Source organism: Tyto alba, unplaced genomic scaffold (genome assembly GCF_018691265.1).
Source record: "Tyto alba isolate M040663 unplaced genomic scaffold, T.alba_DEE_v4.0 Super-Scaffold_17, whole genome shotgun sequence".
In the NCBI taxonomy this organism is placed as follows: domain Eukaryota; kingdom Metazoa; phylum Chordata; class Aves; order Strigiformes; family Tytonidae; genus Tyto; species Tyto alba.
The window spans coordinates 5631346-5775524 of NW_024881279.1; the positions used below are offsets into that span (position 1 = coordinate 5631346).

The window sequence follows — 144179 nt, forward strand, 5'->3', positions numbered from 1 at the left end:
GCAGCCTTCGGTGTCAGGGCAGAGGGAGGAGACCTCGTAAACTCATTCAGATGTGCTGCTCATTTTCACACCAAGAGTGTGTATCTTTTCCTAATCCTTCGCCTGACTGGAATATTTCCATGACTTGTTAATGGAGTTAATTCCAGAAGACTGTAAAGAGATCCTGGACTGAGTGTGTTATAAGTCACTGGGATCAGACTCAGAAATGTCCATGGATGTAAAGAAGACTGAAGTAAGTCCTCTTTCTCTCAGTTACAGGTATTTTCTTTTGAGTCTGAAATTTTCTTAGTGCGAAGAAGTTGCAAGTGATGTTCCCTCCCTCTTAGCATTGCTGCTAAAAAATAAACTTTGGTAAAAATGTTATTTAAATGAAGGAAAGATTTTATGCATGCAGCTCCCAGAGGTTGTACTTTTCTTCCCTTAATTTCAGTGTTATTATTTGGATTGTGCTTAACATCCTTAACTCCAAACAGGTTACGGCTTTCTATTTACAATATATTCTTGCTAAATTCCTTATCTTCAGCTTCTTAAGAAACAGCTTCCTTACTTCAAATCTCTTATCAAAGACATTCTCGAAGAGTCAGTTCAGGTAACACACTCTTGGTGTTTTGATTTGGCTTGGTGCTCTTACAGCCGAATATTTTCCCCCATACATCTACTGGCACAAGAGTCCACGTGAGTTCTCCCTGACCAGTGTCAAATGTGGAACCTCCAGGATCTCCCATCGCTCCTGTCCCCTCCCAGCTCCTTCTTCAGGTAAACTGGGTGCAGTGTTGAACAAAGCCTCCATCTAACTCCTTTTAGAAACATTTATTATAAGGCTCATGAGATGCTAGCCTGGATCCTGCCAGCTTTATACCATCTCTAATACCCCCCTGACCTGTGGTTCATTTGGAGAGTGACCATTTGGTCAGGCTGTACCTGGAGGTGTCACTATACAACCCTCCAGATACAACAGAGATGTGATTTATCAAGGACACTTGAACAAACAGAAAAAAAAAAAAACCTCTGTGCACAGCTGTTTCATTGCTGCTGCCAAGTCAGGACAAGTAACCCTCTGGCTATGGAGAGAAATTAGGCCATATTTCTTCAGCTCATTTGGAAATACCCACAGGTTCAGTGGGATCCTTGAGTGTGATAATTCTCTGCCTCTCTTGAAGTGATAAAAAATTTGCTTTATATTGTGCCTTTCTTCCTCGGGAAGGTGTCAGTGCCATCCCTCCTGCCCCTTCACTGTTCAAAGATGCGTTTTTACCTTCAAATAGAAGGAGCTAGAGAAATGTCCCAGTTAGCTGAATAGCTGCATTTTTGATCCCTCCTCGAGGGCATCTCTCCTCTTCAGCCCCCCGATCCCACACACCCACCTGTGCCCCTTGCTGCAAGCCCAGCAGCCCTGCCTGACCCTCAGTGTCTGCAGCTTGGCTCCTCTAGCAGGAACAGCAGCACAAAGCAGCAACCAAAGCATTATTTATTTACCCCTGGGCCCTCCTTGTTTTGCTAATCTGTTCATTGAATTAGTCATTGATAAATTGAGGCCATCTCCTTTCTTCCTTTTCCACCTGCATCTTTCCTTTCCCTCAAGGGCTGTGTCATTGTTCCTGCATCACTAGTCACAGAAACTGTTCTGCTTCTACTGCAGGTCTCTGCGTTCAGTTTTTCTGCATTTCTGAAGTGGAGTTTTGAGAGGAATTACCTAAATCTGGAGAAACACCACCATGAATCAGACCCATTATCTCCCTGACATTTTATTCTTTTGTTCGACTTCTCTTTAAATATATTTAGTGGGAAGTGACATGGTGAGACGGATCCACAAAGTCAAAATTGAAACTTCCCCAGCTAAAGCCCTGGTGCAGCATATGAATTACATACACACCAGGAAACAGACTCCTGTCTGCTCTTCTGCTCCTTGCTGCTGACCATTTTAAGTCTGTCAGGAGTGAAAGCAAGGCAGGAACTTGTCCCTGACCCTGTTATAGAAGTCTCAATACAAAAATTCATGGTTTTGTCCTGGGTGGGTTCCAAGAACATGGCAATCAGCCCAAACTGCTGGCAGCAGGTAGATGGTGGCTCTCCGGCTTTGGAGAGTTACATTACATGTTGCTTTGGTTTTGAGCTTCAAGAAAACAAGAGAATGGCCCAACTTCTGCTTTTGCAGTGAAAATGGTCGGAAGCTCCTGGCAACAGTGCCAGGATGTTTCCAAATTGGTTCTTCCTCTGCTTTTTAAGTCTTGTGAGAAGTAAATTGATACAATTTGTTTGTGAATTTACATAAGGTGGCTATAGAGACATGAAAGATCTTTGCCAGGCTTAGTCCATTTACAATTTATGAACAAATAATTTAACTAGTGGGAAACATTTATACTAAGTGCATGCAAAGACCGCTAGCTAGGATCTCCTTCCAGGCTCTATGGCAGCTCTGGAGAGCCCAGTTTGGGCTGATATGGGATGAAAGGCCATGGTGGGAGAAGGAACAGAGTAATTCCTGCTCTCTAATCTGGTGTCTGGTATGTCTGACATAGCTCTGGATTTCAAAGGTCAAGGTGAAAAGTGATTTTTATCATTTTTTTATAGCAGCATCTGCACTGCCCTTCAGGAGTGACCTACAAGGCTGGGCTAATGGCCCAACTGCATGTTTTAGCTTGTCCAAGGATGGTCAGAGTCGGTGGAGGGGTGGCCTTGGCTGGAGGGGAGGGAGTTTCTGTGGTCTGGGCTGGCCTTGTTGGCTCCAGCCAGCCAGTCTGGTCTCACAGGGGCCACTTGCACGCAACTCACCCAGCGCTGAGGGAGTTCGGGTCGTGCTGGGCTGGGAGGGTGTGGTGGGTGCTGGGTGCCCTGGGACCCCCCCGGCTCCCGGCCTCACCCCATCCCCTCCTGCCCCTCAGCTGTGTCCGCAGCAGGATACACAGGGGATGTAGTAGGAAGGATCTGAAAGCAGCAAAGCAGCTCTTCTGTAAATCCATTTCAGGTAGTAATTTTTCTTGCCTCTGTAAAGGACCCAAACAGCTCAGAAGTTTTAGAGAAAATAGAGGTGATCACAGTATTTACATGTCTCTATGGTAAACTAAGAAAAATGGGAAAAAAACCCCAGCTCTTGTGTTTGTTTGTTTGTTTGTTGTTTTTGTTTTTGGTTTTTTTTTTTTTTTTTTAATCTCTGTATCTGGATTTATTTATACAATCCATCAAGAGCTATCTCACCAACAACGTTATTTAAGCTGAAATAGGAGACTCACTATTAGTCTTGAAATTTCATAAGATAAACAGATTTTGACATTTAATTTGTTGTAGCTGGTGGAAGAATGAATTACTGAGCAAACATTGTACAGAAAATATTTAAGCAAAGGAGAAATCAGTGTTCTTTATATGGAATCTTATACCAGGACCATATATTTTGCATGTCTTGTTTATTTTTGTATTGGGTAAGATGAAGCATGCTGTTTGTATTGTTCGCTTAGGGAATAATTTAAACATAGCTAAGAACGGAACATCTGTCGAACAACTCTTCAGTCAGTAAACAGTATAAGATATATTTTTATTAAACATACCCCAACTCTCTCCCTTACATCCTTTTTGCTGAGAACAGTAGGTCCATGAATTATCTTCAGCAGAAGGCTTTGCTGTGCAGGGAGAAATGGCTGCTTTGATTCAGAGCTACACATGCATCTAAATGATTTGCACTGCAAAGAAAAGAAATGAGGGGCAGAGCTAAAGCAGCTGGGCTCCAGAAAAAGATAATGAATGTCAAATAAGTGAATGCCTGAGGTACCATCCTCCTAAAGAAAGCAGAAGAGGGATTGGGCTGGTGGATAATAGGTTTTTCGTTAGTGTCCCCAAGCCCACCGCTTCACTGAGGTGATGTTGGCAGACCGACGATGTTGGTACAAAAAGGGCTAATGGATCTCCTTGAGAGATGTGATGTGCAGTGCTGTCTGCTGAAATCCAGGAATGGCAAATGGGAACGGGCCATGGAGGTCAAGGTATTCCCCAAGGAGAGGGGGACACGGGGGAGAAACTCAGGAAACACATCTGGGGCTGGTATAAAGGGGCAGTTTTGGGCTGTTGGAGCTTTGCTCTCTTCATCTGACAGTGCTCAGAGTTGCCTGGCCCTGGCCCTACCTTCGCCTGCCCTGGCCTTCAGCACTGGTGGTTATTGTACCAGAAAACACCCTGGCCTCAGTATCTGTGATAAATCAAACCTTGTGTTTATGATTTTAAAATTCTCTTCTTTTAAATCTACTAACTGTTGAGAAATTCTGTTCAAAAATATTGGTAAGCCTAGTAGAGGTGAACATACTGCTTCTGATTTTTTTTTTTTTAAATAACTTCTGTTAGAAAACCACACTCATTTGAGTGTTATTCAAATGAACACATGGTATAGGCCACAGAGAAGTTTTGCCTGTCTTTCCCTGTTTTGTTCTCCCTTCCCTCCATTTATTTGTTTGCAGCTCTTGCCTCCTTCTGACCTGCCGTGATGAGATCTTTGGGTGAGCTGGGGCTTCTGGCTGCTGTTATCATGTAAATAGTAAATGAGAAGACATAGTCAAAACGTAGTTCCACATAAAGGATAGCTATTTTGATTCTTTCTAACACTACATATGGAACTCTCAAGTTTGGGTACCAATTAATTAATTACACTCTTCATTTGGTCTAATGGGAACTGTGGTACAAACAAGGGAGATGAGGCTGGGACTGAGCAGCCCTTGCTGGGAACCAAATATGGAACAGCAGATGCTAGAGATTTTGCTGAGAGATTGGATTTGATTAACACTTCTGCATTGTGAGTGCTATAAATTTGGGATCTGGGTGGGCCAGATTGAAAAAGAGAGGTGGCAGATGGGATGAGAAGATGATGATTAATAGAAATATAAGCTAGCAGGCTTGTATTAGCTTCTGCTGCGTGTTTTTAGAGTGGACTGAAGATGGAAGTAGCAGGAGGTGGTGCAGATGGGAAAGGGACTGAGAACAATGCGAGCTAAAACCTGAGATGGCAATTTTGGGATATGAAAGTCCTCAGCCCCTTTGCTGTCAGGGGTGGTGGGAAGCAGGTCTGTGTCAAAGGCATTTGTCAGAGGGTGCAGGTTGGAGCAAATCTGCCTTCTCATTTTCTTTGTTTTGGTCTGGAGAGAGTATTGCAAAAGGAGCCTGAGTAGATACTAATGAGAGTTGAGGAACAGTTGGCAGTGATGTGCTCTGAAAAGTGTTTGGTTTTAGTTTCTTAAACAGCAGAGGAAGCAGAAGTGGTGTTGTGAGGATCATCTCTGGTTTTGGGGCCAATCTGTGTCTGCAGTTGCATATTACATGTTGGCCTTTAGAAGATTGCTTGTAAAGTTGGGAAGTGAAGTAGCAAAGGAAATAAAAAAAAAAAAAAAAAAAGAAGAAAAAAAAAGGGATAAACAGGAACGTAGTCCTCAACTCCATGAAGCAGGCTGAGAAAGGAGGACAGGAAAAGAGGAGCTGCAGCAGAAAAGCATTAAATAGACACTTAGACAGGCATAATGATAGTGACAAATTTCTAGATCAGTAAGAAACTGTGAGGACAAGCCTGTTCAATAAAAGGCTGATGATAGGGAACCACAGGGATAATATGCACTAAATGACATCATTTACCACTCTGCTTGTTATCACTCATTATACTGCATTATGCTGTAGATCCTATTATATTCTTCTTAATGCAAATCTGGCCCCTGCTGTGTTAGGCACAAGACACAAAAAGAGGAAAAAATCATTCCTTGCCCCAGGGAGTTCATGATGGAGAGTAAGTAGTATTTCTGTGAAAAACTGCATCATAAGTTCTGTGTTGGAGGCTGTGGAAGATAGTGACAGGTGGACAGCATGTTTCCTGGAGTTCACAATTTTGTAACAAAAACAAATTATATATATATAAAGTAAAAATGACTGTTGGCTGAGTAGATTATAAAGAACCTCAGGAGGTATAGCAGTTTCAATTTGTTGAGGGAGAATGTTTCATTTTAGTGGTATAGAGATGCTGGAGATTTCATTTGATCTTAGATTTTAGTAGGCTACAAATCTTCACCCCTTCTAACTGAAAAAGACAAATCCTATGTGATTTGACAGTATTTGTGGCTTTAATTTGAAACTTGGCAAGGCTTGGTGACCACTTTTGACATGGTGACTTCTCTCAGTGAAGATCCCCAAGACTCAGCAGGTGATAAAAACCAGAATAGAGAAGCATTCAGGCAAAGTCTTGTGATCCAAAATTATCTTTTTTTTAACAGCTCCAGGAAGTTTGTATAACACAGCAGCAGCATGAAATTAAGGGAGGAGCAGAAGTCAGCAAGAAGCAATGTCTGGGAGGAGGCTGCGGTCAGCCCAGCCCAGGGGTACCTACCAGTGGCACTTGTGGATTCCTATAAATAGGGAACTGAGAAGGACACATTTAATGTAAGAGGGTAAACAGCCAGTGTCCCTGGCCTCAGCAAAGAATAGAGAATGTGCAAGAAGCTAGCCACAGAGAGGCTAACTGAATTTAGGATAAATAAAAGATTTTTGTTTGCAGCCCTTGTTAGGAGGAAGCTTGAAGACATGTAGCTGGGTTTAGGCAAAAATTGTTTGATTTGGCTGGCAGGGAGCATCGTTTGCTAGTTGTTAATAGGGATGTATTTGATGATAGCAGGAAAGTGAATTCTTTGTGAAGGAATGATTTCTACCAGCTGGCTTGTAGTTACAGAAGGATGCATCCCGAGTCTGATGTGCCCTTAACTACCCCAAAAAACTCTGTAAAGCACAAAATTATCCCGAGACCTAAGAGAGAGGAAGTTTCTTCTAAATGCACCTGCTGTGGTAAGTGGGGTTTGGGTGATCTTTGCAGGAATGGCAGGGTAAGATATGAAGCTCAACAAATTTCAGGGAATAATTTAAACTGTACAAAGCCTTGACATGCTTCTCCATACATAAATGTATGTTTAATTCATATATTTAATTGAGCAAATTCAGGAATGTGTAGCAGCACAAGACTATACTGCCCTGGCCTGTGTAGGAACTCCCTGATACAACTTCCTGGAAGAAAATCCAAGCCTTAGGTTCTGCCATTTGTGTGCTAAAATATATGTTGGAATCAGCCCCTGAATGGGTGTGAAAACAGTGCCAATATTTTGGAGTAAAAGACTTTGATGGGAAATTCATGCCAGCCCCATAGGACCTGATCCAAAGAAAATACCCACTCAGGAGATAGAGGTTGAGGCCCAAATAAAACCCAGCACTTAGTTCAGCTACAAGGAAATTGGTCTGACTCAGTTTCCTCAACTTAGTTGGGGTTAATTGGTTTTATTTAGAAGAATGGGCCTTATTATATAGAACTTTCTATATTCCATTTATTTCCATAAAGTCCTCATCAGCTGGAGAAACTTCTTCCTTTGTTTCATTGCATTTGACAATAGAAGAGAGTTTTCCTCTCTCAACTGGCAGATTAACCATTATAGTTAGTGAAAAATACTGTCCATCAGAGTTAAGTCATTCCACTTAGATGTCTTTGACTTTGTTATGCCAACTATTAATTTTCATGAATTTCAAAATATGTTTTATGCTGATAAAGATTCTTAAAGCGTTTTCGCTAAAGCTGTATTAAAGAAAGTGGCTCTTACATAAGTCCTTTGGAATACCTAATGTGCTGTGGCTTTTGCTATAAATATTCACCAGTTCATTATTTTCACTAAACTTCACAAGTGGGTAGGTATTGATTATTCTACCAGTTACAAGAGAAAAGTCTTGGATACTTGCATACAGACTGAATAAGCTTGCAAAGCAATCTCCTGCTTTCAGTCTGGCCAAGTGGGCAATTATTTTCCTGGATTTCCTGCCTTCTGTTTCCTCTTGAGTTTTCATATTTTTCTGCTTTTATGCTGGATATTAATTTGCTGCCTGTCAGAGTCCCTTTACTGACAGGAATGACCCAGAAAACTCTCTCCCCAAGTCCAGAAAGGTTTTTCACACCAGGAAAGAACTTTAACAAATGTGGGGTTTGGGGGAGTAACGTGGCTCCTGGCAGCTGGGTGAGGGTCAAGCTGTCCCACAGCAAATCCCTTCTCTGTGGGACAGAGCAGATTTAATGGCTCCATCTGCGTGATGGAGCAGCTTTTTGCCCAATTTGTCCAAATTATCCTTGTTTATCATTCTCTGACTCCTTGCTTAAAACGTCTGCAGCCTCGGGGTGATGAAACATTGGTCAAGCATCTGCAGCTGACTGAGAGTTGCTTTGGGGTGTTTGTCCACACAGTTACATACCACTTAAATATTCTGTCTGTTAATTGATTCCCTGCTACTATCTCTAATAGGCCAAATAAAGCAACCAGAGAGCTTTCAGGCTTGTGTGTTTTAGGCACCTTGGAGCAAATGGAACATGCTCAACTGCTAATGAAACTGCTGTCAGCTGAAAGACGTCATGCATGATGCACTGGTGACATGCCATCAGGCCTGGGGCACTTTTGTTTGTTGCTTTGCTTTTCTCTGTCATTTTTCACATGGAAATACTTTCCAGGGTCTCACATTATGTTATAAAAGTATATAAACCCCTCTTTCTCTGACAGAAAAAGACCCAACACCATGCACAGTCTTCCCACCTTCTTCATGGTTCAGAAGGTTCACAGACATCCTGGATGTGACCTCCAGTTAATCCTGAAACCTCAGAGTGGATCATTTCCCTTATTTCTGAATATCAAAAGTATTTTCTAATTGGGGAAAAACCAAAGTCTATCACCATGGGGAACATTTTAAGAAATCAGGTAAGTGTCATTCCTCTATGACAAATGACACGTAGTAATGTTTAATAGCAGCAGAGGTTATTTGCTGCTGATGTTGCAGAAAGCTGGAGCTTTGAAGGACTAGAAAAGCTTGATCTGCATTTTCAGCTTTATAAGGGAAAAAGTAAAACATGTGATTCATCACTTAAAATAAGATAGTGGGTAGAAAGTGAGGGAAGATGACTCTCCTACCTTCAAATGGAAATATGTCCAAAGACCCATCTGGAATGTCTGAAAGATCAGGCAGAGCCAATACTGCTGAGTTGCAGTTTTTTGCACTAATTTCTACCACAACACCTTCACCCCTCTCTGAAATTGCCTTTGTGTTGCTGAGCTCAGCTCAGTTTGGGAACTGGGTTAGGCTGAACTGGGAGAAATTAATTTTAGTGGGGAGCAGGAGGACTTAATGCAAATGCTTGTGGCACTGACAATTCACATCCTGGATGCTTTGCATGGATTTCTCAGTGGAGACAAGCCCTGAGGATCTGACTTTGATTATCTGAATCAGGCAGCTCCATATTGCCTTAATGTTGTGCTGACTTCATCTGGACGGCTTGTGCAGGCTGGGTACATTAACCACGCAGCCGAGCGTGGCCGAAGGCAGCCGAGATCGGAGCAGCTCCAGGTGCTTGGTGAAATCCTGGGAAATTGCCTAGTCTGGTATGAAACTGTGCCAGAGGAGACTGGAACAGCAGCATTTGCTCATGATGGATGAGCCCTAATTTATTTCCGCTGTAAGAGGTTTTGGAGACAGGGTTACCCTATAAATAATGTTTAAACTGTAATTTTGTTAAATACCCTTCTCCTGTAGGAAAAAATAAATTGCCACCTTCTTGCATTATTCCAGGTAATCGGTAACACATCCTCAGGTCCAATGCTATCATTTATTTTATACACTATAAATGTTTTTGTATAATGTGTGTATGCATGTGTATATACACATATATAAGATAGATGTATATATATTTTATATATATATATATATGTTTATCAGGAGAAAGATAATTCATGGGGTGATGCCTGATTTAGCTAAGATCTTCACAGGTCTGTATGAAACAAGGACAACCATCGCAGCTGCAAGGTGACACATGGCACCATTACTGTGGGACAGTGTGTGGCATCTTCAGGAATGCGTCATGACAGCATTTGCTTCTAAGAGGATTTCTTTGAGCTTATAAGAAATGAAGAGGTACTTTCTTCCTGACAAGCATCGGACAAAAAGTGACTGAAATCAGACATCAGAAACACCAGCTTGGAGAGGGATGGGGACAGCCCTGGATGTGTGTCCCTGTTTCCAGGGCACGGTGACAGCTCAGCCCGTGCAGTGTCAGTGTGACGTTAGCAGCACCCCAGGCTCTCTGCTCAGTGTTTAATGTGGCACATGAAACAAGGGAATTCTCATCTGAACCTTTTCCTAGAAAGCCTCAAATATGGTTCTGGTGTGATATGGAGCAGAAGAAATGCGGGCTGATGACTTCCCATCCTGACTCCCTGATTTAGTCCGATTCTTTTAACTGGGGTCATGGAGCAAATTAAAAATAGGGACCATTGCTGACAGATACTGTGCATTTGCTGGGCAGGGACTGCTATTTCCCAGAACTGCCTGTCATTTGTATTCTCTCTGTGCTGTTGATCTATATGGCTTCATTACTGAGTGGCTGACCTTTACCAAGCAGCTTGTCAGAAACTGTGGTTGCTGACTCTGAAATGTTACCTGGTGACTCTCTGGGAGAAAGGCAAGCTGCAGAGGCAGCCCTTGGAAATCCTCATTCCGGAGGTGTGTAGCAGCGTGGCTACAAACTTTTCTCTGTTGAGGCTTGAGAGTGACAAATGGTGGCTTTTTCTTTCAAATGTGTCATTATTGATGCACTAGCTCGCTGTTAGGTTTCCCCAGAAATGGGTGGGACATCATTGGGGCTTGTTTTAAAGGTTCAATTTTTAAAAGAAATTTGGCAACTGGTGCCATCATACTGATTTTGAGAACAGCCCGTTGTGACAAACCTGCATATATTTAAAAATAATTTTCCTACCAAAGACTCTTGCTCTCCTTCTGCAGCCTTGTTGCTCAGATGTAATTTCTGAACAACAAACAAAACATTTCTGCTATCATATGGTAGTAGGACTTTAGAAAGGGAACCTGTCTCAGTCCATAGGGATGTATCAGTCAGCAAAAAGCTGACTGATGTCTCAGATGCATGATTCTTTTCTTAAAGAGAAATATTAACCTTGAATCAGGAGATATGGAATTTGTAATTTAAAATAAACTTAGAAAGAAAAAAAATAAGAGGTATTTGTTTAAGTCTGCCTTCAACAAATTAGTAGACAAGTTAGAAACTTATCTACCTTTGAGCAGATTTACTGGAGCACGATGAGAGCTTGCAGCAGTTCCACCAAAAGCAGCATCACCGGTTTTACAAGCGGGCATATTGCAAACAGCATCAGGAAAAAAGTGTTCCGAGGTGTATCATTTGGAGGTGTTGTGGCCAGGATGATGATCTGGGGTAACGTGGTGCAGGTTTAGCCATGAATCACAGAGCAACCTGGCTGGTTTGCTGGGTTCACCCTGGAGGTGGCTGCAAGGAACAGAGGAGCCCGCTGCCCCGGGCGGGTTGGCCCCGTTACCAATGCTCATCCCAGCACTCCACCAGGTCTGGGCTATGCCAGGCTTGAAGGTAAGTCTCCAGAGATCACATCCCCAGTGGTATTTTGGCAGCTGCAGCACATGGTACCTTGCAATGAAGCAAGTCTATCTGCTTTCCCAAGTTCAGGGCTGTGTCTCCTCCTGGATCAGATTTAGTCAATGGATATTGTTCTCCCCATCCCCTCAGAGATAGAGACATTGAAGGGCTGGATGGATATCTCCTGGGGAACAGCAGGAACTTGCATTAATAATCATTTATTGCCTTTCCTGGAAGCCTATCTATTGCTTGGAGGACACAGAGACACAGGTACCGTGACATGACAAAGGTCACCATTGGGCATTACTACATGACAAAGGTAAAAGTGAGACACTCCTACTCCTTGCAACCATATTAGTGTACTTGTCCAGTCAGTAGGGGAATGCAATGTGCTATTTACAGGCACTAACTGCATTCTCAGTTTAAGAGATTGCTTCCATCTTTAGCCAAAAAAAAAAAAAAAAAAAAAAAAAATTCCCTTCCAAACAATCTAAAAACCTTCATAGGGAAACCAAGGAATTACGGGTACTAAAAGAAGATGCTTGCAAAGATTAAACAAGCGAGTTATCCTGCCCTAAGGAGTCGGAGAAACTTTAGGTTAGGTCATAGCTGATTTTTGTCCATTGAGGAAGTCTGAGATGGACCCTGCCATAGACACGACACCCAGAGGGCGGAGGAGGATTTCCATCAGTCCCAGTGAGGTATCCGCACACAGGGCTGGGGGTCAAGCTCCCTGACTCACTGCAGTTATCCAATGGGAAGATTAACACAAGGGATGAGAAGTTACCTTAACTGACAATTCATTTGACTTAAAAGAACATTCCTGCCTCTCTGGAGCGCTGCTGCAGATGAGAGAGACTCGATGAGGAGCAAAGTGCATAAATTTTGGTTCAGTAGGTCCCATTATTGCCAGGTTAGAAACCTGGAAAATCACAGGTTGCAGAAGCAGACTGGCTTAACCTTAACTACAGATGTGCTGCCATAATTACGGGTGCTGTTTATGTACAGAGCCAAGTCTGTTGTGGGACTTTTTTTCTCAGCTGGAATTAATTAAAGAATCCAGCAGCCCCATTGACTGAGCAAATCAGCAGTGTCTTAAGTGCATCCTGTCAGCAGAAGGTGATTTTAATACTAGGCCAGTGGTCTCTCATTAATTAAAATAAACATTTATTATTTGTTTTGGGGATTATTTCCAAGAAGGAAAATACAGTTCGGAAAGGCTTTCAGAGCTGATTGACGTCCACAGACTGGTCTGTGCTTGAGATGGACATGAGGAGAATCTGAGAGGGGGAGAGGAAGAGAAGGATGGGGAGGAACAAAAGGTATTGAAAACCTCCGCTGAGTCTCAAAGCTGGAAGAGAAACAAATCAATGTCAGGAATTAGAGAAAGAACAGGCAGGGAGAGAACAGAAAAAGCAGCAGAACAGAACTAAAGAAGACAGACAAAACATGATTGATTGGGAGGGAGAATGGCAAAAGACAGCTGAGGGACTGGTGGGGGTAATGGCATAGATTGGAAACTGGGGGAGTGGGTCTGGAGACACTGTCACTTGGATCTCTGAGGGTCGGCTGGAGAAGCATTTGCCCGGAGTGACGTTGGTGTGGTTGTTGCTCTTTGGGATGGAGATGGGGGAGATAATCCCTGGAGGTCTCCTCCAGCTCTGCCTGTGTTCAGGCATCCCATGGCCCCCACTGTTCATCTGCCTCCCCCAGCAGCATTCAGACCAGAAGGACTGGGTCTCTTGCCAGTCAACACAGGAGGTAGCCAGCTGAATCACAGGCTTGGAGACTTCTGCCTGGACAGAAAACTGGCCAACATCATGTACGTACTGAGCACACAAGCAGAGCCCAGGGCCAGGCACATCACGTGTTGCTCTTGTCCCACTGTGGTTGTCTGGCAGCCGCTGACACATCTTTCCTCTGGGAACTGGGGGGAACTCCTCGGTACCTCCACAGTGAATATAGTTAACTGTAAAACAGCTAGCCATAAAACATCTGTGTGTGCAAGGGATGTCAGGGGAGTGGTCTGACCCCAAACCCATGGCCCTCTAGAGCTTCTCCTGCTAAGCAGATGAGTTTTTGTGGTGGCTGCTTGTCCTGTAGGGACCTTGTGTCTTCTCCCATGGCTGCAGGAGAGGCAAGCCTGCATTTAGCCATAGCTTCTGCTCTATGTTTAGTTCCCATCAGAATAGAGTGGCTGCTCTTTTATGGGAGGCATCAGGTAGATCTGAGGGCAAAGGGAGGAAAATGTAATAGTTCCTCACAACATCCCTGTAGAGAGAAAAAAACCCCAACAACTTGGTAAAATCACAGTTTTTCTTATTGCTTGATGCTACACCCGTAGAAATCATTCAACCCAGATGAAGTGTGCATATAATAATTTTGGATTTTATAGACTATATTCAGGCAGTGCGAGGTCTGTAGGCAGAGCTAAAATCTTCTTCTCAGATGATCTGGTATTACTGGAAAATTAGGAGAGCTTTTCAGGATCCAAGTGCTTGCGAATAGGAACAGCAGCCTTGAAAACTATATAGGAGTTCAGAACAGTTGTTAAGTGCTTAACTAGTGTGTACCCCTTAGACCATGATGGGAGGAAAAGTAGCAGGTATAGTACTCATGAGCAGTTAGAGAGACAATGTCTTTTCATCAAGGGCTCCAAGTCTCTTGTGTTTTTCTGGATGTGTCTCAGATTCCTGCAACTTTTGTGCCTGCTGCTGGCTGGGAGGGCCAGTCAAAGAGTTGGGCATGAGCCTTGATTTCCTCAACCTCCACTACCTCCAGACAGCTGGGCTAACCCAGAGCAGGGTATTCCAGTTAATCGGATGGGCATGGGACCGTGCATTGCATGACTCAGTGGGTGCAGGCTGTGGCTGCCAGCCTGAGGCTAGATGGGCAGCTGCCTCCTCCGTGGGGGTGGGCAGAAGATGTGCTGGGAGAGCGTGGGGCTTGGCACACTCAGGGGGTTGGATGGCTGGAGATCCTGTAGCCAGGTGCAGATTTGGATTTGGGAAACACAATCCCAAAATGGCAGGATACTTACACCTTCCAACTTTCACCTGCTCCTTCTTGTTCCTGTAACCCCTGGAACCTTCATGCCCAGGGAATCCTGTGTTGTGAATGCATCCATGTCATAACTGAATAAGTTTTCATAATTTTCCATTGCTGCAGAAAAGTCCTCAGGGGTCTCTTGGGACTCTCGCGTGAGTGTGGACTCAGGGAGAGCCTGAACTGTGTGGCCCATGTGCCATTTGATGAATGCTCAGATAAATTCCTTATTTAACTCTCATGGTGCTTTTACTCTTTGAAGTTGAAGCTAATGGCCAACAGTAGCAACGAGTCACCACAACATTCAAATGTGAGGGTAAAGGTGTGACATTGAATGTGTGTTGCAAACCAGTGACTATTCTCCTATTAGAGCATTTGCTTAAATGTCCTGTTGATGGGGGAATGTTTTCTTCCTCTTTCACGCTATAGGGAAATCAAAATCTGCTTTCAAAGCAGCTACAGACACTGCTTATTTTTAATAGGGCTTTTATGGAAAGCTGTTTGATACCTCCTATATGGTTCTCTGCCTTCATTGAGCAGTCAGCACCGTGCAGGATGAGGCCCTGTGTTGGCATCAGTTACCGAGGAAACTGCCTTTATAGAAAAGGAGCATCTGTTCCTATTAGCAACAGCAGCTTCTTCATTTAAGTGTGTGTTAGTGCCTTTAAGCTCCTCATTATTGGATTGTTTGTCTGTGGGCTTTTGCAAGTTTGGGAGCTGCACAGTGAGAAAAGGGGTTACCACGGGAGAGCAGGTTACCATCGGTGGGACAGATGGAGAGGGAGGCAGGAGACAGGAGAGCGCGATTCCTACGTTCACCCACGTAAGAGCTGGGCATCCTCTCCAAACCCACATGTACACCTCCTGTGAAACACGGTGCTGTGAAAGCCAGAGATGTGCCTGGGGTCTGTGAGGAGCAGAAGTGTGGCTGAGCACCGTGCCCCGCTGCCACCAGGAAAGCTCAGGCCCCTTCTGTGTGTCAAGAACCAGCCAGCAAGGACAGGCAGACTCTTTGGATAACAAAGGGGTGAGGTAACATGGGAAAGCTCTTGTGGGGTAGTTCTCTTTCAGAAACAACAGGATGCTGCCAGTGTGTTCCGGTAGCTATTCCCGGTAGGTACACAGGGACGGAAATGATTTCTGCCGTGATGACTAAAGCAGTGCATGAAGAGCCGTCATCTTTACCTTTCACTGTCAAAAGTGCCGGGCTCAAAGTCTGCAGGCGAGTTGGAGTGGGGGTGAAGCCAAGCTGCTCATTCCCTCCGGTGGGCTGGGGGATGAAGCGCAGCGTCTGCTCTGCCTTCCTGGGTATCCGCTCGTCTGCCGCCTTGCATCCCTAGCAAGGAAATACACACTAAAGAGAGGCTGGATGTGGGAGGGTGAAATGCTGCAAAGCAAGAGCAGTTTCAGTTGAGAGTAGCCCTGTGCTTTTGTTCGCAATGCAAACAGACCAGCAAAAAGGAAAAGCACAGCTTTCACTGGAGAGTGTCCATGAAGCAGTTGTGAAAGTGTTTTCCTATTTATCTGAAGGAATTCTCTTGCATGTCTCAAGGAGACTTTTACATTTCCTTTGAAACACAGTCTGCAATCACCCAGAGAAATGGTGTATGAAAAGACTGGGGTGGGAATCACCAGTGAGTTGAACATCTGAAGTGAGCCATAGACTATACGATCATGTTTAATTAAAGATCTGAACATTCTGTTCTGCTGTGATAAAGCTTGCATTTATAAAGTATGTGTTTCCTCATTAAATAAAACAAACCCACGTAGCTCAGAACTTGCATGAGGAGAAAATACATTGAGGTTCATCTCAGGTTCTGACTTTTCCTTGCATACAAACATTACTCCTACAAAGCGGAACTATCATTTTCTGCAGTAGAAAAACTAAATTCTTCTGACCCAAAAAGTTGTGCTGGAATGTCTAAAACTAATGAAGCAGGATTGTTTGGTATCTTATAACAAGTCTGAAAAGCTGAGCCAAGTTTATAGCAATTCAGCTAAGTAGATTAACATGTATGAATCTTCAAAGCTGTCAAGCCCTTGAAGAGAATTTGTATTAGGCACTTTTGGACACTTCTGGTGAGTCCTTCCCAGCTGATATTGCTTGCTCACCACTAGATTCACTGAGCATGCAAACTTTTATCTTCTTCTTGAGGTTTTGTATTTCACTTTGTTTCCCTGAGAAGGGGGAAAGGAAACACATTTGTGTATCGCCAGGGTTGCAAAATCGGGCATTCCAAAGGCAAATCAGCTCCCTTTGTATGTTATTGGGTAGGATGTGATGAAATGAGGGGCAAAGAATGTGTCCGAGCCCTTCAGCTTTTGCATGTTCAATGAGTGAAACATTTACAGGGCATAACCAGGAGGTCTGTTGTGATCTTGCTGAAATAGCTGCAGAAACCATCTTTACTTGGTGCTTGCTACAACTCCTCAGCTGATGATAGCCACTGCCATTGCCAAAGGAGACAAAAACTACATAAGGGCTCCTGTTTCTGCACATAATCAACCGGTTTATTTTAATAACCTTACAATTAGCGACTGATAGCGAGTGAGCTGAGCTGGCATGAAGGGTGGTGGAGATGTGTTGGCTCTGCATCTCCAGGTGACAGCAAACAGTTCTAGGATGAAGTGGAAGGAGGGATGCCAAAAACTTCTTAAATACTTCAAGGAAAGTCTCCTGTGGAGAAGTCTGACAAAACATGGGTGCTTTTAAGGTGTCTGAGCCATTTTTTTAAAACTGGCACACTGCTGCAGTGCCTGAAGAGAGCAGTACCTGCTGCTGTTTGGGAAGCAGACTGCAGCTGACTCCTGTGGGTTTCCTGGTGCTGATGTGTGTCTCAGGTTTGCTCAGCAGGCAGCTTAGGGAACAGTTTCTGGTAGGATTGTTGAAGGATCTTACTTTTATATGATGTTACAAAGCAGTTGAGAAAAATTAGACATGTTGCTGAGGCTGCTCACTGCACTTCTACGCAGCCTTGCCTTGTTGCTGTTCAAAACTGAATATTTGTTGGTTTTCTTTTCCAGTGCTAATATGAGGCTTTAGTGCTGCCGTGTACGTGATTTTTATCAACAGCTCCTCCAATGGATGCCATTGATGCTCTGTCCAGTACAGCAGATGGTAGCTGGGATAACACTCCTGTGGGGCCTCGCTCCAGAAAAATACATCACAGGCTGTACGAGTCCCCAGGGTCAGCAGCGGAGGGGCTGCCCTATGGGCTGGCTGTCTTCAGCATTCAGTGAGGTTGGAAGAAAATGGGTCAGACGGGGAGTGCAGCTGGGATCGTTCCTCCCAGGTATCCAACTCTAATCACCCTCAGGTTCTGAAGTGGGCAGGTGCTAGCATTGAAACCTACCTTCCTGGAAATGAGCTTTTCCTGAGCAACTTAAGGCTCTGCATCCTAGGGGTATTATTATAAATGTGTTTATAATTGTTTACCTAATTGCAACTGCCCTCACAAATGATTTTTCTAGCACTTAATTAGGACTAAAGTAACATCTGAAGCTATAGTAATGAAAATACAATGCAACACGATAGCATGATAACGACACCAAAAAGATTGATCTGAGTGGGATTAGTATCTCAGGATCCCAACCGTAGGTGAGTAGTTGGGACAAAGAGGAGCATACAGTGCAGGGAACCAGGGAACTGCACTGAAGAGTGTGAACAGGCAAGGGGCACAGGGAGAAAGAAGATATTAGAGACAATGTAGAAAATAAGAGAATGCAGGGCACCAAGAGATAAAGACATTTTTTTAAATGCATGGTCAGGCTAGTGGTCATGGGCATTGTCAGAGAGAAACTACAAGTGGATATTTGCTTCCTGTATTCCTTATTCCTTCTCTCTCTTTTTTTTTTTTTTTTTTTTACAGTCACAGATGGTCTGAATAAGACATACTTGTTTTCTTTGTCTTTTTCTTCTACGATGACGTGAGAATTGCAGAGTAGTTATTTCTGAATAATGACAGTTTTAGTGTAGAATACAGAATCCATAGAGGGGAGTTATATGGAGAAAGTATAAAGAAACAGGTATTCAGCATCACTATTGCAAAGCAGAGCACTTTGCAGATGCCTGTCCACAGCAGGTAAGGCAGGAGGCTCATCCTCTGCGGGATGAATTCAGAGGGACAGTGGAAGGTGCAGAGGTGATGTTAACCAAGCAACGAGGACACTTGGTCTCTGGCTGAAAGTACTTTTGTTTATAAACGCAGCATCCACTTCCCAGGAAAATATTTTTAATGTTGACTTCAGACATCCTCTCTCTGAGACCGGCCCAGCCTCCTGGCTTGCCCAAGAGACAATAGAAGGAAAACAAGCACAATAGGTGCATGTGCTAAACACTTTAATGAGCACTTCCACACCATTCTCCTGTATTTCCCCACATCCCCATGAGTCAATAAGCACCTCATGCAGCTTTCTAGATAGTGCGTAATAAACTGATACAGCTGTGGACTAGCCCAAACATTAGCTTTCATTCACTGAATAACTGATAGAAACGTGAACTTGTTTTGTTCCACATATATTGTCTCAGTATAACTTTCCTAGTAATTTATTTGCCTGTGTAAGCTTTCAAAAACAAGATTATGCTCAAAATATTTTAGATACAGTTATATAAGCTTGTGCAAAAGGCACTGTGACAAATTTTGCACATGCACAAATGCAGAGTTTATTTATCTGTGCCTGTAAACAGAAAAAGGCCCTTGAATTTGTTGCCCTGTGGCTCTGGAGGATATGTATCTCTCAGTTGTCTCGGGTTCATTTTGAATAGCAAGTTAATGACAGTACGCAAATCGCCAGTGATTATGCTTCAGTTTCCATTGTCACCCAACAGAATGTCCTCCTCCAGTAACAGTTTGTGTTGTTGCTCTGTTATGCACAGAGCATTCAATAAGAAGTGCTGTAAGTTCTGTATCAGAAATTCAGCATTTATAGTAGTTAGTTGGGACAATTTTATCTCCTGGAGATGGGGCTTTTATATTACGACTAATACATTTCATGGTATCTGCGAGTCTTTCATTTTCAACTCTCTCAGATATTTAGTCCACATAGACCTCCATTATTCCCAGATCACTCAGTCTTTCTCTTCCAATTAATGCAGGAGAAATTTTTATGATTTATGTAAATGGTAAATTATTAGACTTCAGAAAATGTATTTATTTTTTAATTGTTTACACACAACCAGTAAGAGGATCTGGAGCAAAAGATCACAAAGACTTGCAAAGAGAAAACGGATGTGAGTAGAGAGGACTTAAGTCCCATTCTTTTAGATATTAATAAATAAGAAATGTACTGTTTGGGGATGAAATTCTGCCTCCATGTCCAATGATGTAAACCCACTGATGGCAGATATTTCAATAAAGGTGGGCTGACCCTGAGCTCTATGTTGGTTGTACCAGCTCAGGAAATGTTCTGATCATTTCTGCCCCTCTGCTGACTCTCTCTGACAGCTTATGAACAGCTTTGCAATTACCTGAGCCTGTGAAAAGCTCATATAGAATCAGATTTCACTTAGTGTTTTCCATTATGCTCCAGGTTATACTATATTCTCATGATCTTTGCATGTTTTGGAAGTGTGCAACTTGAAATGTAATTTAGTGCGAACACTCAGAATTAGGGCTTGTTGGGAATTTTTCAATTAAATATCTTTACAGAAGAAAAATTTTCTCAAACTGGACTGCACCACTAAAAACAATATTTCTACTGGGAAAGATGATCACTCAGGGTGTGGGAGACCAGGATACATTTTTCATGCTGCCTTTTCCTCCCTCCAGTGAACACCCTAACACTGATTTTGCTAACCTGGGGTTAGTTTCCTACTCAGCTGAACCTGTTGGAACAATTTTCTTATTGAAACAGGGATTTGAGCCTAAACCTCTAAGTCTATGCTAATAAAATCAGCAATGCTTCCCAGCTCCCAGCTCTGGGCACCCCACCTCAACAGTGTCCTTTTTCTTCCCCTCTGGGTATTGTTTTCTTGCAAAGACAGCCCAAGACTGTGAAGCAAGAACTGTGACAATGTTTTTCTGATCTTGGTGAGTGCTGTGAAGTATCTGGTGCCTTTCTAAGCCATGTCTCATAGTCTGCTGGCCTGTCCCTGCTGCGTGTGATGCAGGGTCCCTCCTTCCATTTCTGTTTGGGAAAAAAGAAAAACATCTTTAGGAAGTTCTTAACTTCATCCCTCTGCCAAATCAGACTTCTCTGAGTGTTTTTGACAGCCAGAAGACTTTGGCAGAATGGAACTATTCCTCATTGCCTTTTATAGCTTTATCATAATTTTCTCTCTTAGTTTGTATGATGAACTCCAAGCTGTAGCTTGGTTGGCAGCTCCATATCTCTTTAAATCACTGTTGGCTTCTCCTATGTCATTAATATTTTATTTATGTTGTATTACATTTAGCATCAGTCTCCATGCCAACAGTTCATGCCAGGAGCAATGTCTGATAGAATAATTTAAATCTTCAGAGATATGAGCACTTTCTTTTTGGATAGTGTCATTAAGTCAGATTCAGTTTGTCCTTTGTTTTGCAGAGTCAGAGAGCCAAGGTTGGACGTGTGCTTCCTCTGCTCCATGCCTGCAGCAGCATCCAATGAGGAGATCTCTTCATGCAGCAAGAGTTGAGGACTAACACTCGCTTAAGTCAACATCAAGGGTCGTCTGTGACTGACACCAAATCAGCTCTGCCTTTTGCTAGACCAGATCATAATTCTGGGAAAACACATGGGTTTGAGTAGAACTTCCTCTGGACACTCACCGACTCTTGCTTGTGAAGTTGTACCATCCTGGTTACACCGCCATTACTGCTCTCATTCCCTTGTAATGATTTTATTGTTTCACTGTTTATATTATCTGAACTGTAGGTTCCTATCTGCTTCTGCTACTGTCAAGCAAATCCCTCTGACACAGGACTGGAGAAGAAGCTAGTGGGAGGGAGGACAGAGGTAAGCTTAACTCCCTCTTAACCATATACAGGAGGGTCACAATCCTGATTTATGCTGCAGATTTTCTGGGATCCCTGTAACATGTCTTATAGGAGATTTATCCAATGTCTGCTGCTGAATGTCCATTTGTTCTTGGAAGTTGTCTTTCTTCCCCTTTATCCTGCAGTGGTAATAGTCAGTTCTCAGCACATAAAGTCCTGCAGAATACAGGCAACAAAATGATTTCTGCAAGGAATATTCTAACCCTGTGCTCATTGCACTTCTCTGATTTCCAGAGAAAGGTGTGATACTTGCTGCAGAGGAGCACATGGCTGGGCCAGGGTAAGCTGATGGGTATCTGGCCCTTGGCTGAGCTGCACTGGGACCTGCTGACTCGGTGTTCCCCTGCCCACATCTCCTACCAGCTTCACTCCTCCAGCTTTTTTTTGAATGTGTGTGTTACACATCAACATGTTTGAGGGTCACATTTGTTATTTGAGCCTTTAATAGATATCTAATAAAGAGCAAGGAACGGTACTCAACCTCGCAGGTCCTGCAAGAGGGGACCACTCTGCTGGGACTGCATGATTTCTGCCCTGCCCTCTCTGGGATTCTCACACCAGCACCAGAGAATTGCAAAGACCAGAAAGAAATAAGTGAAAAGTGAGTAGAAATTAAAAAATAAAAGTAAACTATTCAGGTTTAAGTAAGAGAGGAATAAGGAGGAGGCTACAGACAAAAAAAAAGAATGATGCGTCAAGAGAAGAGCAGCAAAAAAGCGTGAGTGTATTTCTCAGCATTTAACAAAAAATGAATACAAGAGACCCCTAAAGAATTGTTATTTGAAATGCAAAGTCTGAATAAAATAGTGTATCAATGAGGATAATCTAGTTCCACACAGCAAAGATGTGGCACTCAAAATACTCTAGACTCCTGGGGCCTGACAAATTCAAGTTTTCTCCCGCCATGTTCTTAAAATCCTAAGTCTGCAAGACTCAGAGAATGATATTAATCACAAGCGTAGCCAAAGGCAGAGATACAGGAATCACAGCTGCCTTCATAAGCTTCTGGACCAGAGGGGATTAAAGAAAAATGGGTTTACTGGGGGAACTGTGGAGTTAGCACATATCATCCCACAAAGCAATTTGTCTGTATACAACACCTCTGCACAAGCGAAGGGGAAGGAAAAGAAAGACCTAGGCAACAACCGCAGCGTATACACATGGCTGCATTGATTTTCCATGCCAATTAATGCCAGCTACGAATACATCCCCAGAGACCACACAGCAAGAACTATAGGCAAAATTGCCTCACTTGAGATTACAGACACCTTTGCAGACTCATGGTATCAACCCTCCTTATTTACTTCTGTTTCTTTTATTAAAAATCCACAGTGGGAAAGAAACGAATGCCTCTTCCTGAAGTTTGCAATGTAGTTGAGGGAATATCCGTCTGTTTCAGCAAGCCAAATCTGTCTTCTATCTTGTTTTGTTTTGTTTTGTTTTGTTTTGTTTTGTTTTGTTTTTGTTGGGGTTTTTTGTTTGTTTTGTTTTTGTTTTTGTTTTGTTTTTTGTTTGTTTGTTTGTTTGTTTTGTTTTTTTCTTTGTGAAATATAATGGGTGGCCTTGCTTATTTTTCCCAACTAGCAATTTCTTAACAGAGCAAATTGCAAACACTGTGGTAACTTTCTGGCATGGTAGGGTTATGAAAGACCTGCAGAAGTGTCATGCAGTCCCTGCAGTGAAATCTGACAATTTAAGAGGTTCCATCCCAGTCCTGACAGTGATGATTTTTTTATATCCATTTAAAATGCACTTCTTTTTCTGCTCTGACAGGTATTGGAGAAATAAATGAAATCTGCAATCCTTTGTATAGATGGGAAGGCATTAGATGATTCACTAGCTTTGAGGGTGCTAACATTCATCCTTTACACATCTTGTGTTGTGTTAATGGTAGTTTGCAGCTGTGGGATCATTGCTATATTTTGTAGTTTTGTTCTATTATTAGCTATTAAAGGAATATGAGACCACAGATAGTGATGCATTAAACTACCAGTTCCTGTATTTATTGACACCACCTGGAGATTAAAACAGATGCTGTCACTCTGCAGAGTTATCTTCAAAGCAGGGGAGATATAATGAATACGTGATCAAAGCACCCTGGCTTCATCCCGTTGTGTCGTAATTACAGATGGAAATGCTTTCTAAACAGGCAGGGTTGGCTCAGGGGAAATGAGCAGCGCAGAGCCTTTGCCCCACATGTCAGGAGCTGGTGTGGGAAAGAAAAGCTGGTCCCTGAAGCCTTGGGTGGTTCAGAGATGGGACCCAACACTCCACAGTCATGATGACCTCTTCCAAGGAGAAAGCCACTGCAGGAGGGTCCAGCAGTAACCTCTGAGGCACATAAACACCCAGAGCTTGCTCTCCCGGGCACATAAATACCCTGGGGTTACCCTCTGGGCATGTAAATACCCTGGTGTTAGCAAGACTGCTGCTTATTCACAGTGACCAGAGCCATGTTTATAACAAAAACTCTTTCAGTGACCTTTTGCGATAATTTCAGCTCATTCTGTCATGGCTGCTGGGCATATTCCTGCCTCTCCAGAGGTTGACTGAGACCTTTTCACCCAAGGGAACCTCTGCACCCAATGGAAAATATATTTGCCTTGGAAATAGCATGGTAAATTGTCCTTTGGAGGAAAAATGGAAGAAACAATTGGAGCTAGAATGATGTATGAAATCTGTGGCAGAGTTACTAGCTCAAGTTCCTTGCATGTGTGAGCAAAAGGGACACAATAAATAATGTAGCAAATGCACAGTAAATCATTTAGGTACCTGTGAGGCTTGGCTGAGATACTAAGAACCCCTCCTAAATTTACAGTGCCTCTCCCTTTTTTCATTGCAGGAGGCCTCTAGCCTCTCGGACCTATGTTGGTGGCACCCTGAGCCTGTCATTGCCCAGCACGGCTCCAGCTGCACCAAGTGACACACCAAAAGGCACCACTTCCAGAAAAGGTCTGAGTGAGTCATCTGAACATGAATTGCCATTAATGTTAAGTGTAGTGGTGTTATCTGGCTGGAGCCCAGTGCAGGTTGACATGTGCTGGTGGTGTGTAAGTGGCGACTCTCAGCTGGTGGGTTTATGGTGAGTCATCTCTGGAGCCAAGTGGCCTTTATGGTGTTGCTGTTCAAAGTTTGATGATAAGAGCATGTTGTGGTTAATGGTAAATGTTACTTTCCTCCTTCAAAAAATGTGGGACCTGCTGAGGTATACCTGAAGCTGAAGGCTAATGAGAGAAAGGCAAAACACATCCAGGAGCTGGATCCCTGCAGCCCTCATATTCTCACGGAGCCCTCATAATAATTATGAATAAAGCACTGTTCTTCCAATTCACTTTCTAAAATAAACCATCCAGATGGCTGTAAGCGAAGACCTAGTCATCAAGCTGAGTAATGCTTATTTTGAGTACATTAACCAAAAAATGTGTACAATTGTGCTGAATTATGCACAGTGCAACTAAAACAGATGCACACACAGAAGCAGGAATATCACAAGTGTCAGACAGCGGTGGTTCACACTACCATTCTAGTCCTGGTCTATGGGACAGAACTGAGAGCTATTTAATGGTGTCCAACATCGCAATGTGTAGAGAAGAAGAATGTCTTTTCTCTCCTACAGCTTTATAGACACTGGAATCACTCAGAAATATATAACAGGAGATACTCAGTTGTAAGTGAAAATAAATGTTCTCTCTCTTCTTTGAGAGGAGGTGGAGAGGACAGAGATATTCTTATAGTCTGTGGAACAAGGTTATTTGGCTTTTCAGACAATACCAGGGTTCTTTCTCCTCTTTTTCCCCAGGATGTCCAATTCAAACTTGGAAAAAAAGAAATCTGAAAAACAACACTATCAGAGGAAGGCAAAAAACAGGTGCTCTTCTAGGGCTGCCCATGTCCATAGTGTAATAGAGTGAAGTACATATTCAAGAGCTGTTTTCCAGCCTGCTCTGCCCAAACTACCTCGTTTGTTTAGTGCTTGTACTGAAGTGCCTGGTAAGCACAGGGAGGTGTGTTTGATTGCTTTTAATGGGCACACTCAGTGGGATGGCTTTCAGCAGCATTTACTGCCTGAGAGGCATCCTCCCAAGGTCTGTCCAGCTGAGGAATGCTGGAAGGGTCTTGTTGGCTACTGCCATTGCTTGCTGGTTCCTGACTTCACTCCTCAAACCTTGAGCAAAAAGCTTTCCATAGGGAAGATCCCCCAAGGGTTGATGGAGGCTGCTGCAAGTTCCACCCCAGTGCCAGGCGTCCCCACTGCCTTGTTCTGTGCCCTGCATGGGGTCCTCATGCACAGCACAGAAGCTTCAGCTGAGAAAAACACCGCCTGAAACATGGTTTGTCCACTACACACCAATTTACATAACTAAACTTTGTGCTAAAATACAGCCTGAGTAATAGCAATTGCTTTATTCTTTATTTTTCCTGAATGCATTTTTTATTTGCTGTGAAATCAAGCCCTTTCCCTAGCTGGAAGTATGTGAGCCACCTTCATGTATAGGAAGATTATAGTGGTATAGCAGAAGAATAAAACTATTAGAAACTCTTGAGGCATAAATTCAAACCCTCATTAATCTCTGTGGGCTGCATCTCAAATCTGAATTTTTATAGAACGTGGGTGGTATTTTCAAAGCGAGTTGCTGGAATGGGTTTGCTTAGAGGATTGACTTAGAAGATAACAATATGTTTCTGAACCGCAGTCCTCTGCCTGTACAAGATGCAGGTTGTGGTTTATGCTGTGTATGTCACTGATACACAGTTGTGCCCATGGCGTGGGGGTGGCTCCAGGTCCCTGAAATTCTAGCGCAAGAGAGCAGAAGGGTTGTGGGGAGCGTGTGGAGCAGTGGGACTGACACACAGAGCTGCTGATAGACTGGCTTTGATTTTTCTGATGCTAATTCAGTTACAGCATGCTTTTTATGTGTCTTTGTTTTATTCTTTTTTTCAAGAGCCAGTTGAACTTCCTTATCTGGGACAACGCAGCTTTTTTTACTGTGAAACCCTGATTAAAATTGAAGTGTGGTGGATGTGTCATCCCAATGATTCTGTATCACTCCTGTCCTTCACCCCACCCTCAGAGGAGTCCCTTTTTACTGCCAGTGCATCTTGGTATCACTGGAGACCTAAATGTCAGGAATGAGGTGACGCTGGCTTTGGCACAGGAGAGGTGCACTTGACCCTTGAGCTTTTGTCCATTTCTTAACTGCATATGAGAGCAGAAAGTTCATTGGTTTAAGCTGTCATAGCACAAAGATTTCCGACTCACCACTTCAAGAAGAATAGCAAGAAATAACTTACTGTACTTATGGAAGTTTAGGTTATGACTGAAGTGTTATCTTTCATCAAGGACAGACTTTTTGCCTAGAAAGAGTAAAGGCTAAAGGCTAAAAAGGAGCGATTCCTTATTAGAATTTGAATAGAGCTGTCACTCACTTTGCTATCATGAGTGTCTTGATACCTCATATCTAGGAATTTTCCACATTTTGTTAGTAATACTACTAAAATTTGGAGCATAGATGAAGAAAGCCCTGTTTATTATGTGAGATGATAGCAGAAACAGGATTTTGTTTTCAAGTTTAAAGCAGTTTGGTTTTGACTTAGGTAAGTACAGATTGGAGGAGAACCTAAGCTTCATATTTTTAAATAAGTATAAATAGCTGAATCTCCACTTTGGGGAAGCAGCAGGTGGTAATTTGACCACAGTAGGTCCTAAACACAAAATTCAGCTGAAGGGAAAACTTTGCTTATGGAGCTTTTTATCTTCATTTTGTGCAGGTGTGCATGAGTGTGAGATACTGAAAGATGTGGTCCCCTGGGAGCAAGGTAGACATTTACCAGAAAAAAAAAAAACAAGACAGTACAAAGAAGAAAACCTATCTGAGTGTATTAAAGTCAGCTGAAGAAATATTGTCTTTCCTACTAACAAGAAAGCAGCAGTTCAACATTTCTTTGGTGTAATAATACAGTTTAATAAGAGCCAGATTCTTGTGGCTTTTTATGCGTTGTTGAAGCATGTAGGCAGGTTGCTATAATGAGCTGAAGAAAAACCCTGCAGAAAGAGGATCTTTTTTTTTTTTTTTTTTTCCTCCTGTAGCTTTGATTTTACTTTAGAGCATCCGAGTGTCAGAGTTGTGGATTACTTGTTCAGGAGCACAGCCTGCTGGCTCCCACTGCAACCAGCAGCGACAGGCATGAATTTTCCCTCCTCCATCACCCACATGAGTTTGTGTTTGAGTTTGGGAATGCTTTGGTTTGTGTTTTCCCCTTGGGAGTGGACATACCTGCAGAAATCCTTATGAGGTAGCCACAGCCTTTACTCCAAAGAATGGATAATATATAGGGAAACACCTTGCAGCTCTATACAGGGACAAGACGTTTGAACTTTTGCAGATAAAAACCAGAAAAAAACTTCTGAAACAATGGAAAATAAATAATTCCTCTCCTCTCAGACCACCAGGTTACTTGGGGGTCTTAGGAAGTGTGGGGTTATTGCAAGTTGTGACATCAGTTGGCATTATCAGGCACAATTATTCCTATTACCTTATGATGGTCTCTCTGAGCTATACCCAGCACTTAGATCCTAGGCTGGCTTTTAGCAAAATCTGTAGGTATATCTATGCCAAGTTTAAATCTCTGAGTTAGCTCTGAGCTAGTGTGTCTGCACGGCTTGGGGGAAAGGTGTTCAGAGACAGCAGTTCGTGCTGTGTGGCTGTAACTCCAGCTGAAGAAGGGCTATTATTTTAATTTACATCTGCTGACATCCATCTGTAACGCTTTTTCCCATAATTTGATTGTACTTCTGGTAGCACCTTTCCCTCCTCCTTATTTTCCCCTTAGGAAGGCTGTAGATCATGAACCTCACATATATTTTTTTAAAAGTTAAAAGACAAAAGGTAAACCCCAGAGTGCACAGGTTACAATTTATGCAGAAGGATGATCAGGAACATCTGGGTGATGTACACTACAGTCTCCATGCCACAGCTCAGCTGCCATGGGTGTAAATCTCCTGCCCTCATTCCCCCCAGTTTTCCTGCCTACAGACTCCTGCTCCCACCCTGTTCTTTTCTGAAAAAAAAAAAAAAAAACTGATGGAAGTTTGTGGTTTGGGGACATAACATCATCTCTTCCATCCATCCCTTCAGGAGAGCTGTGGCTGGTTTGCTCCAGGACCCCGCTTTTCTCTGCAGCTCGTGTGCCTGCCATGGGCTACCCCTGCTCTTATACACCCACATTGGATTTATCACAATCTATTGCAGCAGAGATGGTGTCTGTGGAGCATCATTATAAATGTGTTCTGGTGTAATGGCTAGATGGCAGCAGGGACCGAGTTAGGTGTTATCAGGTACATAACGCTTTGTTAAGACTGTTTAATAAGTACAAAAACCTCCCTCAAGTTGTGTCTTTTCGCTCTGCATTGAATAGTGCTGCTGCTGAGGTATCTGTTGTTTGTTCACTGTTGTACTTTAATCTTAGTAATGTTGCTGTGTTATTAAGAAATCAGGTATCGCCAGAATGCCATGAGCTGGAGTCCTGCTCTTAGATGTGCTTAGTTGCTGGCCCTCAGATGAAACTGGTGGCCTCTCTTTAGCTAAAAGCTTGCCTAACTTACCTCAACAGGTTTGGTGGCCCTAAGAGCTGTGACATGGATATGATGTCACTGTGGACTTTGGGGAAAAGAAGACCAAAATAAAAGTCACTAAGCTGTGAGCTCACTTGGCTGGCTGCAAATGCAGAGTTGGGATGGTGAGTGTGATCTTCTGAGCAGTTTACTGAAGGATTGTCTGTCTGTCCTGGCTGGCTGCAAGTATGACCGATAAAATCAGTCAATGTTGTTTCTAAATATATGTGCCCAACAACCTTTTTTATAGGATGAATGCAATTCTGTTATTTGTGTTTGCGAATCATCATGCAAATTTGGCCCAGAGCACATTTTTGTACAGAAAACAGTTTTGTATAAAATCAGCTTTTTAATTTGGTAGAGGCTCATTTTCAAATGAAAACCTTGGCGCAAGTTATCGCAGTCCCTGTTCCACAATCCTTGCCATCAGAGGCGATGCTAGATACCAGTGTAAGGAGACTGGGAGACCTGCTTTGAGGTGAGAGCACGGCTGCAGTGCACGATGCTGTCAGCCACTGGGGCCGAGGGAGAGGTTTCCTTTTGGGATTTCTTTGCTTGTTTTCAAAAGCTACTTGCTGCAGAGTCTGAGTGCCACCCATCTGGATGTACAAGAGAACGACCTTCATCCTAAGGAAGATCTCAGCCGTCAGTGTCCTGCTGTGACACTGAAAGCTGTACCTGCTGCAGGGGTAGCTGCCAGAGGAGAGTCCGGAGTCGGGGCCAGCGACTGCCACATGGAAACTCATCTCAGCACCAGATCCCCCCATGCTCCTGCTGTGTAAGCCCTAGTTAAACCCTTGCAGCAGAATAATTAATCATTAGTAAGGGAATTAAATATTAGTCTGTATTATAGTAAACATTAGTTATATATTAACAAGCTCGTTAGCTATTCATTAACCTTTTAAGCCCTTCCAATTCCCCCTTATCACACTGCAGGTTTGTGTTAAGTATCTGTCTCAAATGACCTTAAGCAAGTGCCCTTTCGCTTGCTATCAAAGGCATTACAAATTCCAGAACCTATCTAGTTATTTTGCCCCTTTGGTTATTATCTTCTTTTCTATTAGGCTTTATTTAAATTCAACTATAGTGAAGACTTTTCTCATTATTGATATGGCGCCATTAAAACCTCCCGGAGATCGAGGAGATCACTTCCCAAAATGATATATGATAACTGAGGCAATGATTCTTTTTTCCTATTGTTGCTCTTGTGCTGGTTTCACCAGGCATTGGCAAATGTTATCCCTCATACCCAAGTATGTTCCCTACAAATATGCAGGACAGGGAGCAAGAGAGCATGAAGCTAATGGGTATATACAGCCCCAAATAAGATTCAGAGCCACAGATCCATTTTTGGTCCACGGCTTGCAGCTCATTAACTCAAATCCCTGAATTTCTCTGCACCATCCTTCCCTCCCACTGGAAGCTAGGACTGTTTCTCCTATGCCCTCTTTATCCTTTTTTACTAAAAACATAAGTTCCTTAAGGCCATAGTTTTTCCAGTATCAGGTCTCCCACCTGCAAGGTTTACAGCCCACTTACTGGCAAGATAAAATGATGGGCATGAACCAAGTGAGTGACGAAGAGATCAACGAGACCTGCTCACCATAACATCTAACTCTAGAGGTAATGTTAGCAGTCGCAATTGCGAATAGAACTTATCTACACAAAGCAGATAAGCAGGCACTTCTTTGCAACAGCAAGAGATTTGTGGCCAAAGTGAGGACAGAGCTGCTTTTAGGGGTCAGTCTGGGTTTACAATGTCCAGATAGAGGAAACATCCATCCTCTCCATCTGAAAGACATTTTGCAGGGCAGTCCTAGTAGCCTGAGCTATGAAGTCGTGGCTCTCATTTCCCTGCCTGTTGGTTAGTCAGGGAAGTAAGTACAAGTCAAATAAGGAATGAAAAGGCCTGTTTGCCAGGTTCCTGCCTAGGGCATGAAAGGCAGCAGAGGTGGAGATGTTTTTGAAATCGTGTCCGCACTGCTCGGGTCTCTTGCCTTTGTGGTGATGGACTGTGTCCCAGCTTGTCCTTGCTGAGTGATCCTTAATCTCTTACATCTTTTAATTAGGGCAATTTCTTTTGGCCTGCTGGAAATGCTTTTCTCATGTAGATTAATTAAAAATAAAGCCTAGCTCTGACAATTTAATGTGCTGTGAGCTCTGGTCAGGATGCAGGCAGTCTTCCAAGCCATTATTCATGACACTCTTCTTGCTTCTTATTTACTTTTAAACCATGATTTTTGGGAACTGGGGACAGTTGTCGTTAGTGGTTCTCTGTAAAGTTACAGGCAGAATTAGTCCAGCTGTGAGAGTGACTCTGTATGAACCATCACCTCCACCCTGTGGGCTGCAAAGCCCATCTCATGCTACTGAAAGTAATGGCATGATGCCAGATGCCTGTGGGCAGCTCCTTTGTTTCAGGATTTGCACCTCTGGTCAGCAGGGGTTCCTGGTTTAAAATCTGGCAGTTCTGCAATTTCAAGTCATGTTAATACTTTCTGCTGTTTCCTCCCTTTCTGTTAGCAGCAGCTGACTGGTTTGGTCTTTGCAATGTGTGAAACAATTGTCTGAAGACTTGGGCATCAATAAATCAATATTGGCTAGTTCATGACTTTGTTCTGATCTTCCTCAGGGTATCTATTTAAGTTCTAGCTTGATTGGCCCATGGGATTTACAGAATTAGGACAATCTCTTGGAGAATATTCCCCCTTGTGTGGATGACTTCAGGTTAATTTCATCTGTCTGACCCCTCTCTAACATTTTTCCCATAAAAAGTTATAATTCTGTATCCATAAAGATTTTGGGCAAAATTCCATTTCTTTGCAGTATGAATTTGTCCAAGGAATAGTAGATCCTATATTTCAAAGCCAAAAGTAAGAGCTGATACAGACTGGTTCAAATCTAGCTCAGCAGGTGGGTTGATGTGACACTGGCCTGCCATCAAGTCCCACCAGCGATGGGAGATGGGACAGGGGACCTGCATGTCTCAGGTCTAATCCAATCTGGGACCCACCTACTTTGATTTTTCCTCTTCAAACTCCCTAACTCCTCTCAGGGATCTTTTAGTAAAGCTTCTCAATTTTAATTTCTTATAAACAGAGCTTGGAGAATAAACCATGAATTTAGCATCATTTCTGCTGATAGCATATTAATACATAGTGTGCAGCTTCCTTGGTTATGTTCCTGGGACCAGATGAGAAAAGTGTTCTGATGAAGTGGGATTTTTCTTGTCATGAATATTTATATAAGAAGTCTCCGTGCATTGATAGTTCCTGGAATGTAAATGCAAAAGGGGAGGAAGCAGATTTTTTTTAACTGTATTTTTTAATGCATCTGTTAGTCTACTTTCAAAGTCCTAGAAATTATTATGCTCTTTCATAGCAAATTCCTGAATGCAGAGCAGCATGCTAACTATCTGTGGCAGGACTGCACTGCTTCGCTTATACAGATGCCACAAGGGCAGTGGGTGGTAGCTGACGGGGCACAGCTATACCTCCACGTGGGCCCACATAATTCAGCAGAGTTATTCACAGTACAGTGTTATTTGTGCTGACCAGAACGTGCATTGACTGAAATATTCAGCAGTAGGAGAAACATTCCTGTTGACATTGCTGGACTTTAGGACAGGCCTTTTATTGAGCTGCATTTAAATGTACAAATTGTAAATGTATCATAGTGTTTCCACTTAAATTTCTTGTGTGACCTGGCATGCAATCTTATGAGAAATGCAAATTATGGTGGCTCTTGTATGTTCTACCTAGAATAATTGTGTTTAAATTCCTAGGGGATGCTCAAACACTGAATGGGAAGGGCAAAGCAATACTTTGATCAGGAGTCAGGTGTACAGTTATAATGAAATACATTTTTAAGACAGTGCTGTGTCAACAGAGCTGGTTTTCCAAATTGAAAAAAAGTTTTACACAGTGTCTAGAAAGGTGTGGAAAGGGGAGGAAGAGCAATATTGCCATGGAAGATATTATTTCTTCTTATGGGGAAAAATTAATATTTTAAATCAGCAACATTTTCTGGTTTAAGTTGAAAGACAGCCCAAAGCAATGAGTTATCATTCTTGCAAACATTGTTACCTGCAGCGTGTGTCTTCTTACACTGGCATTTGGTACTTTCTGCTGAATGTTGACATTTAAATATTTCATCAAGGCACTACATTGCAAGAACTATCATGCAAAGCAACAGATTTCCCACGTGTAGCTGACAGCTGTGGGAAATGCTGCCCTGTGCTGGAGCGCTGCAAAGTACCACCAACCCAGGTGGGGTAATCAGGGGCCAAGGCTGTTTCAGTTCTCTTACCAGCCTCTAAACGTTGGTGTTACTCATCTGACTTCCTTTGATTGCCCAGTCAGTACCAGCACTATGCTTCTCTGAAGCCAGCTGAGCTGAATTTCTGTTCTTAGAAAGTAATTTTATGAACACATTAAGAAGAATACATAATTTCAAATTAAGCACCACAAATGAGGAGACATTTTCACAGACTATAGTTGGTCACAGAACCTTTGATTTCTTAGTTGTATTGCTTTAAATGTATTTAAGTTTTGCTTTTTGACTCTTTTAGGCTTCAGAGTTCCTATGGCAAAATTGCTTCATATAATGATTCAATTGTTTAGACGTCACACAGAAGCAAAAAAATGTCAATGTATTGAACAGTCAAAAGATCAGGCAAATATTTCACTCAGTGTACAACAAAATATTATGAGGTAATTTTATTTTTTTCCCATTTTTAGGTAAAAATATTACAGTATACAAGATAATCATATTAAAGGTAAAAATACAGTATTTTGCTTTTTCTCTAAACAGATCTACGTACAGTACACTTTTTTCTTTTATTATTTTTTTTTTATTTTTTTTTATTTTTTTTTGTACAAATATAACTATTATTCTATTAGGCTATCTGTATTCTCATCTGGCACTTAAGAACTGATCACAGATCACCTTCTGGTTCTGCTTGTTTTTCTCAGCTCACACCCAAATATAATGTTCATTGTACAGGTGTTTCTTGTAAACAAACAGTACAGTTCAGTGGTTCCCAAGTAGTAAGGTGTGCTTTAAGTAGTTGAAATCGTGTAGCTAAACGTAAAAACCCAAGCAATCCAAGTCTGTAATTGTCTTGCTCATCACTTGCCAGTCATAAAAGTACAATCCGGGTACTGGTATTACTGCGGCCTTTAAAACAGTTCTAATCCCTTTCTGGTCCTCTGTAAGAGCCAAGCACATAAAACAGTAATTTCCACAATGATTTTTCCTGTTTTTGTCAGAATGTTCTCAGTGGAATTGAAGCCTTTTTGTATTGATTTAAAGGTTTGCAACTCCTGGGCTATGTTCCTTGTGATTTATCTCACCCTATGGCTTGCTGGAATCCAAATGCTGAGCTGAGTTGCATCACTGCCGCTGGATTAATGTTGCTTTTTGAACTGAACACATTAGTACAATATTTGTTATTTCTGGGCATTCCTGGGAAGTGAGTTTTACATCATTATGAATATTTCAGTACAACATTGTTGAAGCTGGGATCATCTAAGGGTAAAAAAGAGGTTATGTGTGTACAAAGAGACCGTATCCATTAGCGGACTAACTAATATAACTGGAAAAGGCTGAGATGACTTTCAGGCTGGGAATCCCTTTATCAGGTTGTAGCAGAGGGGTGGAATGATGCTTTACCCATCAAGCTTGGTCCATTTTTTCCAATGCTGTCACACAGTCTAAAAGGTAGATGAACTCTACCTGCCATACTTTGCCTTGGTCATTTCAGTAGATTATTTCTCATTTGCTTATTAACTCATTAACGACAGTGCTGTTCAAGGTTATCTTCATGGATGCCCATGTAAACATAAAAGGAGAGTACACACCCAAGGATAGGAATTTTTAAAATTTTTCAAGGAATATGATTGGCACATTTTTTCTTCAGACTTCAACCAATTCTGATCAGTACAGTCTCAGTAGATATAAATGAGCACATCTGCATTGTCTTCACAAGAGTCACTTGGGTGAAGATCTAGCTTTTTTTGCCTTTAACTGGAGTTGCCTTCCCTATGGTGCATCAATTTCTGATGTCAAAGGGCATATATTTTTACCAGTAAGTCACTTTTGTATCATAAAATATTTAACTGGTAACTCATCAAATGCAGGAGTAATGTAAAGTGCTCCTACCAATACTTGTTAGTTAGCAAAATTTGAGTGTGCAGTACCCATCTTTTGCATGTTTTTTGCCCTCCTAGGATGCTGGTTGAGACTGAATAATGTTTAGAAAGCCAGTTACCTTTCTCTGTGTTCACCATCAAATGTCTTTATTTAAGTTCTTCCCAAATTTGTCGCTCAGCTGCTGTATTAGTCTTGCCAGCTCGCCAGTAGCTTGTGACTTTTCCTCTAAGAGTTCATAACGGAGACTAGAAATATCTTGTTTAATCTCTTTAAGTTCTCCTAAAAGGAGGAAAATGTTCTTGTTAGTATTATTGAACCAAATAATCAATGTCTGTCATTTTAAGACCTGAGAAAGCATTGATTTCAGTGTTGTTGGTCATGAATGTGTGTGGAGCTCCATATGATGTCCCTGCATTTATGTACTTCATATTTGACTTATAAGAAATAACCTGTACTGGTAGTAGTAATACTGACCGCAATAGGAAATATGTATGGGAAGTTCATATTTTTTCTCGAGTCTGTTCTCCTTCCACATATTGATCTCTACCTACACATGGCATTTGCAGGAGGGTAGCAGTTAGGAGGTGATAGAATGAGGTTTTTTTCCATCTACTTATAAATCCTACATGACACTATGCCCATACAAATCCTTACCCAGTTCATAAAAAGTCATTGAGACAGGCATGGGCAGTACAGTAAGAAATTGCTTTACTTAGACCCCAAGACAAGGTTGGGTGATGGCAATATTGTGGGTATTGTAAAGCAAGGAGGTGTAGAACTATAAGGTAGAGCGGGATCATGTAAAGACAGATCCTATGATATACGTGTTCTGCTAAGGAAAACTAAGACACCAGAATTTCCAGAGCATAAATACGTCTCAGTCACCACTGATCACCTTAGAGCGAGCATGAACATGCTCTCCCTCTACAGAGGATTTTATCTAAGCTCAACCCTTTTACTGGCCATATGAATAGCAGTACCATTACATCCTCTAATCTGTGTTAATTATAAAAATCCACTTGCCTTCATTGACCTCATCATTTTCTCGGTCAACCTGAGCCTTCAGTACATACCGCTTAATCAGGCGCTTCATTATTTTCTGAAAAGAGAACAGTAACACTTATCTTAACATGAGTGTATCCACATTGCCTTAATTCTAGACTCATTATAAGCAGTTCAAACACCTGATTTCATTATGAATAAAACCTGGCTTCAGAGGATGCAAAGAGAATTTTTTATTGATTTCCCATTTATTTTATATTTTATTTTATGAACTTTGTGCTAGAATAGTTGATTGACAGCCATTCCATAATGAACCCACAGATGAGGCACTTCAGGGTATTTTGTGGGATGTACATGAATGTAGAGTATGTCCCACAGACAGAAAGAAAACACAGATGATCCAAGCTAAGCTATGAAATAACTTAACTATTCAAAGCAAGATGATCCAAGCAAGCTAAGAAACAGGATCCAGAGCCTTCCTTTAGCACATTGTTGTTTAATATATCAATAAAAATACTATACAGGAAGAAATATGTGGTTAATTAGTAATGTTAGTAAACTCTCTCAGGATGATGAACTAAACATCTGACCTGAGGTTAGAATAAATACTCTGTTTGCTTTGGAACTGGGGGGTTTAGGAGAGAAAATAATTTTAGTGAAGGACAGAGGAAAGAGCATTTGAACAGAAGTGGAGAACTTGGCTTAAGTGAGAGAAGTTTATTAGGGAAAAGGGGTTTTTTTAGGGACATGCACAGGGAAAAAATAGAGCCATGTAGACTTATAAACTGGGTGATGATTGTTAGTAAGGAACAGCGTATATGAAAATAGTAGAAGATGGATATGGATACAAGCTTGCAATGTGATATTGTTCCAAAAATGCGTAAGTTGTATTTATCTAGAAGGAAAGTAACTTTGGCAGTCTTGGGCTACACACTGGATTATAGCAGTGCAAGAGGCATGTGAACATCAAAGAGGGATCCAGTTATTTGTGTATGTCATTTAGTCATGGTATATGGGATGTCTAAGACTGTCCTTGTATCAAAGAGGCATCTGGCTCACAGGGTGAGTCATTAAGGCAACAGAGATGAGGCACAGCGCACATAAGGTGTGTTGAAGATGACAAAGGTAGTAGAATCCGGAGGGTGGTAGGGTTGTCACCTGAGAACAATGAATGAAAATGAATGAAGTAATGTTTGGGGAAAGTAGGGAAATCCTGGAGCCAAAAAGAAATTATTTTTTCAGAACAGAAGGCAGGAAATTTTTACTAGAAAATGAAATCAACACACAAGGAATGCTTTTGTTACCTGGAAAAATACGATAACATCTATCTACTCCAGTTCCCACACAGCTTGTATATTTGATGGATGCTACTCAAATGCTATATCAAATGCACATTGTAGTCAGATTAGTCTACATAAATTAAATACTAAAAACGTGACCACTTTTTAACAAGAGTCTATTTAGCCACTTAGTAGATATTTCTGCCAATAGCTTTAGGAAGGTAATTAATTTTTGCCTTGATATTGCACTGTGGCTTCTAAACCTTGCTTCTTCTCTTCTCCCTGGTACTGCCCTTTTTACCCACAATGCATGAAGTAGCCTCTTGGAAAAATAATCCTGGTTCCTGCAGGGAAATGCTGAACAAAATTTACAGACAGCCTCTTGGTAATGAATACTAAACTTGAAACAATTCAAATATGTCTGATTTCTATAAAGTACTGTTCCCCCATTCTCTAAAAATTAATGGAAATTCTTCAGGTCTTTGAGGTCTCATATTATGGAACAATCAGCTACTGAATGTTGGTTTTAAAATGGTCTTAAGAGAACAGGTTCTAGGAACAGGTCAGGCATTTGTAAATTATAACTCTGTACTGAATCCAATCTTTTTAATGTTTTTATTGGCACAGCCTTCAAGCTCTGCATTTGCCATCAGTTGTCTGAACAGTTTCTATGCCTCCCAGCACAGAGGGAAATGAGAAGAAAAGGACAGAGTTGTGGCCAAGGCAGTGAAATTGGACTCATGAGATTTGGGGTTCAATTTCTGGTTCAACCATAGGATTTTTGGGTCTGGTAAGTCCTTCTGGACCTCAGTTCCTTGTCTTTAATGTGGAGGCCATGATGTCTTCCCACTTCATTATTTATACTGTTTTATTCTGGACTTCGCTTATATGCACCTTTGAAGATGACATTGTTACAGACCATAATGCTGCTATTTAATTCACAGTTTTATTCCTGATGGTGTGTTTGTAGGCACAGAAGATGTCATTTGTCACAAGTGTGGGTGGTCTCAGGGTGGCACTAATGGGAGGAAAATCATTTCACCTTCATGTCCCTGGTCAAAATCAGAAGCAAGTCAGCAGTGACCAGAGGGGACAACTACTCACTGGGGCATCAGATCTCAAATGTGGCAATCTCAAATGCATGTGTTATCACTTAGGCAGTAGAAGAGCTCAGGAGTGAAGCAAGCAAAGGAATTTGATCATTTCTCACTTCTGTGCTATTTTGTATCTCAAAACAGCAAAGAAATATAACTCTGAGCCTTTAAAAGTACAAACTATTCATTTTTTTTCCTGACAAATCGTTTCCTGAGTTTTGTAGATGAAGACGTTGATAGCATGACAGACTGCAGTGCTGAAAGAGGGAGAAACTTGTGAGCTTAGCACAACATTTTAGCAATGCTCTATCTTGAAGTCTCAGCTCAAGAGGGCTTGATAAAGGTATTATTTTGCCTGGAGTAGTTTATTTCCAGATCATGGCATCTATGTGTTGACTTGTTCCTCCTACTTTTCAAACTATTGCATGTTCAGTATCTGTGTATTTTTGTTATTCCTCTAGAGCACTGACTGTATGTATTCCAAGTACACAGACTGCAGATATATAACTTGATAAATACGACTAAAGAAAAGAATTCAGCAAGAAGCTACTTCTTCAAAGGATTTCCCAATTGTAGAATAAAGCCTGCTGGCCAGATTATCACATTGTTCTTCTTTATATTTAGATAATCAAGGCTATTACTCTCTCTTTATATTATTTGGGCAATCTTTTCCTGCAGCAACTGAAACTTTCTAAGATCATTTGAAGACAAACCTAGTAGGAGCATTATTAAAGCAAAATAACAGATAGTTATCTTTTTCTAGATATTTTTCATGTCTGCCTTTGGCTTTTTCAACCTTGGAAATAAGGGTCTAATTTACCACAAACATTAGGTGGTCTCATTTAGAAATAATTGATACAGGAAAAGAATGAGTCCAGCAAAGACTGACACATCTTTCCATTACCTGTGCGTTTGATTGGATGGGAAAATGTCAGAAATGCTGAAATGCCATTTTGAGCAGGACACAATCATCTCTTCCCTCTGCCCTTGATGGTATCAAGACAACTAACTCCAGATGCCACAGTGAATGTATCCCATTTATAACTTAGATATCTAGATATGCCTCCTATCTTGGCACAAAAGCCTGAACAACTTTTAAAACTAGTAGAAATTTATTACTGGCCTGCTGTACAACCTGGGAGCCCATTGTGCTGGGTGCTGTATCAATACAAGACAAACCACTTCTAGAATTACCATTATCCATTCTATCCAACTTAACTATTGCCTCCCCCAACTGTCTTTATCGTCAGTTCCTTCAGATATATCACTTGCAGCCAGATTACTTTTCACTTTATGTTAAAAAATAAGTAAAAATCATGTGGGGAACATTTTGTTTATCATGTTACCTTACTATACATGTTTGCACAAGAAATAATACATCTGCTGGCATGAACACTCCAGCAGAGACAGACACTTGTGTTATCTCCTGCGATGGCTGGGGCACCCGGTGCCACTGCTGCAGCTGCAGGTGGTTTTGAACCGTATCACATTGCAGGGTTATCTCGGTAGGACAAGTCACTGCCAGAGAAAGCACATGCAAATGCTAATGCAAAGGTTGGGAGGGGTGACTCTATGTCATGACAAATGAAATGCTGTCAATGCAGGACTGGAGGTTTAAAGCTTGAATGATATTTCTTGTATTAATTTAAATACCCTTGAGTGGAATTCATTAGCATGGCAAACGCTAACACCGTGTGTACTGCCAAGGGTGACAGGCTGCTTTTGCCTCTGGAGTGCCCCAGCCCAGTCCTGTGCCAAGCCACAGCCTGGCATGTAACGGGGTGGCATCAACTGGAAGAAAACAAACATGAGTCTTGCAGGTAAGAGCTGTTCACTGACGGATCTCTTCCCTGGATCTTGCTTTCATGCTGTGATTACCTGATATCTTGTGGGCTTGTTATAAGCGTTCTTCCCAGAAAAGTTTTCTGTATTTCGAGTGCTAGAGTGAAAACGAACTTTCTGAAATTATAAAACATCATGATATAATTAAATCAATGATAGTTTCTCATACTCAGATATCTGCAAACTAAACAGAGCTTTATAAAAATGGTAGGAAATGGTTCAATGTATGAGTAGAATTAAAGCTAGCACATTCAGGTCTAAAAAAGTAAACTTTTGAAAGACAGAAAAAGGTCAAACCCCACAAATTACTGAAAAATTTGGATTCTAAATTGTCTGCACAAAAATGGCATTCTCACACAAGTTTTAGACAAGAAGGTATTAAGAGGCACAAAATACGTTAATCTCAAATAGATTGGAGATTTTTAATTTAGAACACATTTTAAGAAAGGAAGAAAAGTAAATATTCATATTTAAAGAGAACAAATCGATGTAGTACAAAAACAAATTCTGAAACAGGATTGATTTTCATCAGTCCTTTTAAAACAACAATACCATTTGCTACTTTTTTAGCTCAATGAAAATATGCATTTTATTTAGATAGAGCAGTATTTCTTTTTAACCAGAGGACATCATAGCTACTAATTTTGTACTTTTGAAGCTTCCAAGACTTTTCTGAAGACTACACACAATATTTGTAACAGATTTTTTTGACTCTGTTATCCACCTCTGAACATTTTGGATCAAGTGCTAATGAAAAAAAAATCTCTTATTTAAAGGAATTAATTCATCTTATAAACCCAAAGGATCCCATACATATCATAGGTCTCTGAACCTATATGTGAGTGCATGCACAGGGAAAGCTCTGGTTAAGGGTTTTCTTCCCTGACTGAACCAGAGATCCTGAGAAATAGTTGATTTATTTTTGTTATTATTTTTTAAAAATCAGTATGCTGATAATGATTGGACTAAATGTCGGAAGTAATCATGTAATTATTTTTTTTTGTTTCTCACTCATCTGATGTACCATGGTCTTACAGAGACTATTTTGAAGATGATCTGTGAACAAAATCAACAAGCAAGCAAAAAATTACTGATACTCTTAATTGTTTATGTCAAAGCCATGGAAACTATGAATTTTGCATGAGTTCCATGAAAAAGGACAAGCTAGACACTTTCACTCATGTGGCTTGGGGAAGAAGTGGCTTAGACAAAATTTTATTACTTCGATTTATGCTTTGAAGCAGAAATTAAATTTAAAACAAAGCAAGTGTCATGTGGTTAGATTCAAATATGGTTTTAAAAATAATATCTTTTTTAATCATTATTTGAGATAGTTAAAGGACAAACATTTATTTTATTTACAGACTCCGCTGTTCTAATGAGTCTTTCAGTAATAAATAGTAGTGTTAAATGAACTTAAAGAGTAAAGTTCCCCCAACTGCTTGTCTGTCTTGTCAATGCTTACCTTGTTGGGTAGTTAAATTAATTGATAACATGGAGTAGACCCAATGGATATACTTCTCCCTTCAATTTAGGCTCTGGCAGAGACTGGATGAACATCTGACCTAAGCAGTTATCAAATTCATGGGAGCATGATCTCCTCCAAGGCCAAGGGCTGTGCCTGGAGCCGGATGGTTCACCGAGTTGTTTTGCTCAGCTGTTTGCTCCTTCAAGGAGAACCAAGAGATCCAGAAAAATCCCAAAAGCAGGCTGCACCTTACAAAGGCAATCTCTGCAAAACCTGCTTCAACGTCCCTTTTTTTCTCCTTAGTCTTTCTTATTAAACCTCTTCACTTTTGCAAGCTTAAAACTGGGAGTTGGCTGCCCACGTCTCAGTTGGAGGGTTTCAATGTCACCCACTTCTTCCCTCTCCTGGGAAGTGACACACAGCTGGAGTTTTACAAACCCAGGATGGGTCTGAGACCAGGCTGAGGGAATAGCAACGTGCCCTAGAATGCTGGCCAGCCTGCCAAGGAGCCACACCGGCCTCTTACACACAGTGACAATATGAAATAAAAGACAACACATTTCGGGGGGCTTTTCTTTTCCCCCAGGAATGAGTTCTCTTTTGTTGTTCTCGAGAGAGAACGCTGTTCTTTTGTTTCACACCCAGCTTGAGCTGAGAAAATTAAATAAAGGCCAGGACACTTCTAAGCAAAGCTGTCTCCTTGCATCTTCGAATCCACTGAATTGATGACAGCGTCTGAGCAGCTGTGGCTGAGTTTCTGTGTTTTGAGTGTTTCCTTCTCCAGTGTAAAGCAGGCAGACTTGCCCTGTGAGCAGGATTGTGTTGGTTACAAAATTATGTGGCAGAAACCCTTATTCCATTGACGTTCTGTGTTGTGTTGCAAGTAATAATTTCCACAGACAACATAATTTTCTCTAATTTCTCTGGCATTTTCCCATGGGGTACCAAAACTAATTCTGTTGGGAAGGGTCTGGATGCTAACCATATTCTTACATCTCTCTTGCTTTGTGAGGCAGACACTCACTAGTGCTGAGGACAGTGTGCCACTGTGTAGCCACTATTTTCAAAGCAAATTTCTATTTCAAATGACCGAAGGGGTGTTGGCTGAAGCAGAATCTACCCATTAGTGGCTACACATGACTAGGCAGATGCAAGTAGAGAGGTTGTTAATTATAGCTTTAGGTATCTAGAAGGTGTTATTAAGCACTGCTTGGAAACTTGTTCTCAAATATGGAATGGCAGTAAATGTTGTAATGACAGTAAAATTAATTTGGAAATCACTTAAAGGAAGGTGGATGTTTTGAGAAGGCATAAAAGCTTGCTGGGTAGATGAGGAGTCAGCCAAGTTGGGATCCTATTAGTGCCTCTTCTTTCTGCCCCTCATATTTGACCTTGTTTATTTGGCATTGGGAAACTCTTTTGAAAATGTGCCTGCTTTTATAAAAAGTTGGGGTTTTTTTCCTGGAGTCCAGACAGTCTCTAGTATAATGAGGCCAGAAGTCTGGGAGCTTCTAGGTGCAATGTAATACAAGTAACATGCAGTGATGAGGCTGAGTAAGCTGTTGTGCTGTTCCTGATCTATCTGTGTACCATGTAACCCCCGCCAAAAGGTTCCTGGCATGAATCCTTTCTACAAAGAAGGTGAACAGTGAAGATACAACATACCCGTTGTTTGGAATTCAGCATCCCCATCTCAAGATCATTTTCACAGTTTTTGGCCTTAGATTTGCAGAGTTTTATGAGGCACAATTTTATTCTCAGTATGAGATAATAAAATGATTTAGGGCTTGGCACTAGATTAAATGGAGCAGGTAAAGTCCTTCCTTCGTCAAAATAGGATAGCCAGAGCTTGGCACGTGCAAACTTCCATTCCACATCTGCATCCTCCTTGGGAAGAGAAAAAAAGAAAAAAAAAAAAAAACAACACCCAAATACATAATTAGTAGATAGGAAGGAATTTAGCTGTAGAGAAGGACAATCATACAGTTAGGATTTAAATAGAATCAGATTTCTGTTTGCCAAACCAAGAATCCTGCAAACAACATGTCTTTGTAGGTAATCTTAAAATAAAGAGAATTGAAACAAAGCAATGGATAAACAGAGAGTATAACTCCCTCAAATACTAGGCTATCCTATTTCCTTAGATATCAAAGGGGATGTCTTCCAGTAATGATCTAGTGCTTGTGCTGTGCTGATAAAAGAATGTATCAGAACATGTACAGAGTCATGGAAAGCAAAAGAAACAGTTATGTGCACAACAGCAAAGACTGCCTCTGGTTAAATGCAATGCTATCTAACTGCCAGCTAACTGATCACTGCATTTGCCAGGAATCCCCCATACAAGAGACTAGGTCACTGATTTCTTCTATCATTAGCTGATTTCCTCATGGATCCTGTTCGAATTCATCATCACGTATCCTTAGATCAATACACCTTAATTCTCTTGCTGTTCACCTCAGTGGGTGGAGGTGGAGAAAAGTCTATCACTCAGTGCCTATGAATCTCCTTTATGAACTGTCAAGATGGGCCAGAATCACTTCCAAGTACAATGGCAAGGTCAGCACGTACTTTATAGATCTGCTTGGCATTTGTATAGGAGGATGGTCAGGGCCATGTATCAGGACCATTTATCAGGCAAAAGAAAGGATGAGATACAGCTGCTCAACAGCTGTTCTCACTGTGGTTATATGGAGACCAGCATCATCAATAGAAGTGTGGGTCTGCCAACACACCATACTCATGTACATCTGTGTTCTGTTGAAATTAATAACCTTTGATTACCCTGTACCTCTGAAACCCAGTCAAAATCTGGCATAACACAATTGAGATTAATTCTGTTATAGTTACAGCAATATGTCTTCACCAATGGAGCAGCAGTCACTTCTGCCATTTAGTCTTCTCATTGTTTGGGGCTGCACCTCACAGAAGCCTTAAACTGGATTATAGTAAAAATCACCTGAGAACATTTTTAATGCTCTTCTGTTAACCAGTTAAGAAGCTACTGATGGAAATAGTTCTGGTTTCTAGCTGGCAAACTAATTTTTTCTTTCCATAAATGCAAAGTTGGCAGGAAGAACAAATACTTGAGGCATAAACAGAAGAAAAACAGGAGTAGCTGAAGAGAGATGTTCAATGGGAAGCATAAGAACATGGGCTTGTCACTCCAGCTAACCATAAAATATGTCCCCACTGACATAATGGATTTTAATTCCTAAGTAATGACCATCTTCTGTCATTATTGACATTGCGATCATCAAATGAACACATTAGCAAAAGAGACTTTCTCTTCAGTCAGTAGGATGACTCTGCCTTTAATCTCCTGGCTACTGAGGATTGAAAGGAACTAGTATGAGATTTACTAGTTTTTCCCAGTGCTCAAGTAGGATGATCTGGGCCAAATAGCTCACACTTGTTTTGCTTGCTGATAGTTACAATTAGTCTTCAACAATGTTTTGAAAATTTCCACTCAATCAAGAAGGATGATAAAGCATTTTTTTTTGCAGGGAAACGGTCACCAGACTAGAAAGTTAATGTAAGCCACGTATTGATATATTTTGAGATTTTTCTTCAGAAACTTTCAAGACCATCTCTACCTACTACAATACACAAGAAAATGCAGTAAGATACTGAGACCCCTTCAGAAATAAATTTTGTTTTGGTAGAAGAGGATTCAGGAAGCTGCTTGATCTTAAGCAATTAGAAATCTTTGGGGAAATGACTGTGTCTTCTGCATACAAGAAAGCTTCTGGGGCAGAGAACATGTATAAGGTCTCTTTGACATTTAAACTTAGTTACACCATGCACAAGATAGAGTTGTATTTGCACTACAGTACATGGATGAATCAGACATTACAGTGAGAAAATATTTTCAGCTCTGGCCTTTTGCAGTGTCAGCCTCTGGGGTTGGGGGAATTAGAACAAATAATACAAACCCAACTACAGAAACTTGACATTTAACAAATCAGAATGAAGAGGTGACTCAGCATTATTATCTAAATAATTTTTTCCTGCCTTTATTGACATTATCAGGGAGTTGTTTACGTCCAAAGCATTTAGCAAATTCAGTCTGCTAGTATCAGTACTACTGAACAAGGTTAATAAACCCTGAGATCACCTTTCTGCAGAAACCTATTCATATTCCCTGAGGGGTGTGTTCATATGCTTTAAAAGTTACATTTTGTGAGTGTCCATGCAGTTATGTATTGCAGACCTAAACACTCCTCAAAAAAATCTTTATCAAGGTTGTATATTTGGTATTTGGAAAATATGGATTTAAAAAATATGCATACATGAGTTTCAGACCTAAATAGACTTGGGCGTTTAACCAGTAGAGAACAGGGCAAAAAGCCAGATGAAATATTACTCAATCTATCATAAGCAAACAATGCAGCTAAGGTAACACACATGGATAAATAATCATAACTGACAAAGGGTGTAAAACAAATCACAAACTACTTTCATTAAATACATGTAAAGGAAATTGGGTTTACTCACAGATGGTCATTAAAAACAAGGAAGTTGAAGTTGTTCTAGAAATGATTCATTGTTAAATATTAATTCAGTCCTAACCTGGGGAGGACAGACACAGTCTTAACACTTAACACTTACAAAGTGTAAGATCTGTGTTTCAACAGCTCTCTAATCTTGTGTATGGAATAAGATACCACTCCCTTGTTTTTTTAACATTTTCATTATCAGTGATAATTAAGTATGTTGCGTTTGTAATCTTACCTCAATTTCCTGATAGGAGTTGTTGATCATGGCTATTAGCATATTAAGCAGCACCACCACCATAGTCACGTTATATACTCCATAGAGTACATATCCAATATTCTCAATGAATTTATGATCGTACTTCAGCACCACAGATATCACTTCAGATAAGCCAAATATTGACCAGAATAAGGTTTTAAAACTTTCTTCTACCCTAAAAATAAAGCAAACAATCACTTTATAGAGTTGACATCAGGCTAGCCAGGCCAAATGCTAATAATAAAAGTAGCAATCCACCAATATAAATATGATGCCTTGGCACAGTCATTGTAAGCCATTATCCATCACCCATGGATGTGGCAAATCTTATTTCCTGATTTGATAAAGAAATATGATTTCCAATTGATATCGGAAAGTTACAGTGTCCCCTTTTTTGCTCCATCTGTTCTTCTCAGGTACATTATTTCTTACATGGGCAACTTGCAGTTTGAAACTTTTTGTGTAGGGCTTTGTGCTTCTACTCACTCACCATCTTCTCGTCCACAGAAGTCAGGCAGAGATTATCTGGGAAAGGGAAGATGGAACCTAGTCTGACCTCCTTGTATGTGGTTTCCAGGGCAGAAGAGAAACATTACTTTTTACTCAGGAGGAGTGACTGAAAAATTCTGATTAGTGGCACTAATATAATGAGAACACAGTCCAAATATAGTCAGTTTATAGTCTAATTTTCTTCCCATCCTTCTTTTGGACTGCAAACAAGTCAGATGCACAAGCATTTGTAGCAAAAATTTGAAACTAAGGAGTGGTAGAAGATGTTGCAGAGAAGCATTTTGATTTAATTACTACCCTTACTTGGAAGTACAAAGGAACCAGAGGACAATAAAAAGCTTGAAAGACAGTAAAAAAAAGAGGGGTCTAAGACAACAACTAGAGAAGTGGGGCTGGAAAGAATGCAGCTGGACTGACAAGTCAAAAGGAGAGTCTGATGCAGAGGAGTCAAAGCCAAAACAGGCAGAAGGGGAGCAGCCATGGCTGAAAAGAAAGGAAGGAAAGAGAAGGAGGGATGCTGGTACATTTTGGAAACAGTTTGCTTAATTTTTAATTTAGAAACAATTTTGCCTTCACTGAACAATCTTTAGCATGCTAACAGTTAATTACCTCCCCTTTCCCCCTGCCTGCCCGGAGGTAAATGCCTTCTAAGAAAACAATACCATTTACAGATTATTTTGATGAAATGTTTTTTACTAGGGTGGCAACCTAATCTTGCTAAATCTGTTAATAAAAACAGATTATAGACACAAACTATGACATATCCTAAGGGAAAAATAAGGTTTACATTGACTCCAGTATCAATTACACCATGCATAAAATCAAAAGAAATTAATTGCAACCCATTGAAAGGCTAGTGAATATCAGTGGGCAATTCTTTTCTGACACAGCAAAGTGATATTTATCTCTCGGCATAATTTATGGTATTCCATATGCCATTTACAAGTAGTAGTAAGACTGCAGTAAATATTTAGATTTTATTCTCAACCAGTATAACTGCATTAATTTGTGGGGAGCGAACCTGAGTGGTGTTTCAAATAGATGTCATACAAATTCATTCTTCATTTAAAATGTGGCTGTCTATTGAGTCTCCATGATACTCAGGGTCACTGACACCATGTTCACTCCCCCGTGCTGTTTTGTATGAGGCTGGGACACTGTGCAGAGACATACTTGTGGCATGAGCTATGACTGTGCTGCAAACACGTGCCATCACTTTTGCACTTGCTGGACATTTCCTCCCCTGTAACACTCTGCTCTTGCCTCCTCTTCTCAACTACAGAAAAGTGTAACTGGCATTAACGTGTCATATATCCTTCACTTTTATGGTAGCAATCTGGCTAGTGCTTATTCTATAAATGTTGTACTTTCCAGTTAAAGGACACATTTAACACTAAAAATCTCTGGCTTGGAAACCCACTACCTAAGTCACTTATCAAACTAATAAAAATGGTAACCCCCAGCCTTGATTCCAGCTGCACTCTGCTATTAACCTTTTGTTTTTAATTTGGAAAGGTTCCCTTAGTTTTCCACCCTGCCAGCAGATTTTAATACAATGTGTCAACTCTGCTCCTTTTCCACAGCTTAAGCATTAACCTTTGTTCTGGAGTGGTGTCAGATTCTCCTTCAAAAATTAATTAAGGTCTGCGTGCAGCCCTGACCACCCTGAGCACTGTGGAGGAGGCAGGCAAGGGCCAGGTGCCAGGCTCCGCTGCAAATGTCCGTAGTCCTTATTCCCAGGGTCAGGTGTGGGACCAGTGCCCATGGTGGTAGGACTGGAAAGGTAGTGTGAGGGGTGGACCTGACCTGTAGCACCCCAAAACAGTGCTTACCAATGACCCCAGGCAGATGCAGGTCTCCCTCATAGAGAAAACATTGCTAAGGAGACCTTGTACTAGTCCATCGCTACCCTCCAAAAAGGCTGGATGGCTCTTCTCCCTTTTAGATTACTGCCAAATTGCATGAGGTTTGGCACAGGTCATAGGAAACATCAGTTGGGTTTGTTGTTTAGTGCGGAGCCACGGACGAACGACACGCCGAGACGGGTTCAATGTGAAAGATGGAGCATCAATCAACGTGTGTGTTTATTGCTCCAAGGTACATATATTTATACAGACAATGATAATTATTATGCCTACTAGTCACTAGCTGATTGGCTTAAGCTCTAACGGTCCTATTCGCACGGTCCACCTACTTGCAGTTAGCTTACAGTACAAGCTTCTCATAACACTAAGTTTTTCATGCTATTTCTGATTCCTCTTGACTTGTTTTCAATACACAACAGTACCATAACACAATGTTTCTCAGACCACCGTTACCATAACACTAGGTTTCTCAGACCACTATTCCTAATTCCCCTTAACCTGTTTTCGACACACCACGGTACACAGGGCTGAAGCGTCCTTGACATTCTTCATGTATCAGCAGCTGCGAGCAGCTGCAGGCAAACCCTAGTGAGGCCCAGCATCAGCCCCTAGAACAGGCTCTGATCATACAATTGCTCGCTGGGTTCAGGACCCTTGTCTCTGAGCCATTCTCCAACAGTTTTGGTTTTTTGTTTTTTTTTTTTGGTTTGTTTTTTTTTTTTTTTTGAGAGCATCTCACTAAAACACGAGACGGGGATGTTTGGAGTCAAATTCTCAAAGATTCCAAGATGCTGATGTGTCTCATCGTTGACAGCTAAGCAATTTACCCCCTTCCTGCAAGGTCAGTGGGTGTTTTATCCTTCTCAAAGGCAGACAAATGAAGGAATGGAGGAGGTCAGGAGTCCTGCCCAGACTGACAGCTCCTGGCAGCAAGAGGATCTGGCAGTGGCAGATTGACTGATGCTCCTTATGGAGATGGGTAGCTGCACTCTCTCCCTGATGAGGTAGAGCCGACTGTTGCAGTGAGGAGAGAGCAGAGAGTTTTTTTGTTTCTATGCGCATAGTCTTGTAAAAATTAAACAAAGATTTTGCATCAAGGAAGAGAACAGACCATAGGCAATCATCTAGTTGCAGATTTTCCTCGCTTTTATAAACATCAGTGTGCTGTTCATCAAAAAGATCATGGTGAGGCTACGATTTCATGTTAATCTCATGTCCTTCTCTTTAAGAAAGCTTAACACATCCTTTCAGCCTTATTTCCTTAAACTGATTGGTTGAGATTTAACACTGCCAGAAAAGCAGTGCAGTCAATATAATCTACAAAAATATTACATTTTGACAAAGCAAAATGAGGAGGAAAAAGCCCTCAAGCCTTGAAGTAGCATTGGCACTGAACAGTGAGTCACGTTTCCCGTTGGGGAGAGGGAGACAGAAAACCTTGCATTGTAGCCTTCAGCCTGATTTGTGATGCAGAAAGCAAGATGAACACAATCAGTCTTGCCTCCATTTTGATTTTGTTTGCATAGCATGTTCTTAATTACAGGCTGTTTCAAGAGCTGTGTTCTATACACAGCATACAATAAACACATAAACATAGCTGGGACTGGTTGCAACTGTTGTGGAAATGGTCTACTTTTCAGCATTGAAGAACTTGAAAAAAATGTTAAAACTGTACCATAGTTAGTTAAATAATCTGTATATTTTACTATGTGAAGTAAAGTCCACTCTATCTTTATTTCCTTTGCATCCAGAACATTAAAATGGAAATGACAGAACCTTTGCATGATAACTCAGTTCAGAGGCCACTGGGGTGCTATGTGCTTACTCTGTAGATAGCAACACAGGCATAACAGAGCACATGATTTCAAAAATGCAATAGGAAGGGAAGGTGAAAGCTAAGTTACACCAACCACTGATTATTATCATTAGAACTAAGCAAGCAATTCCCTCTGAGTGTTATCAGGGCAAATGCACATTTTTTTTCTGCCTACATACTGTCCTGGGAAGCTGTGGTTTTCTTGAATGTGTAATTCAAAGTTATTTCAGTGAGTACCTGTTTGTCTAAGGTTTCTCAGTGAGGCTACTCAGTGAGCTGACAATTCAGCTGGCCACTTTGAAACTGGCCACAGTCAATTACTGCACAAATCCAATGGATCTTTTTCTGTCATGATTAGCCAAGTGATCTCTGAGAAACAGGTCCCATAGTTGAATAGACATATTTCTGAGTATGAAACTTGGTTTCTGTAAAATTTCACCCATCATTAGAAGTCACAAACACACCCACGAGCAAGTACATTCAGCAAAGTCACTGAGGTCACAGAACAGTTATGAGGACACCAAAATAACTGTTATCTCTATTTGCCCCAGTGAATTTTCACTACAGTTACTTACTCTGCTCTAATATTGAAATTTTCCTTCCATTCATGAATAAGTTAATGGCAGCAGGAGCCTGCCATGTTCAGCAAGGCACACTGGCAGCTCACAAAAAATAGAGAAGGAAATGTTGCTAGAATTGGTAGCTGCCCATCTGCCAATATAATATGTCACTAGCTTATTAAAATCATTTGAGCCTGTATACCTCAGGGTTTCTAGCTTGTCGAATAAGATGTCTGAGAAGGATTTCTGGGATGAATGTTAATCTATTCTCTTTGTTTCATATGATGAAAGGGCTCATTTTCACTGATCATCATTTGACACTCCTGTGTGTTTAAATAATCAGAAGAAAGTAAGTCTATTTAAAATCTATTCCAAATTCTTAAAAGGAAAAATTATGCTCATGGAAAATTTGCTTCCTAACAACATGAAGTCCCTCCAGGATAAGTAGCCACCAGGCTAAAGTTAAAGAAGAGCACTGCCTTTTGACAAGACTCCCCAATCCAGACATCCTTCGGACATTTAAGTAATTTTTACTCCAGTGAGCAGTCATCATTTTAGTCAGATTGACTGTTATTTTTTTCAAAAGATAGTAACTACTGGAAGATCCCTTAGGCAATGAATGCTAATGAGGGAGTTACCACATGCCATTGCATCAGAAACTGGAATTTGTCAGTGGCTGCTCTAGCCACGTGCCTGGGGGATACCATAACTGAGGGTTACTGTGCCACTGGGCAAACAAGGATGGAATCGACTCGACTTCTCATTAAGTCTTGAGCTTCAAGGGCATCTGCTTCTCTTCAACTAAGAAGCAAGTCACATCCCACACACTCCATTTTCTTCTACCTTACTACCAAGCACAGATAAATGTAATTGCACCTGGCTTCATAAATCCTTCCATTAAAATGTATCCTGAGGTTACAGGCCAGGTCTAGAAGGCATACTTGGTTTAATCAGAGAAAGTAAACATTAAGTTACAAGATACATGTTGCACAAGAGGGTGGTGTGGTAAAACTCACTCTCATGCATTTGGAAGGAAACAGCCACTTGCAGGACAGAAATGATGCTGAAAAGGTCATTTGTCCTAGAGAAGCTACGAGCTAAGCTCCCAGCTCACTGTGTGACACATTGAAGAAATAACACATCAAATGCCAGCTGCTGTCTGCTCTGCATCTGGCAAACACCGTGGGCTCAGGCATCACTAGTGTGACGTGGTTGCCTGGAAGTCAGATCACAGTAAGGGGAAAACATTATGCCAACTTTCCTCTTCCCTCACAGACGGGTGTGTGGGAAGGAAAGTCTCCACCGTGTCCCTAAGGCAGGTCGTGGTGGTTTTGTGAGACACAAAGCTGACTACCATGGTAGTATGCTGGTGCCACATTGCAGTGCAAGGGAGGAGGCTTTCATGGGGATGCATGGGACGTCTCTCAGACACAGCAGGGCACCAGGATGTCTCCTCCTCTGAAAGCTCCTTCAAAATCTCAGCTGTTCCCCACCCAGCGTCAGAGCTTAGGTTCCTGGGGTCCCAAAGAATTAAGGTTGCATTTTGTGCTACCTCTGAAGGGTTGTGGGCTTTCCCTTTTCAAAAGCAGCCTCAGTCTGAACCTCATTCCAGAAGCATTTGCCAACCTCTTTGTCTTCCTGACATCCCTGACAAGGTGGAAACAGGGCCTCTGGCACAGACACCTCCACAGGGCTGTGGGGCCACCCAGGGAACACTGGCAGGTAAGCGTGACCCAGGCAGACCCTCTGTCCTGTGTGGCCAGTGACCTGGCATAATGCTCTGTGCAGCTTTCACATGGCCTCTGCTGAAAAGTACTCAGCCAGTATTTAAGAAACACAGACTAAGCATCCTGTTCATTTGCTATTTTGAGCATCAGAACTAGCAGCTGGCTCTGCAGATGTGCACCTAATAATCACAGCTGCGCTCAGGTGGTATCCTAAAATAGACATCATGTAAGCAAAATCCTCTCTTATTTCATATACATTTTGGCTTGCAGTTTTAAAAACAGTCATCTTGGGTCTAACCTCTTCACCACTTCTCTGGATTTATTAAACTGTACATCTCACAACATATTTTCCTGATCTGTTATTCTGATTTCCAGAAATAACCATTTCTGAACTACACATCTCTCTGTGTTCAGGCCTTGAGCTGGCTACCAGGCCTGGAGGCTGTGGTGTTTCCGAGGCAAAGTCTGGATTTGACTTCTCCACATGCCTGGAGTAGAAAGTATTTGGGCTGACTTTGCAGCAACAACAGACCAGAACGGATTAGAGCCCTTCAAGAGCAGCCACTTTTCCAGATGTACTCACGTTGTAAACGCGGGGTTGTATTTTGCACCAAGGTAGTAAGAATAAAGGTTGAACATTCCAATCATGAAGGCCAGGAACACCATAATGAAGATGACCATGAACTTGAAGATATCCTTCACAGTCCTTCCCAAAGAGATCTGCAGGGGGCCGAAGCTTTCGTTGGCTGGAAGAATGTAAGCAATGCGGGAGAAGCTGAGTACCACAGCTATTGCATACAGTCCTTCTGAAATGATCTGAGGATCCGAGGGAAGCCACTTGTTCCTGGCTAAAACAATACATGTACACTAGGTATTAGTAACAAAAAGTGTTAGATGGAAGTTATGATGATAAATGACCCCTTTTCAAGACTGAATCTTGGTTTTGTCCAGGAGTTAAGGAAAAAGAACAAAAGGTATGTATTAACTGGTCAGTGAAGTCCTCAGTGTGCTGTACAAATATGGATGGGAAGAATTAGTTGTATTTTTCACATGATAAAGATGAGAAATGAGCAGGTGACTGGGATTTATCAAAGTCACACAGTAAATAAATAGCATGGCTTTAAACAAATTTGTTATTTTCCTTTTCCTAGTCGAACATCAGCTGTGCTGTGCCTTCTCCATCTGAAGTCCTTGAGATGGAGAACCAAAACCACAATGCAGTGGAGTCTGGCTATAGCTTTGGATACACAGCACCGTGTCAGTATTTGGGAAGGACTTATGAGGGAGACTGGTCTCTCTATCCCTACCATTAGTGAAGAAAGTTAGGATTTGTTTGGATAAAGCAGATATAACTATCAAGTGTATCATCTTCATGTTATCTTTAAATTAAAACCAATTCTTGCAGTCTATTCACTCTAATATTTTTCCTATAAAAAGATTCTTGTTGATGCCAGATATGCATCATTTATTTAATCTACTGAAAATTTGAACATTTATATTAATATAGCTTATAAGTGTCCTTGCATCGACTGAGCTTCTTGATGAAAAGATTGTGACTCAGAGCTAAAACATGTGACATCTTTAAGGACACAGCAGCAAATGTAGGCATTATTTCCAGTAATCTGAACCAAAGGAAAAGCAGCAGATGGAAGAATTCACAGAATCTGGTTGTGACATTCTGTTTCAGACCTTTACACCTCTGTATCATGGACTCCCTTTAAATGGGTCAGTGGCAAACCAGAGTGAAGGAAACACCACCATCACTTCAAAGACCTCTTGCTTGCCTAGGCAGGAAAAGAGAGTCTTACCTTCAAGATGGGACACACCAAGCAAGAGGCTGATCTAGTGTTACCAGCTCATGGACCCACCAGGGAGCCTGTGGCTGTGCAGCCTGGTGTGGGGTCATGGCACATGTCTCTGGTGCCGCATGGTGCACATCTACAGTGGATGAAGTCTCCTGCCCCAGATCTTCCTCTCCAGCCCAAGCACGTGGCTAGAATAACTACCTTACAACCTTAGGGAGCAAATGGTGCTCCTCCAGACCCGATGGATTTTGCTCAGGGTTACCTCTAAATCTCGCAGAGGCATGCAATGAATCCAGTCACCACACTGGGCTGCAAAGCTCTATTCATTGGTGAACATCAAAGAAAAACCATTTCAGCCATCAAAAATAGTATTGTCAAGGCTATGCTACTGTTTGCATCTCCAAATGCAATTCACAGATTATGTAATCTTTCAAAAAAAAATTTTCTCTTGGAGGAGCAGCAGTTTATGAATGTAATTGGTCTTTGTATTTCATTATACAGGTGTTGGATGTAACAGAGGTGCAGAGTGCACCAACAGTTAGAAATGCAGCTCCAGATCTTATGTTTGTTCACACATCTTCCCCCATATCACATTTGGAAAATCAAGCAGGTTCATTCATCTGTAATTTAAATTATATCCTGCTCACTCCCAGTTCCTGATTATTTGTTGCTCAAGCTATTTTATCAGGACATGATTGGCCTGAATGTAGCCTTAACACAAGATCAGGGGTTGAATGAGGCTCAGATCTCAATTCTTTTCTGATTATTTAAGAAGATGGCTGGAATGGATACATCTGAGATGAATACTTTGGTTTAATTAGGAAAAAAACTACACAAATATCACAAAAAGAAAGCTGCTTTCAGCACTGCCACATATTAGCCTGAAAGAACAGAAAACATGATAGCAAAAAGCATCTTACCATAAGTAAAGTAAGCAACCTCAGGGGGAAGGGTGACATTATTGAGGTCATCATCTTGAACGTATTCATCTACGTACTGTTGTGCTTCAGTTGCTTTGAGAAAAGCCATGAACCTGGCAGTGAACGATGCCACAAAGATGGACAGCATCCCGAAGTCCAGCAGGTTCCAGAGATGCACCACGTATTCACGTGGACCCTCTTCCCAGATCTCCTTGCACTCTGACCATATCATGCCTGCAGAAAGGACAGAGCACGTTTAATCGGCAAACACAGAAGGTGCTTTTTGTATTCAGACAGACCCATTTCCTGGCTAACAGTGGCTTCTAAGACTGATGTAAATAACTCTTCAATTCAACTGAATTTCTTGAGAACAGCTTGTGTCATCTTTTCTTAAAAATTATTAAAAACTTTAAGCTTTTTTGTCCTTCTGTGTGTATGAGGTAGAAATTTCAAAATTTCACTATATGAGTCAATGGTAAAGTAGATTTCTGGTGATGTTAGAGAAAGCACAGTTCAGAAGTACTGAAGACATTAGAAAATACTACCGCTGATCTATTTGGAAAAAAATGTAGATTTCCTCTTTTTTCCCCCAAATCTCCTTGTTAAATTCTGCCACTGAAGATGGTATTGCTTGCTCTGCTGGTGCTTTTCTCCTTCCCTAAAATAGAGGGTGGCTCCATTTTCAGAACAGAAATAGATCTTTGCAAGAGAAAATCTGATCCACGAGTAAATACAGTATGGTTAGAGAAAAGGTAAGACAGAAGTTCTGTCCTTGTAATACTTTTCTTAAAGTTTTATATATTAAATAATAACGAATTTCCATACACTGAATTCTGAAAACCCTGAGTTTAGCCTGGATTCAGGATCTTTCTGACAACAGAATTAGATAAACCTAAATTCCAAACCGAGAAAATTCAAACATTTTGACATCTGTGTTCTACTGAGGAGTTCTGAGGACAGGTGAATTCAATGGACAAACTGGAGCCAAGAACTCAGGTGAAATTCATCAACTTGCCCAACTTTCAAACACAGCAGGGCTCCAGTCCAAAAAGCTTGCTTCTGAATAGCTAAAATATTGAAATATTTAACCCACTGATAAATATTTCCTGCACTCTATCCAATCTTGTTTCCATAGCAGCAGCAAAATTCACATTTAATCAAGCTGGAGCAGTGCCTGCCAATTTCCATGTGGCCTCCTATAACTTTGTCCTTTTTGTGAACCCTTCTTCATCCTCTTTGCTGGAAACTCTTGTGATGTGGCATGTAAATGCATTTGCTTGGCTACTTCAGAGATTCCTGGAAGCACATTGTGTGCCAAGAAGCTCAGTTGAAGACTGGGTTGTAAGGAAGAAACCAAGTCAGTGTCAATCTGAGGGTGGAGGAATGAAGAACTGCCACTGTCAGTTCTTGTGCACGGGGAAGGATTTGAGAGAAAAAGGAAAACTAAGCTATCAATACCACCGTTGGCCAAGGCACAGCTAGACCTGTGACCTCTATGGCCCTAGAATCTCCAGGCAGGTTCTTGGAGTTGTACTGATGTGGATTTTTGGAGCAGGATGAAGTGCTTGCCTGGCTGAAAGTCTTTGCCTCTGCTAGGTTTATTCCATTACTCACCTGCATTACAAATAGTTGGGAGCAGGAGATGGCAATGGTATCTTTTCGCATAATTACAGTCTGAAATTCGCCTACTGATAGTTTTCTCTTAAAATATATACGTGTGGATCAAATTTCATATCTCCAGCAAGATTAACTGTAGGGACTGCTATCACAGGTTGTACTCACTTTTGGCCACATTATGCTATGCTAATGTATCACATTATTCTTGAAAAATGCTATTCTGAACCTGTATCATAATTTTATGGTTGATAGACAGATAACTCAGACAGCCAATTTTCTCCCCAAAAAAGAACCAAGATCAGGGACCTGTAAACTAATTTCTCAAAAATGGTCTGCTATGGTTGGAACAAGTAATGTGTCATCAGCATTCATCATTGCTGCCATAGTATGAAGGAGAAAAGAGAAAGAACAGAAAAGGAAGGAAGGGATTTACAAGTTGAGAATAAATAAAATTACACTTTGTGCTTATAATACAAATCAAAATGCAGGTAACCCACCTACGCTGTTGAGTTTGAAGACAGAAATTGCGGGTGTTGCCAAATAGACTTAGATATATCTATGTATATTTAGTACACAAGGGTCACTTTTATTATACTTTAACATATACTTACTGTCGACTTACATTTGCCTCTTTGGAAAAGCATGTCTTGGCAACTGTACTTGTGATATTTATCTATAGCATTTACTTTTATTTAATTATATTTCTACTTACATATACATATTTATAATACCTATAAGATTTTTGCACCAAAAGGCTGGGCAGTCCCTCACACTTAGTGCTTTTAGAGTCCTTAAAGTTCAGGGTCACATACGGGGCTCAACAAGTGCCCAAGCCTCCATGCTACCTGTCTGCAGGCCACATGCACCAAACTTTCACCTTAGCATTGCTGAAAAATTATTTGAAGTTTTATGTAGGCAGACAGGTAGAATGGCCAGAGAAGATTGTCAGTGCTGATGTAGGCAGTCATTAGAAAATCTCATTATATTCAGAAGTCTGTACAATGAATCACCTTTCTTCTCCCAGAAAAGTGAAAACCTTTGCTTTAAATGAAATGTTTTCTTCTTCATCTCTCAGGAACTCACTAGGCAGACAGATACTTACTGTCTATGAGAAAAGAATACCTAGTCTAAAAATCTAATCATCTTGTCCAACTGCTTTAATATAATTTTTAAAATGTATCTTACAGACTTACTCTATCCAGTCTGGCATCTATTCAGTATTTTCTAGCCTAATATCCTGTATGGGATTCTGATTATTGTGGGGACAAGGAACAAAGAAATGGTGTCCAGGAAGTCATCAGATAGAACAGCCCTATCCTATTTTTCAGGGGGTTTTAATGCCATCAGTACTTATGGGACAGTGGAAATATTTGCTGCAAGAAAAGAATCAAAATCATGGTGGTGAGTAAAAATAGATACAGAAGAGGTAGACAAAGATTCTGCAGAGTTGATAAGCTCGATTTCCCAATAAATCCTTCTGAGCTTGTTTAGATTAGTGGTTCAAGGTAGATAACCTGCCAGGAATAAATTATGCCTGTAGGAAAAGTAATACATTTGAACTTGCCTAAATCTCCATGGAAGTTTTACTTGTACACGTGGCATACTTTTGCACTTGAAGTGTTCATCCACATGAATCCCTATTTTATAATTGTTGGACGACTTAATGTCTTTAAAAAGATTCAAATGTTGTGCTGTCCTCTCACCAGTAACAATTCCACACTATGAACTTCATAACATCCAACTCTTATATACCTAGTAGTTTTTATCATTAGATCTCAGAGTGCATTACAAAAAAAGTAAATAAAAAATATACCCATTTTGCACATGAAGAAACTGAGATTCAGTGAATTATAATAGAATCTCATGGCAGGGTAATAAAACAGGCTGGTGGTCACTCATGTCCCAGTGGACACACTTCTTTCTCCTCACTTTAGGTAGAGCAATGTCCTGTAGTGAAGCTATAAGTTTCTATGACAATATTACCCTCATTAAGATGCAATAACTCAAACAACAGAGAACAAGTATAGCATTCACCATGGAAAGTGAAAAACCAGGAAAGTGAGAATTTGTTAAGCATCATTCAATATTTTCAAAAGCAGTGACCAAGATCAAAGTCTTCTTTGATCCTGTTTTAATCAAAATACTGCCATCAACCTCTAATTAACCTCATGGTGGGCTTTTGGTATTTTTTTGGGGAAGGGTAAGGTTGCTTTTTTTTTGTTTGTTTTGTTGGCTGGTTGTGGTTTTTTTTTGTTTGTTTGTTTGTTTGGGTTTTTTTTGTTTGTTTGTTTTTTTTTTTTTTTTTTTCCTTTGTCTTGTCACTGTCTATTCCTAGTAATGTGAATTTCCCTGGAGGACTTGTAGACATTTTGATTTTGCTTACCCAATACCCACTTCATGATCAGCAATTCTGTCCATGAGAACTGAGTTGTTTTCACTCTAAATATTTGTTTTGGATGATCTGTGATGGTCTCATTTGGAAGATTTTTCACTCCTTCAAACCGATCTGAAGCATTCACTACTAACAGTCCAAGGAAGATTGTGAAAGAAACTGCATGTGCCACAAACTTCATAAAAGGACTTCGGAGGGTCCGTCCCAACTGCAATGAAACACACACAAGACATAAGATTTTTTTTTTTTTTCCCCTTATCCACCCCCTGCATGTTTTTTTCCTATAAAAGTTTGAACCATTTGCCCAAGGTGAAAAAGATTCAAAAATAAATTCCAGATCATTAAATAAACAGGCTTTAGATTTGTTCAAGTTTTTCTCTGCTATTACTAGACATGACACATTGCAGTTCAAATTAGGCCCTTTGGATAATTTCCTATGCATGGCAGTATCTTATGTTACTCCTTTATACCCAAATATAATTGTCCTGGCCATATGGTAAGTGGAAAATGAAGAGACAGAACATTTATATGAGACATGTTTGTGTGTCATATGAATGTACTTATGTGTGTCAATGTAAATCCTAGTAATGAGCCCACTTCTCATTTTTATATAGTTGTTGTATATTAGAGTTTTTATTAATGCTGAATTTTTGGTTCATTAACGATGTGTAGGAAATAGCCTTCCATTTAAAGATTCTTTAGTAATGCTTTTAATAAGCTTTGGTATGATAGTCTTCTCTCATAATTAGTACAAAAGCTGGAGATTCACTCCCCAGAACACAAGGATTTATTTCAAGACATTAAGCAGAGAATCAGAGCAGCAGACTTGTTCATTATAGCTAATATTTGTTCCATTCTTCTTGAAAAGCTTACTTTGTTAATTAATTTAAATAACACTCTTTTCATTTTACATTTTCTGTGATCTAAGAAAACATTACTCTAGAAAGATGTCAGAGTAGAAGCATTTTTAGGAGCACAAGGACTGATGCCTGTGGTGTTGGACACAATAGACAGCAATGGAAGTGCCACCCTGTATGTGGCCTTTCCAAATCCCCCTCAAAGCAAATGGGATTTATTTTTTTGCAGCATATTACTCATTGATTCATTTCCCTTGATGATGAGGCATCCTTAAAGTTTCCTTAATATCTATTGACTTGGCCATAAAAATTAATAGAAAATATTAAAAAGGACTGAAAAAATGAAATTCCTCATTTTCTTACTTATCTCCAACAACAGTTTTGTTCAAAGGAGCCCAGATCTCTGGTCACTGCAGAGCAGGAAATATTGTAAAAGCAGGACTCTTTAGGCCTAGCAGAAATTTAAAGGAATCTTTATGATTCTGATTCTTATTTTTTTTTCTCTGAATTTTTAAAATATCAAATAAATCTTTTATTAAGTTGACAGAATAATAAACCTTATTGGAAAATTTGCATGTTTAAAAATATCAGAAAGACTTTCTAATAAAGAAAATCAAAAAAATCTGCTCTATCCCCACAACCTTATTAACATGCTTGCTTTTTTCTGAGGTCAATAAGGATGTGTTTAAGTTAGTAGATATTGCACTCAATCAAACCCAAAGTTTCTTTGATCTTGTCTAGGAATATTATGGCAGATGTAGGAGTAAATGAAGTGTGCTAAAACCAATCCCAACACTTGTGATGATGATTTGCTTCTCTGCTCTAAGCCTTGGTGTACTGTTAGTTCTCAATAGATTTTTATATATGGTGTTGGGTAGATTTACATTTTTTTACTTATATTTCCAGTACAGAGCTGTTGGGGTGGTGGGTTATGTTAGAACAATGTCCTATACAGTAATAATGTCAGGCATTTTCCTCATATGACATGTCTGAGAGAGCTCAAATTGCAAGAGTGAAGTGGAACAACTATGGGCATATGGGGCCCTACCAAAAAAAATCTGAAGTGCATTTGCAATCTGTAGAAGACTCTTCTACACTGAATTAATTAAAAGAGAAAAAACACTGTCTATTGAACTATGGATCCTCTCCAAATAACTAGGCTTTTTCTGTTGTCTACAGAAACTTGAAAAGAAACTTAAGTTTAAAGTAGAACAGCCTCACTAATCAGAGAAATAATCCCGTGTATTACAGAACCAAATGAATTCTGTGGATAATTTCACTTAGTTCTCTACTGATTTAACACAAGTCTGTATTTAGTCAGCGTTGCACCAGCATTTTATCCCCTCTATTACTGTGGAAAGCTTACAAATTTTTTATTGAGCTGATGTCTCACATTTCCTCAGAAATCTGATTTTTATCCAAGAGCTACAGGAGGTGAAAGTGTTGACTAGAATATTCTGTAAAAAAAAATCAATGAAGTGTCAATTCCTCCAGACAATAAGATATATTCTTCAAGAAACATGATACAGTTAAACTCAAGGTATATAGCTACTTGGATGTACAAATTTCTCAATTATTATTTTAAATCAAAATATCATCTTTCATCAAATCAGAATCTCAGGGAAGTGACTGGCTATCACTGTTAAGACAGAAACACTGACAGTGTGTGAATAGAAAAGTTCATTCTTAAGAGAGTAGCTTATTTCATGACTTAGTATCCTATCTGTATTATAGGAAAATAATGAAGCTTGCAGACATGTCAAAACAAAAATATATAAAATGTGATATTGAAACAAAGTTTCCCAAATGCAAATTAATCTCTACTCCAAGAGGAATGAACAAATAAACATAGAAACATCATAACGAAAAAAGCCATTACTATTTTCAGTACTATGCTCATAGCAGAAACATGAAGAATATTGTTGTAGAAATTTTATGTAGCTTAACCTGGGAGGAAAATACCCAGAGTAAAAAGGTACAGACACAGCTTTAGTTGGAGTGAACTATTACCATTAAAGTTCTAGTGCTTAAATGACGCTGAGTCTGTCAGAGCAGGAACTACGGTCCATAAATTCCTAGGAAAGCTACGTGAAAGCCAGAGAACAACCCCAGCAATGAGAGTTGTGTATAAACGATCGCTGTTAGTATTGTAAGGTTTGAATGTGCACTTCAACCGGCCAGAGAAAAAGGAAAATACTTCTTGAATTTCTGCAGACAGTCCAAACAGTCCCACTTGCACTTGTCATTATATTTTTGGGGAGCAGACTGTGCAGTTTTTCCATTCTATTTCTTATGTTGTCTTTTGATCACCAGTGAAACAAGTTTTGGACACCAACATATAAAGCAACAGTTCGTTTCAGAGGCATGACCTTCATGAGATGGATGAGTCAACACAAATATTTCAGGATAGGATGGACTTACACTCTGTGTGTCCTGTCAACACTCAGTACATCCAGAGGTGAATTTACAACTGACACTAAATTTAGTTTTAATAAGGACAGTTCTGTGTAACTGAATGCAAAAGAAGACTTAAGAGTTCAGCTGCAAACTTTCATTAATACTATTTACCAAATTTTCAAGGGTGATATTTGGTATGGTATATTCTAACCCTGCAGAGCTTTATTAAAGAATATTTTCTGCTAGGAAATAAAGGCTTGAAAACCTATTTCTTGCTAAAAATACATCGGTGAAGGAATTATTTTGAGGTATGAATTACTCTATTATCATACATGAAATACAGCTCCTATAAGCAGTATTCCAAATTACAGAGCTTTCCTTGATTTTTGTCACTGTCTTAGTCCAGAAATGAGTTTATAACACATGCCTGGGTATCCATGTGTCTTTTAAGACAGGCCTGATTTGATTTAAGTTAAATGTCTTAACTGATTGCTACTATAGAAAAATTATTTCATTACCCAGCTGTGTAACATCAAGATTGTTTCCATAACTTAAAACCAAACAAAACATTTGTAAAATTGACCAGGACAAAACTGGGCTGCTCAGAGCATCACACGCAAATCTTTTGTTAACATCACCATCTTTCCAGCAGATACGCTGCCTGTGTAAAATGGTCTACAGTAACACTGTGAGAGGATACAAGGCTCATGAATCAACCCTCAGCCATTAAACCTAGTAATGATTTTGGGTGAGCTACCAATTCCTGGGGGAAAAATGCATTCATTATTCAGTTATTTTTATCACAGACCCCAGTCAAAAATCAAGACTACATTGTTCTGATCAATGCAAACCCATACATTAGAAGAAAATTCCTGTCTGAAAGAACTTTCAATCTGACTTTATGATAGAAGTTTATGTATGGTTTTCCACAGCCTGAAGTGGAGTAAAAAGAAAGGGACATTGAAAAATTAGAATGCACAAAAGTTTTAGTGTAATGAAATCACAGTCAATGAAAAGTTATGTTCCCCTCTCTCAATCTCTTAAAAATTTTAATAAACCTTCCTCAAGAAATTAAAACCAAATAACCTTTTCAATCATTTCTTATTTCTGCTGTAAAACTGATTTATTTTGAATTTTTTGGCTCATTTTTCCCCCCTTGGTTTTTATGTTTTTCGTTTAAATTCTCCACCTATTTCTAGTCTTCTCCCCACCTATTGCTATATTCAAATGCAACCCCTGTAATTCTGAGAATACACCACAAATATTACTGTTGGCTGGTGTTCCAACTCCCATCATACTCAACAGAGGTGGAGGAAATTAAACAGCTTCATAAATCCCTGCCAGACTGGGATCTGACATAATAGAATCATCGTGGTAATTCCACATGTGAATTCCCTCTATGACCTAACCAAAACCACCCACTACACAATCCAGCCTTCACATGCACTTCTCTGTGTGAAACTCCAGAGTCCTGTCCAGTATTGATAAAATCTGTGGGGTTTTGTGTTGATACAAACCTTGAGAAAAGTGAGTTACGTTCTCAAATACTCTAAGAGAAAGTACATTTCTTGGAGATATTTTGGACAACACCAAGCCTTAACCATGTTTTATTATCTCAGATGTTCTGGAAGGCTGTTTTCAAAAGGTTTGTCTGGTTGCACTAACATAAATCTTTTCAAATTATAGTCTTTCCTCAATACCCATCCATGAATCTATAATTTTTTCGGCTCGACAAATTTAGAAAGGATTCCTCACTGGCTTTTAAAGGAAATGGGAGGAGATGCTTTCAAGACTGAATATATTACCAATGTCAGGGGTCATTTTGGTCAAATTTAAGTACTTCTGATAAGCCTCCTGCTGAAGACCTCTACCTTGTAATGGATGATATTTCTGGCTATTGCTGAATGTGGAATGATCTTTTCCCCTGACACCCCTATCTTCTGTGGCAAGAGTAGTGAAAAAGATGTTTATCACTCAGCCACACACCTATTTATCTCCACTTGTTTGAAGATACTGTTTCAGAATGGAAACCTCACTATCTATTTCATACCACAGACCACTCAAACTTTTATCTGAGCTAATAGTTGGCTCTGGTCCTTTGACCTCTAGGTCTTGGCTCCATCTGATACTGTGAGACATAGCATAGATGTATTTAGGTACATGACAGTTTTCCAAGTTTCATCATCTTTTCCCTCAAAACCATAAAGATTGTATGATTAAGTCTAGTCTTCTCTGCAGCACTAAGCAGTACCCTGAGGCTTGCCAGAGTTTCAGGCATGTGTGCCATAATATTGTTCCACTAACTAAAAATACAAGATCAGAAAGAGGAAGGAAAGGGAAGAAAGGAGCCCTGGAGAAGGGAGGGATCTACAACAAAAAGTACATAAAAGGAATGAGAGTTTAAGCATCAGAGTTAACTAAAAGAGCAACAAAAATCTTCTCCTTTAGTTATTTCCCATTTTTGTTTCTCATTTGGTTCCATTTTCTTGTCTTTCTTTACCCCACTCCCATGTTGTTATCTCCTATCCATTTCTCGTTCCTATCCTTTTCTTGTTACTCACTCTCATCCTCTTCAAAAAGATGAACCTTAAACAATGTCTAATTGTGCTATTTGCGTATATCAAACAACACCTCAAGCTTGCTCTCCTCTGGGGCAATCTTAGAGGACAACATGAATCATTCCCCAGAAACATTACAGGAAAATGTGTGACTTCATTCCAAGCCCTGTATAGAAATGTCCATAAAACCCATGCACCTTAATGAGTTTGTACCTTGCTGCAGGGAGCGATCCAGTAGGCTATGGCAAGGAAGGGCAGGCCAATGGAGACCCCAAAAACAGCCAAGAACTTCACAGCTATAGATTGCTGCCGTAAGCCTGAGAGGTTTTCATACCACATGGTGAGCAGTTGCTGCTGGCAGTTGGGGTGAGCAACAAACTGTAAGAGAAACAGAAATGTAAGTATCAGTAGAATTGTCTGGAAAGGATGAGATTTTGGTGAACAACCTGCTGAACTTTCCAGTGGTACAAGACAGGACACATCTTTGTTTTCCAACATAGCTTATGGTATCACAAACAGAAAACTGTAAATCAGAAACCCCAATTCCCCAGGTGCTGGCAGAATGTATTTCAGTTCTGCTTGTGGTCTTCTTTAGATAAAAGTTTTGTTAGACAGCAGATTATCTAGACCAAAACCCAACATCCATCAGTGATCAGCATTGACAAAATGTCTCTGTGGGCAAGACACCTCTTGAGGTAAGACACTCTATTGACTGTCTCTATTGAGATTCAGAAAAGAATCAGAATTCAGAAACAGAGAGGCACTTTGATGTCAAGCTGAACAAAACCTCTCATAACTTGCTAAAGACATAGGCCATTGACATAGTAATTCAAGACAGCCTTATGTTACTGTTCTATTCACTACCTGTGGACCCAAAGTGAACCATTCTCCACAGTTCTCCTTCTCCTGTAAACTATAAGAGGTCTGGCTGGTATTTTGCTACTTTAAATACTTTCTCTCAGAGTACTTTTCAAAAAATGACAGCTCATTCTTTCCTGATTGGACAAAAAGACAAATTTCAAAGCAGAAGAAAAAGCTGTGGTGCTCTGGTACAAAAAGTACATGTTTTGTATCCTGTAACTGAGACTCTTCTTCAGCTTATAGTTCAGAGGAAAAAGGAATGGTGAGCAGCAGGCAACTGAAAAGGCCAATTTCTTAATGGTAAAATTACAGCACCACTGGATCCCACAGAAGAGTTTTATAATAAAATATTAAACTTCTTTACTTCATATTGTTCTTCAGGGTGATTGAATTTAGAATGTGACTATCTTTAATCACAGAGGAAGATAATTACAAAGCAAAATATCTGTAAGAAAAGATGAAAAATAAATATGTTGCTAATGTAGCTGATTGCATTAGCAGAAGTGAGTGTTTCATTTATGAGTTCTGTGGCTGAATAAATGTTCTTAGGAGGGAAACGTTAAACCCTCCACAATATCAAAAAGCAGAACTTTCTAGAGCTGAGGGGGAAGATGAAGGGGGTAGAGACGGAAAAAGAGGAGGAAAGCAGAGGCTGCTAGGGGCTTTGTGGTGGCTGTTGCCCCAGCCCGGCAGCTGCCCCATTGCCCTGCTCCAGCCGCTCAAGCTGCAGCCAGCTGGGGGGGGGTTCAGCTGTAGTCTGTAGTTTTACTGGGACTCAAAGATAGAGAAAACTGTAACTGTGTGTTCAGCTTCGCTATCTATGAAGCGATGATCAAATCAGGAATTTAATGGACTCTAGATGTTTGCATAATAACAAAACTGTGAATGTAAATGGTCGGTTCATTGCTTGTGCAGAATGAAATACAGTTGCACAGTAATTAGGATTGCCATGAAATAGTGCATTTTCTTCTTTAACAGCACATTAGCAGCTATTTAAAATGTACTTCTTCAGATGAATTAGTCTTTGGAGCCTGCATTTCTCAAAAAGAAAAAAAATAAGAAATAAGATTTTACCCCTTCCACTGAATAAATCAGAGTGAAGATATTTCATAAGGACTTTTAACCTCTTTTGTCTTTAGATTTTTTTCCTGGAAATATTAACATTTTAATATGGTTCCTTTTAAGCTGCTTTCAGAAAAAGAAAGCTTTCAAGAAGGATAATCTATAAATCATCAGCCCTAGTCCCTCAGAGCATTTAAAATTTAAGGTTAAGGTGACGACAGCAATATTGTAAGGAGGCATTTCCTGATGTCCAGTGTTTATATCTGTGCTAATGCTGCTAGGGATTATTATATTTCTGATAAAAGGACAGAAAGATGAAGTGGAAGGGCACTAGACATAGAATTGATTCTCTTTGTAAATTTTATTTTCAGATATGATGAATTCAACAACAATTAGAGCAAGTCATGGAAAGGAAAATTATGATGGTAGATGTGCAGACTTCTGAGATGAAGGGCCAAAGCAACAGCCTGGCTTCCTCCTGCTCTTGTAATTGTTCACTGCATTGTGAAAATTGAATCAGACAAAGAAATTCAGTTGTCCTTGGCAATGAGACAGTCAAAGACTTTTGCTGGTTGGCATTTCAGAGAATTCATCAGACATTTTAATCTGTTCATTTTTGCATTCTGTCTGGGAACAGCTACAGTGAAAATACAAATATAGGAAAATTGAGAAGGAATTGCCATAAAACCCAGTTCATTGAAACAATTTTTTTTGTACAAGACAATAAAGATTGGCAGCATGCCATAGAGCCTTGATGGTGTTCATCTTACCCTGATTATTACAAAAATGAGGGAAAAATAAGATCAGGGTAAGAAAGATAAGAGCATGAATGAGTTTTGATCTGTTATTTGCTTACAGCAAGCAGTAAAGTTTTTCACTGTGTTTACTCCATCAGATATTAATGAAATACACAGTGACCCTTGGACAATGCCAATCCTCACTGTCAAAATTTCAGAAATGGATCTTAGATCTCATCAGTGACATTACAGAGCCATTTGACTTTCTCTCTTCTCTGGGAATGGGCACTGACACCAAGTTAAAGATTACACTAATACTTTGCTTAGTGTCATAGGCACAGAAGAGAACAGAGTTTGAGACAAAAGCGTCAAAGCAAAATGCTTCAAAGTGTAATGAAAAATGGTGATACAGTATATTGAATTTCAGCGGTCTAAATGCTACAGTGCTTTTTCAAAGTTCCCATTAGATGCTATTTTCCTTTCTTCAGTACTGGAAAATGAGGCTAGGAGGCTTTTAAGGGCAAACTGTGGATGCTCCTGTGCTGCATCCCAGAAGAAGAGAAAGGAAGAAAGCTTTACAACAAGACTAGTGTGGCCGGGGCTGTGCAGAAGGGCAAGGTATCTCTGATTGTAAATTGAAACACTGGCAGTGACAGTGATTGCGTGGGTCCAAAAAGAGCCATTTAAAAACATTAAGTGCTTTATCTCATGGGCAGAGTCCCCTCCAAGCTGATAAAGGTAATACATCAGGCTCTGGAAGCTCAAGCAAAATTTTGCAGTGCTTCTGCATTCAAAAACCACAGTGCGAGCATTTCTGGTCCCATGATGGTGTTTTTTCTTTATACCATGCACACCCCTTTGATTTAGGAATAAAATTGTACTTCTCTCCAACCTATCAGTTACATATTTTTTAAGTTAAAAAATGGCTAAAAAAAAAAAAAAAAAAAAATCACACATCAATCTGAAGAGCCAGTTCAAACAATGAAGCTGTCAAAGTAGCATTTTGAGAGCTACAGAAAGACACAGGAAAGTATTGACATCTCCAAAAGCCGCTGTTCTGTGCTACAGGGGATTAAAGGAGTGAGATGAATATTTGTCTAGAATATGGAAAAGATCTCTCAAAGCCTTCAGTGGGAATTGAAAGGGCCCAAAGGAACTATTTTACACACAGAAGGAAAGAGAATGTTTGAGAGACCACTGTGGATATCACATTGAAAGATAAGTTTTCCACATTGCTATCTAATTTGATGTTTGACAGCTCTTTCTCTTAGCTTACCATGTATATGTGTTGTGGGAAAGCACTTTACAGGTCTTGTGACAGAGTGAGATTTTTTTCTTCAGCGTAATTGTTCAAAAATGCATGAGTTTCACTACAGAGAAAATGAAGTACCCTTGTATCTCTATAACTATATAGGAAGTTACTTCTGATAGAACACACTGTAATAGACACTTTGATTTTTTATTTCCTATTATATTGGACAGAGAAAGCGTCTGTGACGAGGACCCCGGTCACTGCTGTTGTTCAGTATTAGCACTGCAGTTGCCTAAGCTGTCAGAGGTTAGGCACTGTTTAAACCTCCTGTCCAAAACACCTCATGGTCCCCTACCCAAAGGGCATCTCTCTTATCCTGTGGCACATAACAGATGAGCTACAGCCAGGTAACAAAACTCCAGGACATTTTTGAGAGTGTGAGAGTGTCAGACAATGCTCATACATCAAACAGAAAAAAAAGAAAAAAAAAAAAAAAAAAAAAAAGAAGAAAAAGATATCTATCTTGGACAGAAAAATGCTGTCAGCAGAAGTAAGGAAACTTATGGCAAGACAGGTATAGGCAGAGGTCAGCCACAGATGATTTGAACTAATCATGCAGAAACTCCGCAGTGTCTCTGTTATTACTGAAATAATTCTAATTCCTTTACAAATGCAAGAATCTACGACTGAGGCAAAAGAATTAACCACTCCAAGAGGATCAACTTGCTTTGTTAATGCACCCTACACTAAATAGCCAGGGGCTGAGGTAGGAAGGAAAAACTCATCAGTGAACCAGTGATAACACTTTAAAAACCTGCATGTCAGAACTAACAACTCAAACTTGTGACTTTAATGTCCTGCTTTCACAGAGACTCCTGTCATGTCCTCTCCAACTCGCCCCTTCACTGTAAGCCTTATAACAAATGCTAGCAAACCTCAGCAAACAAAAGCTGCAATTCCTGTGAGCAGCAGTGTGTTTAATCAGTAAGTGAGAGCTAGAAAAGGAGCTGAATAAATAGATTTTCAGGAGAACACTGGTAATGTCAAGAGACACTGTCAGGGGCAGGGATGAACCATTTTTCTTTCCACCATGTAGCTGCATACTTGTCCTTTGAACAACCTTTCTGGGTTCATTATTAAACATTTGTCTTTTGATGTAGCTCATCGCTTCTGCAAGCCTACATTGATTAACACATTTTAGGCAGCAGCTCCTGCTCTCAGGAACCCCTGGTTGGGTGTGTAATGCTTCAAATGCTGGAGATCCTGGCAAAAATGCCAGAACCATTTTGATGACTCATTTGAATCAATCATCACCCTATGCCTCTGAATTACGAGGAAAAATGAGAGGACCATCAAGTTGATTGCATACATGATTTTTCCCATTTTTCCAGGGATGTCACCAGAGAGTGCAGGAGCAATGCTCCTGCAGGGATCCACATGCTGGAAAAAACAGGTGGGATATGAACCACATACATTGTGTGCTCTGAAAAGATGAAAGTACGTAAGTATTAGTAAGGAGATTTCATGGCACACTTCACAAACAAACACAACCTGAGCCGATGGAAAGCTGGGCTTTCCCATCTCCGCTTCTGTGTAGGCAATGTCATGTTTCTCCCAGCAAAACCTTCATCAAGAGAGATATGAAATCATCCTTTTTCAGTAGGTTGCTGAAGATGCTGTGGGAGTATCAGCAAACATCGGCAGGGGTGGAAGAAACTCCAGGAAAGGTCAAAGGAAGATATTACTGATCTTCCCCTGAAGGGTAAAACATATACTGCCACCTCACCAAAAATAATCAGATGAATTAAAGGGTAAACATATGCCCACATGCACACAACATCTAAAAAAAGGCAAGGAAAATATTAAAACATAATTTCTTTGCTTCTAAACCTCTTTTCAATTTTGAAGACTTTGATATTTTAAGCATTTTTAAGACTCAAAACCTAAATAAAGAATCTGGATTTATACTGAATAAAATGTTTTCCTTAAACTGAAACATACTTTTTTGGAAAAGAAAAACAAAACAAAACAAAACAAAAACAAACTTAAAAAAAAAAAATGGAAAATATGTCAGAACAGTTTTTTGATCCAGTAGAAGACCCATCTACTTGCAGAGTCAGTTCACTCAATGCAGAGCAGGAGACAACAGAGCTGAGTGGAAATTACTGAAGCTTGCAAAGAAATAAGAGTACAGGAAAAGGGCAACATATGCTTATGCTTTTTCTTATCTTCACCTTGAACTCTGTTCTGTGAACCTCCAAGTGGACAAAGAGCCCTTTGTTTTGAAGAAGCTATTCTGAGATACCTTAACAGAAGCATTTGGGATATATTTATTTCTTGATCCAGAATGTGGAAAAAGATGTGCCTTTAGCAAGTGCTTGTGCTATTAAACTATGACAAATGAGGTTGTCAGAGGGTAAATACTGCTGGAACTTGGCTCACTGTTTGCTGTTGTGCCTCATAAGAAGTGTAAGTAAAACTGTAGAAAGTTTAAGAAATAGGAACTACTTGTCCTATTATTTATGAATTACAAATAATAAGTAACATTCCAATCCAAATACCCATGCTGTGAGACTGTGACCTTTTCACAAGAGAGACCTTATTCTAATTGTAGTTAAGTTCTATTCATGGCCACAGGCCCTGTTTTTAAAACACATTTTACCACAGTAACTTTACAAGGGAGAGTAAATCAGCAAGTCCAAATTCCTTCATCCAGATGTAAAAAAAAAAATAAATTCATGGAACCCAGTTCATCTTAGATGAAAGAAAATTTGGCTGATCAAGACTCATTTCAATGGGATCTGACTATTGCATAAAAATAAACACTACATGAGAAAAGGTCCTCTGAGATATTGATGTTGCTACAGACACACACACAGAACGTGAAGCAAGGAAACGTCCCTCCCCTGAGGATTTCTACAGCTTTCCCTCTGTCCCTGGGGTTCATTTGACTGTCTAATGACATCACACAAATATTCATGAGATACTTGCTCATCCTGTAGATGAGCTTTATGACAGTCTTGGTGAATATTCAGACCTGATATCTGGAGTCTAACTTCAGCATTTATAAACCTGGAAACAAAGGGAAAAAGGTTGTATTTTTAGGCAGAGCCCAGATGAGCTGGAATTACCAGGAAAAAAAAAAAAAAAAAAAAAACAAACCAAAGCAAAACAAAACAAAAAAATCAACAAATAAACCAACAACAAATTGTGCAACCTCAATATCTGAGTTACTCTTAAGGCATAAGCCCAGAAATATTTATTATGGTTTTAGTAAAAAATTACACCTTTTGTAAGACCTTTCACATGCACCTTTCTGAACCAAAATATCTTTCTTATTAGAGCCATTTGGCAGTGGGGAAATACTCAGTTGCATCAAATCCTGAGATACTGACATATTTCCTAGTTTTATGGAATTCCAATATCTGGATCCACGTTCTGGCTGACCTGAGTTATTTAATCCAAAATTCTGATTTTGAACACTTAAAACCTCAGCACAGCTACTGTTTACAGCCACACATCTTTCCCGTGACTCAGTCTGCTCTATAAGAGCAAGTGTGCTGCTTGGGATAGATCTGCTCTCTGCTAAATCAGTGAGTACATTAGCAGGACCAGCATCTCACTTCGCAAAGGTGACAAGACAGAACCAAGGCAGTGAAGGTCATCCTAGCATCCCAATGCTTGTGTAATTGCCCCAAAGCAGCCCTGTGGCACAGCTCTGTAGAGGAGATGGTGTGGTCCCGTTAGAATGACCAATATGGAGGGAAACAGGATTTGACCAGGCACCAGATTGTTAGACACGCACAAAATAAAACCCAATAAAAGTAAATTAGTCTAATAGAAAACAAAAATAATGGGATAAATAAAACTGCCAGGACCATTTCAGATGCAATTCACCCACTGATGGAAATGCTCTCCAGTGCTGAGTGAAAACACAAAATCCATGATCCTCTTAGTAATGGAAGAGGATTTTTTTTGTCATTCTGTTACATTTTCAATTCATGTGACATAAAATTAAGTCTGATATATTTGAGGTGTACAACAAGAAAATGTAGAGTTTACTCAAATTCTTTAATTGGTTCAGTTTAAACCTTGTTCTGCCTAAAGTTTCTTTATGAATTCTCTTCCCTGAGACAAGTATAGAGGCTCTTTTTTGTGCTAAACAATCTTCTATAGGGTAGTGAATAAGGTGGATGGTTCTTGAGAAAACTTCAGTTTCATATTTTAGTGGACTGCATGTTTTCTGAAGAGATTTATTGCTAATGTCTGTTTTCTCTTCTTTTTACATGTATGAATATATCTTATTACTGAATTATTTATCTAAAAAAAAAAAAAAAAAGCAAATGAATTGGAAGTCCCAGCCTTTAACATTCCAGGCTTTTCATATCTGTGCAGAATCAAAACCACTTGGAAATCTTTTTTATTTAATTATTCATCTGAAGACATGCCACAATAAAAAGCAATCAAACAACAAGCTCTCTTTGGTATCTAAAAAACCTCAATCACAGTAAGGAGAAATTTAAAATGTTATAGCCTGTTTCTCCATCATGGGAGTCAGTAAACTATTTTCCCTTGGCTACACGGTGAGGAAAGACTGGGCTGGTGCTCAGAATCATATGCCTCCAGTGTAGATGGCTTCACTCCCAGCAGAGCTGATGGAGAGAAAGACTTGCTCATAAGATGAGACTCCTCTCACCATGAGGCATAGAGTCCCAAAATCATACTCAAATGTAGTCATCTACAGGTATGCAACAAGAATCTCACATAGGAAGGCCGTATCCTGGGTCAGTATCCACACAGACAGCTGACTTTAAACACCACTTAAGAAAATACCCTCAGTAACTTAAAATACTGAATCTTATTATTTTTGAGGGGTTGCACTCATTGTCATCTGACTTTCCATCCAAAATGAACATTAACATGCCTACTGCCTATGGGGAAAAAGATGAAGCCAAAATTGGGGGCAACTGAGGTCAGGTTTATAGCAGACCAGACTAGTTGCTCTTTTCTAATATAATTTTCGTATTATTAAAGGTAATTTTAAGTACTTTCACCTGTGATGGACATTCATGCTATAGGTTTGATGTGCTTCCATGTCCTCTTGTCAATGCCTTGACAGACATCTAAGACCCTGTGGCACTTTACAAATGAAAATAATTAAGTCTGCCTATTACAGTAAATTGGGAATATTGCAAACACCACTCAGGATGGAGAAATGATTCATTCAAGCCTTGAGAGGATGGATGTATGGGCAGGAAATAACAAAATGAGATTCGTCTTAGAAAAGAAAAGAAATTAAAACATCTGGGCAAAAGGAAATCATCTGAACCACAGATTTTAGTGGGAGGAAGGAACCTTGCTAATGAAATACTTGGAGACATAGCAACACTTTCTGTGAGGAGAGGAAGTCTTTCCAATCTCTGACAAAATATCTGTAATATGCAATGAAAAATGTAAAAAGATAAATTACATGGATAAGCTTAAGAGTCCAGAATGACTACAGTGTTTCTATTGTTCAAATAGATAATAAATTACATTTGTACAGTATTGACTGGCTCTTCAGTGATGGAAAGAAGAGACACTTTTCTTCTCATCACCACAGTCCAAGACATCAAGGACTCCACAATACCTCAGTTAAATATTTCTGAAACTGAAGAACGGAAAGAAATTAACCAGGGATAACAGAAACGAGCAAAAAGCCAACTTCCTGAAAGCCTTTTTCTTGAGGAGTTCTCCTTGAGGCTTCATATATAGAAGGTAAAACATAACCCTGTCCTGCTTCAATCCATATCTGTGCATGGTATAATCATTGGAGTACGGAAAGATCAATGCTCATCCCATGGGAAATTCCTAAACTCAATTTTGTTCCAAAGAAAGGCAAACAGCTGCAAGAGAGATTTTCTGTGACCTACACAGCTCTGAAAGCTGTGGAGCTGGAACATTTCCTTTGGGTTACCGAAATGCAGTTTTCCGTTTGTGTTAAGGCTAATGCAAAGGCAGTGTGTGAGGTGGTGGGTGGTGTGTCCCGGTGTGCTCTCTCTGCCTTTCCTCTGCAGCAGTCCCTCCCCAGGGCAGGGCATTGCAGGAATTTGCAGGATAACTGCAAATTGAAATCACAAGAGCGTGCAGAGCCATAGCTACCCACCACAGCACATGGTACAGATATACTCCTTGCTCTCCAAAAGGAGGAATTTCATAACTTGTTGTCTCTGGGCTTCTCCTCTGTTCTGTTGCAAACATCAAACTTTTCCAGTTAACTTTCCCAAGGATGTGCTAGCTGAACTCTGCCCCAGTCTGTTTTTGGGGCAGTGTGTGTTACTGCACATTTTGAGGGGCAGAGCCATCTCCTCAGCCAGAACAGGGCTGGTATTTTTGCCCATTTAGAGATTAACCTATAGCTCCCATGGTGGGTGAAAATGCTGCAGGTGGGGCCCCATTCAGTGGTGAGAAGGACCCTGGAAGGTATTTCATGCACAAGATATTGTGCAGGGTAAAACCACATCCTCTGAGCAAATGAATAGGGAGCACAGGTTGTTGCAGCAGTTGACGAGAGATGGGACTTTTCATGCTCTTGAGTATCTGAGTCATGTGACTAATGCAGTGAAAAATTATAATCTAATGAAGCCATGAGTATTCTGTTCGAAGCATCCTCTATATGTTAATTATTAATAATACAGTTATGAGAAAAGTTCCTGTTCCAGCTCTCTGTTAAATAGGATTTATACAGCCATCTGGTGTTCTGTTTAATTCTTAATAATTTTATTTTCAAACCCAATTTGTGTCCTACTGTTAATTAATTTAAAACTCCTGAAAGAGAAAGGTGCTCTGGCTTTGTGATGGTTATGAACTGAGCTGCTGAGAAAACAGAGGTGGGCACTCAACTTTTGCAATTATAATTCTGATGTTGGGAAGGAAAGAAAATAAATGTCACCTCCTACAGAGAAGCAACAGCTTTAGACCTAAAGGTAAATGTTGACATATAAGCCCCCTGTCAGCATTAAAGCACAAGAAAGGAGCATAACAATACAGACAAAAATGAGAACAGAAAATATGAAGGGATCTGTAAAGCTGATATACACCACTGGAACGCTTTTGTTGTGGTACATCAAAAACTGCGTTTTCTCACTATTGGCTGTCCAAGGGAAGAGTCCAAGACATCACTGTCCCAGTCTCTGTGTCTATGCCTCTCACAGGTAGAAATCACACCCTGACTTAATTAGAAACAGATTTACACGCAGGGAAAACCTCTGCTACCCTTATATTTCCAGTATCTGACTGAAAACAAAATTGTGTAGTTGTTTCAAGGAAAAAAAAAAAATAAAACAACACATTATTCTGCAATTTTAAGTCAATAACATGAAGTAAACTCTCACTTAGATGTTGTAAGCCTGAATGAAGAGCAGCTGAGAGTATCCTTAGCTCAAGAAGCTCAAGATCAGTTTTATTTTCTTTCCTTGGGACCAGAACAGAAATTTAGCAACTCAAGCCACTTTTGGATATAATCCACTAGAAACACCCAACATAAAAAATTCCTGTTTCACCTTAATGCTGCTTTCAATTTTGCCACTTCCAGGAGTAGCTGCTGGACTCCACTATGGTGTTTGCTCTCACACAGCAGTGGTTCCTCAGCCCTCTCCTACACTATCCAAAGCAAGCACCCAAACAGCCTTGCTGCAGCATCAGCAGGGTGCTCTGTTGCTCTTCCTGCACCCAAACTTTCTCCTCCTTTTCCCTGAGGCCCTGCACAGCTGCAGGAGATAGAAATATGTTCTTGACTGAAGTATGCAAGTGCGAATCATAGATAATAATATCAGAGGAGAATAGTAAATTTGCAACAAGCCCATAACATGGGCTAAAAGTCTATTTCTTGGAAAGAATCCAGGACTCAGTAAACACTCAAATATTTGCAAATTGTTTGGTTTCCTCTTGACAAACTGTTCCAGTTGTAGTAATATTCGAGGAATCATGAATCATTAGGACAGCTAATTTTCAGGGAGAATTGACTCTGGAAAACTTGAAAGCAGGACACTTGAGTGCAGTTTACCAAGAATCCTGGGGTACAGAGTGATTATTTAGTTCTTTTAGGAAGGGTAGAGAATTAGAGTAATACAACATTTTTAAAGACCACTTTGTAAAGTACTGTAATTTTAGCTTTGTCCTTGCTGTGAAATATGCTCGAGCAGAGTTTCTTAATTCTTCAATGACCTTCTATATAAACTCTTTCAATTATAACAGAGCTTCAAATTTGCTTTCTTGCCATCATCTCATATGTCTTAGTAGCATGCTTTACAGAAAAAAAGGAAAAAAATAAGAGACAGACAAGTGAAGTCTGGAACTTTTGATGCTTTCTTGAATGATTTTCCAACTTGCCAACTAAACTTCCAGGACATTAAGAGCATAATTCTTGGTGAATTACAGCATCCACATCTCAGCACCCACACTTGGCCTGGGCAGGCAGCACCGCCAGACCAAGTAAGGGGCTGAGGCTTTGGGCACAGCGGGTGGGTGACTCCCTCTGCCTTTCATACTTGCAGGGCCACATGTGATGTTGCTTACACCTGATAGTCACTGCATTAGCTTTGAAAAAGGGACTTCAAATTTACAGAGTCTGTCCCAGAATTGATTTATTAAATACATATAATAATTCACCCTTCACCTCACCCCTCTCTACTACAGGATTTTCTTAAATTGAAAATAGATTTCAAAACACAGGTTTTGTATACACAGGACTAAATACCTCTCAGCTGGATAAAAAAATTTGTACCTGAAATGTATTGCCTCTTAAGGAAATCATTACTCCGTAACCACAACATAATCTCTTTGTTCAGCAAGTGTGATAAATATCAGTCTATTATCATAAGTCACTGCCAATAACTTAACCCATTTGTCTGAATGTGTTTCTGCCTCCCACAAATGGAACTATCTTACTTTCAAGTTAGCAGTTAGATGTTTATCTTACACATAGACACATACTGCTTGCTGAAAAAAAAAGTATTCCAAAAAGTGCTAACCTGCAAGACAACATGAAGTTGATAAATGTTCATTTTTATGTTCTGTAATTAGTTTAACAGTTATTACCAGTGAGCAACAAGTTATGGTGATCCAGAAAAGATTCTCAGATTTCCCGGGTGTAAGAAGATATTTATACAGAAAAAGATCAACTAAATATGACCTACCACAGATGCTTTAGGTCAGTGTACATGCATTATGAAAAGGCACACACATATACAAGGTAAGAAATGGAGGAAATGTTCCTCTGAGTAAGGTAGGATGAATGTGCTCAAAGCAGCATAATAACTAACAGCAATTTAGCTCTGGCTAATGGTCTTGGTATCTAAAGGATGACACAAATATTTAGAAGAACAAACAAGCAAAACAGTGCAGAAGACTTCCCACATTGAAAAGGTTTGAGGTTCTAACCAACTTCATGATAATTCTCAGACCATAAGTCACTGAGGACTATTCCTTGATGAGGTGCTATCAGTGTCTTTTAGATGAGTTCATTTTCTGAAGGAGCACCAGAGCAAGTTTGGTCTCCTGTTACCAAAGCAACAACTTCAGTAACTAAATCTGACCCAGCTTGTTGAAAGGCATGTAACTAAGAGTGAACTAAGACGTTATGCTCAGTTTTGGTGATGGAACGATGCAGTGACACAACATCCTAGGAGGAAATATTTGGCTCCATACTATGTACTCCTGCATGAAAGCAATTAATTTCAAATAAGAGTTTTAAGATTCTCTTTAATTAATGGCTTTCATAACAGGAAAAGACCTTCTCCAGCCAGCACAGAAGCAGAGTTAAGAGGCAAACTGAAGCAGGTGGTGGGTTTGGGAGGGGAAAGAGAGAGCAGATGTTAGCTTGAAAATTTGGAACACTCTTCAAGTCCCATAGCAGGAGCCCAGTTTCCATCAATGCATATTGTAGGAGCAATTAATTGGGACCACCCAGACCTATGATTTGCCAGAATCAAATTTTCCATTCACACAACATACTTCCGTAAAGCTGCATGTTTGTTTAAAATACTTCTAAAAGTCATTCAATTTTCCTGTTTTTCCTTAAAATATACATCTTCCTTCTGTTTTATAGATTTGGGGAAATCCAAACTTTTAGAATATGGATGTGGAACTTCAGGAGAATGGAAGCTGGAGATCTATCAGTTTTTATCAGTGTTTATCTACTTTAACATGCTTTCAAAAAATAAAACTCCTAATTAATCATAAATTGATTTTTGGTGTTTCAGTCTAATTCTGAATAAAAATTACAAAACTTCTTTTTTAATAATTTAAATTCCACTTTCCACCATGCTGCAGTGAAGGGACTTGACTATGACAAAATCACTACTTTTTGTGTATGCTCTTTCTGTGACATTACAGAAAGGTAACATTTTTGATGGTTGCAAGTGGCTTTGGAGGCTAACTAACCCGAAATGTGGATCAGAGCTAAGTGGTCAGGAAGCATTTGAGAGCAGATGGGTGAGACAGGATGCTTGGTCTGCTGACTTCCATCAAGCTGCAGAGACAGTCAAAGCAGAAGATCTAGTTTGAAGGAAAGACAGACAATTTGGCAATGGTAAAGATTCTCTTCTTTTATAATCTGTGGCCAAAGATGCCACAGCATCTGCTAGGTTCATCCCTTACCTTCATGTAAATCACAGTGAAGAAAGGAAGACCCTCAGTTTGCTTTGGTAGCAACTTTTGGTCCCTGATGAAATCTGTAGAGATTCATAGTCATGACCTGCACAGGAAGCACTGCTCTACGGGCAGCCCCTTAGGCCATCTATACATCCATGTCTATCACTTTAAAATAAATGCCATACCTGTGGTAATATTCCCTTTGCAAATAACCTTTTCCATATTAAAGTATGTGAGAAAATGCAAATCAAGCCATAAAACAATAAAATTCTAGGGATAGTCCTGGTCCTGATGAAACTTATCTTTCATTTGTTATCTTTCAGGAGACATCGAGGAAACATAATTTAGATATGAAGACATATTCACCCAGGACCCAAAGAAATACCTTACCTTTTTGACCTCGTATTTAATAGCAAGTTTAATCCTGCTCAGACTTGGCCGGTGGTGCTCAGGGCACAAATGTATGTTCACATCTCCATTCAGAATAGCCTCTACTTCTTCGGTGTCTCTGCAAAGGTCCAGCACCCCCACAACAAAGTCCTTGCATTGCATAGATAGCTTCCTATAGTCGTTCTAAAGGAAAACAGAGAAAAACAGGTTATTTAATTGTGTACTTGAAAGCATGCTTCAAACAAACAAACCAAAAAAGCAAGAGAAAGCAATTGTGAGCAAGGTTACTTCTGCAAAACTACCAGCTGGAGTAGTAAGAAAATACTTGATTTCACCCAGGATGTAGCGTAACTAGCTTTTCACAATTTACATGAAATCCTCTAGACTTAATTAGCAATGTTTCTATCAGTAGCAGAGTTTACATAACAATAGTCCATGCTTTACAGAACAACAAATAAATAATTTATAGGAAAATCTTGATTTTAAGCAACACACTTGACCCCTCCTTTCCATGTGGCATATCTTCTAAGAATGTGAAAAGGTGGCCAAACAAAGGTCTTGCTAATGGGGTAGAATTTACAGCAAATTTTACTATTTAGATGAGTTGTTAGTAATTCTTTCTTTAGTAACTTTCAAGGAGTTTCAGACTGGTACAACAAGCTCGAGCATCATACACACATGTGTTCAAATGAAATATCTAGCTGCAATATCACATTCAGTTTTGAATTTATTACTTAACAATTTGGTTAAACAGTCCTTAAAGAACATCCAGAGGATCATTTTTGCCATGATTCTCCAGGAAATGGGACTTCAGAAACTCAACGTGATTTCCTATGAAATAATTTCACCTTGCAAACTCAAATTACGTTTATGGGAAAAGAGATAGTATGTAGCTGACTTGATACAGGGCTAGAAGAGAAATTTCAATGCCTTAAATTAAATTGTGATTTATTTTCATATGCTGACACTTAAAAAATGAGGAAAATGTCACCATCTGAGTAAATGCAGTAAATTAGAACAATTAAGGACACCATTAATATCGTAATATAATGGTGATACTAAAGACTCAATGCAACAAATAGAAATAATAAGCATAAGACAAGCTTTTACTGACTTGAGAGATCTTTTCAAATTAGGTTTGATGAGTTAATTAAATTCAGCATCTTATCTAATTATGCCAGCAGCCAAAAAAAGAACATATTTAAACCTGGGTTTGATGAATGTCTAAGAGTAACCTGGCTTTGTAGTCCTATATTTTCTAAATTATTAATTCTAACATTTACACATAGCACCATATTAGTGTTCCTTGTTAGGGAAAGATCTCAAAGCACTGTGCAAACATTCATTAATTAGGTAGAACAGCACAGTCTAAAATATGATGTTATTAGAGGTGACTAAATTTCTTTGGACAGTTTTTCAACTTCAAAACTGATACCCTCTTGATAATGAATATTTTTAAAATAAATTGGTTTAATGATTTTGTCATAGGTTTGAGGTTGTTTCTAGTGTGTGTGTGTGTGTGTCCCAACTTTGCTTACTATGCTGTCCTGTATGCTGAAGGCTCTGAAGAGCTGTTTCACTCAGTACAGAAAAAATCAATAGTCACAGAGAACTAGAAAGCCCTTCAGGGATGGGATTAGAGCATTCTTGCAGAAATGGGAAGATGCTATTTCTGATAGGTGTCTAAGGGAAAGGGCTGAAGACGAGAGCTGGGGAATAGCCTATGTTTTAAAGGTAACACCTTCTTCAAGGTGGAACTTGTATGTTTACATCCTCTTATCTCTCAAAAAGGTTGAAATCTGGGTTTTCCTTTTCCTTGAGAGTTGTAATCAGACCACATGTTCTAACTAGAGTGTTTGTAAGTGGAGATCAGCAAGAACTTCAAATCTTCATTAAAAGGAGACATAATATATAAAAACAAGCAGATGTTTATCTCTGGTAGAGCAGATGTATGCCCCATTGCAGAAACTGGGGCCCCAAGACTTCTATAAGTGTGCCAATTTAGTGCACTAAGATATATGATGTCCTTAAGTTTCAGGCAGAAAATGCTTGTACATTTGCATCTAAATCTAGTGTATGTATTTTGTGGAGGTACAGTTTACAGAGTGAATGTTATCAAATATGGGGTGAAGTAAGGTCTGAAATGTAAATGAATGACAGATTGTACTTTATGGATTTAAAGTGCTCCTCTCTAATCAGTTCTGTGCTTTAATCTTCACCATACCAAGATGAATTTCATTAAATAGAAAGCTTGTATGTTCATTGAGAGAATAGATGCCCAAACAAAAATATCAGTCTGGAAGTAACTACAGAAATTGTGAAGGACATCAAATATAGGTAGATCTGAAAATAGTCGTAGGCTGGGAATGAAATACCTAGCTATCACAGGTAGTGGTGACACATAAATAGCCCAGCAGGTTGTTTTTTTTAAACAAACAAACAAACAAACAAACAAACAAACAAGGGTGAGAACTCTGCTAAACTTTAATACCGTTCTCTGTGTACTGTTTGCAAAGTTCACAAGCTTATCTCTTAGCCGGCACATTTTAGGTAATTCTCGTCACCATTCCACATCATCTGAACAACCGGTATGTATTAGCTCAGATTATTTTTCCTCTTCTGCTTTCTTTAAGAAAAGCAGTTTAGTTAGCAACTAGGAAAGTGATTCTAAAGCAACTGTAAATGGCAGGCTCCCAGCTGGCAAACTCCATCAATGCCCAACTTTATTCACATCTCCAAGCCTAATGTTTTTACCGGTTCTGTACATTTGCGGAGATTATGAATGGTTTTTCTGTTCAAAATTATTTACTCCAGTTTTTAAGTAGACACAAACAGCAACACAATCTACCCAAGATACAGGCTGTATAAAGAATAAAATAAAATAAAATAAAATAAAATAAAATAAAATAAAATAAAATAAAATAAAATAAAATAAAATAAAATAAAATAATAAAATAAGTAAATTATAATAAAATAAAATAGCCTTCCAGCCAATCTGCAGCCAGGCAGGAGACCAGTTTACTGATCTAAGGAGACTTTGCTCACATGTTAAGACAAGCCTCAATGATCACTGAACCTGCTGCGTCTTCTGATGATCCCTTTTACAAAAGCATTTGTCACCTTTGTTCTGGCTTCTTTAATGCTCACAGTCAGCATAGAAAATCCTGTTCAGTCTGATGGTGAGAACACAGCCACTCAGTGGCTCTCCTCATGCTAATGCCTTTCCCTTTGCAAGCACAGAATATTGGCTGAATCTTTACTAGAAACTGAGATTATCAGGAGACTAACAGCCGAGCTTCTCCTGACCCTGGCTTGCATAGTGTAGCTTTGATGATGCAAGCAGAAATGACCTACCTGCATATAAAATACTGCATTGCAAGTCATGACATTTACAAGCTGCATGCAAGCTATATTGGTGTATGTGCCAGTGCTGTATAAATTGCTTGCATTTTACACATTTGGAAGCATCTGAGATCCTACATACCCTGCACAAAGGAGTGCTGTGACAGTCGTGGGGCTCAATTTTGTGTAGGAGAGATGGCTGCATCCCCAGGGCAAGGGCTAGCAAGAGGTGGAAGAGTCGGGAGAAAGAGGTGAAGGAGAACCAAGATGCATTTCCAGTTACTTTTTGTTACATCAAGGTTTCTGAAGATCAGAGCCCTGAGGACTCTTGGTGACTGTGCCAGGAGACAGAGGGGCAGACAGCCACTATGTCTTGGGGTGCAAAGGGCCAGCCCCCACTTCACCACTGCCTCTGCCAGCTGGGTTTGACCCCCAAACCAGGCACTTCATAGCCCTCCCAACCTAAACACATTTCTGGGGGGAACCATCCTGGTTGCAAGCCTGGCCAGGCGGTGGGCTACAAGTGGGTGTCCTTCCTCCCACTGCAACAAGAAACTTAAAGCTGGAGACATAAAAATCCAGCTCAGTCCTCTCAGCAGCGTTGTGAAAACAAACACAGGCAAAGACAGTAACCCAAACCTTCCTGAGTACTCCAGTTAGCTGCCACGTTACAGAGGTCTGAGGATTATGAGTTTCATAAAACAGATGGATCTTTACAGTAATGAAAACCACAAATCATACATGAGGGATGCTGAGGCCTCATCCTGACAAGCTGAGCACTGTCAAGCTTCAGGGAGGAAGATGAAAGATACAACTAAGTACACAAGAGAGATAGTCTGCTTCAAATAACACATGGAACAGTATTTTATTTCCTATAGAGACGGTGAGTAGAGAATGATCAGGAGAATGCTTCAGAATGTTACAGTATAATTTTTTTTTAAACTATAACATAATAAAAGGATTCCAAATTAGTCATTTCCTGCTTCTTCTAACACTGTTGTGCATGTGGAGTTAAAAATGTCTAATTTGGCTGTTTTGAAAAGGCTGATGGTACTTGTCATTCATTGCAATTTCTCTGAGTACCCTATTATTATCTGTTGATTATGTTCTAAATGAACTCTGTCATGTCTCCACATCTGTTCAAAACCACCCAGATTTCTTCAGAAAAGAACTGTTTCAGGTCAAAGGGATACAGTCTGAGTAAAAAGTTAAGTGGAATAAGAAAAAGTAAGACCTGCAACTTATCTTGGCTAGTTAATGAAAAAAAAAAACAAAAACAAAACAAACAAAAAAACCCCCACAAACAAACCACAAAACCAAAAACCAAATAAAAAACCAAAACAACAACAACAACAACAACAAAAAAAAAAAAAATAAAAAACAAAACCAAAACAAATCAAAACAACTATTTAAAAAGCAATCATAGCCAAGGATTGGAAAGCATCTTCACCCATAGGAGTCCACTTCTTTAACACCAGCACTGCAGGTGCATTTTAGACAGCACATAGAGGTCTGTCCTCAATGCTGCAACATGTAGTGAGCAATCTGAGATTTGCTGAAGCCCTCAGTGCCGATGAGCTTTCACCAGAAACTGGAGTGGGGCCAGTGGTTCAGAAACTAAGAGGATCAAACAACTTTATATGCAATTACAAACTACCTCCCCAGTCCCAGATTCAGGAGCACACTTGGGTTTATGTTTAAGTCCTGATGATGCTGATGAAATACTTGTAAGCAAGTGTTTCAGTGAAGCACTGAAGGAATCTTTCAGGCTTCAGGAATTTTGAAGTGGGATGAGTTTGTCAATCAATCTACAGGTTTTTTTGGTTGCTATTGTAGATTATTCACTACACAGTTGTTACTGGAAATGGGACCACAGACCCACAGGATGGTGCATGGCACACAAGTACAGAATAACCTGTACAAGTGCACTATTCATGAAAATCACTCCATAGGTCACCATTTAGGACATTAAATTCACTCTAATAAATGCTTCCAAATAACATCTGCAAATAATAGGATAGGAACCACAAGCCAGCAATAGATATTCTAAGCAGAGATAATTCCAAGTTTCACAGTTTTTACTGCTATCCTGTATACAGCTAGGTGCTCTGTTAGCCTATACTAAAACTTCAGGGTCAGACTTCTGATCAGAAAAACTAGTATTGCAGATGAGTTTCTCTTTGAATATACAACCACATATATGGCTCAGAATTACTTAATTTACAGAGCGTTTTGTAGGAAAAAAAAAAAAAAAAAGCAACCTAATACACTTTTTTTTTTTTTTTCCCCCCCAAATAAAAAGAGAAGGGGAGCAGACGTAAGATGATGGCTCTATATGAAAGCCAACATTTCTCAAGGGCTCTGTCCACGGTATATTGTCTGTCTTATAAACCTCTCCACTGGAATCTGAGGGTTTCCACACAAATCCAAGACTTCTGGATCCAAGACCAGAAAGCCTCTGTGTACTCTCAGTGCATTCACAGATGAACTGCATGGCACATACCTGCTGAATCCAACCCCCTGTCTGTGAGCAAGGCAGGAGCTGTGTGCTCAGCAGTAAATCTGGCATTTCTGGGTAGCACTGAGTTTGTTGTGCCAATGAGAACTGTAGGCATGCTATGCAGAGCTTCTCTTTATGTTTCCTTGAAGATCTTGGCTCTTTGTATTTAATCTACATCACACACACACATATATCACATAGAGAAATACTGCATTGCTTAGATTAACATTTTGAGAAGGAGCAGTAGAAAAAATGAGAAATAACTCTGTAAACGTGAACAGAAAACTCTGCCAAATAAAAATACTTGTAGAAAGAAAACAAAGATGAGAGAAAGAAACAGGGGAGAAGGCCAGTAATATTACATGTTAGATTTGAAACAAAATTTTTAATAAACCATCATGTAAAATACTCAAAATACTTATAAATATTTACCAATTAGATATCACATGAAATATGCACAAGCCAGTTTAAAAGCTGTTGGACAAATTTCCTTCTGGGTATTTACACTGTGTGTGACTGGCCATATGTTTAGGAATGAAAAAGACCTGTGGGAGGGAAGGCGATGAGAGGAGATGCTAAGAAAGGGCCCTGCACTGATCCTGCTCATGTAGCCATGTTATCTTCTGAAGTGCACCGAGCACCCCTTTCAAAGAGCCCTGTTGACTATGCACTTAACTGCTGACATGTTTAGCTACAGCTGAGTGCATTTCTATTGTTTCCAGACTAAATGTCTACATTCACAGACTATGCAAAGCCCGTACAGTTAATTTTCCAGAAAACACATCAGGTTTGTTTATGTCCTCTTGCTTCTTAAGTGTCAGCACATCAGTGATTTTTTTGGAGCTTTGAGTGTACTATGTCATATTCAGTGGGTATGTCTCTGAAAATAAAGCCAAATGCTCATTTAAAACATTTCACTACTCAGGTGCATGTTGCTAAGTGTGTCTGGAGGTAACAACAGATGCCATTGGTTCATTTTTTCAATGATCCAGACCTTGACATCTTCACCCCAGTGAGCATAATATAATAAGCAATCTGTTCAAATACAAGAGTTTGACATTTCAGAAGTGTGTGTCTGTTGCTTTCCAAGCAATTTGGACCTCTCTAAATGGAGCCAAGAGAAACATGGCAACTGTTTGCTCTCTGAAGTGTGCCAGGCTGCAGCATGGTACAACAGAGAAGCAGTGCCTGCAGGCAAAGGGTGATTTTAAACCTTGTGAGGGAGTGTCAGGGGACATGAAGAGACGCCTCCAATAAAGGAGCCCAAGGACAAAACAGACAGCGCTGTCTGTGTTGGCATTATTTTGGGCTGAAGAAGCCCAGAAAAAAACAGTATGCTTTGACTGAGTACAAAAAAAAATTGTGTGGCTTTCAATAAGCCATGAAAATAACATCCTTTATATTATTACAAGCATTTAAATGGAGTTGCATTGACTGATTTACCATAAGAAATTTTTTTTTTTTTTTTGGTGCCTTTTTTCTCATCAATAGGTTAGGCTTTATAGCTGCAATTCATCTCTTCATATGCACTGCAGAAGCTGATCTCTGAGACAGTACATCCCTTCAACAAGGGGATGGAGCAGTAAGAAATCAATCAACCACTGACTTTGGATTTCACCTTATACCTATTGACTGGCAGATATATCACATCCTTAAAGAAGATAGCCAAGATGGTGTTAATGATTTCTGTGATGGAGTTAGAAATTTGTTTAAATTTGCTACTGTGCTTTTACAGCATTGCTCACAGGTCCAGGCATATTTGTAACCTTCAACAATAACATTCCAAGAGCTTTAAAGTGGGAACTGCCAAAAACAACATAAAAGATAGGTTTTCACCTCCTATTTTGTTTCTACTCTTTTGCACTTTAGCTGTTATGTATCTACCAATTCTACGAATAATTGTTTCTGGGAAATTGTTCGGTTTTGTGATAAACACAGATCCTGTGGGATCAAAACCAATGAATAAATTTTGCAAGGTCTTTCCAACAATAAAAACATTGGAAAATACAAAATACTTCACTTTAATATCCCCCTGAAACCATTCTTTATAATGTGGTTTTTTGTCTTCTTTTAAAATCTAAAATTAATGGATGATTTATTTGGGGAAGTAAAGCCAGGTATCCACTCACATAATCTTAGGAGAAAGGTAAGGATGGAAACTGAACACAATTCCTGACTCTTCAGCCAAAGTTTTAGATTCCCTAGCATAAGAAATTTCAGAATCAGTCCACTCTCATTTCTTTGTATTACTTACATTGAATTTTTTCTATTTGAAACCTAAAATAAGTTTCCTATATATATGAACACTCTCTACACTGAAATTAGTGGATCACTTGACTTATTTAAAATTCTTACCCGGAAGAGAGTACAATATTTTTTTTTTCCTAGTATGCGTCTAAAACATTACCATAAGAACACTTTCATCTCCTCTACTCCTTCCCCACAATGTCACCTTCTTCCCGATAAGTACCATTACTGAGCATCTTCATAGCACGCACATGTGCAGAAACATCAGCGCTATTCAGTGTAGAACTAACACCTTATTCCAAGACTCTGAAGATATTTAAATATGCTCAGAACAGAAATTATGTTGGTTGACAATAATTTTTTAAAATTAGAGTATTTAAAATTTTAAGGTTGGCATAGAAGATTTTCAGCATAAGATGGCATTTGATACTTGATGTACTTCTCTTTCATATCATCTCATCTGGTTTTCAAACCCACATCATAAATAAGCCACATGCTTTTGATGCCTCAACTAATTAAAAGTTGTTTTTTTACCTTCTTGCAGATTTTCCAAGCTCATTTGAATGTTTATGCTGAAACACCTGTTTTCAGAAGATAAAATATTGAGTCCCTGGATGTCACATAAAGAGGACAAGCTATACTTAGGCATTAACTAAATGCTTTGGCATGCAAAATTCAGGGAATACACACATTCAGTGAAGGAGATGGTCTGTCTCACTGTGTTCTCTATTAAATATAAACTACGTATTTCAAAAGAATACTCTGCTAGTTCTCCTGGTGAAGAAGAGTTTGTGATCTGTTAATGACAGCAGTATAATCAAGCACATGATGATGCAATACAAGACTCCAAATCTCTCTCCATTATTTTCAAATATTTGCTTGCTCCTCTAGTCAGAACATGACACTGAGAAATGGCTTTTCTTATTTTTAAAAATGCAAATGGCCCCTGCATTAGAGGAACCTTTATCTCAACCTTACTTTTATTGTCTTGCAGAAAGAATTCCGCTTGTACCCTCAGATGCATTTCACAAGGTCAGGAGTCCAATGCAGTGTTGGGGTTAACTTCTTCTTGCTGCCTATTCTGTTTTCAACAGAACACTTGCACATGAGATGATGGGCAGCAAATCTGCAGCTTTGATGTGATAGATGTATCAAAACACAAAAGTTACCTTTGGGCCAAACTCCTCATTTCACATACCATCCATACCTTTTCTCTCTGGCAATTTCCCATGTTTATTACATTCCTGATCTGTCTGTTACAAGCTCCACTGGGGGAGATCCACACCTCCTACACAATTTGAGACTGAATAGTTTCCTTGCGCTAAATGCATTAGGTGTTCTCTTTCAATTGTGTGGCCTTTTTTCAGCTCAAATGCTTGAAACCTCTATGTCTCCTGAAAACCGGATGGGAAAAACAGGGAGAAAATAATGGATTTAAATTTAAAGCAATTGCTTGCTTAACACAGCTACGTTTATCCTCTAAGCTGAGCTAAATCTGGCACTTTCAGCTTGCTTAAGGAACACATTTATGTGTTCAAAGGCACTATGAGTCCCATCTCTCCTGGATATTTTGTCTACAAACTGCACCTGCTTATTAAGAGAAAGACTCCTTCTAAATCCAGCCTGTAAATGAATGTTGTCTTAACTGACAGCCATGATGTAATTTACATTGATAACTAAAATAGCAATATGTCTTCCAGATCTCAGATGGCCGACTACCACAGTTGCCAATGTTCAGCAACAACACCTCCTTGGAAAACTCATCATAAGCATCAGATTGGATGAAATTCTGGTCCCCACAGCACCCATGCATCAACCAAGAACTTTGGAAGAATGTGATCCCAGCTGCAGAGTCCTGGCACAGTGCACTCTTAACCATATGGACATCATCCTCTCTCTAAGAAGATCAGACTTAGAGGTGATGCTGAAGCACTTCCTTAAGCATAAATATGAATATAAAAAGTATATAATTACATTTCTCTGTCCAAATCCTGGGGCTTGAAGAGTGACAATGAAATGACACACTTTGCAATGAGCAATTTCCACACTGCACTGGTCTAAGTACCCTGCAACAAATTATATTCCAGGAAATTGTCAATTTTTGATCATGTAAATGCCAAAAAATCATAGACACTAAAGTACCTAGCACCATTTTGTGGCAATGTAAAATTGTTTGTATACCATTCCTGTTTATCCACAATCCAGTGGATAGTCTGCCTAGAAGCAGTGAGGATGAGTTCATTATAATTGTCTACGATAACAACAATTAACAACACAATGAGGGATAAACTAAATCACTTCCCATCTGCATCCTCTTTAATGTTGGACTTGAGATCCTCAGAATGTGTTACTTCGTTTACACTCATTAATATGATATTAATTCCCTAGAGTGCCTTGGATAAACGTACCTGACTCCATTCTCCCATCTGCTGATCTAGTATTATTATTCTATTCAGAGCAGTAGTCGTAATTATGCTCATTTGTAGTTCCAGTCGATATCCTTGCCCAACATGAATAATGAGCAGCAGTCTTTGGAAACCAGTCATCTTGCTCATAATAAACCATCCAGCTCCTAACTCTTCCCTAAAAACCAATGCTGGTGTTAGCTCAATGCTTGGGCCTTTGGTGTAACTAATTATGCTCAAAGCTTACCAATATTGTATTGGAGTGATACTGGAATAGTGACAGCATAATTTTCTGTCTGTTTTCCTCACCAATAATTTGATTTCATCTTTCTGAAAAATGTCTTCACCTTTGGTGCCCTAGAGTATACCCCCTCTTGGTACTATTTATTGCTAAGGGGAGGAGGAAGGGTAACTTTATTATTATGCGATTTTTGTATCAGTAAGTGCTCTGAGAAAACTCTAAGGTGAATGGTGAGTGTGCTAGCAAGGGCAAGCACAAAGTCACAGAAGCTCTGTACTCATTACAGAGGATCCAGTGACTAGGATGGAAAGGGCTAGCATGTCTTTCCTTTCAAACCAGCCAGCTTCAGGCGGCAGGAGCCCTCTTGGCATTATCATCAAGTAGGTGCACCAGTTTTGAATACCAGGACTCGTTTTGCCTTGCACATTCAGCGGGTAAGAAAGGAAAACACTCTGTACCTGTTAACTAAACACAGGCAAGTGGTCAAATCATTCTCCCTATTTATCACAGTGCTACTAGCAGCTGGCAGAGAAACACGAGCTGCTCCTCCCCGGAGCAGCAGCGAGGGCTGCGGCTGAGCGCAGTCCCGGGCAGTTCAGCTTTGCCACTGCAGCCTCCATCTGCCTGCACAGACAAAAAGTCCCCTGGTACCTGGGCTGGGAAGCCAGCAAAGCGGTGAGAGGCATCACAGAAGAATTTGTCTTCCCTTAATTGCTTAGAGACTGGAGAGACAAAGGTAAATGTCTGTGGGATAGCCCAGATCATTGGGAAAGGCTGTGGTAGAGCATAAGCCCTACCTCCCGATACAGCTGTCAGTTTGCTGTGATGGATCTCTTAATCCAAGATGTGATCCATTATTCCTCATTTGTATAAAGAGAGGAATCTGTGAGCTGTGGTCAGCCTCAGATCAGACCCACCAGTTAGTCCACCAGCTTCGCTGTACATACTTCTTTCAAAAGGTAAGGTTGAAATAATAGTTTCAGTAAAACCGAAGATGCTATGATGGTCAAATGAGCCATGATTTTGCCAACTACTGGGGCTTTTCTCCCATGTTAAAGCTGTTATAAAATACAAAATGTGAAATTAATAACATTGTAGTAAGCTGAAGGTTTTATGTTTAATAAAATTTTGAAAGTATTTCAAAACAATTTGTTGCCTGTCTGCTGGATTTGTGACAGTCGTTATATCTTTTAGATTCATCCTTCTGAACATCTGTTCTCAAAAATCTGTGGTAGAGCAGTGCTTGCACACAAAAGACTAACAAAATGCAGGGAAATTGTCTTCATTCCTAAAATCAAAGTAATCTCTAAAACCAAACTTAACTCCTTGCCTCTGATAAACAGAAACAGAGTGAAGAACAGGTATCACAGCATCACTTTTGTTAAAAGAGCTCCAAAAAACAGTTAAATGCCACTTAAATCTTCACACCAGACACCTACTGTCCTTTACTCAGCTATGTCTTGTATATGACTCTACAACACACATTGGCACTATACTCACTTAATTTAACCTTATTTCACTTGCTTTTACATCACAGTAACTTTAACTTAATATAAATCTGTATCTAACCTTGCCTTTATACAAATCCCCTCTACATACAACAGATTATCTCAAAACGTCAGTTGTTTTTTTCCTTCTACTTAGTCAAAACACTTTACATTCCTGATTAACATGTTACAAGCTTTATTATGTTTCAACCCAACTACAAAATATTCAGAGATTACCTATATCAAAGGTAAATGACTCTTACCTTGTATTCACTATCAAAAGTTCTGGTTCAAGCAGCATGGAAAGGATGTTTCTCAAATCTAAGACCCTTTCTTCTGAATACATTCAATATGCTCCAAGTTACACTATGTAAAATGTCACACACACACAAATATATTTACTGAAAATCATGGCTCATTAAAATTAATTGACACTAGGCCTTGGCAGTTAAGAATTATTCATAAAAGTCACCTTACATAACAAAAAATAATTTCTAAATTCATCATCATACCCAGAGTTTAAGAACTATATAGAAAATCTAGACCTAGTATAATCACTACAGCAGGCTACAAGAAGAAGAAAACATAAAAGTCACCAGCAATTTATGCAGAGAGAAAGCATGCTGACAGCCCCGGTGCAACCCATTTACTGGAGTGTTGAAGCTACAGATTCAGTAACATAATATCAGACAGTCCTGGCAGGGGAGGAACAAACACATTAATATTGCTGGGTTTTCCCCTCTTTTGCTACAATTTCCTCCCAGGATTATTTGTGTATAAGGGATTTAACTCTGCTCACCACCCTTGCTATCTCCTGCCCTTCAGGTCCCTTAGGAACATGACCACTAATAGGGATTTTTCAACTTGACAGAAATATGCTCCTGATGGAGGATGGACTGCTTATTTGTACGGAAACACTGAAATCACAGGATCAAAATAACCTTAAAGCAATTGAAATATGCTCAATTCCAACTGGTTCCAGATTTTGGACTTCTCTCTCTTCCTGGTTAAAATGTCACATTGTTTGGCTTAAAACTGATCTACAGGAAAATGCTTCTGAAATGCTTGACAGTGGTGAGGCAGCTGCTGTGCCACTTTGTTATGTGATCCATTTCCATTGCTTTCTCCTTCCCACCCAGCCTGTGAATCCATCTGTTGTCTCTCATTAATGATTATAAGGGGATTCCATTTTATTTTATATTTTTATGATCATGTCTGTCACCTAAACTGGAACCCTACTCTAGTATTAGGGCTGTTATGTGCAATCAAATGGGAAATAGTAAGCTGTAAGTGCTGCAGTTGCAATGCTGTTCATCCTTAACTGAGTAGGACTAGAAATTGCTTCCCAAGGAGCTGTAAAGGGTAATAAACATTACACTGATGCTGTGCAGACTGGCATTGCCAAAAGTCTCAGTTACAATAGCATCACAGGAAACAGAAGTATCCCAGCTGTACTCTCTGGGACATTCATATATTTCCAGGGTTGATTCTGTCTTGCCATCTCCAAATGCCAAAAGTTTCCTCCAAACAATTTTTTGAGGGGAGCAAAACCCTTAAGGGATTAATTAAAATATTAAACTTCCTCACACTGATGCATTGTCTTTGATTTGATGTATTGAAAGAATCTTTTTTCCCCTCCACTCTTTCAAAACAGAGACATGGTCTTGTTCTTCTGGGAAACCAAAGAGAGCATTTTCCTGCAGAAAGTATTTTGTCAACTTTTAATAGGTTTTCTTTTTTTGACCAAAGTTAGCTGGGAGATTTTAACAATAATGTCACTTTATCATCCATAAAGTAGGTTATATGACCTTGTCTGCAGTGGCCAGGATCTAATTTTATGTGACTGCTCAGTGGCTAGTACTGTTGTTAGAGTTACAACTTTCATGAATAATGGTCTTATTTTTTCCAGGTGCAGGTGTGGGTTGTAGATGGCTGAGTTATACCCTTCACTATGAATCACAGCATCTACTACTCTGCTTTACTGTGAATAGACACAGACAGATGTTAACATACTTTCACATTCGCAGATACAAATGCATTTTTTTCAAGACAGCTCCAGGCATCACAGCTTTGGCATCGGTTCTAAACCACTCTGAAAAGCTTTGGAGATTTTCTTCTCATGCAACATTTTAAAACCATTTTGCTTGGGCAATGTGCCAGGCAGAAAATTATTTAATCACAGAACAGGCATAGAAAGAACACTTACAATAACAGCTCTCAAAATACAGAGGATATTTCTTAACTTATAAATATTTAAAGAGAACAATACAAGAGTCACAAATTTGGCAGTTTTTTAAGGTCAATAGGATTTTCTACATTCATTTTCCACAGTCTCTGCTACTCATCCTTACAAAATATATCTGCAATTAATTAATTTATCTCTGAGGACAAACTCAGCATAGCATTTATTATTAGTGGATTTGTCTCTGAAAAAGGACAGCACAAAGAATGAGTTCCACATGTACAGAGTGAGTCCCACTCAGTGAGCCAAACACAAATTTCACTACAAGGCTTAAATATATTCTCCTTCTCCCAGGGTGTTTCTATGATCATTTTTAATTTCCTCTCTTATTTTAATACCTAATTTGTTCCAACAGTAAGTTAAAATTTTAATAATAGGAAATTTGTTTTCCTGCTTTACTGGGACTTGATTCTTTCCTGTATTATGAGTTGGGTAATAGCTTGTGCTTGCTTATACATTTTCTTTGCACAAGTGAAAATTGAAAAAAAGAATTGTAGCTTCCAAAGTCATAGGTTTGCAAGGCAGTAGAGAAAATTGGATTTTAGGTAAGAAGGGAAAAGAAAGAACAAACAGTTCTTCTGTAAGGCTAAAACCCACCAAACTACATCCCTGAGCCCATCTCTAAGAAAAAAAAAAAAAACATTCCCATTAAAGACTGACCTGGAAAAGTTCATATCCAAAAAACTTGAAAAAAAAAGATTATAGATTACTGGCATATCTTGAGAAATCACAGTATTTCACAATTTCTACAGAGGTACACAAATCTTTTGACTGTGCACTAGCAGTGTAAATGCATTTAGCAATGTATAAATTTTTGAGCTTTCTCAGATCTCATATGTATTTAGGTTAAAAAAAAGAAAAATTAAAAAGTGAGTTACCCTTTTGACTTGAAATATCAAGAGAGCTTCAAAGGCAGCAGGGATCTCCCTTAGAGAAGCTGAGGGTACTGAAGTAGCATAGAGCCACAAAGAGAAGCAGAGAACAAGCTAATTAACACATAAACTGCAAGACAAAAAGGGTCTGAGAGGGATGTTCTGCCCCAGCCACAAGGTCTGGTGTCATCAGGTCTTAATTTGAGATAAAGCCAAATAACCCCGTGGCCTGATCTCTCAATTAGAAATTTAGAAGTGAGAGTTAGAAGAGGTAGCAAAGGAAAGGGATGCAATGAGAAGAGGTCATTTTCACTCCCAATCAGCTGCTTTTTGGAGTGGTTGTCAGAAAACTCACAGGAGGAGAAAAAAACTCTCCTTCCTCCCTCCCCCATTTATTTTGTATTTGAAGAGTTAGACTTCTTTCATTTAGTCAGATTTCACGAAGTTTAGCAATCAATATGGGGAAAGGAAGCAGTTTACAATCTCTGATGTATTTATCCTTGGCAGTGCCCATGATTTGCAGGTGACCTGAGAAATGAAGAGGTTAGGTCTTCTTCAATGCTGCAGAGCCACAAATCCTAAAAAGCTGCAGCTTCTCAACAAGGTATAACTAGATATGTCAGTGCTTACTACTTTGCAGTAGCAGTATGTTGTCATTTTCAAAGTGCAGGATCTGGTCCCAATTTCTCATTTGCAGACATAAAACCAGAAATACTGAAAAAATTTACAAGGTCATTTCTCTTAAGTTTAGGCCAAGCACATCTTGTGAAGTTAGCAATTTCTGCTTAGGCAGGAAAAAGGTGGGTTTTACTTACTGGAGCAAGAGCTGTGCTGCAGGATTGCCAGATTATCCCTAAGAGATACAAATCACTGAGTCTCCAGGGTTGTTATGCCACTCCTTCATCATCATGAGAATTTAAGGATTTGAGCCTCAGCTGTTTTACATTACTGCAGCTCCAATGAAACAACAAACAGTTCCTAGCAGGCACATCTCTACAAGCATCTACACACTTGACTTGCTGCCACACAAGCCCTCGCTCCCTACAGATAGCACAGCAGCCAGTTGCAGTCCATCAGCCAGCTGAGCCTGGACATGATGCTCACCTGCACACAAGAGCTAGGGTCTGTTTTTGGATCCCAACTTTTTTTAGAGAAAGGACAACTGTTAAAAGAAAAGTGACAGCAAGAGGCATATAATTTAGGAGCAAAACATGTAACACTGTAGTAAATGAACTGATAATGTTGGTAGGACAGGTAAACAAAGACCATGCACCATATGTCTTCCAGGTGGTGGTTTTGATCATGTCTTAACTAATATTTTAATCAGCAGGAGCTGAGATATTCTTTACCACTACTAGCTGGTGAAATCTTTTCATAGCCTCCTTTGCAATTCTGTAATTTAGTTTGTCTGGATTGCTAAGTGGAATGAATTGGCTGATCATCTTCATCACAAGGATTTTTCCTGACATACACAAGCATGTAGTCTAATTTAAGAGCATGCAAGTCTGTAAAACAGACCTGGATTTAGAGTAGGATCTCACCAGAAACAGAAGTGCACAGTCACAGCTTTAAAAAAAGTAAACAGAGCTATTATTCTGTGTTTCACTCACTGTTTCCAGAATGTGAATAGTAATATTCCTAATATTTCTGTTAAAGACAGTTGCAAGGGCATTTCCTGCAGACTGTTTACTAGAAATGTAATCTCCTAAGGTGTTTGGTGGACATATAAAAATTATTCTGTTGACTCTGCTTTTAATATTCCAGTCTTAGAAATGAGTCACCTGGCTGTGGACAGCTGGTAACTGTGAAGACATCTGCATATGGTTTCACACCAAGGTGACATGGGGAAAGATCTGTTTCTTTGGACCAAAGAGGAAAGCAATTCTCATCAGCCTGGCTCATGAGTGATGACTTGCTCACATGGACAAATCCTGGTTATCTTATTCATACTGAAAGTTACATCAAGCTTACTTACATGAGCAAAACAAACAGAATACACTGGTGGATGAGAGAAGGATTATTTGCTTTATGACTCAGGCCATGAGTCTGCCAACTTTGAAATAAATGGGAGTGTTCACAGATTTTTTTCAGTTTCAGTAAAACAGAGAAACAGACAGGAGCCTTTCTCCCTGTGTGAACTAGATGGATCCTAGATCTGATAGGCTGACATATGTTTTCTCCCTCAAAACAGCTTCATATTTTAATCACTGGTCTAATGGCTGTTTTCCACCCTTCATGGAAAACTACAAAGCACATTAACTTTGTCTTATATTTCTGTTTTAATTTTACTTTTTATTTTTAACTTAAATAAACCCCTCAGTTTCCCACCCAGTTGTGCCTACAGTCTGCAGAAGAATGGTCACTAGGAAACCTCTAGTCCAGACAGGGAAGAAGGCTTCCCTCTCTTTCAAGGGCAATACAGACCGAGGGCCCAATACAGTGGATTAATCAGGCCCCATATGAAAACTGGAAAAAATTAGAAAGTCATGAACTGGTTCTTAATTTTGAGCTTTCAAATAGGATGTACAAAAATGGCAAAGCACTGAATTAAGGTTGTTTTTTCAACTTGGGCTGCCTCCACTATGAAAGTGTATTGTTGCGTAAACACCTGCAAACATACACAGTGACTCAGACATTTACTTCTCTTTTTTTCTGAAATGTCAAGAATCCACCTCTGAGGGGTTTCCTACCCACCCCATTTCTAGGCTAATTGCAAGAACATTTAATGCATTCACACTGCTAGTATTTTCAGTAGAAACAACCAGTTCAATATTTTTCATCTTATTTTGGGGAAGAGGAATCATTTATTTCTAGACTTGTGGACTCCAACTTTCAAAGTGATTTGTTTTCTTCCATTAATAAGAAAACTTTTCTGCAATATTTGGACACTAGAGGATTTAAGGGAAAAAAAGAAATTCTATGTGAATGTAATATTATTCTACTTTTTTTTTTTTTTCCCTCCTCTTTAATAAGCATTGCAAAAGCTGAAATTTACTTGAAATAATGGCACAGCAACATTGATACAAACTCTATATTTGCTCTAAATACTGTGACAGATCCTCATCTAAGCTTCAGTGAAAAAGCACTGACCAGTAGAGTATCTGCTCCAGTAAAACCATTGGTATTGATCAGCTCTGACAGCTTCTCTCTTTCTTCCAGCTCCAAGTCTCCACTGCCATTATTCTTTTCAGCATGTGGGAAGCCACGTAGTAGGTGACTGTCTTGACCTCGCTTTTGAGCCAAAGTCAACACATCAAGAAAAGAGTTCACTAGAGCTGTATATCTACTCCAGACTGATAGCCAGAACATCTACTCTTGCTATTAAAGACCTATAGATCAGTCAGCAGAAAGTCTGCTAAAGGCCAGCCGTGTGATCTAGCATATGTCCAAGCTCTCATTTTCACCTTCATAACACTCCCATATTACTCTGTGATTCAAGATGCTTATGCAAAGACATTTCATAAGAACTGCAGTGTATGACTGAATCTTAGCAATTTACGGTGAGAACAACCTATTCAGTTTCTGCCACTGTGAAAAAGAAAGGATAAAACTATGTCCACCTAGTAATCTTCACTGGAGTCTCTCAAACTGTGGCCAACCACAGCTAATGCAACTTTTCTCCTTTAAAGCAGTTCACATGGCTGTTTTGTTTCACCTTTCATATCTGTGCAAAGAGGCAATTCACTTAAAAATTTTCATGTTCTCTAAAAACATAGTTTATGTACTGGCTCCTCAGTCTGATGTACTGAATGGTGCTATTGCATAAGAGGTTCAGGACAGCAAGCAGCAGGTGAGAGGCACTGCATTTATATTTTAATTAGCTCATGCCAGGAGTTTCTTCAGAGGTTACTATTTGTCCACATACATTATTAAAAGCTTACTCGTGTCCTTCCATTTCAAGGACTTTTTGTACCTCCTGAAAACTCCTGAAAAATTATAAGATTGTATATAACTAACTATTCTGAAACAGGACCAAGTGATACTTTTATAAATCTATTGAGCAGGAGTCGTAATTACAGGACTTTAGCAATAAAAATTTTAAATTCTAGGAAAGTATTATTTTAGGCACAAAAAAGGTCCTCTGGATCTTGTCTGATTTCATAAATTTTCATCAATTGTGAGTTTCTTAAATACATTTTCAGCAATCGCATTCTTGTCTAGAAATTAATTTTCAAAATGACATGTTCTGTGAAAAAACCCTATTGTTTTATTAATACCCTATTCCACATCATACTGACTATGTTAATAAGAAAAAATATTTTTGCATAACTACATACATGTAATTTTTTCCTATGGTCAGAATGCATTATAATCTTGAGAAGTTTCTTCTTTCTGGAAGCAGTAATATACTAAAGGAATGTGACAACTTTGAAGTAAACTAGTGGTATGGGTACTTCAGAGGTACTTCACTAACTTACGTAGATGTGTGTTGCACAGAACCTTACAACAAGGCAATGAAATTGGAAAGCCTTCCTGGAAATGCACTAATCTGGCAAAGGGTTTCTAATGGTTTTTCTGGTATTGATTTACTCACATCCATTTGCCAAGGCTGGGGAGATAGAACCACCGTGAGATTATTTAACGTTTGATTGCTTGTTTGCTCCTGGAGGATTCATGTACCTGCCAGTGCCAGTCTAGACCACATTGGCAGCTCTATGAACAAAAGGAGGGATTCTGGTATCAATAAATTTACTTCTCTGCAGCAAGACACCTATCAGAACTGACATGCACACAATACTGAGCCTGCTCATGCTCCACACAATATATATTTTTCTGCTGAAGAGAAGCTAGAACATTAATGAGATATTAGTGTTAATTGTGAGTGTGAGCCCACAGCATTTTCACACTGGAGTAAGCCTCACTCAAGCAGCCAGGTTCACTGAACCCAATGGGATTGTTTCACTGGGACTGAATGTCATGCAGGTGAAAACTCCCTTTTAAATTATTATGTCCTTGAAATTCTGATCCACATGGATAATAAGAGCTTGCAAGATTTTGCCCTAATTTTATTACCAAAAGATCTCAGTGGCTTGTGTATTTTTCTCCGGTTAGAGACTTACTATAGAGTTTCAAAGGCAACAGCCCAAGAATGCATTTTTTTTCTCACTTTTAAATTGGAGAGCATATAGACACAAATCCTGAAATGGATGCTTTAACACTTGAATAGTTTTATAAATTAAAAAATAATGTATTCCTGGCAGGCATCCTACCCCAGTTTACTCACAACATAGGTTTTATTACCCCAGCATCACTGATCGTGATTGTAGCTGCACAACAGTCATAAGTCAGAAAACAGTTTTATGTTGATGACTGAGCCACTGAAAATTAGTTTTTTCATGACTAATTTATTTTATAAAGGGAGACAATGCTATTTATGTCATGTAAATGACTGAGGGAAATAATGCAAATGACATTGGACATTTACAAATCCATTATGATAATGGAAATCTTGAATAACTTGTAAGAGAGTTCTGCAAGCTTCACTGTTATGTTTGGCATGATGATAAACTTCATAGCAAACTGTTGATCATTTTTCTCCTTTTTCATGAAATTCATCCTATACAGATGTGGTACCAAACCACTAAGATGCAGTGCAATTTAAATCATTTTATAGAGAACCAGAATTGCTTAATTTATACCTTTTTTCCTTATAACAGAACTAGATGTACTGGACTCTTAAGCCATTAAACCAATCTCTAGAGGTCTGCCTCTACAATAGATTGCTCAGTTAAAGACTTACCTTTCTTCTAAAAATGAGTCTCCATTTTTGTAATAATCTAAGTTTTACTCCTGCTGCAAACTGGAGATTCTAAGCAATCACAGTGTGCAATGTAAAAACTGAGTAAGGATGTCTCTGCTACAATATGCAATATTTAGTTCCAAATATTTATTAACTGGAGAATGCACAGTGATCTGAACTTATGTGTAGTTAACACATTTGGCAGTTTCTGTAGCTTCTGTTTCCTCCCCCACCCCCTCAAGTGGCAAACCAAGACTTGGTCAAACATGTAAAATGTACAGTAACCGGAACACATTCAGCCCAAGGAAGAAGGCACTGTGGGAAATTACCTTAAATTCAGTTTCAATGTTGGCTAGTCTGGCCAATTCATTGCTTAGCTCTAAAGCAGTAAGGACAGGGTCTTCACTGGAAAGAGACAAATAAGCAGCACTGGCTAATCCTTTGTAGGCATTCATTCTCGATCGAGAGTGACTAAAGGAATCTTTCCTCTGCTTTTCAATACATTCATTGCACTTGCAAAAATAGTCATGTGGCCTTTCAATCCGTGCGCCTTTTAGAAGTAAGATGTGAACAATTTCATACTCCTGGCAGTGGGCAGCAAGTATGATAGGGGTAATGTCATGGGAGAAGCGAGTTCCGTCTTCATCGTAAGCGTAAAAATCATCATCTCTCAGTTCCTGCTCAAGGGGACTGAGTGTGAGACGCTGTCCTTGTGCAAAGGCTGGGTGGTTCAATATTGCTTCTACAATGCGCACGTATCCTTTACTGATGGCTAACAAAAGTGCATCTCCAACTCGAGCGAGATTCTCCTTTTTGAGGAGGAGTTCCGTCACTTCCAGATGCTCATTCCCTACAGCTAACTGAAGAGCATTTTGTCCCATATAATCAACACAATTAAAGTTCAAGGTTTTTGATTCCTCCAGCATTTTTCGCACAACCGGAATGTTGCCATATTCTGCAGAATCAAGAAAACGTTCCTCTTCTGCAGTCAGGCTGGTGCCTTTCTCGTTGAACATGTAGGCTGGGCCCCGGATGGCCTGCCTCCGGCCCTTCTCACGAAGGGTTGTGTGCCTTCGATGCATGTCTTTGTAATTGCTGTTTCTCAGCCTGCAGAAAACCAGAAAGGAAAGTTGGTTATATTCTCAGAGATTCATAATCTCACATAACCTGAAATAAGGTTAGAAATGTCTCAGGTTAAAAATGTGATCAGGTCTTGCTAGATTTTTATAATCCTGGCCAGTTGCTTAAAATCATTTAGGATACATGCGGAATAAAGAAGATTAGTTTTCTGAAAAATGGATGAGCTCTCTTCTGACTTGGATTTCAACAAGAATGCACAACACATTCTTAACTTGAGAAAGAGAAAAAAAAATAAGTATGAACACACTGCTTTCCATTTTTATTGTTTAGAGTTTCATTACATTGTATTTAGGAATGATATCCACAACATTATATTTCTCTGAATTACTCTTCTAGAATTTTATCCCTGAGGACATGAGCCCTAAAGAAAGTTAACAACACTCCCCATGTCAGTAGACCTTGGATAAGGCCAATAAAGTTCCATAAACTTAAAAAACATGCTTCTAATTTTAGACACACAGTAATAAGGATAAATATATTGCATATTCTGCTAAGATTCAGCTGGTACAAGCAAGCCACCTATTCATTCATTGCTTTTTTCATGCTACATAATACCATTTTTCTGTTTCCTGATCTAAAGTGGTTTAATGAATGACTGCCTAATTGTCTCACTGAAATATAGTTGGCAGCTACTCTAAATATAAGTACGCAAATCCAGAGGCCAGTCTTGAAAAACACAGGAATAACTCCTGATTTAGTGTCTCATCACTCCCCATTAAGCATCTTCCAGAGAGCTACTGAAGGAAGAAAAGAACACGGGTATCTGACTATAGAGGGTGGATCAGAAAGGGTCATTAGTTTCTCCACTGATTATGTGGCTGAAATGCCTTCACTTGGAGTTGGTGTGATGGAGACAAACTACTCTTATTCTACCTTCTCTGGCACCCCCAAAGAAAACTATGCTATGTGCAAGTGGGCTCAAGGGGGAGTAAGCATACTGTTGTAGGAAATTAAATGAAATCCTAAATCTATCTGTGTTTTTAAAACATTCACATTCAGTGCCATCTCAGTGTTGGTGGTCTTTTTAAATTTTATTGCAGGAGCAACTCAACAAAACCATAGTCCCTCTCTGAGAGTCCAAGCATGTAGAGCTAACTGTCGTCCTAAGCCTGCAGAATGTGCGGTCTGAATAAAAAGATGAAAACAACACCTCTTTCACAAAAAGCATTTGCACTCAGTCCAATAGCAAGTCCTAAATCACTTGGGTAAAATTTTCAGGAGCCTCTAATCTGCAGTGGACAGATATAACAAATAAGCAGGTGTTAATGCTCAGTGGGTAGCAAAGGTTCATCCTTCCACACTCCATCTGTTCTCCAAGTCAGTTTTGACCTTCAGTCAATGAAAAGTTCATGTGTTTCTCTGAAAAAATACTACTGGAGTTTGAACGTACTGTTGTGAATGATGAGAGGGAAAGGTGCCAGGAGACAAAGTGGAGTAGCTACAGTGTCTTCAATAATTTGTAAGAAAATAATAACAGAATCAAGCAAAAACCCAGGAAAACAAATGATATTAGAAACCCAAAGTACCTAAAGTTCCAGGACACATAAATTCTCAAGATAGCTTTTCTAATGGAACTAACATATACATGTGCATCTATCATTCTTATTAATTACTTTTTTACTAATCTAGAACATAAAGCTGTTACTAAAATGTTTCAAACAAATTTTACAGAACATTTTTAGCAGCTACATTAGAATTTAAACAAATCTTAAGAAAGCAATTTTGTGACCGTACATGGTTGAAAGAGAGGTTCATAATTGAGAACCTTTCCCTGTAAGCTTTGATGCATCAGTATAACAACTTAATAGAAGCTGGAAGAAACTGAACATATCATTCCATGCTCCCCTGAGAAATAAAGTGCTATATGAATCTTAAAACTAATCCCTTCCACTGTGGTTGAACGTTGAAAAAGTACACAGAGATGAGGGCTGTAAGAATAATGAATGAAATATGGTGAAGTAAATGAATTCCCAAGACTACATTAAGTTTTCTATAAGAGAAAACAATAACAGCTAAAAAAATTTACTACTAACATATCTAACACTGATAGGGAGACAGAGGTCTCTAAAGCAGCAAAATGCCTGAGGTAAAATTGGGGTCCCTTTAAAGTCAACAGTACAAGTTCCATTGATTTCAGTAGAGTCCAAATTTTGCAAACATGTATGTGTGTGCAGGCACACACACAATGTCTCCAACAATTAGCTTTCATCTCTGCAGCAGTCTCAGTGATGCCAAGAAGATTAACATGTGCTTAAAATTAAGTATTTAACCGTATGCAAAAGTGCTTATCTAAACTGGAGCTCATGTCTTTAGCTATTCAGGACAACATTTAAGTTTTAAACCTGCACTGAAGTCTAACTGAGTTCAAGTAAGGACTATACATACAGATAAACACTTCTGAACTGTGACTTTGTTAAATGGGGACTTATAGTACCAGAAAGCACTTTACACATTTGCAGTCTTGGGATTTCCTGGATGTTAAATTAAACCTCTTAAAATGTTCAGCAACAAAAAAGGATGAGCTGGTGATGACTTAAGCAACTGTTGCTGGGATCAAGTGGAAACCAATCCAGCTCCTGTAAGTGCTCAGTGATGACCCATGAGTGTGACAGGACTGAACATGCCTAAATATTTTAGGGCAGCTAATTGCAATAGCTGCTTCAAGCTGGAGGAATTCCACTGGGCTTTTTTGATGTTCAAAACCCATGTATGGTAAGATATCTGGCAACCTTATATTTGTTGTTATATTTAATGCTCAGTACTGGAAGCAACTCAAATATTGATCACTTCCAGCAGTGAGGAATCTATTAGATATTTTGCCTGATGTCCAAGTATAATTCTTGATACTTTGTTCTCTTTTTCTTAGAAAAACAGTTCTCTTCTGGTATGCTACTACCTCTGAAAGACAACCCAGATATGTGGGACAGATAACCTTATAATCACTCCCAAAGTAAACATAAAACTACATACAATATTACCATTGGCCCAGTGTTAACATTCCTTTTTTCTGAGAAAGGAGGTTAGAATTTGGCCTAGAGCTATTCACACCAGTTTGTTGTATATGTAATACCATGCCAAAAGAAGAACCTTCATTTCACTTTCTTCAATTCAGAGAGAGGACTGGTTTCATACACTATTTCTAACAACAGAAATTGCAACAGAAAAAAAAAACAGAAAAGCATACCTGTCCTCCAGAAAGATAATTACCTTACAACATTGCTCTTATAATAAATGTTCTTCAGGGATGTCCCTACAGCACAGAGTTGATCTCCACTCCCTGCAGGTGAGGGCAAGAGCACCATAACTCAGAGGGCTTCACCTCAGATGAATTATGACCCCTAGTCTTCCTCATGAGCAGAGAAGATCAATATCTCAGCTATCGCACTTTATCATCTTTATAGAGAACAAGAAATGAATAAAAAATTTTACTTTGAATAATTTGACAAGAAATGCTTAGCTATCAACTCCTGTTCTGAAAAGAAAGTTATAATTATGTTTGACCTGAGCACTGAATCATAATAAAGAAGTGGCAGTGCAAAGAGTAATATATGCAGCAGCTGAAGATCTTGGAAACTGAACCCTACTGTAATGTCATGGCTATTCTCAGCACCTCTTTCTAGCCTGCACTTCAGTTACGTGCAGACAGGTTTAGAACTAATCATATTTGCTGAGTGTGTGTAATGTGCCCTCTTAAAAAAAAGTAATTGTAACTTGATTGCATTTATCTTACCATTTTTGTTTAAAGGTTCTTTGCATTGAAATTACTCTGGATTTGCATACTTTATTGAGACAGCTAGTGATAAAACTCATCAAGCACTGCAATTAAATATTGTGTTTTTCTAGGAAAGAATGCCAATGTATGCAGTGTTTTTGGAGAGAAAATGGTCTGGGAAAAGAAAACCAAAATTTCAAGGCCTAAGTACTGCTTGCAGTAAAGGACATCCAGCTTTACACAACTGAGGGAGCTGTAAGTTGTCTGGACCCTGTAGTGAGTGGAGAAGAATAACAATTCCTGAGAAGCGATTTGGCTCTTAACAAATCTTCCTCTGGGACCATTTCAGTTTCCAATTAAAGGGGCTAAGAGTAGGTCCCTGCAGCTTGCACTGACAGTACTGGGTGCTGAGACACTTAACATCTGAAAAGGGAACATGGCGTAACATGAGATTTGTTCTTAATGTGGTGTCACCGAAGACACTGTTGAAACTGAAACTCTCCTTTTTTATAACCACATCCCCCTAACTGGTCTGAGTGCCAGATGTGTAGAACAAGGTAGACATAGGAAGGAAGCTGGACTGCTTCATATTGAGCTTCCCCCAGCAAATGTCCTTTCTCCTTGATACTCCTTGCCCCAGTGCTCCAGACTATGCCACACAGAACCTTCTGGTGCCTCACCAGTCCCACACCAGAATCTATGGAGGGGAAGGGCTACCTCCTAGAGCTAAGGCTTGGAGAAAATGTTCAAAGTCCTAAATGTCTTAAGAGGCTAAATTGGATTTTTTACACGTGGCTTTGAACCAGAACCTTAGAAGCATGTAGGACAGGCTGAATAGTATTTTTTTCAGTTTTTAAAACATCTGAAGTCTGAATAAGTATTGAAATCAATGGGTATTAGGTACTGCAGCAATTCTGGAATTCTCAGGTGATGTCAACCTTCACTTGTCTTAAAGCCTAAAAAATGAGCAGGGCATTTACAAAGGCAGCTTTAGGAACTCTGACTACACTTTGGGTTTTCTTTCACTCAGTGGAGAGAGGTTGGTAGAAGTCTCCCTGTACCCTTTCAATGGCCCCCTTTGTCCAGAGACTACAGAAGCAACTTAGGATATATAACAACTGCTATGCCCCACGTTGAGTAAAGCAACCATCAGAATAGGCTTTGATGAGACTTGACTCTGTCTTGTTGAAAGGAAATTTCAGTTTCTGAAAGCCATTTGAAAGCATTACCCTTGGTTCCTGCAGAGCCTCAGAAACTGTCAGATTGACACTTTACTTATTATTTTTCTTTCTACTCACATCAATATTTCTAAAAAGGATCAGGGCACATGAAGGCTGCAGACTCCCTGAGGCCTCTTTGGAATTGACACTGCTCTTATACACCAAATGGACCGTTTTTCCCTCTTAACCCTTGTTTCCACCCAGAAAATCTGATCATCCAAGACACACTATAAACATGAACAAAAATTCAGGAAATTAAGTTCTACAAGCAGACAAAAATTGACATAGAAATGAATCAATTTAAGAGAGTAAGTCAAATTGTTCAGAGCAAAAATAATAGGATATTTAGTCAAAAAAATTGCAACATATTTTGAAGCAGACTCCAGACTTCAGGTCAGGAGCACAGACTGAACACAACTACACACATTTATTATCCTATATGCAATAAGTTACTCCAGTGTTCCAAATGATGCACAGGCATATATTACCAGAGCTCTCTGATACCCTCTTTTTTTTTCTAATATCTTAAATAGCTTTCCAAATCTTACCTTAAGTCAAGATTTATCTTTAAGACAAAAGTTTTAAGTATCCTTTTTCACATATTGATGACTTACTATGTATGCAGGCTCAGTATCATTTGGGGTGGTTGCTTTTGATTAACAGCAGCTTATTACAAAGTTTTCTGTGCTTTGAAATGGTTAAGTGCTATTTAATTTAATCTTGGGATGTCCAAAACACTAATTCAATACTGTTAGCAACATGGTCATTCTCCTACATGAAAAGTGTCTAGGGACAATCAATAGAATTTTTTTGGCTCTATTCAGGCTGTTCATTCACTTGAATAGTAGTCTTACAGAGCAGTTGTAAGAAGAAATATCCCCTCCCCATAATTTCCACTGCACATATAGATAAAAGAAAATGATATTTCAAGGTCAAACTTTGAAAAGAGGCTTCTCACCTCAAAGAAGTACAGGTGTAGTCAGCAAAACCACACCTTTTCAAATCCCTTTAAGATATGGCAGCACAAGATGCATGAAGAAAGACAAACCAGGCCTCTCATGCTATTAAAGGATGTTGATATATGATACTAACACTCCCATCGTATTCTTGTCATGAAGGATAAGGTCTGAGGCCAATAACCTAGAAACATTGAGGACAGACCACCAAATATTTACCAGCACCTAAATTTTTATGTCCTCCCTGATCTCTGTTAGAAAAGAGGCGGCTCTGCCTTGTGGTTTGAAAAAAGTAAATGGAATTTGGCTTTCTATCAGCTATCTTTCAGCAAAACCCATCCACTGCTTCTCAGTTGTCTCAACCTCCCCTTATAAATTAAGCATCAGCATTTTCTTTCCCATTCCAAAGCAATGTCATACATCAATACAAGACTTTTATAGCATCAGAGGCTGTAAAATAATCACCTTGGTTCTTGTATTCAATTTCTTCTTGTGTTACGATATATGTACTGGGTTTTTTTCTTTCTTTCCTTCCCTCCTTACTTCCCCTTAATATATGATTGTGAAGATGACTGCTTATTACAAAGGTACCACAGAACACATGTAAGACAGATATACCAAAACCAAGTCTATTTTTACATTGTCTCCTATTGTCTGTTCAGTAACATGTTTGGCCACCAAATGAACTACCATGACAAGAATAAGTCTGACTTTTTTTTTCAAATCTGGCTTTGGAAATTGGGAATAATTCACCCTCACTGTTGAAGCACTTCAAAACTCAGGCTCAGGTCATACTGAGAACACAACAGAGGAATACCTGTTCATTCATAAATTTTTACTACTGACGAGAGCAACAAAAAATATTTCTAATTGTGCAAGCAGGGGGCAGTGTAACGCTGATTTTCAACAAACAATTCTATTAAAAAGAGAAAGAAAAAATCTCTGAAAATAACTAGTAATCTCGGTTCTGGCTATATTTATTTTCCTATTGCTGCACACTCTTCATTGCTCATTTCATAGTTATCTCAAGACATGAAAAAAACGTGGAGAGAAGGACTCCCGACAACCATTAGACCGAGTACGCTGCAACAGGCATGATACAGTGTCCCGTATTTACATCTCTCATTTTTCCTCATCTTGCCTTGGCCACGCCGTTTCCAGGAAACACAAACCTTCAAAAAATTCCCCCAGCTACAAGAGAAGACAACATCGTGGCTCTGAACCATGTGGCTGGTAACAAACAAGAAGACCTTCAAGGTTACACTGAGACCGAGCACGTTTGCACAAATGCCGAGGGCAGAAAGCCGAAACAAGTTCACACGCACCCACCCACCTCACTCACACCAGCCCGTACTCGGGCTTGTAGGAGAGCGAGTCGCACCGAGACACCTCTAACCTCAAGAAAACTTCCCAGCATGTAACTAGGGACAGGTGTTAGCGCCAGGGCACTTCTCAGGGGAGCTGAAGGGAGAGGCGGCTCTGGAAGCGGCGGAGCCCCGCGGCTGCCCGCAGGTCTAGCAGCTTACATGTGCGCGTCGGGGCCGGGTCCGCTTCACTCACTCTAGATGCGCGGGGCGCGGCGCGGCGCTGCGCGGGCGCGGCCGCCCATGGCGCTGCCGCTGTCCGCGGTGCTGAAGTAGCGCTGTCCGCGGTGCTGAACCACCCGCTCAGCGCGGCCGGCCGGGGCGGGCGCTGTCCGCGGTGCTGCAGCCGCCTCCGGCGCGGGCGAGGCGGCGGCTCATCCTCATCCCCTCGGCGCCGCTGGGGCAGAGCTCCCCGGGAGCGCCCGGGATTGGCTTCCTGGAAGCAGAGCCTGCTGCGATGTTGGCATGTGAGTTGCGTTGTCCTCCCCGTCTTCCCTCCCTCCCTCTCCCCACGCCGTTGTCCTCCTGGAGGGGGGTGGATTTGATGGGGGTTGTTTCGGCGCTCCCCCTTCTCTGCCGGAGCTGGGCGAGTCCCCCCTGCGCCCTCCAAAGGGCTGCCCCAGAGCAGGCGTGGCGAGAGAGCCTTCCTGGAGAGGGCAGGGCTGCCTGCAGGCTCACCAGCGGGGCGGGGTGCTCCTTCGGGGGCTCTCCCCCTCACCCGCCGAACGTCTGGCTCAACTGGGCTGTGCCGCCCCTCCGCTGGGAGTGGTCAGTGTCACTTCTCCTCGTCGGCCGTCCCCAGGTTGAGATCGTTTTCTGCCTTCCCTAGGAGATCTTATCTCTTAGGGGGGTGGCCAAGGAGGGATGTGTGTGCATGTGTGGTGGAACTGGGGGGGGGGAGGGGGGTGGGGAGGAAGGAAACCAACACGCAAAATAATTAGTCAATGCAATCAATCCCCTTCTTGTTTGGCAGAGGAGAGCCACTGAAACAATAACTTCAAACTGCACCCGGGAGCGCCGGTGCACCCTCTGTGCTCTGTCCTGAGTGGTAAGAGTAGGTGTTCTTCCCGGGACACCTTGTGATACTCCCATCATCTCCCACACAGGGGTGTCTAAGCCCATGACCTTCCCTGTCCTTTCCCACCAGTGCAACTCCCCTGCCCACCCGCTCCTCCTTACCTGAACACGGGGATCCCCACATCATCACACACCCCATTGCAATTACAAATAACGCCAGCCCGTCTCACCTGGCATGTCTCCAGGAGTTTAAGCCTGGAAGAAACCCTCTGCTTGGAGATATGTCAGTGAGAGGCAGTACAGGGCTCTCTAAACGGCACACGCAAGAGGATGGCAGGATGTTGATTTGCCCTCAAGTTCTCCCTCTCCCACCCCCTCACAGCACTGGGTGAAGTGGGGGCACTAATTAAGAGATTTTTCACCAACTCTCAGTCTCCAATCAGTGTAATCAACTGGGCTGAAGACATTATTTGATGGAAACACCTGAGGGAAATACTGAACGCAGGCACTGGCTGTTTTAGCAGGGACCACAGAGAGCTTGGTGTGGCTTCTACAGCAGCGCTATAAGAGCATCACAGCCCAGCTTTCAGAAACCCTTAAAGACAGCTGGTACAGAGCTTTCATCCCACATCCCCAGGCAGCTAAGTTACCTCCACCAGCCTGAGCTGTACTTGCAGTTGTGAGGAGGGTGATCCTTTTCCATTGAAAGGTTTTATGGCTTGAATAAGGAGGAGAGTGCATTAACCTCTAACTATTGTGGAAGGCACCTGCAGAATTCATTGCAAAATTCATTTTGACACTCCCTTCCAGCGCTGGTAGCTCCTGCACTCTAAAATGCACTGACTGCTTTGTTCTTGCCCCCATTTATGGCTTCTTGGAGTTCACTGAAAAAGCCAGGAGGGCCCAGATAAGTAAACATATTAGAAGGTTGTGAATGTTACCAGATTCAAGAGAGAACAGTGTTCTGTGGAAAAAGACATCCTGGGGGGAGAGGGGGAAGGGAATAAAAAGAAAGAAAGAAAAAAAGACTCCACAGCTATATACTCACTTATGCTGTTGAAATAAACTTGAAATGATGTATTGCTGCACAGACACAAATCTCTGCTATAGGTAGCTAATACAGTTTAGGGGTAAGAACAACCCCTCTCTTTGCTTTTGGACAACTTTTTCTCTAAGCAATAAAATAACCCTCCAAGTATCTTGGTATTTGTCTTGCCCTTCCCTCTTCAGATTTGTTGGTTGGTTGGTTGGTTGGTTTTTTCTGCCATTCAATACTTGTCTGTCACCATAACAAACTCATTAAGAATCAAATATGTTTACAGGCTCTTGCATTAAAAGTATTTGTTTACATTTCCTTTCTAAGGCTTAGGAATACTTGCAAAAGGTCATTTTTTTTTTTTATTTTTATTTTTTTTTTAATTGGGTGGATGGTATGTGAGAATTAGACAAAGCCAGCATTACTTTTAATTATTTTATTCATAGACAGTATTGCCAGGTTATCTGAAAAAAAATCATTTTAGGGTTGAACATGTGATTGATTTGACTAAAAGTATGTAATCTTTCTCCCATATATATCCTGAAAAAAAAAATATCAATATAGAATCAATGTACTGCATTACTGTGACATGTGTCTGTACAGCTGCAATTATGTCTCTTAATCCTTCTTATTTCTAACTCCACTGGAAGACATTCGCCACTTACATTTTAATGTACATATTTTTTCCTAAAAAAATAAAGTACTCAAGCCCCAGCAACGTCTAGCACTCAGGGTTATCAGGAGAACCTTCTTAATAATCTTAATAATCAACAGCTTACCCACTCCATAAATCTGCAGCTGATAAAATACTGACAGCACTCCCAACTGCAATTAATTATGTCAGATTAACACATGTGAAGCGAAAAAGTGAGAAGGAAAACGGGGACTGAGGAAGTCGATAATCTGTCATTATCAATGCACATTAAAAATATTCAAACTACAGTTGTAGGTTTCTGGTAAGACACATCTCAGAATTAAAGGAAACCCACAGCTACAGAACCAAGAAGTCTTACATCTGGCTCTCTTAAAAGGCATTTATCACAAGGTTCTGAACTTCTACAAATTGCTTTTCATCTTGATTAGCTTTGCATTTTGCTATTGCAACAGTTTCACATGAAAAGAGTGTGCTGAGAAATCTATTTCTAATATTACACAAAACCGTTCTGACTAAAGTCTTATTGACTAAAGAATTACAGAAAACTTGGTGGTTCTTTTTCCCTGCACATCATCAACTCTTTACATTGTCATACACTGTACCAAAAAGGTCCTTTATTGACTAAAGAATTACAGAAAACTTGTTGTCATTTTTTTTTTTTTTTCCCCTGCACATCATCAACTAGTTGCATTGTTGCACACTGTATCAAAAATGTCCTTACCTCGTCAGGGGCAAGAACAACCCTTGTATGAAGGAATCAAGTGTATCTTGATAATAAATATAAAAAAAATATATATTTGCTTCACTCATCTGTATCTTTAAAACTAAACAAAACACATAGTAAATGTTGCATCCTACAAAAGCACGCATTTCTCTGCAGGAACAAAAATGTGGAAACAAGCAATTTTAGAAGTTGTGGAATTGTATAGTGATGCCATGATATTGAATGAATGAAATATGAAGACTTCAAATTCCTCTCCAGATTTGTAGTTCTGAAAGCTTTTGAGTTCTTATTGAGCTCAGAATTCTTTATCCTCAAATATTATTGTATTCCCACACATATTGCAGAAAGAGAATTGCATAAGAAGGCCTTAAAATGAATGTAAAGTTCTACTTCTGTTTGCTCAGATCTGATGTTTCAGACAGTTGTCCATATGACACCATAAAAGAATGAAGAAAGATTTTTTGGGGAAAAAGCTGAAATGAAATGGAACAAACAGACTCAGAAATCATGGTATTAAACTTCTGATTAATTTTCAGAGTAGTTGAATCTCCAGTTACTCAGCAGAGTCTTCTCTGCTCTCTCTTGATAATTTCCACTCTTCAAGCCAATTAACTGTTGTCACAACCAGAACAAACCAGAACACAAGTGGAAGTTCAGCAATGATTTGTCAGAAAAGTTTTTGCTTCTATTGATAAACATTTTTTCATTAAAAAACCGTTTTGTCCAGACGCTACTGTTTCATTTAGTCACTGAAAACCTTGACTTGATCCTTCCTTCAAACACACACATGTGTTAGGCACCAACTTTTCAAACTAACCATCTCAGTTAAAATATAAACAATAAAGCAAAAGCATTAACAGTACAAGCAGGCTTGGTGGGGTTCCATCTTTTTCCCTTTTTGCAATGCTCCCTGCTTCTGTTCCCCAGACCTGAAATGAAAACTGCAGGATCATGAGAGAAGAAGCAGAGTTCTGCTGTGCTTTTTGGAGAAGCTGATACAAGAATGGTGGGGAAGGAGGAAGGGCTGAAACCAGCCAGCACTTATAACTTTTGAAAGACGTGGGCAACCAAAAGCATGTATCACTTTCTACCAAGCCCATGTAAAACCAGCCGTACCAACGTCCTACTACTTATCACTAGGTATTAGCACATAGGCTTATCTTTAAAATTTAAGAAGATAATTGCAACACATATAGAATGTATTTCTAATTATTTCTGGAATGGTACCCACCTGAACCAACTTCAATGCAAGGATGGAAGGCAAAATATTGCTTTACACCTTTATATTACTTTTACCATCTCACAAATTTTCCGTTCTCCAGAGCTATTGGTGGTGATGACTGGCAGCTTACAAGAGTACCTATGAATAGTAACCCCGTTGGCTGTACAATCCAATCCAATATCCTTCCATATGAAAAGAAAAAAAAAAAAAGAAAAAAAAAAAAAAAAAAAGAAATAAATGCCCAACTGTCCTCGTGTTAGAAAACATAATAAGCAGAATACATTTGATTACTCACTGCATGTCTAGATGCGAATCATTATCATTAAGATAGTTTTATTTGCTTCAGTGACACTTTTGGCTCTCTTAACTTCTTCCTTTACTGTCCTAACTACTTCAGGATAACTACTAAAACTAGAAGCAATTTACCCATAACAAAGATAAATTTTATTGTGATATCCCTCAGGTAAGAGAAGCAGCAGCAGAGCAAAAGTGATGGGTTAATTAAAGATACTACCAGCAATGGGATTGGTTTGAGAAGTGCCTATTTCTTTTAACCCATTTTATTTCAAGAACAATTTATATGATAATCAGATCTGGTGCATTTTTTTCCCATTAAATGATCCTTACATGTCAAAAAATAAGTGCTCTTAATAAATCAGACAGTTAACATTTGAATCAGAAGAAACTCTGGAATGCAAATAAATGTGTTTAATTTCTTGCAGAACCTCATTCCCATTATAAAGTTATAAATACAGAAAAAAAATTATTTATGAGTTAAAAAACTAGGGAAACTTAAACTGGAAAGACAGAAATTCTTTTCCTTTCTTTTAATAAACATAATATATCCTCTTCCTTACATTACAGGTTCATTTTCTTCTAAAAGTTATGACTAGGTTTTGTCAAGGTCATATCATAGGCAGTGGTATTTCTATACATATCTTGGTAGGTACAGTTGCAGAGCACATTGTACCTATATTTTTTGATGTTCATTTTAACAGCAGTGACTGTCCTTTATTGTCTGTGTGAGACATTACCAGCTGCATATTCTGGGCTGCTTACAGAAGTGTACATGCACATATTTGAGGTTTTGTTGCTGTTTCCCACCAAACAATGCAATGCTGAACCTCTGCAAGTCTCAGACATTACTTTACTCAAAAAAAAAAAAAAAAAAAAAAAAAAGTTTCGGTTTCTCCATGTTTGCTTAGACTCTCATTCAACACAACTACTGAACAGATGCTTAACTTTAAGCACCTGCTCAAACCCGTACTCATTCCCTATGCCAGTCTGAGCTCATGTTCAAAGCCACACAGATACTCATATGTGACTACCACAAATATGAAGAACCAAGCTTTCATCTGTGCTGGCACCAAGTCTTTACACTCTGAATTCCTAGTGATTCTGCAGTTCAAGATCACATCAGGGTCTGGAAACAACACTGTACAACACCTTTTCTTTCATTGTCTTTCCATATAACAGCAGCGGGAGAGGTGGCCCTGCAACTTTGTTAAAGATTTCTGAACAGAAGCCTGTGAAAAGCTACATGCTTGCAAACACCCTTACCCTTTACAATAGACTTTCTGTTCTCCTCCAGCTTCATTGCTTCTTCCTAGACTTTACCAAACCTTTTCTAAAGCCTTTCTAATGTACTTTATCCTATTTCTACTTTTTTAAGTGTTAGATTATTTTTGTTCAACTTTTCTGCATCTAAACCATTGCTTCCTTTCTCCTGAGGGTGCAGGTTAGGGATGAGTTGCCAGATGGCCACTCTTACACTTGAGTATATATTAATTTAGTCTTGAGCTCTTCCCATTTCCCTTCTGATTTTTTTTCCCTCTGCTGCCTTTTCTAATCAGATTTTATGCAACACTTCCTGCATGCTTCCCAAATACGTTTGGTTACAAAGCCCGTGGCCATTTTTCCCCATGATACCTTCTCTTTCTAGTTCCCACGCTAATTGCATTTAAAAGTCAGAGCATATGTCTTACTCTCACAATGATGTCCATTTCTAATGATGTGTCCTGAATTACTTATATCTCAATCAAATATTACTCCCTCCAGAAGTATCATATAACAGGACAAATCTGGTGTTTTTCCTGACAAAGGAAGATGCAGAAATTGAGGAGCAATAGGATAATATCTGTCTCCCATATAAAAAATGAATATTTATTTTGTGTCCAAGTACAGTTAATTATGTGTTTCATTAGATGTTCTCAAGGTTTTTTTATAGCATTTTGCTCATTTTTTTGTTCCTCTGTTCACAGTATTGTAAATTGGCATAATTTCAAGGAAAAGGGAATTTATTCTAATTGCATAGTCAAGAACTTCTACATTTGTTAATGCCAAATCTTCCTCTATCTGTGAAACGAAATAACTACCTATGGGAAAAGAACTTCACAAGGTACAAAATTGCATAAATCGTGTGATTACTATAGAGAAAATTCACAGTAATCATGTGATTTTCCCATATTTTTATTTCAATGGACAAGATTGTTGATGACTCTTCTCTAAAACATTGTACATACAGAAAAATCAACATAAGACATATTGCTACTTTGTTTTCCTGAGAATTAATGCACACAACGAACAGCTGAAATAAGAGCCCTGAAAAAGAATGTGTTTTTTGTTATTTGGAGTAAAAAAATCTCTATATACTGAACATTTGAGAGGGGGGAAAAGGCATAAAAGAAAATGAGATATTCCATGAAAGAATCAGAACATAATGGGAAATTCTCTTTTCAGAAATTGTTTTCTTGCAAAACAAAATTAGAGAATTACAAAATGACAACTGATATTTTACATGCCATTAATTATAGATCAAAAGAGACATTTTTGCTTCTATGATAGTAAGATACTTCATACCTACTTTCACCATCTGATTCTAGAGTGTAATCTGTAAATATGACATCATTTTAAAGAGGAAAAAAAGCAAAATATCAATGTTAGAATATGTTTTAAAAACAAATGCTTAAACACTTTTTAAAGAAATGACCAGTACATGGAAAATGTTATGTCAACACTAAGTTTTCAGTTCTGGTTCAGATTTTGAGTAAAAAATATTTTTTAACTTTCCAGCCCCCAGAAATATGTACTGTTCCAAGTCCTTTCAAAACACTGTACTTCTGATGCCTCTTGGGGGATGAACAGAAACTCTACCAGTGACAGCCCAAACCCTCAGTTGTGCCATGCTTATCCTGTAGGTATCTGAAGCAATTAGAGATTAAACAGGCATGATATCAAAGGTGTTTTTTTCCTCATCCACTTTTCATCAGGGATAATTTAGAGTAGCTTAGTGCTGCAGCATAATTAAGAATAGCTCTGAACTCCCACAGGGACCATCACCAAGGACAAAGAGCAAGAGGACACCAAGTCCTCCTCATGGCCAGCATGGTCCTGACAAGCCTCTTGTGCAGAGACAAGGTCCCAAGAGCCCAGAGACAGCTGCACTTCACAATTTCTCTCTTTCACAGGGGAAATTAGATAACACGTTGGGATCGCTTTTCAATTTTTTCAAACATTTGAAGAAGCCAAGAAACAGAACCAAGATTAACCGTGTTCATCTAGAAGAAAATTTTTCCACCTAAACGTTTGTGCACTAGAAATGGTACACAACGTAGGACAGAAGATGATCTCCTTCATTCAATCTTACCCTAATTCAAAAGAGCATTAGGTAATATCCCAAGATACAAAATGAAAAAGCTTAGCCCTTGAAATCAGTGTTTCCATTAAATTTTCACTTCAGTACTTGTAAACACAGAGGATTCATACTCTATCGGTGACAGTTAAGGTGGTACATTTTAGCATGAATGCTGTGAACTTCTGTAGTTAGCAGCCTGTCTGTCCTAAAGCATCCTGCTACATCCTGGGCCTGAAAGACAACATCTGAAAAAATTGTTTTGAATCTGACTTGTTTTTGACCTTTCTTCCTCTCTGAAGCATTATTGTAAACAGTGTTATCATCAGACCAAGCTTGTCTAGGGCACATCAGCTTATGGATGATGATGTGATGCCAGTGCTCTTGGAGTTATCAGCTAAAGCAAGCTAGCTGAAGGTGAACTTCCCAGCAGTACTTAAAAAACTTTTAACCTAAAAAAAGAAAATAAATCTGAAATAGCCACTCAAGATATTTCAGAAACAAGAAAGTTGTTAGAAACTTTTCCAGGACTGTCAGAAACTGGTCAAAAGCAGTTACTCCTGGAAATAGCACAGTGTGATCAGCAGTATTTGAGAGCAAGGCCATACAGTGGCCTTTTTCAGCTTTAAGACAGTGACAATTGGCTTGTACAGACATCAATCTCTCTATCTGAAGGAAACAAATCCAAAAATAACTAACAATTTCATACAGGAGATTAAAGTCCCCCTCAGCAGCCTCTAGAGTCAACAGAAGGAGGTAAAAAGACTCAGATCTCAAGTAGACAGATCCACCACTCAAAGCTGATGACAGAAAGATTTATTAAGTGCACCAAATTTAGCCCAGAGAAATCCCATGCATTTTCTGAAGTGTTTGACATAATATATCTAATCATTGATTGAACAAAAGAGAAAATTAACAAAGATGCCAGCTCACTTCACAAAACCACTAATAAATTCCTTGTCCACAGTATGTTGAATGAAGTCAACAGGCTCCAGGCACTGTATTTATTTAATTCGTTCCTTCTGTCTTTGATCTTCCATCCCAAATGCTTTCATCTCTAATAATTTTTCTTTCCTTAAAATAAAATCCACAAAAGAAGGGCTATTCTAATAAAATATGTTCCAAAACTTGACAAAATTCATATTAATCTGTTATTATGCAGTGGATGAAGAGTGTTTCCTTCTGAAAACCTTAACTCATGAGTGTATCAAGGTGGTGGTGAGAGGGAGGCTGAGGATCTCAGTCTTGCTGAAAAACAAATTCAAAACACCTGAAATACTTCAGTAAAATGTGGCAGTGTGAGGAAAGAATCGGATATGTTGAAACGTATTTGGGATGACTCAAAGGATGAGGATTTATTTCATGCAATGGTTATCCTTTAGAGGGTAAGCGTTCGGGCACTTTCTTTTGTCAATGGTCAGAACTTGTTTGCAGAGAAAATTGCGAGGTCTGCTGAAATACTTTAATAAGGAATATCCATGTCATGATAGCTAGACTGTGAGCTTCAGATGTGCCTAACAAAGTCCTTACTTTCAGTGATAAAAAAAATCAACCTGAGAGACACTCTACATTGATAGATATCTTTCTGTGTGTATTTCTTAATTCAGCAAAGTCTATTTTTCTTGCAAGGACAAGTTTTTTTTGTCCAGTAAAATAACCTCATATCTGTCTGAAAAACACACACATGATGAGGGTATTACATAAACATTAAACTGGAGACTAATTTAAATATTTATCAGCAATAGATACATGATACCTGGTTTCCAACATTAAATTCTATTATATACTGTAAATTAAATACTACAGATTATAAATTCTCATCAGATCTCTTTGAAGGCTAGCAGTCTATTACTTGTCTGTCTTAAGCACCTATTTCTAGTTTGACTACTGCCTTGCTTCCTCAGTCTTGCATAAGAGAAACTCAAGAAAGGAACACAGCTCTTCTTCCTTTACCTCATCTTTTTTACTGTACACCAACACTTAAATTATATAAGACCTCTCTTATCACTCTCAATGCAGTCCCTGCTAAATGAAGTGAGCTCAGAGATAGGCATTTTAAGCTCTCAATGATTTTCAATATTTGGATTAAGAAGTTGCAACCTTAATCAGAACATCATTCCCCTATCTGTTGCAAACCAGGGCTGCGCCCAGCAAAGTCCTGCAGTATGGATATGAGCATCTCTATTTCTCACTCATCATTCATGCTTTCATGATGGATTCAGAACTGGCAACATGCAGAATGGACTTGAAGCACATATCCCACTATACCACAAGACACTGTCTGAGATGGGAAGTGTCAAATTCAGCACAAGGATGTTACTTAACTCTCCCATAACATAACAGCTCAGAAATTATGTCGCATCCCTTTACTCAGGAATATTGAGTGTGAATTTTTACAGTTTTAAAAGGTCATGATCAGCTACACAAGCAGATCAAAGACAAATCAGCCTCTTAGAATCTATTTAGTAATTTGGGGATTGAGGGGTTAAATACTGTGCAAATTCCTTCAACATCAGTTCAACAGGGGATCAAGTAACCCAAGTAATATTGCTAGGCCAGGGCATTCACTGCAGTAAATCAGCGTGTATGCCAGTTGACTTCAAATAAGTTTCTATCCCATTGCATTAAATTGCTGCTGATGTACTTTGTTTTCTTCATGTGCCTAGAGCACATATTTCTTGCTGTTTACTATTCTGGAAAATGAACTTTTTGAATGGCCCCCTCAGAGCATTTGAAATGCACTTTATTTTAAAGGCAGCAACATTTGAGCATCCTTGAAACTGCATGCTTTGTTTCATGATAAAAACAAAATGTCAGTGCTGTCACCTTTGAGAGTCAGGGAAAATAGGTCTTTCATTGCACCATGTCAAGTACAGTTGTAATTCACTTAAAGTTATACTTAGCATGCTCTTATTTTGCAAGGAAGGATGCAAGAAAATCAGATATATGAACAATAGAGACAGATCATTCATGCTACATTATCACAAGAAAATTATCACAGGAAAAACATTATATACCTTTCAAACAGTGCTGAAAGATTTGGAAATATCTCTGGCCTTTCACATTCTGGATTTTGTGTCATACCTTTTGTGAACCTAAATGATAAGATACTTAATACTTATAGTCTGATTTTTAATCTGTGCAATAATCAAGTGTGACATTTAAGAATCCTGCATGAGGTAACTGAGATTTGACTAACTTTGTCTCCATTGTTGATAGGCAAAAAATATGCAAATATTTTGAACAAAAGAGGATTGACTATCACACTAAAAAAAAATTTCAAACATCATTACTAAAGTGTATTTCATGCCAAGTATAAGGCTATATAAAGTAGTACACACCGAGCCCAGACAGTAATTCTTTCCAGAACACATCTGTGGTTATTTAATATCTCTGCTACATATAGCCTCCCCTGCCCTTCAGAAAGAGATGGTACCAGCTAAAGGACATAGATAGGATAACATTTTCTTTTTTAACTAAACATTTATTTGAGGAAAAAAATGTGATCATTGAGACAGCGGTGAAAAGCAGGTTGTCTGTGTCCCTACTTATTTTCCTTTCTTATGCTGTTCAGCTTGGTCTCAGAGATAAGATATACTATTTATTCTTCAAACAGTGCCACAACCATACAAGTAGGTTAACAGACTGATGCATACGTGGTGAAAGCAGGAAAATATGAAGGAAGATTCCTCTTTTACTCAAACATAGGTCAGATAGATGACAGTTTGACAATGTATGCATTGGTTTTCCAGTGAAAACTTTTGAAATGGCAATTTTAAAAATTTCAGTCATTGCTTTTAGCCAGTTTGGTTTATGATCCTCTAACTTACTTTGTTTTAACCATATATGAGTCTTCTCATTAGACCACAGGTTTTAATTTCCTCCCAAATTAAAGCAATAAGCCCAAAGAGTGAAATGTATAGTGACACATGAACTCCATACTCACAGCACTCTACCCAGACCTGCCTCAGTATGATAGTCTGGGCCCATCATTATGCTATATATTCTTTACAAAAACCTGCAGATCACATTTGAAGCAGGTTTTGGTTATTTCCTTTGTACTTACAAATTCCCTCCTGACCAGCCCATTCTTATTCCTTGGGGACAACAACCATGGTAAGAAACCCTCTTTCCTCCCCAGCCTGACCCCACTGTCATTAATGTGAAATGGCCATTTACCTGTTAGAGTTTGTACTATTTGCCTCCCTCCTCTATTTACTGTTCAATACAAGGAAACAAAACTATCTATGAATGATGAGGCTTAATTAAGCTGCAACTCCATTAACTGAGATCCTCCAGGAACTACCCAGCTATCATTCACCCGCAGTAGGTCATCCTTCCTTCTGTCTTTTCCATCCAGTGAGAGGAGCTACCATTGATCCTTCACAACTCAGCTTGAGCTTTGCCTTTCCACCATTTCTTTCTGAATGAGAAGCTTGCTGCCGGATCAAGATTCTAACTCTTTTCCATGCCTTCTAGGGGTGGGATTCATCTTACCTAAATTTATGGAATTACAGAACAGAAGATGTAATGACAATCTTAACTGGGCAGTCTCTCTTTGCTGTCAAAGGAAAGAAACAAACACTCTCGGGGGAGATATGCTTTGCTTAGATGAAAAATCTGTTCTCAGCATACATATTCTTCTCCTGACAAGAAATGAGTGTAGACAATGATTTCGAGTATAGTTACAGACATCTGAGTCTGAAAGGACAAATCTCACTTTTAGATACTCAAGCTACTATTTATAAATTATCTAAACCACTAATAGATGACACTCAGCTTGAACACGTGACACAAGATGATTGTCCTGCATGCAGCCATCCTGCAAAATGTTCCTGAATTTGAAGAGTTAATAGTTGCCTAATATTAGAAACAAATTTATTCACTAGATGTAGACATGCCTCTCATCTTCCATAACTCCAGAAACCAATATTTATGAGGTTTAGATGATTTTCAGATTTCTTTCCAAAAAAAGCACAAGATAATTCACAGTCTACCGATCCTATTGTCTTCTTGCCCCAAATCAAGCCTGACAGCTCATTTTGGCCTTGGCTTTTGTTCCAAAATTTTGGATCAGTTTAGAAGCCTTCCCCTGAAATACAATAATCATAACTTCAACCTAAATTTTACTCTGTCCTGATATTGAACTTTAAACCTTAAACTGATTTCAGTCCTTTTTGTTAAAGCCAACAGTCAAAGAACCGTTACTTTCAAGTTGCTCTTTCAAGCTGAGCCAGAAAAAACGTTGTCTCAGTTCTGGAAAAGTGAGACCCAACTAAGTGCATGAGCAGAAAACCTTGTTATTCTAACTCTCCTTTTATCCTAACCAGTGACAAATCAGTGTTTTGCAAAGTAACTACCTGAGTAGATCTCTGCAGTGCAAAAGTATTTACCGAAAAAGTTACCCAAATCTAATTATTGTGGATTCTGCGCTTGAGGTTAGAAAAAGACTGTGGGTTTGCACTGCTTAATGAATAACACATGATTGCTGATGTTTTATCTATGATTATGGTTCCATGGTGGTGACTGGAATAAAGATTATTAAATGGAAATCCTCTGTCCAATTATCATTTAAACAAACAGGCAGGTCAGATTTTCATGATCTTTACAAGGCTTGTTTGTGCTTTGTCTGGAATCAGTAGAAGTTTTCTGACAAAGTCCCCGAAAATCAGTAAAGTTTCAAATGAAGCCAGATTTTTTTTTTTTTTTTTTTTGTATCTTCTCATAAACACAAATCAGCTGAGCATTATGGGCGTGGCGCAGATTAACCAGGTAGTATAACACAATTTTCACTTCAGCACACCGTAACATGGCCAGTGGGCAAAAAGAAACCAATGTTTTCTGTAAGAAACAAAATGCATCTCTCTGTCTTGCTCTTGGAGTCAACCTCTTGGTTGACTGGAATGAACCATCATTTGGAAAACAATGTCAACAATGTCAGCAACATCACTGTAAAAAGGCCAGTTTTGTCAGTGGTGTGCGTTGAATGAGGCAACTGGGACTCATCCCAGTCTTTAGGACAGACTTCATGGTATTAAGACAAAGTCTGTGACCAAGACTTGCAAACTATGGCATTAAATATGTTGTCTTTCTATGATTATTTATATTTGTTTGTATATGTGCATCTTAAACCACTAGGAAAAGAATATTCTGTAATTTTTTGCTGTATGCATTCAGTCCACAACATTTTAAAAGCTAGATAAAAACACTTTATCTCCCCAAAACACAGATAGACAGACTTGTCAATAAGAGATGATTCATGAAAGCCTTTTGTCTTATACTGCTCTTCTGAGAAACTTGGAAGGGCAAGAAGATACATCTTAAAGAGATTTATCAAGGTGATAATGGGAAAGGAGAGAAATCTTTCTTTTTCAAAGTTCTAATGGAAATCGAATATTATTTCCTCCACCAGTGCAGAATTTTAAGAGAATACTCAAGGGATAATGTGTGGGTTTGTCCATCTATTGCAGTACATACCGTACATAGGAAGCTCAGGGGACTATTTAGCGGTATCTGGCTCAGTGGCACCAAGATATGACCAAAGGTTTAAAACAAACCTAAACCCAGTAGGTAGGAAAACCACTGAGTTTACAGGGCTTCCCTTAAGGCTGATTACCCACAGCACCCCAAGACAGTGTGAATGATGCTTTTTCCTCCTGAAGCTTTCCTGTCTATCTTTTTCTCATAAATAAAGATACTGAGTCGATAACTGGAGATAGATTTATGTATTTTGATTCACATTGCTGACCAATGCAATTTTTTTTTTTTTTTTTTTATGCTTATTTTGAAAGAGGCTAACCATAGTCAAAGAGTCTAATGCTTCCTCTGCTAACAGGCTTCCATGGAAATCTTTAGATGGTAGCACTGAGGGTCCTGCTCAGGCTCACATCAAGGAAATATGTCACCTTTTCAAAATGGTTTTCTTTCAGGAAGAGGGAATGTTTTTACCTAAATCATGAGCATGCTATCTGCTTCTCCAGCCTATTGTTTTAACTATGAAAAGGGTAAGAGTCTTTTGCCCCTATTCACTTTGAACACTAAATTAAACAAGGAAGAATTAATGGTTTTGTTCAAAGTAAGTCTTTCAAATTGTTCTGTTTAGGCTGCAGAAAGCAATAAAAAAAGATGAATTTTTCCTTATAAAAATGCAGGAATTATAAGATTGTTTCAGTATGTTAAAACCAAAAATAAGCAGGACTTGAAGGGAAAAGTTTTTGCATCACTGAGAAAGTCATTATTACATTAAATTTGAGTCTCTTAGTGTAAAGGTAGCTGCAAACCTAATTCCCATCTTTAAGTAGACATTCTGAGTAAACATGCAACCTCCCCAGCAGCTTGTCTGCATACTTCATCTTGTTACATAGCAAGGGGAATCCAAAACATCACTACAACCTCATTACTTCCTGAGGCAAAAATCAATGTACTTCAGTACCTGCTGTGTTGGGTATAGAACCAGCTCTTCAACTATAGTAAGTCAAAAGGAGAGTCTGTGCAGGTAGACTAACCATCCCTGTGTAGGTAGATAAATATAAGAATGTAGTTTTCAGACATGTCAACTTGGTGATTTTTTGCTTTAAATTGGTTTGCTGAAATGACCAGAAAGCAAATACAACATTGGAGTATTCTGGGGAGATTGAAGGGAAAGATACAGCTGCAGCCCCTTGCAAGCCTAATGGGAAAACAAATTTCACATGAAATGAGGAGTGGATAATTATGTGTTGCCTAAGAAAAAGAAAACTGCTCCCTACTAGAGCTTATTTTGTTTTGAACATAAGTGCTGCTGTTGAATGTCTGTCTATGCAAAATGTTTGGAACAGAGGAAAGAGGTCAGGAAAAGCTACACAAGAAGACTACATACAAGAGCAAACAAATGCTCCAAATGTGTTTGGCTTTTCCATATCAAAACATGGGTATTTTGGAGAAGGTGAAGTAGTTATCTAATAAAAGAGAAAGCAGCATGCCTATTAGAAGAGGGATTTAGAATGTTACATTCAAGTCAATGGATTTCTTAAAGGAAAAAATACAGCCTGCAGTTTCCCAATCATGTTTCAAAAGATAAATACATCGATCATAGAAGGACACAATGGTTCTTATAAACCAACAACAGTATCTACACAGGGAGATGAGGCAAAACTGCAGGAGGTTTCTTAATGGTGCTTGAAACTAAAAAGAAAACAAACAAACAAACAAAAAAATAAAACAAAACAATACCCAAAAAGAAAACCAAAATGTCCCTTTTAAAATACTCCTTTCAAAACATGCAGAGATTGGAAAGAATATGAAATTCAGATACTTCTTAAACTGTGATAACAGTGATGAGAGGATTTTTTTCTAGGACATGCTATCCCACAGTCTTCTCTGGAGACAGTCAGAAGTGTACGAGTCAGGCAGAGTTACAGTGAGGACAGAAGTAAGCTGGCTTCAGGTTTGAAAACCATGAGGTAGCTAAGGGAAACAAAAACTCACATAAATAGTTCAGCGCCAGCCTGGATGAAAAGCAAAGTAATTTCTTGGCTCAACAAAATTGAGGCAAGACACAATAACAAGAGAGACTAGTCACAACATACACAATTAAGGAAAGAAATTTTGACAAGGATTACTATGTTCATTTTAGGTCAGACAGTTTGAGTTCACAGAATAAAAGACTAGTTGGGGTTGGAAGGGACCTCTGGAGTTCATATGGTCCAACTCACATCCTCTAGCAGGGCCACCTTGAGCCAGTTGCCCAGGACCACGTTCAGATGGCTTTTCAGTATCTCCAAATTTGGAGATTCCACAACCTCTCTGGTGCAACCTGTGTCAGTGCTCAGTCACCCTCACAGTGAAAAAGCATTTCCTCATGCATTACCAGCCACTTTTGGATGAAGGTTTGGAATTGATGTGTCTTTAATTCCAAAGGTGTGAAATATTACTTTCAGTCAACTCGACAGGAATTTTACTTCCAGAATTTAGTCTCTGAATCTGCAAATCTCAACAGTGAGTTCCACACACATCTTTAAAATTGGGCAGTAGGTAGGACCTTCTGCTTTTAATATCCTTAATATTTATCTGAGCTGCTGTTCTTTAAACTGCTGCCACAGCCACCTAATTTTCCTCCCCAGCAGTGCTAGTTGATGGGATTTTCTTTTGTTTTCATGTTTTGGTTTTTAGGAGTTGTTTGTTTGTTTGTTTGTTTGTTTGTTTGTTTGTTTGTTTGTTTGTTTTAATGTTATTTAATTGTTTCTTCTTTTCTGAATGACAGAAGATAACAGCCATGTCACAGTGATGCAGCACGGGTAGCAGTCCTGGTGATGTTGTGGCTGCATCACACTAGGCAGAACATTGGCAGTGGCTGTGTCACAGAAGGGCTGGTAACACAGGTGGTCCAGGACAGATATAAAAAGGGCTGCTAGGACTGATGATACCTCAAGAGCAGTTGGACCAGTCTCTGCTCCAGCAAAATGAGCTTTCTTACAAGACAGACAAATACAGCACTCTGTGAAGTTGCACGTGGGGACTTGTGCTTTTACGGGTAAGGAACACGCTCCATGGCAGCCAGTTGGCCTACATTTACAGCTGAAGAGGTACAGCTAACCCACAGGGAGTCGTATCTAACCTACCAATACAGAAGGAGTGTTAGGCAAACAGAATGTGCTTTTTAAAATGATAAACTGAGCAGGAGCAGCTGCATGGGGACAGTTTTTTCCTGCTGCCATACACAAGAAGCAAATGAGAACAATACTTAATTACCAAGGATTACCTGTAATTGACAATACCTATTATGTAAGATGAAGTTAGACAAGTCCATAACAGTTTCCAGTGCAATACATGCTCCTTAGTGACTAACAAAGTTTTTTCTTTCCCACCCTCATTCAAGTAGTGCCTGCCCAACTGTTCTCCCAGTTCCCAGCAAACAGATCAGCTGTCCCAAGATACAATTACTGTTCAGAACTAAAAGAGTTTCACTCTATTTAGAATTTAAAGGCAAGATTATTTTCATAAATACTAAACTTCCCTATTTGGAGGTTTGACAGTTTATTGACAGCCATACAAGTTAGGTTATGCAGATGGAACAGACACTGCCATTTTTAGGTATAATTAGCATTTCATTTCCTTTCAAACAATTTCCCCACCATGTTGAGCACCACCAGGGCAATGGGAGTGTTCATAAGAATGCTCCACTGCAGTTTTATGCTATTAAAAAAAAAAAACAAAAACCAAACCAATTTCTGAACTAAGGGGCTTTTTGTTGTTTTTGGCGTTTTTTTTTGCAGAGTGATGTTTTACTGAGTTAATACGAGGTAGTGTACATAAAGCTTCAGGAAGGCTTGAATTTTACATATTTTCTAGTGTTACTTAATTTCTATCACAGACTTAAAAAGTTGCCTTATTAAAACTTTTCTTGCAGAAGGGAAATTTTTAGTGAATAACATGATAGAAAGGAGATCTAGAATTTCCCTGGCTTTTGCACAAAAGACAGGACAATTTCCCATTGTCCTTGGTTCCTTGATCCATACATACCCAGAAGACCCAAACACAATCCTGGTAAGCTTCTGAGGAGCCTGAAAGGGGAGATGAATCTCTTGCTAGGCCTGTGCCAGGCTGCATTGACATGTGGGTGGGCTGCTGAGGAAAGGGATAAGGACCAGCAGTCCAAATGGGGTCACAGATCCAAACCCAAGTGTCTGAATCTCTCATACCTTATGTGGACTATTACAGCCACATCTTCTTGCTTTGAGAAACTTTCCAAGGGAAGTCATGTCAAAATTGATGCATCTCCATAAGAAGTTTGGGGTTCAGTAAGAGGCTTTCTCACAGCTTCCCCGCTAACCCCTCCTCTGTGAGCTGAGCTCTTCCAGGCTCTGGCTGGACAGCAGAAAGAAGGTGACACCTTCATGTCACAAGGCTGCATGATCATTATGGTGCTTTCTTGATTACTGGGGAAGCTCCCTGCAGATATTAGAAATCAAGCTGCTTGATCCAATCAAGGATATTAAAAATCAGGATTCCTGCTGAATCCTAGCCCAAAATTCATGATTCACAGGACTTCTCAGCATAGCAAGAGGGACCAACACCTGACACAGTAATTTACAAAGCTCCTCCCTGACAGGATTTAACTACAGTTTGCTGATGACATCAGCCTCTGCTTTAATAGACCTGATGTGTCATTTATGATGTTCTTGCCTCCCACATGTTTTCTGCAAAGCATGAGGAATATTCATTTCACTGTTCAGTGACAGCAGGACAATGCCCCAGCCACGGTGTCTAGAATGTGTTGGTCTAGTCATGGAGATAAATATACCAAGGAAAGCAGCCTGGAGATTTAGAGTCTGTAATAGTGGCAGTTAATGCTTGTGAGAGGTACTCTGCCATGCAGTGCAACTACAGGATTCTCACACTGCCTCAATAACTGAAATAAGTTACAGTGCAAAAACCAGCAGTATTTCCTGCACTAAAACAATGTTTCTAGAATGTCACTGTGTACCCTTGGCTATTCTTTACAGAGGAACTACAGAACAAAAAGAACAAATGTCTATGGCCTCTAAGCACATTACTTTTTCCTTTTAAATGCATTAACCACTTTGCAATTTAGATTTTCTGGTCATACTTTCATTAGGATAGATCTGAGAGGCAGCATTCCCCTTACAAATAGAAATGTCCACATCTGATATTACAGGACACTTTTTAATACCCTGTATGTAGTGGGTGAGATTCTGCAAGACATGGTCTATAATTACTGTCACTCAGTAGGAAGTTTAAAAGGTTTATTTGCAGAGCGATCAGTTACTTTCTACTTTAATAATATTATTTACTGACCATTTGTTATGATTTATGTGTGTCTTAACCTGGCCATCAGTGGAAAGAAGTTTTAAAAAACCAATCTAATAATACTTAAGAAGCAAGAGTTCATACACCCCAAGTGTATTATTTTAAGTTGAAAAATGAAATGTGGAAGGTTCTAACAGCAGAATTTGGATTTTCGTTGTATTCAAATATACACAATAGAATTTCACTTGTGTAAGAAATTATCTGTAGGAATGTGGTTTCTGTATTAGATACATGCCTGATACTCATGTAGTTGTCCTTAAGCAAAAAAAAAAAAAAAAAAAAAAAAAACCAAAACAAACCAAAATCAAAGGGTTTTCATGCTTACCTGTCACTTTGAGGTAAATAGCAAAATTCAACTAATTTCAAAGGGAGCCTGACTGAGACTGAAAGAGGCAACAACAAAATGAGAAGTATTGGGCAACCATTTATATTTATTGAAAGCATAAAAAAGATTAATTTTCTGTGTAATCAAATCCACATGTAAGCATCCATTTCTATTATTGTAGTTCAATAAAAGTAAATTAAATGGTGTCAGAATTGATGGCTTTTCCTTGTGAGACTGATAATGGCCACAAACAAGTCTATGGAAATGAATCAAACTAACTATGAGTGTGGTTCACATTGTTTACAGAGAGTGGGAAAATCCAGCAACCATGTAAGAACAGACTATGCAACAGTAATTGAAAAAACAGTAAACTTTTTTTCATTTCTCTTACACTGAAAAAAGCTTTAATTTTCTTCTTTAGCTTTTTCTGAGTCTTAAAAGATTAGGAATGATAATGTAAGCCAGTGGCAGCCAAAGAAAAGAGAAAAAAACCTCTTGTGATGGTAAAGTTTCACACATTGACAAATCTGTTAGCTCCATATACGAAAGCATTTTTAATCCAGGCTGTTTCTTTGTGCTGCATTGCCAGATGACTCACTGATAGATGGAGGAGTTTGTAGTGCAGCAGACATGAAAACTGTTCCTTATTATAAACCAATATAGGAAATTGCATACAGAAAAACTATATTTAAAGACAGACACACAAAAGAGTTTAATGAAGCTGTTCCTGCAATCTCACTTCAGCCTCCCCAGGCACAGATGTTTCCTCACTCCTCCCAGCATCAGAGACACACTGATACAGCCAGCAACAGAAACACTGTTCTGGGTCTCCACTCCCAATCACTGAACCCTGAGACAACACATTGTTTTTATTTTTAAAAAATTTCTGCCTTAATTACTATTCATCATATATATGAAAGGAGACAGTGACCTTGTTCAGAGGCCCCTGTCCAATACCAGGCTGCATTATAGGGCTTGCACAGAACATGACATTGATTTAAGGCATTTACTAAACATGTTGCTTGACTGTGCGACTCACTGCTCTCACGTTGGAAGTTAACCGTTCTTACACCAGTTTTTCCAAAGAGAAAAAGACTTAAACTTGTTAATATGTGTGGTCCAGTCAGCTATCCATTAACTCCATAAGAAGATACTAAGTCTAAGCTCTAGTCAAGTCAGCAACAGACTCCTTTTGACTTAATAAAGTCACTTTGAATCTCAGTTCAAGGTCCATCACTGCAAGAAAGTTGAAGAATCAGGAATCAGCAAGGATTTGTGTCTCCTATAAACACTATCTGCTGCTCAGGGAAGCATGTGGGCAGCCAGAGGCTCCTACAGCCCCTCGAGAGACCAGAGGAGTCTGAAGCCCCACTCCTCTTTGGGATGGAGGTAGTGATGGTGCCCTGTAGAGCTAACACCACACACCTGCCCAAGTCCTTGTAACGTGGAAAGAGGGACACTTGTTTAGGAACAGGAGCCTGAGGACTTTGGCCAAAACAATGCACTTGGATAAACCTGTGGAAAATTAGGGATTTGTGACTCCAGGCCTTGGTAATCCAGGAGATCCTGTTCCAAGTATCTGTCCTCAGTATTTGGCTCAGTAAAACACCCTGCAAAGTGCTCAGGAGGAGCAGTCTCATGTGAAAGAGCCAAGGTCTGATGGAAACCCTGGGAGAAGGATGAAAGATGAGATCTGCTGCTGGCTAGCTCTGCCAGCCCACTGATGGGACTCCAGGCAGGGAGAGAGAAACAAGGTCACTTAGACATCCAGATATTTTAAGATCGTAGAATAAGATAACAATATCAGTATTACTGTTCTGCTTTTCAGAAGGACGTGGCCCCTGTGCAAAGTTATCTGACCTCGTGTAAAACACAGGTCTATGTCTTGTTTTCTGTTCTCCTGTTATAGTGCTGGGAATCAGCGGCAACAATTGCATGAGGGATCTCAAATTCTCTCAAGGTGTCTCAAATGACTTCAGAAATCTGATACAAGGGTATTGGTTGTATTTTTATTAGATAAGGCTAACCTGATTACCCTTTTTAAGGAACCTTTATGTTTCAGAAATACACCAGCATTCATTTACTCCTTCCAAGTCCTCTAATACAAAAGAAATTCTGGCAAGACTGTTCTAGTTATCATACAACAGCAAGAGCTGAAGCTGAAATTAGGAGCCAAGTAAAGACATAAATACATTTATGCAATGTCAAAATACACATTTCTCTTTAAATTGTTAATTCTCTCCCTTGTCGTATTGGAAGCTAACTCTGAATCCAATAAAGCAAAACAACTCACAGTAAATTACTTGTGAGTGAAAGAATCAGATCCAAAGGTTTTGGTTTTTTTTTCTCCCTAACGTAAGTTAATAAATGAAACAGCTACACTAAGTAATAAAGAGAAAATATTTCTAATTTATGCAATGTTACAAAAGCTATATCCATCAAGTTACTCTGGGGAAATGGACTGTAGTGATAGATTCTCTTTAAATATAGCCAAGAAGGAAATTAAAACTGGCTTAAAATAGAAATAGAAACCCTCACTATAAAATTATATTGCTGAATGACAGTGTCCAGATCAAAAAAAAAAAAAAAAAGTCCCTGTGAGATAAATAAGACTGACTCAGCCAAACTGTTTCATAAACTTATATGTTAGAAGAACAGTTCTATATGAGAACTGGAAGAATTCCACAGCATTATGCAGCCCTCACCCTTAAATGCATTTCTGAGTGTTGATGTCACACACATCTCTGTCTTTAATGAATAATTATTGTATTAGTACAACATATTATTTGAAGTATTTTTGATGCTTGACTAATAGGATGAAGAGACACTCCCCAAGTCACAACCCAGCTCTGGCAAAGATAAAAATAAAAGTCAAACTTTACACATAACCTTCACACTCACAGAGTTTTCCATATCTAACTTAGGTGGTCCTTCTCAAGGACATCAAAGCTTTCACTACGGAACTTTTTGAAATGCATGGCACAAGTCCTCAGCAAGATCTGCTTCACTATGTAGATCTGCCCTTGTAGACCTCACTGTGTGCTCAGGTAGACACAGAAACTCTTCCTAGGTTAGAGGCAAAGAGTTCATTATGCAAAAAAAAGCTGTGAAAATGTTACTATCCATTTCTCATCACTTCTCTCCCACCATGAGATCCTTGCTGCAGTTTGGTGGGGATTTCTTGGGACAGACACACACTCACACACATTGTTTTACATAAAGAGAGAGACATCATTAGAATGGCTTATAGATGATAGCGTTATATGTCATAAACAGTTTGAATAGTTTTGAAAAATCTGCAAAAGTAAAAGTAGGAAGAGAGAGAGAGACAACCATGGAACTAAAGAAGAGAGAATGGGAGAATGAAAACCAAGAAAATAGAAGTTATCCACGTTTGCCTTTTATGTACACAAACTAAATTCAGCTTCTACAAATTAAAAACAACAGAAATTTAAAATAACTTCTTGGTCATGTTCCTAAAACAGTGACTAGGAATATATTTTCCTGATTATTATGCAAGGCATCACACTGTGCATTTGAACTAGCATGCTGGTAGACAGAAAGTTGATCCAATACCCAAAAATGGGAAAATTAAGCTAGTTAATGGCTATTTTTCTAAAATCTCATCATGTCCTCTATTGATTATTCCCCTGATGATTTTTATCTACTGCTTCAAGGCCAGTATAGCTAAAATCAGAAGTTTCCATAATCTTCCCAAATCTGCCATTTTTTCTATCGCTGTGGACAACAGTCATCCAGTCCTACTTCCTGGGTAATACTTTCAAGTCTCCTTCTAGGTCACAAAAATTTTTATGCATCTCATCTCCAAAAATAAAGCTTTTTTTTTTAAAAATAAAGCTTTTTCTAGCTTTCCTGGGGCTAAAAGTTTTTCTTTTTCAAGTTTTCATCTCTTAATTACAAAAAATTATTTTCTTTGTCCATTCTGAATTCTGCTGCACAGATTACTTTCCTTGCGTGGCCTGGTGACTGTGACATCTGTATTTTCATATTATACTGCCTTCCTCACTTCAAGATCTTCTAGCGTGAGCTGATTGTTCTCCCTTTCATGGTCCTTCATGAACCAGCTCACCCATCTAACACTGAGCAATTATCACAGCTCTAAACCACCCATGAGCTCTCCCTCCATCATCTGTGTGTCAAATTTTAAAAAACACATCACCATCTTGTTTACCATCCTTCTTCCTTACATAACCCCCCAAAAATTTGCTAGACTACCTCATTGTTTATCTTCAACTCCCCTCTTTTTTCCCTTCATAAGGCTTTTGAGAAGTCTTGAGAGGAGTCTGCCTATTGGCATGTGAAGATCAGCCCCTATCATACTGAAAAATATCTTCCTATTATCTTGTTTACTCTCATCTATCTGTCAACATCCATCATATCCAGTACTCATGTGTTTAGATTATAACATTTTTCAGTAGGTGTTGTCCTTTTCTGTTCAAGAGACCACTATGGTTGTGAATTTAGGAGTTCTTCCCCTTCCCAAAAGTCAGGCAAGTTCACAGCAGGCCAAGTAAACTGACTTAGTTACTCTCATTAGGAAAGGGACCAAAAAGCTTTAATGGGGGATTTTCTTAATTGAGGACTACAGAAACAGGATAAGAAAAATGTAAGAGAAATTGAAAAACAATTTATATTAAATATGGCTGGGTTTTATCACTGGAAAACAAAATACATTTGCATGGGTTGAAAACAGAAGAGATGGAGGGTGAGAAAACATGATCTAGTTTTGAGCTGAGGGACAAGACTTGCTCTTGTACAAGGAGCTCTCATCTCAACTCCCTGAGCTGCTTTGCCAGCCCAGCACTGCACACAGCTGGGAAATGCAGGTCATGCATCATCTGCAAAGCTATGCTTTCATGCACTTACAGTTTCCTTTGATCCTTTACCTATAGTATATAATTAACATTTCAAATTAGACAAAACATTGTCATTTTGATAGGAAGGCTAGATAAAACATGTATTTTAATTCTAAGTTCTGTTCAAGCTATGCTTTTATTCATGACTTGTATTTTTTAATTACTTCTGATTACTGTATCAATAAAATGTCACACATCAGTCCCTAGAGTTTACCAGCTGCAAATCTGAGGGTGTATCTTTAAAGACAAAGAACTGAAATCTGTATTTGCTGTACTATGCAATGTTTAAAATTCCTAGTGAAAAAAAAAAAAAACAGTAAAAGAAGAACCCTGATTAAAGAGAGACAGGCAAATACATATTCCCAAAAGAATAATAATAGAAAGCTGAACTTCCTTTAGCAACAATATCCTAAGACTCCCTTCCTAAAACCTCCTAAGATTTTCCATCTCTGCAACCTCATAGGATGTCCAAGTCACCAGCAGGTGCAGGCTGCAGAGCTAAGCCAGTGCATTGTAGTCACAGATAGTACACAAACAAACGAAGAAGCTAATTCTTGACAAATCCAATACCTCTGTATAGCCAGCTGTGAGACTAGAGAAGCCCATCACCTTAAAAAGTTTAGAGTGCTCTTCATATGAAAGTCCAGCAGAGAAAATCTCCTTTGGTATTAAATTACTGAAACAGAGTACTGAAAATACGGCTTTTTCAGTAGATGAGAATTAAGCACAGTCATTCCGACAACCTCTAATGCCTATATTTAATCTTTTGAATTCAGGAACACAACTATAAATTTCTCATTAGACTCCAAGAAAAGCCCTTAGTAGTTGCAGTCAAAAGTACACACAAAATACTAACCATGGAAATCACTTTAATTTTCTAACTAGTTATTATTCCCATACTTCAATATGAACTGTTTTAAGTGATGAATAAGATTTTTGCTTGACCTCCCCAGGTCTAGTTAGTAGATGTGAATGTCCTCACAAAGCTCCAGGGACATAATTAATTTAATAAGAAAAGAAGTAATAATACAAGCAATAGCACCATTAGGGAGAAAAAAGGAACGTTATAATTACTGTCAACAATACAGATGTCTGTCACACGCTGAAGTCCTTTCGACTTCTCTATGTACAAAGAATTATTTTTCATACTTTGTTTTTGAGAAAATACTGAATAGATTACATAAATGTAATATTCATGTTTTTCATATGCTTGTTTGGGTTTTTAAGAAAGGGAAAGAGGAGGAAGACAACCACTCTTGGACAAATACATCTTAAAGACTGATTTTTCAATTGTATCATCAAAAAGATTATGGTAACAAGAAGTGAGGGGGAAGAGGACAGAGACTAGCAGCAAATGCTGTCCAGAAATCCTGGCCTGCTCAAAACTTGCCTGGAATTTTAAGAGATCTTTTAACATGTTTGGTACAAATAGCCTTCCACATGACATCTCCAACCATCTTACTACTAGATGGCTTCACTTAATATTAAAGATTTTCTGTGTATTTATCTGTTGAATCTCTTTGTAATGACATGCTCGATTACTCCTACCAGTGGTCTTCTATCTGTCTCCCACTTTGACATCATGCCTGTCACAGAGACATTGCCCCCCAAAATTAATAAGTGTAACAAAGAAGATGACATTATGCCTCCATTTTCATTTATGATTTTGATTGCACACAGTGGAATGTTTAGCTCCAAAGCTTAGGGATTTTTATAGCCACCACAGATGTTATATTCAGTGCAGATGGAACTTCTCACTCAAAACCTGCACACTGTTATAAAACTGAACCCCTTCAAAGTGTGTGGAAGAAAAAGCATTCAATCCCATTTTTTCTTGCAACTCCGCTCTCACACATTTGCCTGCACCCTCTAGAGAAGACAGATACACCATAACAGGGCTACCCTGACAGCTAGCAGTATGCTCCTGCCAGATGAGTGAAAATTTAGAAAGGAACCAGTTCATATTCAAACAGCTTCTACAGATTGCATCTGGAATTATACCATCCAGGCCAAACAACTGGATTGTTCATTAAAATCATCTGATTGCCATGTACTTGTCTTTGTGCTTGCAACAAAAGAGAGAAAAAGAAAGAGCTGCTTTTTTCAGTCCTTTGTACTATCATGTCTTTCTATTAGACTCTGCCTATTGGACAGAGATTCTGCCATGATTGGTTTCTTTGACATGTATTTCTATTGCTTTTCATCTGAAAGGAGAAGGTGGCTAAAAATTAAGCGAATTGTTCATTAAATAGCCACCCCTGCTTTGAGAAAAGGTTATTCTTTCTTTGGATTCTTTGATGCTGCGTTAACTACGCCTTTCCTTCCAAAGGCTTTGTGCATAAAAGGCAAGCTCTTAGAGAAAAAATTGAAAAATAAACCTTCTCCCCTCCATCCTTTCCATGATGGTAATTTAAAAGATAACTGGTTTGATGATAAAGTTGATTTCTGATAACAAAAGACCCACTGTTTAAAATGAGAGTCTGCTATTGTTAACAAATGATTGACATCAAAAATGGTCCAGCAGGAATGGCCAGATTGGCTGATGGGGACTTGCAACAACAAAAAATAAAGCAGCAAGCATAAGTCAAAGTGACTCCACTAAACTATTTCTGGGCTAGAACCATATTTTCTTCATTTGTATTTTTGTTTTAACTATTGGTGCATTGAGACACAGCAGGAATGTAGGTCATCTCACATGAAATTACATCCTAAAAAGAAAAAAAAAATAAAATAAAATCACCCAGTTCCTTGCTTCATCCATCCTCATTCTGTCTGTACTGCTGACATTCTGAATTGTGGGAGTGAGAGATGTGTGGACTGTGTGGTGTTTTTTTTTCTTCTCTTATCTTTTTTCTATTACTGCCAACACAATTAAGTTTACTTGTTCTTATGAAAAAAAAAGAAAAGTTAGAGGAACAAATGAAAAAGGACAACAAAAATAAAGATATGCTTAGGATTACTATTTATTATTTCTTGAATGGTGGTTTATTCATTCAGGAATATGTGTATAGGAATTTTTTGGTCTAAGACCAAGAACAGTTTCTAGGCACATAAGAAATTTTCTGCTCATCACCCCTCATACGAAGGCCAAAACACACATAAAACCAGTTAAGTTATCAAAATGAGGTGTTGCTGAAATTTAAATGATGTATTAGCTTCATATTGTTTTTTGCCAAAGGATACTTTCATACTCAGCTAATTACTGAAGTCTACACAGAGCAAAATATCTAACAGCTCAAAAGTGTCAGCACCTACAATCTCATGGCAGATGTGAAAGAATGATGCATGATTAAGTTCTTTGCCTTGAGAGGAAGAACATATACCAGTTGGACTTTTTAATTATTCTGCAGCATTGTTCACCAACTATGAATGCATTGTCCAAAGAAGAGGCAATGTGTTACCCAAAATCTCAAAACCCCACCAAACACATTAAATATGCAGCCAGCAACACTCAGCACAGTTCTACAGCTACACAGTTCAGATCTCCATCAGCACTAAAATGCAGTCCTAAATCAGATTAAGGATGATTTTTTAATCCCTAGTCACATCAGTAGTCATATCAATCTCAACAATAATACAGATATGAAAAAGGGCAGGCTAGATAAAGCTCTTAATTATACAGAGATAAGGCATCTGAAAGACAATGACTGAGAATGCCATTAATTATCATTCTGCTTCCTCTGCTCAAACTGCTCTCATCATCAAAACATTCATACCCTATGTGCAAAAGCCATTACCATATCCTACCAGACTGGGGCAGGTGGAGAAATACTGCATAAAGGAGATAGAAAATAAGTGAAAAAATATACCGAAGAAATGAGACTTGGTCAGAAGACATTAGTACTAGTAGGCTGGACAAGGACTCTGGTAAATTCACTTCAGGAAAAGTTTGGGTGCAGTGCAGCAGCATACTCACAATTATGCACAAAATAAAGGGCCTGCAGTATGCTGCCTGCGGAGATGCTTAACTGGTTTGCTGATCCTTGCACTGACTACACATAAACTGTTTCCTTTTTACTAATAAATGTGTGTTTGACTGGATTCACAACAGATTTCAAAAGAAGGCTTGCCATGGAATTTCTTCATTTTAGGAGGTAAAACAACACTCTATTTTAGTTTCAATTCCATATACAAATAACTCCCAGAAAATTCACCTCAAAAAATAATTTTGAGGGGAAATCAGAAAGGACTGAAGAATTGTGTGGTTCTCAACCAGTGCCCTGTCAGCCTGTAACTAGCTGTCTGATTTGAGGCAACCAACACTTGCGCTAGCATAACTTAGTTGTGACCAGTGTAGCGGATGTGTTTAGGCTCTCATGGACACTGTGTGGAAAAGTCTCTCTTCTGTCAGTGCAGAACCTTCCAGTCTGCTTCAATAACAGCAGGAGAACAATGAGTTGAAGCCAACACCAGGGCAAGGTCCTGGAGCACTGCCTTATTTTTAATGTCCTCTTACTCTGGAGCCAAGTGTAACTGGCTGCCATTCTACATATACTTCTATTTAAGTCCCAGGGACATCTGGAGAGCACATCTGTTGCAGAAGACATATACAGCTGGGTGTCCACAGCACGTTGGAGCAAGGAGACCCCCAGAGGCCTCAAATATATGTTGAAAAACAGACCAGAGAGTCCGGTACTCATGAGGGTCCATATGCTAGGGCCACAAGGGATAGGAGCAGCAGATGTTTCTCATGCTCCTATGGGGTCTCTCAGTCCTTTCTCTCTCTCTCTTTCTTTTCAAAATACTGTCACTGCTGGGGTGACAGGGGATCTACAGCTGCATGCTGTCCTGAGTTTTTGTGGATTATGGACAGACAACATTGATTTGACGTCTTTCTCCGAAGTCAGTTGGTCATCTTGTTCTGATCGCCCTTTCCTCCAGGTGTTTGCTGCCAAGGGTGCTACAAAAGCTGGTACTGGGATGATTGTCTAGAAGATGATAATCATTCCTGAGCCAGCTGGTAACCCTCAAAGTTTTCAGAAGAACAGGCTACATTTACACTGGCTGTCCTGAGCTGTGATCTCACACACCACACGTGTACTTCTGCCTAGTTATTGATGAAGTCTAGAAAGGTTTAAAAAACTACAGCTTCAAAGTAAAGCTGAAATATAATTTTGAAAGCTTTTTGCAGAAATAATCAGCAAATATAAGGATTTTTAATTGATGACATCTTTTTACTTAAATAAAATCATGGGAGCAAAATCCAGTAGAAGGAAGAGACAGGTAAATCAATACAGCAGGTGGAACCAACAGTCACAGGAAAATGATAATCACATCTGTTGTTCTTTTGTGCTGTAAAGTGATTTTACAAACCAGAGAGAAGCTTGAATATAGAAATTCAACTCAAATTTTAGTCACCCTAAAATTTGTTCTCCATTCCAGAATTTATTTGAATTACTTCTGCTGGATTTTTTTTTTTTTTTTTTTTAACTGAAAACTTTATAACTCATCCTCACTATGGTTTCAACCCCACTTGCCTTACTACTTTCTGTGGCTCTCCTGACATATAGTTCCCAGTGTATGACAGAGACTGAAGAGTTCCGTTTTCTCTCAGCTTCATTACTGTTCAAGCTCAGTGCACAGTGTGGTGAGCTTAGCTGCAGATGTTCTACCTGGGAGAAACGTCAGGGAGAAAGATGAGCTACTGCAGCTCACAAACCAGGTTACTTATGGTGAGAGAGTCTAAAGGCAGCCTTGATTATGAAGACCTGCATCCAGCTGAGTGCCTTTTTTTGCAATTACACTAATTTGAAAAAGAGAGATCCTGTGTTTTAATAAAATGCTTTTCTTATGCTGTCATTGTCTAACCAGTACAACTAAAATAAGAATGTTAACAAAATATACATAAAACCAAAATAAGAATGAAAATAAGAAAAGAGGATTTTAATTCTTGCAAAATATAATCAAACTGAGGTACATTAAGGTGAGATCATACTCTTTTCAGAATTTCAATACATGAACTCCAGGAACAGAAAAGAACAAGAAAAGATACTCATCTTGTGAAATTTCTGTAACAGAGATAAGGTAGGAATCTGGCTCATATCATACATATGCCAGCATAGAAAAAGAATAATGGTATATTCAGATGTGTAAACCGGAATATTCCTTGGAAGACACAAGAAGTAACCATTCAATTTTACCCAGCTTTACCTGGGAGTTAGAGTATGTGTCTCAGTTGATTGCAACTTATTGTTTCATCTCTCAATACTTTAAAATCAAAATGAAAAGGGTGGATGACTGTAGGTGTAGAAAACATGATTTACAGTGAGCATTTGAAGTAACTGGAATCAACTAGCTTGGAATAGAGGAGACTTGAAGGGAAACAATAATAACTCTCAGATACAGAAAGGAAATTATATATCATTATATGCTCCACAGACATAGTATATGTGTCGTTTTGACAAACATTTTTTCCATACGATTACAGTGACATTTATTAAAATAAGGAAAGTAACATTTGGGAGGGAAGGGAGGAGGACATCGATTAGTTATATCTCATTTTCTCCCAAATGTATGGATTTAAGAATCTGAAGCTGAGTATAGCACAATGATGACACGTTTGTTCAGAAATTATTTTGTAATGGCTCATCTCACCTTAGGTGGGTAAGGGATAGATTTTGTCACTTAATTATATGTATGAAACATCACTCAAAAAGGCTGCAAAGATACAATGGGAGCAAGAATATGTTGAGAAGTGAAGGGAGTAAGCTGCAGATGCACAGATCTGGCTACAAACCCTGTTCTGCTAACGGTACCCAGGAGGGACGTCCTTTGAAGTCAGTAAAATCTCACTAGCTTAAGGATAGTGTTGTATGGGAGTCAGCCCTCTTACTCCATATGCCACATTTTGTTTTGTTATCTACTGAATTAGATCTCATTTTAGAGTCTACAGGACTTGGAATAGGAAAGCAAAAAAGGAGACTAACATTCAATTTATTAACTCTTAATATGTATCTCATGCACATGTCAAGCATTTATCTTCACCAGGTCCGTTTTCAGTATTCTTTTTGTCATACTATGGAATCATAGAAAAATATCTAGTCGTTAACCTGCTGAAGATACAAATTATATCTGAGACAGTAATACATACAACAAACCTTCTTTGAGCCAATCAATCTTATTTTATCATAGTAAAGTACTTCATTATTCCTACAGAGTTTTAAAACCATTCTCTTTCATGGTACTTTTTTCAAGTATTCTTTCAAGGAATAACTCTAACATACACAAAACTTAGATAAAGAAGACAACTTACTGCCAGAAAGTTAGTGGGATTGGTTTTGTTTAAAAACAAGATTTTGAAAATCCTGAAACAGATTTAAAAACAAAGAAAAACACGTTATTATCATCACTACAACTACATAAATATTTACTAGCTTTGCACTTTCACTTGTAAAAAACTGAAGCAACAAAAGAACCCTAAGTAAACCAGCCTTTTTAACCTCAAAAATTAAGAAGTTAGGAAGTTACCTTGAACAAAACTGCATTCTTGTACATGTCAGTCAAGCTCTTAAACTTTGGAAGGAAAAAAAACCCCACACTGATATTTTCAAAACACACACAAAAAAAAATAATATGGATACTATTTCACTGCTATGAAATCAACAGTATTTCAGTTATTCAGAAAATACTAGCAAAGGTAAGGACAGCTAAACAGTAGTTGAGCAGAACATAAGAAACAGCTTGGATCTACCCAGCCTTTTCGTTATTCAAGATGAAATTCAGCTACAACAGGGGAGAGTTAATTTCCCTTCTGCCAGTAAGCTGTGGGAGGAGTAATCAGGCTCCTCCCTGACTTCCATCAACCTTGGCAATACAGGAAAGCATGCTTTTTTTTGCAAAAGGTTACCTGATTTTCTCTGAAGGTTTAGGGAAATAAGGAACAGAGAAGATTTGTCAGCTCTAAAAAAACCCCCCACACCAAAAAGACCCAAAGAACCAAAACATACAATGCTGAACATCACTAAATATCAGAAAGCGAGGGTGTCTGCTGTATTACAGCCAGGAACTAAGACTTAAGGGTCTGAACACTAGCTGACATTAATGTGATTTCCCTGATGCTCATCATGTCTGCAGCTGCAGAATGATGCCTGCATGAGGATCCCAAGGTTTCTCTCCTTACCTGACAGCTGTCAGTGTGTGACAGACATAAAGGCAGCTCACAGGACACCTTCTGTTTATCTTATGTCTAGTAAGGAACAGAGCACACATGGAAAGTTCAATCAGTTTCTATTTTCAGCAATCATACAGCCTTTGTCAAAGGACATTGCCTCAGTCATTTGCACATGAGCACAAATCCACTCAACTGCTCCCTCAAATGCACAGGCACAGGCACTTCACCTCTGTGGCTTGCTCTGGGTATTTGATGAAGCACAATTTTGCTTCCCTCCAGTGTGTTGTACAAGAGAAGGGAAAATGCAGGAATGGGCAGGATATACACTCAGTGGTCCAAGGCGGATTGTGTTTTTATAACTTATTAGTATTACTGTGTCATTGCATTTCTCATTAAAATCCTTTTCTTGAAGCTAGGTACAATTTGCACTGTGTTTTCCACTTGTTTAAACTTCAAGCTGTCGCTCAAAAAATTAATTTTAGCTGGGTTCATCTTTCCATCACAATCTTTTTGTCACAGTGGTTGATTAATTCTATGTCATTGTTTGCTCTTTTACAAGATTAATTACAGGATGAGAGAATATATGACATCCTGGTGAGGGAATATATCAAGTTGTTGTAATTCCTCAATGTGGGAAAGCAACTTTTTTCCCTCAGCTGAGTTCAGGCAACATGCAAGTAAAGTAATGTAGT

At 39.3% G+C, this 144179-nt stretch overlaps 1 protein-coding gene across 2 annotated transcripts; it reads right to left on the minus strand.

Moving 5' to 3' along the window:
- Positions 1 to 33915: 33915 nt before the first annotated feature.
- TRPC7 (transient receptor potential cation channel subfamily C member 7) lies at positions 33916 to 110638 on the minus strand. Of its 2 annotated transcripts, XM_033006318.2 has the most exons (13): positions 110245 to 110638; positions 102020 to 102797; positions 80615 to 80797; positions 65894 to 66058; positions 59860 to 60076; positions 55860 to 56093; positions 53718 to 53982; positions 46636 to 46831; positions 43570 to 43791; positions 40473 to 40553; positions 36242 to 36317; positions 35337 to 35497; positions 33916 to 34594 (listed from the first exon to the last, which is right to left on the minus strand). In XM_033006318.2, coding segments are annotated over exons 1-12 (2562 nt in total). In that variant the 5' UTR covers positions 110247 to 110638; the 3' UTR covers positions 33916 to 34594; positions 35337 to 35354. The 2 variants fall into 2 exon arrangements, with proteins under 2 accessions (XP_032862209.1, XP_032862208.1); XM_033006317.2 differs by having other exon boundaries at positions 33916 to 35497.
- Positions 110639 to 144179: the final 33541 nt, after the last annotated feature.

Coding starts and splice junctions, on each gene's coding strand:
- TRPC7 (XM_033006318.2), bottom strand. Junction 80,798..102,019: donor ACATTGAAACTGAATTTAAG/GTAATTTCCCAC, acceptor GTTTTCCTTTAG/AACGACTATAGGAAGCTATC. Junction 46,832..53,717: donor TACAACCCCGCGTTTACAAC/GTGAGTACATCT, acceptor CTTTATTTTTAG/GGTAGAAGAAAGTTTTAAAA.